A 140,828-nucleotide genomic window follows, 5' to 3' on the forward strand; every position below is an offset into this window, starting at 1 on the left:
GGTCCCTCTAAGGACACTGGGGCCAGAGCACAGGGCAGGGTTTGGGTCGGGCTCACAATTCTGGAAGGTCCCTGGGAGTCATTGATCCAACAGACCCTGAGGAGAGCCCATCACGTGCCTGCCAGGCCCTGCGTGGGCACTGGGAAGGCCCCACCTGGCACTGCCATGGCTGGCTACCAAAGAAGAACAGAACGCGCAGTGGAGGCAGGACCCAACTCAGTCAGCTGGGCCATCCCCAGGGAAGCCTGGGAGGCGGGATGGCAGGAGATTTGGACCCAGGGCCCGCCTCCAAGACCTGCCAGAACTCAGGCTTCTTAATCTGAAAAGCAGGCAAGCAGTCTTTACATCACTAGGCGGCTTGAGAACAGAATGAGAGAATGTGTAAATCATCCGGTCCAAGTTCATCACATGGGCGGAGCTCAGCATCCTTTGCATCCCTCAGGCCTCTGCGGTGTGACGGGTGCCCAGGCGCTGGGGGTGGGTGGGGCTCTGCTAGAGCAGGCACTGCTCGCTTCTGGGCTCAGAGTTCTTGCCTAGAGGCTTCTGCAGCTGCGGCCCTCTCCTGAGAAAATGCAGGCAGAGCCACCCCGGGGCAACTGGTGGCCTTGAAAAAATGGAAGAGAGCCCCAAGGAACCAAGGCTGCTGGGAATTGACAGGCAGGAACATCTGTCCTCAGCCCCACCCATCTCCCTTCCCAGGGCCCGCCTCCAAGCATGCCACGTGGTGTCCTCCGGTAAAGCCAGGGCCTCTGGAAGCCACAGCAGCTGAGGGGCTAGAGCCTCGCCTTCCCCTCACCATAACAGCCCGGTGGGGAGGGTGGGGGGCTCTTTTAACGCCCTGGTGGAGATGAGGAAATTTGGGCCCAGGGAGGTGCAGGTTTCAGAGCTGCCCCGCCTGTGCCTGGAACAAGGTCATTCCCCATAACCCATGCATCTGCACCGGAGGGGAACGGGGGCTGGACTTTCCTTTTTAATTAATTTGTCTTGCTCTAGATGACAGAGGAACGTTTAGAGAACTAGTGGGATAAGGATGGACGGATGGCCCTCAGCAGCGTCTGGCCTCGTGCACGGCTGTCAGCAGAGGTGGACACGAGGCCCCGGTGGCCCCCGACTCCTCTTCTTCAGGAGAGCACGGGGCGTGTGGCTTCTCCCCAGCCTCCGGCCCCAGACCCTTTTTTGTGCCAGTCCCCAGCTTGGAATCGCTCTCTGGGCTCGGCCAGGCAAGTGGGCCGCAGAGGCCTGGCTTAGCTTTGGGAAGCACAGGAAGGGGCGCGGAGAGGCAGGAAGCGGCCTGGGGAGGCCAGGGTGGCCGGGACTGTGGACCCGACAGCGTAGACGCGCTTAGCCCCTTTTGGCGCTCTGGGGCAGCCGACCCCGCCTTGGGCGCGGGACAGGCCCGGAAGCCCGGACCCAACGACCCCCGCCCGGCCGCCCCGCCCCCGGCCCCGCCCCAGCCGCCCCGCCCCCGGCCCGGCTCCTTCGCGTCGGGGGCCGCTGGGAGCCGCCGCCAGCCGCCGCCATGGGCCGGGCCCGGCTGGGCCAGCGCGGGCCGCCCGGCCCCGGCCCCGCCGCGCCGCCTCCCGAGCCGCCGCCCCGCCGCCGCACCCGCACCCTGGCGCTGCTCGGAGCCCTGCTGGCCGCAGCCACCGCCGCCGCCATCGCCGCCGCCATCCGGGTTTGCGCCCGCCACGCCGAGGCCCAAGCGGCCGCGCGTCAGGTCCGGGCCCTAGCCGGCCGGGGCGCGGGGCGCGGGGCGGGGGCGCGGGCGCGGGAGCGGGAACGGAAGGGCCGAGCCTCGAGCGCGGGGGACGCGTGGGCAGGGGCGAGTCGGGAGGGGGCGAGGGGCGGAGGGGAACGAGTGGGAAGGGGGTGCGGGAGCCGGGTTGGGGGGTGCCTGGGGCCGGGCTGATGGGGAGGAGGCGAACGGAGGCCCGTATGGAGCGGGGACAGACTGGAGGGGCCTGTCCAGAGGGGTGACCCGGGCGCAGTGAAGCTGGGACCCGCAGAATCTGAAAGGGGCACTGGGGAGCCCTGGAGCAGTGAGGAGGGGACTCGGGAGAGGACAGAGGGTGCAGGAGGAACAGGGCCAGGCAGAAGGCGGGCTGGGGACAGACTGGGAGGGGCACGCAGAGGGACCAGAGGGACTGGAGGCTCTGGGGCGGTGCAGAGGTTACATTTGCACGGATGGACCCGGAGGCACTGGGAGAACTCAGGAAGATGGTGGCAGGATGGGCTCCATCCGGAAGCAACGGCCTGTTGGGGACCAGGAGACCCCGCCGCCAACTGGTGATCAGACCCGTCTCTCCTCCCAATTAGGAATCAGCGCTGAAGACCTTGGGAACAGATGGCCTTTTTCTCTTTTCCTCCTTGGACACTGATGGGGACATGTACATCAGCCCCGAGGAGTTCAAGCCCATTGCTGAGAAGCTAACAGGTACCAGGAGAGACTGGTGGCTGGGGAGGAGGGCGCCTTGGCCACTGTGTCTTCACTGAGCAGGAGGGGCTGTCTGGAGTAGAGGGAAGCTCCTGGGGTCCCAGAGGCCCTGGACTTCTCCCAGTTCTGACACTTTCTAGCTGGTGGCTTGGTCGAGCTGCTCCAGCAACCCCTGAGCCTGTTTTTCTCAGACTGTGAACAATAATACCAGTTAACATTCTTGGGTCAGGGAGGTGGCTCACGCCTGGAATCCCAACACTTTGGGAGATGGGAGGATTGCTTGTGCCTGGTAGTTCGAGACCAGCCTGGCCAACATGGCAAATCCCCATCCCTACAAAAATACAAAAATTTGCCAGTTGTGCTGGCGTGCACCTGTAGTCCCAGCTATTTGGGGAGCTGAGGTGGGAGGATCACTTGAGGCCACCAGACAGAGGTTGTAGTGAGTCAAGATCACACCACTAGACTCCAGCCTGGGTGACAGAGTGAGACCCTGTCTCAAAACAAAGCAAAACAAAAAACAAACAAAAAAAACATTCCTTGGCAACCTCCATGCCAGACATTTTAAGTACTTCATGTGGGTTCTCTATTTAAACATCACCTGGAAGATGGACACTGCCTTGATCCCCATGTTTGATAGTTTGAGAGACTAAAGCACAGGTAGGCAGTATCCCAAGGCAGAAAGGTGGGGAGCCAGGGCTAGAACTGGGGCCGTCTGGCTCCAGGGTCCTGCACCAGCTCACAGGTCTGAGGAGTAGAGAAAAGAAATGCAAAGTGACAAATATGTAGTGGATTTCCAATAGACAGCAGCTATAACTTTTTTTTTTTTTTTGAGACGGGGTCTTATTGTGTCACCCAGGCTGGAGGGCAGTGGTATAATCACGGCTCACTGCAGCCTCAATTTCCCTGGCTCAATTGATCATCCTGCCTCAGTCTCCTGAGTAACAGGACTACAGGCATGTGCCACCATGCCCAGCTCATTTTTCTATTTTTTGTAGAATGTGGTCTCACTATGTTGCCTAGGCTGGTCTCAAACTCCTGGGCTCAAATGAGCCTCCTACCTTGGCCTCCCAAAGTGCTGAGATTACAGGTGTGAACCACTGCACCCAGCCAGGAGCTGTAACTATTATTACTAAATCTGAAATTCTGCTTAGGTGCTTTCAGATTCCTATTCCCTCCCTCCCTCCCTCCCTCCCTCTCTCTCTCTTCCTTCTTTCCTTCCTTCCTTCCCTCCCTCCCTCCCTCCTGCCTTCCTTCCTTTCTCTTTTTCTGAGACAGAGCCTCGCTCTCAGGCTGGAGTGCAGTAGCATGATCTCGGCTCACTGCAACCTCCGCCTCCCTGGTTCAAGCAATTCTCTTGCCTCAGCCTCCCCAAGAGCTAGAATTACAGGCACCTGCCGGCATGCCCAGCTAATTTTGTATTTTTAGTAGAGATGGAGTTTCACCATGTTAGTTAGGCTGGTCTTGAACTCCTGACCTCAAGTGATCCTCCGGTCTTGGCTTCCCAAAGTGCTGGGATTACAGGTGTGAGCCTCCTCGTCTGGCCTCCTATTCCATTCTTGGTATCATTTTTGCCTAGTTGTAATCAGTGATTATTTATTTTTTGGTTAAAGATGAGGGGCTGAAACGGTCTAATGAATTATAAAATGCTTCTCTCGCTGCCCCCACCACCACCCCAACCTCTGTGTCCATTTTCTTCTGACTTCTTGTGACATTTCTTGAACCTAGGATCTTGGGCACCTACAGCTTGCTTGGTGTACGTCAGTCATTGATGGGAAAGGCAAGAGAGACATGCTGGTTGTTTCGGTGTGTAAGCACCAAAGCCCTGCCACGGGCCTGCTGGTTTTCACGGGTGGATTGGGTAGGTTGGCTCCAGGCTGGCCTGGTGACCTGCAGTCGCTGCTAGAGGAGGAAGGTCAGATGAAAATTGCTGATGAGCTGGAGAGGGTGTGTGTCAGTGTCTCTCGGCGGCAGGCAGTTCTGTCGTGAAAGCAGATGGCAGATAAACGGGTCGTCCCCTTGTGGCCCTGCCTGCACCTCTTATTTCGCATACACTTCTGAGCATCTGCACAGCCACCTCTTTGTCCTTTTTTGTGGCCCGAGTGAGAGTTCTGTCATAATGACGCTTTAGCAAAGCTTGCTGGGCTTGAGGGGCACTTTTAATTTGTTTGCACAGAAATCTTTTTCTCCATCAGAGTAAAAGAATCCCTCTATTACCTCTAAACTGTGAATGTGAAAATGGACCATGTTTGGAGAAATCAAAGGGGGAAAAAAATCAAATCAAGCAGGAAATAGAGCCAACTAGTGCTATTGGTAGAGTTACGCGTGTGTTTAATTTTCTGCCTTATCCCTTAAAATTTTTACAAATGACCTATAATGGGCAAATGTTACTCATAAGTCAGGAAAAAAAAACTTTTTATTAAAAAGCCAAAGGGGCTGTAAAAGGCTGAGTTTTATTATTAAAATTAATAACGTCATTAGCAACTGCATTTGACAAATGAGAAAGTAAAGGCTCAGAGAGGTGAAGTTACTTCCCTAGTTCTACAGCTAGGTGGTGGAGGAATCATTATTATTATTATTTTTATTTATTTATTTATTTTTGAGACAGTCTTGCTCTGTTGCCCAGGTTGGAGTGCTTGGCTCACTACAACCTCCGCCTCTCAGGTTCAAGCAATTCTCCTGTCTCAGACTCCCAAGTAGCTGGGATTACAGGTGTGTGCTGCCACACCCAGCTAATTTTGGTATTTTTAGTAGAGATGGGGTTTCATGTTGGCCAGGCTGTTCTCAAACTCCTAACCTCAGGTGATCCACCCACCTCGGCCTCCCAAAGTGCCAGGATTACAGGCGTGAGCCGCCTTGCCCAGCTGGGAATCATTATTACTAATATTTATCTGTGTTATCAGTAAAAGAATTGAATAAGCAAGGCTGACTAATAACCGTGCCTCTTCCTGTTGCTCCCTTCCTCTGGGGTTTCTAGATTTCATTTTGGAAAGTTTTATTGCATTGACTTACAAATACAGAAATCACAGTGATTCTTCAGGATAGGGATTTGCATCTGGAGCAGCAGGGAGTGCTCGTTAAAAGGGCAGTTTCCAGACTCTCGCCCCTACAGATTCTGATTCAGTAGGTCTCAGGTGGCTGTGAGCATCTGTAGCTTAAAGGCATCCTCGGTGCTTTTGAGGACTTCTGGGTGAGAACTGCTTCTAATGCATCATTCAGCCTGCTAGCCAGTCAGCCAGCAGATGCCAGGCATCATCTCTGTACCATGACCCTGCCCTGAGAGAGCAGACAGAGCAAGACCCCCCACCCAGCTCCATTTTGTTATTGGTGTCTATTCCTCACCCCTTTTGAAACAGGCGTCATTTCTCCCTTAGCGCTTCAAAATGACTCCTTCCACACTGGGAAGGTTACACACCTGCCAGATCTCTGAGCAGGAAGAAATCCAAGAAATCAAGTCCAGCTACTGCCAGTCCAGCCCCTCCTACAGCTGGGGAATGCCCCCCACAACAAAAAAAAAGCAAAGGAAAATGTGTCTCCTTGCTCCCAAACCAGTGCTCTCCCTCTGACACCAAAGACAGCCTGATTCTGTTTCTTGCTTTCATTCATAACTCTGGTTCCCTTGACTGAGTTCCTCTCAGTCTCAGAAGACCCAGAAATGGGTCGTGTTTGGTCATGGGTTTAGAGTAAACAGGCCTGGGTTTCCACCCTGATTCCCCCACCATCTAGCTATGTGACCTGGGGAAGTGGCTTCGCCTTTCTGAGTCTTCTCTTTCTCATTTGTCAAATGGAGTTGGTCATGTTATTATCTGCCTCCTTGGGCTATCCTGAAACTAAACTGTGATACACTGGTTGTTACTTTGGTGATTGTTAACTGTTGACACCCCAGCTACCCCGCACCCCTCACCCCTGCCTGGCTCCATTAATAACCGGCTAGTGTGGATGTCCAGGGAGAGGCGAGCCCTGCAGCACGAGGCCAGTGCCTCTGATGATCTGTGTCTCATAGGGTCAACTCCTGAGGCCAGCTACGAGGAGGAGGAGCTGCCCCCTGACCCTAGTGAGGAGACGCTCACCATAGAAGCCCGATTCCAGCCTCTGCTCCCGGAGACCATGACCAAGAGCAAAGATGGCTTCCTAGGGGTGAGCTGGGGACCCCAGGCAGCGGGGTCATCTGTGCGCATCCACCTCCTGAGGATGAGTTTCTGCTCCTTTCATCTTTCCTCCCTCTGCCCTCTGTGTGCCCACTGGAGCCAGGCCCCGTGCCAGGCCCTGGGGGTCTGCATGGCTGTGATGTTGTCCCTGCTGTCCAGGCGTACAGCCTGCTGGGGGAGCAGGAGAGAGAAGCATTAGCCTCCACCCCAGATGGGGGAATCTGGGATGGCTTCCTAGAGGAAGTGACATCTGGTAGACTGCAGGATGAGGAGGGCTCAGCAGGGTGACTGAGCAAGGTGGGCGGGGTCTCAGAGGAAGCAGCAAGTGCAGCAGAGACCCTGTTAATGCGGCTGCCCCACGTATTATGATTACTTCCCACACGTCCATCTCTTCCCCACAGGCCGTAGCCCGATGCCTGGCACCCGACAGGGCCTCTGTTGAACTCTGATGATCTAGACCTGAGGTTTGGTCCCCAGCAGAGGGCTTTCTGGGGGAGGGCACCTGAGAAGGTGGAGGTAGGAGGTGGACAGATGCTGTCCTTGCCAGCCCCTCCCTCACCCAAGGCCCTTTGGACGGCTCCTGAGCGCATTCTAGGATGAAGCTGCCTCAGCCCCTGCCTGCCCTTCTGCTCGCTCTCCCACTCCCTCCTCCCCTCTCTGGGCTTCCTCTATTCCAACCACACCAGATATGCTTCCTTCCTTCCAAATCCCCAGGCTTTCTTCCAACTGGGAGCCTTCTCACATGCGGTTCCCGCTGCCAGGAACACTGCCTCTCTGTGCCCAGCCCACACCGACCCAGCCCTTTCATCTCAGCCAGCGCCATCAGCACAAACAGAAGCCTGAAGGCAGGAAGTGCCAGGCTGGTCACCGAGGCCAGACGGCTGGTGTGGCTGGGCCCAGGGCATGCAGGACCCACGCAGGGCCTCCTGGTCAGTGGGGCCGGGAGAGAAGTTGCCAGACCCCACCAAGGGCCTTGTGGCCTGACCTTAGCCTTCATTCTCTGGCAGCAGAATAGCAAGCAGATTTTAAATAAGAGCTTCCACATCAGACCTGGGCTTTCCAGGCCGGGGACAGGGCACGGGGGCATGGGGAGAATAGGGAGAAATGGGAGGCAAGACGACCATTTCTGAACGGGAGAGGCAGAGGTGATGGAGGGTTAGGGAAGCCTGTGGGTGCTGGGGAAGGAAGAAAGGGCAGGGCGTGGCTCCTCATGGACACTGGTGGGCAGGAGTTGGATGACTCAGGCTTCTGGCTGGGGACCAGGGGCATGGTGGGCTGCTTGCCCAGATGGGGACTGGAGCGGGGAGAGAATGAGGTCAGTCTGCACATGTCGAAGTTGAGGTCCTGGCAGGTGCTGGGTGTCTGCCGCCCAGCAGCAGCCCCATGGCAGTGCCCAGCTCTAGAGCCTGGTGGCCACGTGGCAGAAAAAACGGGAATGACCATGAGGCTGGCACCTACAGTGGAATTACTACCTGGCGCAGTGCTGGGAAGCCCCCTCTTTTTTTTTTTTTTTTTTTTTTGAGATGGAGTCTTGCTCTGTCGCCAGGCTGGAGTGCAGTGACGCGATTCCAACTTGCTGCAACCTCTGCCTCCCGGGTTCAAGCAATTCTCCTGCCTCAGACTCCCGAGTAACTAGGACTACAGGCATGAGCCACCATGCCCAGCTAATTTTTTTGTATTTTTAGTAGAGACATGTTGGCCAGGATGGTCTCGATCTCTTGACATCATGATTCACCCGCCCCAGCCTTCCAGAGTGCTGGGATTACGGTGTGAGCCACTGCGCCTGGCTGGGAGCCCCTTTCTTAACCTCATTGCTGCGGATGGGAATTCCAAGGAGGAGCTCAGGAAAGGGCAGTGCCCATTTTTGTTCCTGTTCACTTGCCATCTCCCACTGTGAACTCCAAGAAGACAGGGTGCGCGGTGTACCCTGATATAAACTGTGTATATAGTAGGTGCATAAAACATTTTGTTGAATGAACAAATGAATCAACGTGTTCTTCTCAGCCAAGGAGAGACAGCCCAGCAGACAGGCAGAGGTCTAGGCAGTAGTTGAAACTGGGGTCTGCCCTTCCACAGAAGGAGCTGGGGAGCCCGTCTCTGGCTTTGGCAGTGATGGGCTGGTCCGAGTGGATGAGTCCCCCACAGACAGCAAGAACTGGGGTGGGCCAGGAGCAGCACCTCCAGCCCTGGCCCCCAAGCAGAGCTGCACCAAGCCCAGCACCCATCTCTGGCAGGTCCCCTGCAGGGGGTGGCCAGCCCACAAGCAGGACCCAGCAGGGCGGGCTTGGCCTGGCCCCACACAGCCGCTCTGCCTTGAGAACCGCCTGTTCAATCTTCCTCCATGGGAGCTCTCTGCACTGCTTTCCTGCCACCTCCCGCCAGGCCTGAGCTCCTGCTGCCATGGAGGTGGGGACGGGAGAGGGAACCTGCTGCTCCTCGAAGACCAGCCGATGTGTAGACAGCTCTGTGGCCTCCGAGTCTCCTCTCCAGGCCATCAGCCTGTCAGACAGAGGCGAGGCAGGTCACTGATGAGGACCTGGGCTTAGGCACCCCATGGCCTCGCCCTCCACCTCTGTGCCTGGGACCCAGCGCAGCAGCCCGCAGACCCTTCCTGAAGCTGGGCCTCCCCACCCGCACATTGCTGACAGGCCACAGGCAGAGCTGTGACCACAGCCTTTGCCCAGGCTGCCCAGCCAGGGTGGGGCAGGCTGTACTTAGGGCAGGGTGCTTCTGGGGTGTCCCTCCTTCCCCTTCCCTGTGGTCTTGTCCTGCTCTTGACCCTAGAGATTTCACCTGGAACATGATTGCCCACCACCCTCATCGGACTTAGCTCCAAACTGAAACCCTGAGCTGGCCAGTGGGACATTAGTCCCTGGGAGGAGACTTGGAGAGGAGGTGGGGGAGGGAGAGCAGGGCTGCTGGAGGCCCAGGAAGCCTGGGCAGGGAGGGGCACCCAAGGCTGGCCCACGGGCTTATGCAGAGGATGGAGGCAGGACCATGTGAGGCACAGAGCCCTACCACCCCATTCCAACCCTGCCCTTGAGTGAGCTGCTCTGGCCTGGGCTCCCCATCGGTGGTCTGCAGAGGCGCTGGAGAGGGCAGAGGAGCCTCTCTTGGGTGGGGTATTGCCAAGCTTGTTGCTATCACTGGGGCAGGAACCTCCCTGGGGTCCATCTGCTCCCTCTGTGTGGGCTGGCTCTGGGCTTGGGGGAACTTCCACCCACATGGGACAGGAGACCCCAGAATCATGGTTCTCAAATTCCTGGAGCTTCGCTTTCCCCTGCCCCAGGTCTCCCGCCTCACCCTGTCCGGCCTCCGAAACTGGACGACTGCAGCCTCACCGAGGGCAGTGTTTGCCGCCCGCCACTTCCAGCCCTTCCTTCCCCCGCCAGGCCAGGAGCTGGGCAAGCCCTGGTGGATCATCCCCAGTGAGCTGAGCGTCTTCACTGGCTACCTGTCCAACAACCGCTTCTATCCGCCGCCGCCCAAGGGCAAGGAGGTGAGGAGAGCCGGTGCCACCTGGGGCCTCGCCGCCCCAGCCCAGGAATGGTCACCCCTCCATCTGCGCCTGCACCCCAGTGCCAGGTCTGCCCCACCTGTTCTCCCGCCTCCCTCTGGACCTGCCCCTTCCCCACGGGGCCCCTGGGCCTTCGGGTCTGGGCTGACCCCCACCCCAGCGGATCCAGGCCCAGCGGGGCCCAGCAAGCCAGCGCTCGCCTCCCTCCATCCCAGGTCATCATCCACCGGCTCCTGAGCATGTTCCACCCGCGGCCCTTTGTGAAGACCCGCTTTGCCCCTCAGGGGGCTGTGGCCTGCCTGACTGCCATCAGCGACTTCTACTACACCGTGATGTTCCGGTGAGTGGGCCACACGGGAGCTTTGGGGAGGCGTGGACAGTATGGCGCCCAGAGGGGAGGGCCCGGCTCGAGGCCCCCAGCTCCACCTCTCCTCCCCCTGCCATCTCAGGCGAGCAGCTTTGGCTCCCTGAGCCTCAGTTTCCTCATCTGTGGATCTGGGTGCTGATGACTTCCTCATGGGGCATGTGAGGGTTCAGAAAGAAAAGCTGTGGAACTTGCTTGGCACGGGGCTGGCAGCCATGGGTGTGCCATTCACACAGAAGTAGGCAGGACACCCAGTCACACGTGCCCTCTAGAAGCTGTGGGAGCTTGGGGAGGGGGCCCAGGCAGGGCTTCCGGAGGAGGGGCACGTGAGCTGGGCCTCGAAGGACAAGCGGCATTTGGAGGGCCTCGCTGTGGCTCCCCGGCCTGCCCCCCTCCACCCCCACCCTCGGCCTCCTCTGCCTGATGAGTCTGGCCAAGGCTTCCCAGGCTCCTGGGGAGAAGGTGGGCAGCTCTGGCGCAGCAGGTCCCCTCCCCACAGGATCCACGCCGAGTTCCAGCTCAGTGAGCCGCCCGACTTCCCCTTCTGGTTCTCCCCTGCTCAGTTCACTGGCCACATCATCCTCTCCAAAGACGCCACCCATGTCCGCGACTTCCGGCTCTTCGTGCCCAACCACAGGTGGGAGCTTGACCCTGGCCCAGCCTCGGCTCCCTCCTACAGCCGGTCCTGTTCCTCAGCTCCAAGAGCCTAGGGGCTCCTTCTGTCTCTGCCCTTCCTTGGCTCCCCAGAGCCCATCTCCTGGGGCTGATGTGGGAGAAGGCAGCATGAGGCGGGCAAGGGGATGAGCCAGTCGGTCACCTGCCAGCTCTTCCCAGGCACCCCGTGGCCTGGCCCTCCACCTCTGTGCCTGGGACCCAGCGCAGCAGCCCGCAGACCCTTCCTGAAGCTGGGCCTCCCCGCCCACACATTGCTGACAGGCCACAGGCAGAGCTGTGACCACAGCCTGTGCATTCCACCAAGGGGAAGGCCAGCAGCTAGCCAGGAACCTGGCTGTGGGGTGCAGGAAGGCTTCCCAGAAGAAGAAGGTCATCTCAGCAGACACCAGGGGCTCCAGGGATTTCACCAGGCAGAGGAACAGCACATGCAAAGGCCGCAGGCAGGCCCTCCACTGCCGCAGAGCCCTGGAGGGGCTTCTGGGACGGGGCTGCACCAGCCACCCCCTGCCTGCCTCACCTGCTCAGGGCTGGCCACCTGTCAGCAGAGCAGGGGACCCAGGAGGCCCTGGCTTCAAGTTTTTCCAGATTCCTGATAGCAAGTGGCCACCTAGCAGGCCTGAGTGACCACTTTACAGGGACAAGACCTGGGCTGGGAGCCAGGAGGTCTGCAGCTGAGTCTTGGCTGTGGCACCTTTGGGCCGTGTGGCTGTGGGCAAGGCCCTGGCCCTCCGTAGGGTTAGGTGGGAGACTGACTCCTGGCCTGTTTCACCCACGGGGCAGGCGTGAGAGGACAGTTGGATAACATGAGAAGAGAAAGTTGCCTCTAGGAGTAGAGGTGGAATCCCTCCCTCCCCAGAGTGGGCAGGGCAGGGGCTTCCCAGTCAAAGGGAAAAGGAAGAGGAGGGCACAAACTCTCCATCTGCAGGCCTAAGGCTGGGCACACCTGCCTCCAACCCAGGGTTGTTGAGGAGGAGGACTGTGTGGGACAGAAGGAGAGAGGCAGTGACCAGCTCCAGGAACAGCTGCTCCTGGGCACATGTCTGAGGACCAGGTGTCAGGGACTGCTGACGCCCGGGGGGTGCCTAGCTCTGCCCGGCTCTGACGCGGAGGTGGTGGTTTGTCAGTGCTGGGGCTCCCCCGTGTGGCGGATCTGCAGATTGCACTGTCAGATTTCCTGCTGCTTGCCAGAGGCTTGTGCAGGGACCACGGTGCTCATTTTCATTCCTACCCCACCCTGTGATCTGCCGTGAGGTACTGGCCATCTCTCTGCCTTGAAAGGTCCTGGGCAGTACACGGGCCATGGCTGTGCAGGCCCTTGGTGAACTGTGAGGAGCAGGGCCAGCGGATGGTGAAGTGGCTCCAGTGCCTTAGGAAGGGGCAGCCTGGTGGGGAGAAGGCCTGGGCTCTGCAGCCAGAATCCCAGTGGCTCTGAGAGCAGGCGTTCACCTTGAGAAGCCTCAGTGCCCTCATCTGGAAAATGGAGACAGTTGCATGTGTTACATGAGATAAAGTCTGACACAGATAATGGGCTTTGATGATGGTGTCACTCTGCCTTGGCCATCCCCAGGTCTCTGAATGTGGACATGGAGTGGCTTTATGGGGCCAGTGAAAGCAGCAACATGGAGGTGGACATCGGCTACATACCCCAGGTGAGTGCACAGGAGGCTCCCATCCAGGTGGGCTCGGCCGCAGGAGCCTGCCCTTCCTCTGCAATGAGTGGAGCATCTTGGAAGGTCTCTCAGGGACCCCGTGAGGATTCTTGCCCATCTCTGAGCCTTCCCTCAACCACTGACCTCTGGCCCAGATGGAGCTGGAGGCCACGGGCCCCTCAGTGCCCTCCATGATCCTGGATGAGGATGGCAGCGTGATCGACAGCCACCTGCCCTCGGGGGAGCCCCTGCAGTTCATGTTTGAGGAGATCAAGTGGCAGCAGGAGCTGAGCTGGGAGGAGGCTGCCCGCCACCTGGAGGTGGCCATGTACCCTTTCAAGAAGGTGAGGCTGGGCGGGGGTGAAGGCCAGGTCAGGCTGCATGGGCAGAGGCTGGGAGCTGTGGAGCAGCAGCTGGGCACAGGCACTGGCATGTGTGCAGGGCTTGCTGCTGAGGCCCTCTCACTGTTGGCCCAGCGTGTGCCAGTGGGGCCTCCCTGCTGTCATTCAGAACTTGGAGGAAGAGGCCAGGTGCAATGGCTCATGCCTGTAATCCCAAAACTTTGGGAGGCTGAGGCAGGAAAATCACTTGTGGCCAAGAGTTCAAGGCCAGTCTGGGGAACACAGCGAGAGCCCATATCTACAAAAAATCTTTTTAATTACCTGGCATCTATAATACCAAAGCTTTGGGGAGGCTGAGGCAGGAAGACTGCTTGAGCCCAGGAGTTCAAGGCGACAGTGAGCTACGATTGTGCCGCTACACTCCAGCCTGAGCAAGAGAGTGAGACTCCATCTCAAAAAAAAAAAAAAAAGAAAACAATAATAAATAAATAGAACTTGGAGGAGACATCCATCCCCTGACTCAGCAGCACCCCCTTCACACACACATACAGACACACACACTAACATATATACACATACAAACATATACATATACATACAAATGTACATACAGACATGTACACACACAAATAAATATGCCTGCACACACACACATGCACACACTAGACTCACAGTGGGACCCTGGCCACTTTGATGATGGCTTCGCTCTGTCTCCTATGACCCAGGTCTCCTACTTGCCGTTCACTGAGGCCTTCGACCGAGCCAAGGCTGAGAACAAGCTGGTGCACTCAATCCTGCTGTGGGGGGCCCTGGACGACCAGTCCTGCTGAGGTGAGGAGCCCAGCTGGATATAAGGGAAACAGTGGGAAAGTCCATACCTTGTGGGGTACCGGAAGCTCTGAGACAATGGGACTCTCCTGTTGAGTCATGAGGGGCTCAGGGACTGCCCACGGTAAGGGTGTGGGGTGAGGGCCTGAGGTTTCTGTGCTAAGCCCAGAGGGAGCGACCAGATGCTAAAGAAAGGGCCCAGGCAGACTGGGTTCAAACTCAGCCATTGCCAGCCTGGTAACCTTGACCAAGTGACCTCCCCTCCCCGAGCCTCATTTTCTCAGCAGTAAGACAGGGTAACACACTTACCTCTCAGATCTATGGACATGGAGGTGAAAGTGCCACAGACGCTGGGAAGTGTTATACATGTGTAAGAGAGAGAATCGGGCCACAGGCTGGGCTTGCATTCCTTTATTCAGAAAATTCACCAAAGACCTCCTAGATGCAACGTTCTTTGGGTGCCTGGTAGCGGGCACAAAGAGGAATAAAACAGCGCCCTGCCCTCACCCCATCAGCCATCAGTGCAGCAGTGGGCGGGGTGCTGGCATCCCACAGGGAGGAAGTCAGAGAGGGTCCCTGCCCTCAAAGGGGGTGACAGAGTGCAAAGGCAGACACTGAATGAATCATTACAAGCAGGGTGAGTGTTCTACAGGGGACAGTCCAGAGTGGCACCAGAGTGTAGAACTGGGGGTCAGGGAAGGCTTTGTGAAGACATTGCTATTTACACGGAGACTTTGAAGCGTGAGTAGGAGTTTGTCAGGTGACCAGATGCAGTGTGCCAGGTAGAGGAACAGCCTGTGTGAAGGCCCCAGGGTACAGCCTTCATTGGATTTAAGAAGCCGTCACTGTCTGCAAGTCCCCGGGGCCAGGTAGAACCCCTACCCCTCATCTCAGCCCAGGATGCTGGCACGTTATTGATGTAAATTCCAACTACCATTTATTCAGCACCTATTCTGTGTCAGGCTCTTTTAATCTGTCATTTCACCTGGGTGCAGAGACTGTTCTGTAACCCGTGAGGTTTCCCCAAAGCAAGATTGCACCCCAGCAAGATGTGGGAGCACCTCACCCTTCTGTCTTCCAGCTTTTTCCTCTTTCTGAACAGGTTCGGGGCGGACTCTCCGGGAGACCGTCCTGGAAAGTTCGCCCATCCTCACCCTGCTCAACGAGAGCTTCATCAGCACCTGGTCCCTGGTGAAGGAGCTGGAAGAGCTGCAGGTGAGTGGGCAGGCAGGCAGGAGCGGGAGCCTCAGAGCAGTGGAGGGGCCGCGGTATCAGGGGTGTACAACTGTCTCCACAGAGCAACCAGGAGAAACCGGCCCACCAGAAACTGGCTGGCCTGCACCTGGAGAAGTACAGCTTCCCTGTGGAGATGATGGTCTGCCTGCCCAATGGCACCGTGGTAGGCACCCCACCCGGACCCCACGGGGCCCTGGGAGCAACCCGCAGGCGGCATGGATGTGCAGCTTCCTCGGGCTTTGGGTCTGGCTCTGCCACTTCTTGGCTGCAAAGCCTCAAGCTGGTCTCTTACCCAGACTGAGCCTCTGCTGTCCCCATGTAGAAACAGGAACACTGATGCAGGTGGTGCTCATTGCGGACTGCACAGCAAGCACAGTCCCGGAGCAGAGTCAGCGCCCCTCAGAAACGGGCTGGAAGGGAAGGCTCGCCTTGGGGCATGGCAACCAGTCCTGGGACAGAAGGGGAGGGAAGAGCCAGGCCTTGTGACAGAGAAGACCAGGAGAGGGCCCTGAGCCAGGATTCAAGACCCCACCTCTCACTAAGGGCCCTTACCCAGCACTCGGCACATCTCCTCACTGGGGCCTCACAGCAGCTTTGGGAGATGGATGATCATGAATGCCCATTTTACAAACAAGGAAAGGCCCAGAAAGGTTCAGAGACTTGACACATGCTGCAGACAGTGAAGTGCAGCTGGCCTTGAACTTGGGCCTGCCCTTAAGCCTCAGAGCTCCGGCTCTTCTGATCGAAGCGATCCCTTATCCTTTAAGTCCCAAGGCGTGGCTAGTGTGTGACCCAGGCTGTAGGAGGGGGCCAGGGTCTTAGGGGAGCAGGGGCTGGCACAGGAGCAGTGTCCAGTGGGGGCTTGGTGCAGAGGAAAGGGCACCGGGCAGAAGGCGTCTGCTGTCCCAGGCACGGGGTGATGAGATATGGTCAGGAACTGGAGGACGACAGGCTGGCCACTCGTCTGCTGATTCATTCGTTTGTTCATCTACTGGGCACCTACTCTGTGCCAGGCACAAAGATAAAGACATGGCCCTGTGCTAAGGAGCTCACTTTCTGGAGCGAGAGGCCGATGGGGAGGCTGTCAAGTGTGAGGGTACCGTGAGAGAAGTGGATACGGAGTTCAGGATGGATTCTGGGGTCACAGGAACAAGGAGAGAGGTCATTTTGGGGGGTGGGGCAGAGGGCTAGTGGAAGAGGCAATGTTGGAAGGTGTTGGGTTTTCACCTGGTGGGCAAGGCAGGGAGGAGCCCCCTCATCAGAGGGCCCCACATGTGCAGAGTGGGACGTGGGGTCGGTGCTGGCCAGGGCTTACTGCATCACTGCCTGCCTGCCCACCATCTGCCTCAGACAGGGACTGCCAATGCTCGAGAGTCCCTGCTTCTCCCCAGAGAGCAGAAGGCACAGGGAACCTCGGGGCCCCCTTTCCACACTCTCCTCACCCAGCCCTTCTCCCAGGTCCACCACATCAACGCCAACTACTTCTTGGACATCACCTCCATGAAGCCTGAGGAAATCGAGAGCAATCTCTTCAGCTTCTCACCCACCTTTGAAGACCCGTCCACAGCAACCTACATGCAGTTCCTGAAGGAGGGGCTCCGGCGCGGCCTGCCCCTGCTCTAGCCCTAGAGTGCCTGCGGGGCGGATGCGATCTGATGCACAGGCGCCCACTCCCCAGAGCCAGAGTGGTCCTCAGCCCACTGCAAACTGCAGATGCCACCCACGCCCACCCACTCCTAGGCTGCCTTGGGGTACAAGATCCACTGAGCGTGCCCGTCACAGCCTTGGCTCCATGGTAGTGGGTAAACAAGGGGTGCCTGGGCTGCCTGGGCAGAGGAACCTCTAACTCTGACTGTCACCCTCTCCCTACCCACTTGGCTCTGGAAGCTGCTTGGGCCCCCCCAGATCAGGGCCTGGGGGGACTTCCTGGACCTCTCCCAGCCAGCCACACAATCTAGGCCCTTGTGGGGTGAAGAGGAGGAGGGAGGAGCAGGCTAGGAGGACAGGGCCACCATCCTCTCCTTGCTTCCTTCCCCAAGGAAATATCCAGAAGCCCCGGGCAGGAGGAGCCAGGCTGCCAAGGTGGCTCTTCTGTTCATCTAGCCCCTTGGTTCCTGTCCATACCCCAGGCTGCCCTCCTGTGCCTGATGTCCCCAGCTGGGGTCGGTCTCAGTAGGACACAGCCTTCTGGAGCCTCTGGGCAGAACCCTCCATCAGTAGTGGAAACCAGACTGGACCCCCTGCAGCTCCCCCAGCTGTCTGGGGAAGCTTATTGTGAAGAGGCTTCTGCCTTTAGCAATGGGGTTCACGAAGGGGGTTCCTGAGGCCCAGGGCCAAGGCTCCTCCACCGCCCACCCCAGCACAGGGTCTCCATGGGACTGCTGGAGCCAGCGCTCCTGCCATCCCTCCTGCCCCTCAGACCTCGCATCCACGGAAGCCCAGCCAAAGAACAGCCTTCTCCAGAGCCAGCACTGTCCCGGCCACAGGGGTGCCCCAGGCTACCTCTTCTACCGCTGGGGTGCCATGGACTCCCCTTGGCCACTCTTGGGACTTTGGTCCATGTCCTGAGCCACCGACCACGGCCAGTTTCTTTTTTTAATACATGCAGAAAAGTGTTTTTACACAAACGTTCTCATGGTTTGTAGGTATTTTTTTATAACCCCGGTGCTGAGGAGAAAGGAGGGGTACTGGCATCCCCGGCAGCAGCCCCATGATGGCTGGATCTGAAATCCTCGATGGGTCCAGCTTGATGTCTTTGCAGCTGCACCTATGGGAAGAAATAGTCCTCTCTTCCTTCTCTTCAGCTTTTTAAAAACAGTCCTCAGAGGATCCCTGTTCTCTCCGTGCTGTCCCGTCCTCCACGCAGCCCATGGGCGCCCGTGCACTCTTATTCAGGCCTTGACGTCAGGGTGCCCCTTCCCAGGACCCTAATTTCCTCCCTACTCGGGGCTCACTCTTAAACCTGGCAGAGGAAGAAGGAAGCTACACTGCAGCCACTCCCAGGCCTTCTGTTCACCGACTTCCCCCGCTTGCCTTGAGCGTTTCCATTGAGACTTCCCCAGCCAGTTGTCTTCTCAATTTTGTTTTATTTCGTTTTGAGACAGAGTCTTGTTCTGTTGCCCAGGCTGGAGTGCAATGGCACGATCTCAGCTCACTGCAACCTCCGCCTCCTGGGTTCAAGCGATTCTCCTGCCTCAGCCTCCCTAGTAGCTGGGACTACAGGCTCATGCCATCATGCTTGGCTAATTTTTGTATTTTTAGTAGAGACAGGGTTTCACCATATTAGGCTGGTCTTGAACTCCTGACCCCGTGATCCACCCACCTCAGCCTCCCAAAGTGTTGGGATTACAGGCGTGAGCCACCGCGTCCAGCCTTGTTTTCAATTTTGTATCATCCAATCATTGGTAATATTACACATACTTTCTCGCTTAATCCTCACGACAAACCTGTGAGGTGATGCTCATTGTTCCCATCTTGAAACTTGAGTCTCCAGGATGTGAAGTGACTTGCCCAGGGTCACTCAGCCAGGTGGAGTTTTGGGGGTGTTTTTTGGCACTGCACCCTCACCTCCTTACCTGTTTTCCCCGAAGTAGAAAGGAAGGCCTTTCAAACCACAGTATCTCATTCTCCTCTGACCTCCAGACCAGCAGGAGCGTAAGCCAGCCAGCTCAGCCAGGCTCTCTGTGTCGTTGGAGGAAGTGCTCCCATGCCCCATGCCCCTTAATGGGAAGGGATTGCGCCTGATGCTCTCTCCGGGTCTCCCCTATCCTGTCAGGTGTAGGTGGCGGGGGTAGCTCATGCAAGCCTTTCTCCTGCTGTTCCTGGAGAGCCAACTCCACATTCCTGGTCCCATGGAAGGTGCTGATGGCCTGGGCTTTCCGAGGCCTCATCTGATGCCTCTGCAGTTCCTGTCCCCCAGCAGGCCTCTAGGCTCAGGGTGAGAGAAGGCCTAGGCTGCCCTCCTGTCACTCCTTTGCCACTTCCCTCCCCTGTCCCCAACATGCCCTGTAATAAAATCAGAGAAGACTGCCTAGGGTGGTTCTAAGTGCTTTTCCTTTGAGTGGGATGTTGTCAGTTCTGCTCTTTCATGGGGTGGCTCCCTCCTGGGGCCGACTTGAGCTGGAATACTTTCGAGGACTATCTTACTTATCACCAGAGGGCTTGAGTGACTTCCCCACAGTAAGTTTGTGATAGAACAAATGGTAGGACTTACTATTTTGAGAATCTGGTGCTTTCCGTTGAGAAAGATCCTGAAGTTAAACTCATTGTCTTAAAAACAGCCTGAGACAGGCATGAGGTGATTGATTTATTTTTTTGAGGAAGTGAACTTCCAGAAAAACCTGTAAAAGAAGGAGGGAAACAGAAGAGGGAAAGGAAAAATGCTGAGCAGAAACAGTCTCAGCCCTGCCTTGACCTTAACCACAGGGCTTTGGGGCATAAACCACACTGCAGAGTTGAACCAACCTTTTAGACCTTGTATCAGTCATTGGTTTGGGAGATGAAGGCGATTCCCAGTTTAAGGGGCTCCATTCTTCCTGCAAGGGGATCTGAGTGGGGCGCCAAATCAGCATCCACGCCCAGGAAAGAGCTAGCGTGGACTTCCATGATCTGCCATTGCACAGGAGGGGAAGGTAATGATTAAAACACAATGTGCCATCCTGGAAGGAGGGCTGGTCAATCTTCAGCATTTGAAATATGGTGGAGATCAGAATGGATGACCTCTGAGGTCTCTTGCTAGGACCAGTAACATCATTTGCAGAGCACAGTTAGAAAATTAATCATTACAAGAGGACAACAGCAGAGTACTAAACCAAGTACAGAGTTCTGAGCATGGGGCCCGTTTACCCATGAAACCAGCTCTGTCTCTGGCAGAGAGGATAGCAGGCTTTGGGACCAAGAAACTGCAGCGTGGGAGCCAGGCACAGCCTGAGGCTGTGCTGAAGGCAGAGGAGGAAATGTGACCCAGGAACTGAATGCCACAGACCAGGACAGTGAGGGCAGGAGCACAAAGAGGGAGTGGGTTAGTGAGCCTGGAAGGAATGTGGCTCTTCCTACAGCGCCGCTGGGGTCTTAAGCGCGAACGTACCCATCTAATGAGCAAACTCACTGAATATACAGTGTGTGGGGGGGAGGGCGGGGGGAGGCTAAAATAGAAGAAAGCTGCAAAGTGCTGGAGAGCAGGAGTCTGAGGAGAAAGAGGCCCATTCTGCCCATTCTTGCTGGAGAGAGGCTTTGCAGAGGGCCTTGCCTGGGAACGGTGAACTGGGAAGGGGCCCAGGGCTTGAACGCCAAGGTGGGGATTCTGAAGTTTGCCCTAGGGGTAGGAGCAGCATACACCGCATATTTCAGGGGTGGAGCAACACATTCAGCCCTCGGCTTCCAGATGTCAAGTCGGATGGGGGCTAAACGTGGGGGACGCGACGAATCAGGCGCTGGGATCTCCAAAGAACACCAACTCTTCCCGGGGGCACAAACCTCTGCGGGGCGTGGCCTCGAGGGAGGGGCGTGTCCTCCGCGGGATCGGAGAGTGCGGCCGCCAGCGCCCTGCCCACTCAGGGGCCGCGCTCGCCTCGCCCCCGGGCTGGACCCGTCTCCCGAGGGTACGCGGAGGCGCGGCTCGGTGCGCAGCTGCGAAGGATCGCTTCCGGGGGGCGGGTCAGCGGAAGTGAGGGCGGTTGAGGCTGGGTGGCCCACGGTGGAAGGAGGGGCCGTGAGGTGAGAGTCCCGGAGCCGGAGCCTGAGGTAAGAAAGGTTCTAGGGTGGCGCGGAGGCGGGAGCGCGGCCTTCCAGCCCGTTAGTAGTCTACGTGCCAGGTGCTGTGTGGAGCCCGTGTCTCCTGTTCCCGCGCGAGTTCTCGTTGCTGTCCCCCTCACTTGGCCGCTGGGAAACTGAGTCCCTGAAGGGTAGTTGCTCGTCGGAGTCTCACACCAAACGGTGACCGAGCCAGACCTGAGGTTTCTAGTTTCGGCTTCCCTGCTTGACGGGTCGGGCTGCCCCGCCGCTCGTTTTGAGACCCGGCCGCAGCTCAGAGGCTCCCGTGCACTCGGGTTCCGGGCCTGTGGGTCCAAGGGCCTCTGGGCAGGCGGCGAGGACTTGGCCGACCTTGGCCCAGGTCGGGGCAGCTGCCGCGGGGAGCGGGGAGCGGCGCGCCCTGGGCCGGGCCGCGTGGGGAGAGGGTCCGCGCGGGTCTCTGGCCGCTGCCGTGCGCGGCAAAGTTTCATTGAGCACAGAGGCCTCTGTGGGGACGCCCGGGACCAGGAGTGCTGAGCGGGGCCCTGCGCTGGGGGAGCTCCGGCTCTCCTGAGCGGGGCGTCTGTCCTCAGACAGCAACGGCAGCCTCAGGAGGGCTGCGGGGCACAGAGATGGCAAGACCCACCGGTGCTGCCGGCGAACCGGGGGAAGATCTAGCCAGTGACACTTGGGGGCGGGGGTGACATCTGAGTTGGTGTTCCCCTTGATTCGTTTATTTCAGCGCGCACCGCTTGCTGTGTCCTAGGCAGACACCGTGCTGTGCGCGGGGATCACAGTTATCCAGTTCCTCTCGCGAGCACTCCGAGGAACAGGCAGGGTGTTCGGGCCGCATAGGAAAGGACCTGACCCTGTCGTAGGGAAGGGACGTGATGCTTGAGCTGAGCTCTGAGACGATGAAGAATGAGCTCGGCGAAGAGGGGCTGGTATTTGAGGCAGGGCTCAGAGGTGGGGTGTTGGGGGCTGAGCGTCAGTGTGGCTGGAGAGCAAGGGGGAGAGCAGGAGGGCTGGCTGCGAAGTGTGCAGGCCTTGGTGCTCAGTGAGTGTGGTCTAGAGAGGGCAGAGAAAGATGGGTTTGGGCCTGATTGTGGATTTTATCCTGTTGGCTCTAGTAAGCCAGTTTTAAACGGATTAGCCATGTGATTAACAGTGTGTTTGGGAAGGATTCCTGGCTGTGTGTGAGATTTGGGCCCAGCTAGGTCTTTGGAGATAAGGTCGGAGAGGAAAGTGAAAAACACAGAGATGTACTGTTAGTACAGTTTGTGGCCGGCACTGACATTCAGCACAGAGCCTGGCACACAGACGGACTCTAAAAAATTGAACTGAGCCGAGATGGCGCCCACGCAGGAGATGGCAGGACCTGGACGAGGCTTTGGGTGCTTTCCACTGGCATGACCACTGAGTGACCTGAGAGAAGTGCCTTTCCCTCTCCAACTTTCTTTCCCCGTGTATCGTAAAGTGAGTGATACCTCCTTTCCCAAGGGTAGAAGACCCTCCACGGGAGGTCTCCAGAAAGAGCTGCTTTGTCAGTCTGGTCTGTCCCCCGTTCGGAGCTTGTACACGGTTCCCCAGTGACTTCTCATCCGGGCCTCATGACTTGACCCCTACTTTTGTAGCTTTATCGTACTCTGCCCCTCTTCACATATCCTTCACTTCCCTGTGCTGGGCCTGTGCTCTTGCTGTTTTGTCTTCTTTTCCTACTCCCTGGAAACTCGTTACAGAGCACTAGGGCCTGAGCTCTGACCTCATCTGGCTATCTGCCTAGTGATATTTAGCTTTTGCTAGAAGTATGTATTCATGTCCTATCACTCTGCTGGACAGCGAGTTCCTTGAGTATGACTGTGTCTTACTCCTTCCATAGCCCCTATGGTGCCCAGCACAAGGCCTGGCACAAGTGGGTACTGTTGGTGTTTGATGAACAAGCACACTGATTGCATCTGCTCACCATGCAAGGACTGCTGTGAAGAGCAGTCAGGTGTCACCTCACCTGTCTGTGTCATAACAGTTCATTAAGCACTCAAAGACCCCCATTTCACTCATTGACCCTTAAGGTAGCCTCCAGTGGCAGCTTTTCTTGTCCCCTTTTTCCAGATAGAAAAGCCAGCGTTCAGAAAAGTTAAATAATTTGCCTGTAGCTACAAAGCCAGAAGGTGGCTGAGCTAGGATAAACCTTTTTGGCTCTTTTTGTCTGTAGCTCAGGAGACTGAGATTGGCATGAGCTGCTGTTCTCCTGTTCTCTCTGATCTCTCCTCTTGCAAGGAAGGGCCCAGCAGTGCTTTTACATCTCATCTTCCAGAATGAATCCTGGGCTTGGATAAGACCTACAATTTGGCTCTATGAGCTTTGTAGCTACCAAAGGGTTCTATTTACATCTTTAGAAGTTTTTTGCCTCAGGAAACCTTAGATCCTAGGAAGGCTCCTGGGTTTGCCAAGCTCACTAGGCAAATCTTGAACAGAACCTTTAAGAGTCTGGACTTAGAGGTGTAGGGCGAGGGCAGCCTCTTGGGCTGGTTTTCTCCCCTGTGAAACATCAGAGAAACCTTGGTGTTAGTCATGGCTCTGCAGGGCCTGGTTTTGTGGGGCTGGTGTGGTGACCATTGAGTTCCCACTGTGGGGGTTGTTTCACAAGAGGGAAATCTGGTGTTCCTCCAGATGGCCTGATATGAAGGAGTCACGCCTCCTGCCTTCCGGAGCTGCCCTGTGGCTGCCTTGTCCTTCAAGTGCAGGAGCTGGTCCAAATGTCGGGAATGGAAGCCACTGTGGTAAGGGGCATTCCCAGGGCAGGGGTATGGTGGGGAAGGTTGGGTGCTGGGTCTGCTGAAGTACTCTATAAGATTCTGATACTCTCCAGTTGAGTCCTCCTTTCTCCAGAAGCCTGGAATTGGAACAAGGCCACCCCTCCCCTTAAAAACCAGTTATGATTCTGGGGCACTTCAGGAGTCAGTGTATGTCTGCCTTTCTGTACAGAGGGAGGGAAGGAAAGCCTGGATTATCTCTACACCCAGCTACTTCCTCTCCCCTTCACTGGCCCTCCCAACATTGTCTGAGCAGCAGCAGGTATCCCCCTGGGTGACTAGCCAGGGTTAGGCTGGCAGCTGGGGAACCTGCCCTCACTATAGTTAAGAGTTGATTTACCCCTAGAGACTGCCCTGTACCTAGGATAGTGGAATTTGGTCTCCCTGCTAGAGAGGAGAGGACAGGGACAGTAGATGGACTCAGTCTCTGAGGTTGTGGCTGTCTGTCTCTCTTTGCTCCAGACCATCCCAATCTGGCAAAACAAGCCACATGGGGCTGCTCGAAGTGTAGTGAGAAGAATTGGGACCAACCTACCCTTGAAGCCATGTCCCCGGGCATCCTTTGAGGTGAGTATGTTGGAAGGGCAGGAGAGCAGAGGCTCAGAGAGTGCTGCTTCTGTGCCCCAAACCCCTTGGTACTGCCAAAGTAGGTTGTTTCCTGGTCACTTTTCATTTTGTTATGAAATATTTACTAAGTGCTTATAAGATATCCTGGTCACTGTGCCTTCCTGATTGCATACAAACCTGTGACCACAAGGAACCTGGCAGGTCCCCACATGGGACACTGAGTGTTGTGATGCTTGAGTGAACTCTGCTTTTCTTCACCAGCCCTAATGGCTATGTAGCCAGTATTTTTATTTATTATTTTTTGAGATGAGGTCTCGCTATGTTGCCTGGGCTAGGCCTTAAACTTCCTGGGCTCAAGCAGTTCTCCTGCCTCAGCCTCCCTAGTAGCTGGGATTACGGGCACAAGCCATCATGCCCAGCTCCACTATTTTTAGTGTTTCTCTGAGGCCATAATTCCTCAGCCTGCTCTTTCTGGCCAATCTGGGCATCCTTTACCGGGGTACTTCGGTCTTACCTCTGTGTCTAGAGATCCTTTAGCACCCACGCTGCAGCAGAGATTCCTGCCTAGTCTAGGAATGAGCTCCCTTCTGTGGTAGAAAGCTAAGTAGCATTTATTAGTCCCAGCTGGCTCCCTCTAGGAAGTAATGGTTAAGCACCATCTCCAGACTGTATGGTTCAGATGTGTACATTTGGGGAGCTGGGACACAAAAGAAATACTTCTGCTTTCTACCCACGCAGAGGAGATAGAAATATGTGCATAAAAGGATGTGGGGCCAGGTAGAAATAGAAATGAAGGAGCCAAATCTGTATAAAAGATGCTAAACAGTGAAGTCTTTGTAGGAATTGGATCTGGAATTAGAAGAGGTGTCAGGGTTGGTATTAGGGTCAGGAATGGATGTGTGTTGGGGGGTAGGGGGCAGGAAAAGCTGTCCCATTATTCAGATTGCCAGCTATCTGTAATTGCCTAAAGGTCCTGGGCAGGAAGTGTTGTTCCTAGCTGCCTCAGAATCATCAAAAAAAAAAAAAAAAAAAGCAGGGGGAGTGTGGCTGACTCCTTGGAGGCTGCTCCCACACTTGGCTATACCCTCATTAGTTCTTTGGCCAGATGCTGGGCAGAGACAATCAAGGGCACAGGCTCTCATAGAGCAGGAATATATGTGAGTAGTAATAGTAATACTAGCTAACATTTACTGAGCACACTGCTATGTGTCAGGCACTGGCTGAGTACTTTATATGTGTTTACTCATTTAATTGCCAAGAGCAAAGGAGCATTCAGCACTAATCAGGAAAACAAAAGGAGGCTTCCCCTATTTTAGCACTAGTTCCTGGGTCAGTGGAAGTCCTTCTGTGTGTGACCTTGGAGTATCACTTAACTCCTGTGAGTCCCAGGTTTCCTATCTAAATGCAGGAGCTATCAATCCTGGATCCATCTACCATACCAAATAATTTGTGGCAGAAACAGTTGAATTTTACTGGTGTGTAGATATGCATTTATTATTATAGTACCTTAAGTATTATTTAAGGGACTCTTACCATTTTTAAAATTTAAGCATATGAAAATATTAAATTATGAAAAGGAAAAGGACCTATAATTACACAGTAATAATACAATAACTATTAATGTCTTAGTGTAGTCCTCTCTTTTTCTAGATGAATGTTTTTTATTTTCTTGTAATTACAGTCAACATGATTGAATTGTAATTTTTCACTTTACTCAACATCTTTATTCTCTCTTTGGTTGTTGCTCATTTGGGTTGAGGAGCTATTTTAAGAAATCCCATTATGGGTCCTTTTGTCTAATTGTTTCTTTGTATGATCTCAAACTCTTGGTCTCAAGCATTCTGCCTGCCTCAGCCTCCCAAAGTGCTGGGATTACAGGCATGACCCACCATGCCTGACCAGCATCTGGCCTCTATTCAGTGCTTCTGACCAGGCACCTTCTTCTTTCTGTTCCCTCTAGGAAGCATTCCTGACACCCAGTGTTGGATAAGGTACCCCTTCTGTGTGTTGTGCAGTTTTTGATGGGCTTATCATGGCATCAGTAAATGTTGATAAAATTTGCTTCTCCATAGACCCTGCCCAACATCTCTGACCTGTGTTTGAGAGATGTGCCCCCAGTCCCAACCCTGGCCGACATCGCCTGGATTGCTGCAGATGAAGAGGAGACATATGCCCGGGTCAGGTAGTTGAGGCAGTAGCTGGTCTGCTGAGGAATGGGGAACGTCTTAGGAGAGGTGTCAGGCAGCAAGGAGAGAGGAATGACAACTGTGGGCTCAGAGGGGAGCAGAATCTTACTGTGCTACTCTTACAGGATTGGGGGAAGGAATTTTAGGAGCACACTGGCCAGCTGTCTCTAACTGACCTACTTGGTTTTTCCTGGTCCAGGAGTGATACGCGCCCCCTGAGGCACACCTGGAAACCCAGCCCTCTGATTGTCATGCAGCGCAATGCCTCGGTGCCCAACCTGCGTGGGTCCGAGGAGAGGCTTCTGACCCTGAAGAAGCCAGCTCTGCCAGCCCTAAGCCGTACCACTGAGCTGCAGGATGAACTGAGCCACTTGCGCAGCCAGATTGCAAAGATAGTGGCAGCTGATACAGGTAGGAACCCCTGTGCCAGGGCCAGAACATAACAGACTGTTCATTTCCCCTGGCTCTTGGGCAGGATATGGGTAAAGAAAATGGTAGTCCTTGGTTCAGAGGTACTTAGGTTCCAGGCTCTGAGGTTGTACTGACGACTGGCTAGCCTATAGTGCCTCTTAGATGGTTCTACCAGCCATTTTGGGCTGAATGGTTTGGTTAGGAACAAAATCTTCACTTAATTTCCCCCAGGCAGAGTCCTTCCCTTAGCCACAAAAACTGACACCCTTTTCCAAGTGTCTTTAAGATCACATCTTACATAAGCTCACAGTTGCCTTCCTTTTTTTTTTTTTTTTGAGACAGAGTCTTGCTTTGTTGCCAGGAGCCAGGCTGGAGTGCAGTGGCGAGATTTCGGCTCACTACAACCTCCGCCTCCCAGGTTCAAGCAATTCTCCTGCCTCAGCCTCCCGAGTAGCTGGGACTATAGGCGCACACCACCATGCCCAGCTAATTTTTGTATTTTTAGTAGAGACAGTGTTTCACCATGTTGGCTAGGATGGTCTTGATCTCTTGATGTCGTGATCCGCCCACCTCGGCCTTCCAAAGTGCTGGGATTACAGGTGTGAGCCACCGCGCCCTGTTTTTTTTTTTTTTTTTTAATGTCTTGCTGTGTCACCCAGGCTGGAGTGCAGTGGCACAATCTCGGGTCACTGCAACCTTCACCTCCCGGGTTAAAGCGGTTCTCCTATCTCAGCCTCCTGAGTAGCTGGGACTATAGGGGTACACCACCAGGCCTGGCTAATTTTTGTATTTTTAGTAGAGACGGGTTTCACCATGTTGGCCAGGCTGGTCTTGTACTCCTGACCTCAGATGACCCACCCGCCTTGGCCTCTCAGAGTGCTGGGATTACAGGCATGAGCCACCGAGCCCAGCCAGCTTTCCTTCTTTTGGGGACAGGATCTTGGGCCTTGCTGTCACCCAGGCTGGAGTGCAGTGTTGGCTCACCAACCTCTGCCTCCCAGGCTCAAGCAATTCTCGTGCCTCAACCTCCTGAGTAGCTGGAATTACAGGTGTGCACTACCACGCCCGGCCAATTTTTGTATTTTTAGTAGAGATAGGGTTTCACCATATTGGCCAGGCTGGTCTTGAGCCTGGCCTCAAGTAATCCACCCGCCTTGGCCTTCCAAAGTGCTAGGATTATAGGCATGAGCCACTGCATCCAGCCGACTTTTTTTTTTTTTTTGAAACAGAGTCTCATTCTGTCATCCAGGTTGGAGTACAGTGGCGCGATCTTGGCTCACTGCAACCCTCACCTCCTGGGTTCAAGTAATTCTTGTGCCTCAGCCTCCTGAGCAGCTGGGATTACAGGCACACGCCACCACACCCAGCTAATTTTTTGTATTTTTAGTAGAGATAGGGTTTCGTCATTGCCCAGGCTGGTGTCAAACTCCTGAGCTCAGGCCATCCACCCACCTCGGCCTTCCAAAATGCTAGGATTACAAGCATAGCCACCACACCTGGCCTTCCTTTTCAATACAAGAAGTAAACATTCCCCCCACCACCACTGAGACTTACCCTTAAGCACCTATCTTTCCTTTCCTTGTTGTTTCTACCAAGGATCACAAGTGGCTTTACCACTTCAGTTCTCATACTGCTAGTGACAGTGTCCCCAAGGCCCACCCTGCAGAGTGGGGAGTTGCATGATATTATGTTTTGTTATGTTTTCTTATCTCAAATTGGTGGACTTTTTTGGTGGGAGGAGTGTTTCATAAAGTTGGAGATTTCAGCCTTAAAACACAGTGGCGGGCACAGTGCCTCACGCCTGTAATCCCAACACTTTAAAAGGGTGAGGCAGGTGGATCACCTGAGGTCAGGAGTCCGAAACCAGCCTGGCCAACGTGGTGAAACCCTGTCTCTACAAAAAATACAAAAATTAGTCCCAGCTAATTGGGAGGCTGAGGCACAAGACTCACTTGAACCTGAGAGGCGGAGGTTGCAATGAGCTGAGGTTGCACCACTACACTCCAGCCTGGGCAAGAGTGAGACTGTTTCCAAAAAAAATGGGTCCATTATTCAGATAAGCCCTGTAACCCACCCCTCCAGCTACTCAGGAGGCTGAGGCACGAGAACTGCAGTTAAGGCAGAACCACTGGAAATGGATGGGAAGCCTGCCTTGATCAGAGGCATGGACAGCCAACAGGTCAATATGTCCCAAGATGCTCAGGGCTTATCCTCATATTCCTCCCATCCTCATTTTTTCACTCTGCATTGACTCAAAAGTCATAGCTCCAAAACTTACCAGTTGGTAGAACACATGAAAATCATGGTATTCTTTGAAATCTTCATGTATTTAATTTCATTACATGGAAGTTTTATGGAAGAATTGCACTGAAACTTTCCATTTATATTTCTTGGCTACTTCTGTCATATGAGAGACAAGCAGAAGTAACATTTTTTAGAAACATCGTTTAGATAGCAAGATTCAAAGGAGCATAGTCAAAAGCACTAGCCTAGTTAGAGAAAAGGACAAATTCAGGCCTTAGCGCTGTCACTGCTGCTTTGGCCTGTAACAAGGCTACCACTCCACAGCCTATTGTGGAATGGGAGCTTTTAAAAGCCAAGGCCTATAGGGCTGGGTTTTTCTGCCCTCCTGGAACACTGGAAAAGCCCAGTGCTTCTACATCTTTCTGAGCCCCCGAGTCAGCAGCATAGTGGACTGACCCTCCACTGGCTACAGAGATACCATCCTGGCTCTCCCAGAATGTCATGGTGTCAGCCCAGGAAATGAATGTTCAGTAGGCAGGGCTGTGGGGAGAAGATGTTGCTACTGTGTTCTGGCCCCAATGTCCATCCATGCCTATTGTTTTCTCTTTCAGCTTCGGCTTCATTAACGCCAGATTTCTTATCTCCAGGAAGTTCAAATGTCTCTTCTCCCTTACCTTGTTTTGGATCCTCATTCCACTCTACAACTTCCTTTGTCATTAGTGACATCACCGAGGAGACAGAGGTGGAGGTTCCTGAGCTTCCATCAGTCCCCCTGCTTTGTTCTGCCAGCCCTGAATGTTGCAAACCAGAACACAAAGCTACCTGCAGTTCGTCTGAAGAGGATGACTGTGTCTCTTTGTCCAAGGCCAGCAGCTTTGCAGACATGATGGGTATCCTGAAGGACTTTCACCGGATGAAACAGAGCCAAGATCTGTAAGTATCTGATGAGGAGCTCTGGTGATCTGTTTACTCTGAGTTATCCATGGCCAGTGATCTAATGCAACATACTTACATAATAAGTTCTTAGTAGTACCGTATGTTATGTCATTCATAAAGCTTCCTGACTACCTGCTTGCCAGTGTCTTGGGCCTCAGTTTGAGGAAAGAGCAACACTTTACATTTATTGGGTTAGGTCACCCAAACCAAATTATTAGGCTACTAAGGATCTTACAAGAAGGCTCATCTAATCCAACTTCTGTTCTCAGGTGGCTTTACCACTTCATTTCTCATACTGCTAGCGACAATGTCTCCATGCCCCACCCTTCAAAATGATGGGTTGCATGACATTATGTTTTGTTTTCTCATCTCAAATTGGTAGACTTTTTTGGTGGGAGGAGAATTTCATAAAGTTGGAGATTTCTGCTTTAAAATACAGTGGTCCATTATGCAAGCAAATCCTACAAATTCAGTGATTTGAGAGCAAGGCTTTTGAGACTCACCAGGAGTTCCTAAACCTGTCTGTGTATCAGAGTTGCTTAGATTTGTTAAAAATACATCATCTTTAACTTACTAAAGTAAAACCCCAAGGAGTGGAGCTCTAGGTTTTTCCGATGGTGTATGAGGGACTTTGGGGAAAAACTTCATCTGGCAGAGAAGCCCCAGAGAGTCACCCCGTTGCATAGTGTTTCTCCAGTTGTGGATTGTAGTTTCAACTGTGGTTTCAGCAGCTGCACAGGACCACCAGACACCAGAGGAACTTGGTTTGAATGTAGGTTCCTGGGCATTGGAGATCTAGACCTTGATAGCCAGCACCTAGCTTGTGCCGACGTATTTGACTTTTTTTTGAGATGGAGTCTCACTCTGTTGCCCAGCTGGAGTGCAGTGGCATGATCTCGGCTAACTGCAACCTCCACCTCCAGGGTTCAAGCCTCCCGAGTAGCTGGGACTACAGGTGCATGCCACCATGCCTAATTTTTGTATTTTACTAGAGATGGGGTTTCACCATGTTGGCCAGGATGGTCTCAATCTCTTGACTTTGTGATCTGCCCACTTCGGCCTCCCAAAGTGCTGGGATTACCAGTGTGAGCCACTGCACCCAGCCAGCTGTATTTGTTAATGCAAATGAAAAACTGTTTTAGGGACTGGAAGTGAGGTCTCCTGAGTTGATAAAATTCCTGTTAAAGGGAAAGTTACTTGCCTTGGTTCCCTTTTTGTCTCCTAGGACCCATTTTCTTCTGAAAACTAGATCAGGCTAAGTGACTTTCTCATTGCTTCCTGGCAGTTGACCCATTTGGGAAGTCATCCTTAAAATTCCTTCATTGGCCCTAGTCAGGTTGGTCATACTCACCTGTAGCTCTTTGGTCTTCTTCTATATTCCCAAATTCAGTTGCTGCTGCTTTTGGTCTTCTCTGAGCTGTTTTCTTCTGAACACAATGCTTTATAGGTTGACTCTCAAAACTTTCTCTTATTTGCCTTTTGGACCAAATTAGATTCGAGACCTTTATTGCCAGCCCCCTCCTCCCACTTGTGTCCTTGCATCAGGAGTTGGGTCAGTGAATAAGAATGGGAAAGTACTGAAACCAGCAAGGTTCAGAAATGTCACCAAACAAACGCAGTCTTGTTTTTGCTTTGAAAGTTGAATAGTCAGTCTTGGCCCTTATATTTAGCTTAATCACCAAACACCTTCATGAGGATACATGTATATAAGTTCACTAGGATTTCAAGCAACTATTTTCCAGGTATCTAGGACCCTGTTATATAATGTATCAGATAATTTGGACTTCAGTCTGGAGTTGGTTTTGTTCCCAGGAGTTTCTTAAGTGAATGTTTTGCTCTAATTCTGGCTCTTATAAAAACATCATCTCCCCAGAAAGGGAGACAGGGTAGTAGGAAATCCCAAACACACCTTTTCCCCAGAACTATTAAGGGTCAGAATAGCCAAGAGTCATCAGTCAGTCACTTCCCCTGCTGACCCTCTGGGGAAATGCTACTATGAAAACATAGGGCCAGAAGGCAGAAGCAGAAGCTTATTAGCCACCAGAGGCCAACTCTTACAGATTGATGGTCCTTTACTTTGCCCACAGTTTATAGCTATTTCAGGAACTAGTAAAGCATTCTAGTTAAGAGATGAGATCTGGAACCAGCTAGTTTGGTTTTGAACTCTGGATTCACTACTTACTTGCTGAGTGACTAGTGACCTTGGGCAACTTGTATAACCTTCCTATGCTTCAATTTCTGTATCTGTGAAAGGGAATTGTAGCACCTACCGCGTAAGATTGTTGTGAGGATTCAATGAGATAATATATTCAAAGATATATACAGCACTACCCAGGAAAAAGTACTCAAGCTGTTATTGTGCCTCTAGGAACCGCAGTTTATTGAAGGAGGAAGACCCTGCTGTGCTTATCTCTGAGGTCCTACGGAGGAAGTTTGCTCTAAAGGAAGAAGATATCAGTAGAAAAGGAAACTGATATCCCTCAGCTCTGCAAACTCAGTCTCATGCTCCTGGAATACCTTCAATAGCTGCCTTCCTCACTGCAGATGTTTCTGCCTCTCAAGGAGAAATCTTCAACAATCTTGCTGACAAGCTAGAGCTTGGACTGAAAGAGAAGAACTGGATTGTATGTTTCCCAGACTTCAAACCCTAGCAGAAGCTAAGGCCTGTGATTTGACCTGAGACATTTGTTACAGGTAATTGTGCAGAATGAAGTGTCTCAGTTTAAAGGGTAAGAGAGAAGTTGTTTCTGGTTTTTCCTTGCCCCTGTGTGAAAATAGGTCCTAAATGACTGATTTACTTCACTGCATTAGACCCTATAATTGGTCTCACAAGACACTGTGCCCAGCTGTCACTCACTCTCAGCAGCTTCCTTGCAGCAGAGCAGGGCTGAGGGTAAGGGGCTATGTTTGTATACATGTTCACAGGGCATGGAAAATCTTATGCTGCTCCATCATAAACCTACACCAATGCCCAGCAATCACCCTCCTCACTTCCTTGTCTAGATGTAGAGGTCAGGCTGCTGAACCAGCCGATACATGGTCTATTGCTGGGAAGCCTGGGCTGTCTTTTTCCTTAAAGATATTTTATATTACTGAACAACCAAGTCTACCCTCCAGGCCCCTGAGGCCTTATCAGTTCCACTGATTAAAAGCGTTCTTTTCCACGGACTTTAAGCCCAGTAGGAAAGAGAAAGGAGGAGGGGGAAAGAGCATACCATCATCTTTCTTCGAGGCCCTTGACTGCTCCTTTGGGTTGGGCCAAGGTTTGTACCTACCACGCCATGCATGACTCAGATGCCCTCAGGTCCCTTTCTCTATGGTATGTATACTTTGTGTGTTTGGGTTGAAGTACTACCTGACATTAAAGGAAGGATTTGGAGAGATAATACATTTACTGTGTCCATCTTTTGAGTTGTGGTTACCCAGTATCCTTCAGGGATATAGGATTATTGTTAATTTTAAGGTGTATGAACTTAAACAGGCTACTGGCTTCTCCTCTTTCCTGCCCTTCTAGGGGGTTTCTTCCCCCTTTCTGTAGAGATTTTGCCCTACACTCTTTTTTTAGAAACTGGGTCTAGCTCTGTCATGCCTACGCCAGAGTGTAGTGGTGAGATCATTAGCTAACTGCAGCCTTTAAACTCCTGGGCTCAAGCGAGCCCCCCACCTTCTGGTACTACAGGTGTGTGACCACCACACCCAGGACATTTTTAAATTTTTTTGTAGAGATGGAGTCTTCTTGTGTGGCCCAGGATGGTCTCGAACTCCTGGCCTCAAGAAAACCTCCCACCTCAGTCTCCCAGAGCATTGAGATTACAGACGTGAGCCACTGCACTCAGCCCCATACAATCTTAAAAGCAGTTCTTTCAGGAAATGACCTGAGAGATGACATACAAGATAAAATTAGAATTTAACATTTAAATTAGGCCAGGCACAGTGGCTTACACCTCTAATCATAGCTCTTTGGGAGTTCAAGATCAGCCTGGGCAAGAAGACCTCATCTCTACAAAGTAATTTAAAATTTAGCTGGGCATGGTGACATGTGCCTATAGTCCCAGCTACTTGGGAGGCTGAGGTGGGAGAATCACTTGCACCCAAGAGGTTCAAGATGCAGTGAACCGTGTTCATGCCACTACACTCCAGCCTAGGCAACAGAGCGAGACCATGTCTCAAAAAAATAAAAAATTTAAGTTAAAAAAAAAAAAAAGCAGGTCCATCTTATAACCTGCAAATTTGTCCCCTAGAGGTTGTTTAAGCCTCTTAGGTACCACGTTAACAACAAAGGACAATGCCTTGGATAGAAGACAGGTCAAACTAGACACCGGTTCAGATCAGACTCAGGGCAATGACAGCATATACTATTACAACACTGCATTTTCAAAAATAAAATTGGTAATGGTTTAATTACCTTAAGAGCCACTTTGTAAACATTTATTTGGATTCATAGTTTTACAAAGGAGATTCCGTCCTATCTTGTGGGAAAAGGGTAACATAGTCACATATAGATTGTTATATAACCCAGGCTTTTTTTTTTTTTTGAGACAGTTTCTGTCTGTCTCCAGGCTGGAGTGCAATGGCGCAATCTTGGCTCATGGCAACCTCTGCCTCCTGGGTTCAAGCGATTCTCCTGCTTCACCCTCCCTAGTAGCTGGGATTACAGGCATGCACCACCACGCCGAGCTAATTTTTGTATTTTTAATAGAGACGGAGTTTTAACCATATTGGCCAGGATGGTCTCTATCTCCTAACCTCAGCCTCCCAAAGTGCTGGGATTATAGGCGTGATCCACCGCACCTGGCCAACTCAGGCTTAAGAGGGATAAACATAAAGTATGTAACTTTAAAGTGCTGTACAGTTACCACAAAAATAAAATAACAAGAAACTAGCACCATTCTGCCTCTCTTCTCCCCACACCTGGGTTGTGGGGAGATTTGCCTAATCACTCAAAAAAAAAGGGTCAAGAGTAATCATCCCAAGCTTAGGTTGAAGTGGGTAAGATTACAGCCAGAGATTGAAAGCTCACAAATCCATAAGCAGGGTCCCAGTCAGGGATCTAGAAGGGCAAAGAGATGGCTCCGTGCAGGCTAAAAGGTGCTTTCATGGAGGGATAAATACACAATGTGCTGCCTCAGTGTTCATCATAGATTCGTTCAGGGAATTTACCAGCCACTATCTTCCTGAGGGAAAGCCAAGATGCCAATCCCACTGTCTTAACAATGGTACTGCCTGCTTTACTTACACAGAAGATGCTCAGTAATGACAACTTTATCCCATGCCACCTTCCCAACTAAACAAACTCAGTCCTCTCTCCACCCACAACTATAGTTTCCTACATCTGTCATTTCAGGGTACTTTTAGAAACAAAGCTTCATAAAAACATTTAGAATTGGTGCCTGATAACTTGATTACCTTCAGAGTCCTGGGTAAAGAGCAAATCAGGCTTCAGATTTTGAGTTGGCCCATCCTCCTGGCACTGAGCCCAAGGACTGTTAGGAAATGGCCCTAAGTCCCGATTCCAGTTATTGGTTACATCTTGAAAAGGAGCTCTAGTGTTGTGGGCAATGACCTGCTGGCCTTGAGAATCTTCAGTGAAAAGTTGACTCCAGGAGTCCTTGTCATTCTTTTCATTATCCCAGGAAAACACAGAAATAGGACAAGGGCTTTGTTTCGCTAATTCTGTGTTTTCTCCATTCCAGGATTCCCTGTAGGTTTGAAGGAGGACAGGGGCCTGCCTGTTTTCTTTGGCAGACACTTTCCTTTCCAATTTAGTCTTGCCTAAGGGCTGATAGTATTTGTCCTCAGATAGTTTGGTATGTTTCTCCATACTCTGATAGTTTTTCTTAGATCCATGAAGCCATTCCCTTTTCGTGGCAGAATCCCCTTTTTCTTCCTTTTGGTCCAGCAAACAAGAACTTTCCAAGTCCTTGGTGAAGGATAAAGCCAGTGGGGTATTACTCTCTCCAGCACAGTCTAGAGTATCAGGCTGGAGCAAAGATAGCTCAGTCAAAAATGGGGTATTCATTCTGTGGTGGCCAGAAGTCTGGAGGGACTGAGGAGAAAGTCCAGCTTCCTGGATGTCTGCAGTGGTTGAAGTGGCTAAAGGGGATGCCATGCAATCATGTGCTAAGCCTGGGATCAGATAGTCTAGCTGGGTAGTATTTTTCTTGGACTCTTCGATTTGACTTTCTGTATGAGATGAAACATTCTTCTGGTCACTAACATTTGTCTTTCCTAAAACAGGAATGAACAAATATTATTCTGCAGAAAAACTGCCCTAAGCAGGATTTATTTGGCTTTTTCTGAAATCAATACTAGCTACTACTACTACCTAGTGCAGGAGTGTTAGACTCTTCACATAACTTTATAACTAATCTTCCTGCTTTCAACCTTGCCAGTTTCTCTTTAATGATCTCTGAAACATCAGATCTTAAATTCCCTACTCAAATACATGAATGCTTCCCATCACCTACCTAATAAAGTCAAACATCGCATATAATCAGACCACAGCCTACTTTACCAGCTGAGTTTTCATTTGTGGGTTTAATATAGGGCATATCATTTTGTTTTTGTTTTTTATTTAATGTGGTTTTTACTAAATGGTGATCCTGGCCAAATATACATTCCTAGGTATTATCTTTAAAGAAACATGGTAAACACATACTAGTTTTGTAAGGTCTTAAAGATTACATTAACCATCCAACTCTGAGAAACTTTCTGGTGACAGTGTGAAAAACATGGGTTCTCCAGGAGGCGGAGGTTGCGGTGAGCTGAGATAGCACCATTGCACTCCAGCCTGGGTAACAAGAGCGAAACTCCGTCTCAAAAAAAAAAAAAGAAAAAAGAAAAACATGTGTTCTTCACTTCCCAAGCATTTCATTGGAAAGGGAGTGAAGACACAGTCAGGATGCTAAGTCAATCAGTAGGTAGAATAATAAAACAACTACTAGTGTTTGGCCTGTTCATTTTATCAGGCATAAAGTGGATTCTGTTCTGCCTTAAGATAAAGATGAAGGACACGGAATTCCCAACTTGGCTCAAATTATATCGAGATCTAATTATAAAAACAAAGCAGAATAACTGACTTCCTCTTTCCTTCTCCCATAAGAATTATACTACAGAAACTAGGTTTTGTGAGAATTCTCAACTTTTCGTAAGAATTCAATATAGACTATAAAATACACCAGAATTTGTAAATAGAAAAAGGTTTTCTGTTTTTTTTTTTTTTCAAATCTGCCCTTGTTACATAAAGCAAAAGAGTGTTTACATTTTTGTTTGGAGGAGGAAGAGGGCATTTTGAAGGTTTATGCAAAGCAATCCTGAGAATCACACCTGGGATTAGAGCACTCTTCCTAACACCCTCCAAGTGGCAGGAGCCCTGCTGTTTAAGGCCCAGCCTACTCTTGAGTCAGCTGCTCCCCTGAACAGGGATCTGCAAGCAAAGAACTGCCAAAAGATAAGACACAAACTAACTTTATGTGAGCTTTTCTAAGAAAAGGCATCTTTGAACCTTCATTAATCTGAGAATCTTCACACAAAAATATCAATTATCAATTACCCTTACATAGAGGACCCACTGTGGCCAACCCAAGGTACATACCACCTAACTAATGGCAGGGCAACTCCCCAGTGCACCTCCAACTCCCAAGTACACCTTTCCTCACTGCTGTCAGCAAATACAAATATTTAATATTAAGCTGAGCAAAACAGAACCAGAAAAGTATATTTGTAAAAGCACATATATACTGCTTTTCTTATGTTTTATAACCTCTTCTAATAGGTCAGCTAAGTTTAACACAATACACTGGTTTCACCATTTCTCTTATATGTTCTAACATGGACAAATGAACACACTCCATTTTTTGCTCTGGATAATGAAGTATTCCCATATGGGTCACCATACCTGGCTGCAAGGTGAAGGAGGAAGCAATGCTTCTCTGGCAAATGCCTATAGATGGAGCTCTTCTTTGATTAAAAGAAACCTTATTAGTCTTTCTTTCTCCAGGAAGGAGTGTTAACATTTTGGTGCCTGGTTCGATTAAATGTGTCTGAGAAAAAAAGAGAAAAAGAATAATGAGCCTATTAATATTAAAAGACAGGAGAGATTCAGTACCCACCAGTGACCCTCTAGGAACCACACTAGACCCTTTGTACTCCACTTATATAGCCTATTTGCCAGGTAGTTGGTGCTGGACATCATCTTCCATTTCCTGCCATCCTGACGGTGTTTTTCTCAGGAATCATATATTCCAATGACAGCCCAATCTTTCTGCTTCTCCATGGAAATCAGTCAGGCTGTCTAAACAAACAAGATTTGTTAAAGGGATGGCAGAGATAATGCTCTTTTATATTTAAGGATGATTAATGATTCTACATCAGCAGCAGCTGATGCATTTTCAGTAGTTTTTAAGTAGTCACACAGTGGTGGTTAAGAGCATGGCACAAGAATCAGTCCCAGTTCTGCCACTGCCACTTTGCTGTGTGACCTTCTCCAAGTTGCTTAATCTCTGTCTCATTCTCAAGTGTGAAATGGGGACAATAAGAGTACCTATCCATATGGCAGTTATGAAAATTTAGTAAATTTATTTACATAAAAGGCTTACACAGTTCCTGGCACATAAAAAGCATTCAGTAACAGTTGGCTAATATTAAGAGGAGGAGCAGTGAAACAGCACCAGTCTCACCTCACTTTTAACTCAGCCACTTTTATTCTTTAGAGAGTGGAGCTGGAAGATAAGGCAAGAGAGGTTTCAGAAGTGAGTTGTCAACTAACTGTAAATATAACCTCATCCTTATTTAGTGTTTGCTTTTATTTCCATTTGCTTATTACAGAATACCTGAGAAGTAGGGAGAATAGGATTATATTCAATTCAATTTTGCTGTGTCTGCCAAAGAACAAATAAGATTTGACAATATTCATGCAGCAAGTTAGAGGTAGGCCTGAAACTTGAAGCCAAGTTATTTATTCTAACTCAAAGTTGACTTTTACATTTGGAAACTTAAGTTGTACTTTAAGTGGTTAAAAGAAGAAAGAAATCCTGAAGGTAAAATTCATATTTCAACATGTTGTATTACTGGTACAGAATCTTCTCTTCCACCACATACAACTAGAAAACTGGATCAAAGATATATGAAAAAAATTGATATAAACAGCAGACAATAGGCAGTAAAGAATTGTGACCCTTGAGAAAAGGGAAACAAATAAGGTGAGCCCTATGATCATTCCAGCTTTCTGCCCAGAAGCACTTTGCAGACTATAATGTATCTTTCTTGATGAACTGAGTAGACTGAGATTGGAATTTGTGAAAACTGAGGTGGCTGAGCTTTGCAGTGCAGAGAAAGACCTCCGGAAGGGAGACTTCTGCATGGGAATCCCTTTAGTCCATTACTGAATACTAACCTACATGTGTTAGGTGAAACCCCACAAAGCCAGGCAATGAAACTGTGAACTAAAATTGCAAGCGGAGCAATTCCCAGAGCTCACACAGGCTGGGGGACATTTGTGTTCCCACTGTCCAGATAGGATGACCTTGAATACCAGGGATATTCATTAGAGCTCTAAGGAGAATCATCCTTTAGTAGTAGAGCTAAGCTACTCCTAGAGCAAAAACTATTCCAAACACTTACCTTAAGAAAGCGTAAAAGCAAGCTTTGAAAGTATCAAGCTGACTAGTAACTACCTGCCAAAACAAATTTCAATATTCTTTTTTTTTTTTTTTTTTTTTTGAGACGAAGTCTTGCTCTTGTTGCCCAGGCTGGAGTGCAATGGCACAATCATGGCTCACTGCAATCTCCACCTCCCAGATTCAAGGGATTCTCCTGCCTTGGCCTCCCAAGAAGCTGGGATTACAGGCACCTGCCACCATGCCAGGCTAATTTTTGTATTTTTAGTAGAGATGGGGTTTTACCATGTTGGCCAGGGCTGGTCTTGAACTCCTGACCTCAGGGGATCTGCCTGCCTCGGCCTCCCAAAGTGCTGGGATTACAGGTGTGAGCCACTGTGCCTGGCCAGTATTCTTTAAAGACAACAATATTTAGATACTTAATGTAGCACTTGTAATGTCTAGCATACAATAAAAAATTACTAGATATGTGAAGCAGAAAAATATCTGTAATTGTGGTGGGGGTGAATCTGTTAATAGAAACAGACCCAGAAATGTGATATATAAGAGAATTAGCAGACAAGTTAATAGTTAACTTAAAATAGTTACAATAAATATGCTCAACAATTTGAAGGAAAATATGAACATAATAAGGTGAGAAAATAGAAGATGTAAAAAAAATTCAACAGATGAGCTTAACAACAGATTGGAGACCACAGAAGAAAATAACAGTGAACCTGAAGACAATAGCAACACAAACTATACAAAATGAGGCAAAGAGAAAAAATAACTGAAAAGGAAGAAGCAAAATCTTCATCGGTGAGATATAAAGCATACATATAATTACAGTCTCAAAAAAACAGTGGAGGGGGACAGAAAATACATTTGAAGAAATAAGGGCCAAAACATTTTCCAAATTTGATGAATATTATAAACTGTAACATCCTTTTTCAAAGATAGTCAATACAAGATCTCCCATTTCACATGTTCTTCTTATGTGTCTATGACGCTGTTACCATCAAGTGATAAAATCCTTATTCTCTCACCTTGAACTTGGAAAGTACTTTGTGACTACTTTGACCAATAAAGTATGACAGAAGTAACAAACACTATACATGATTTCCAAAACTAAGTCATTAAAATGCCATGCACTTCTGCCTTGCTCTCTTGAGATCCGCCCACCACATTATGAGGATGCCCAAGCTGGCACATGACTCTCTAAATTTTATAGGATCCACATCCTAGGATATGTAAAATAACACAGTTGGTATACCAACAAATATTTGAGTACGTATATGCTAAGACCAGGAAGACAGTGATGAACAAAATAGACCTTCTGTTCTGGTAAAGTTGACAGCTTAAGAGAAAATAATAGACTAATAAATAGTTATTTAAATTACTACAAGTGTGTTAAGTCCTATAAAGAAGCTTTGCAGAACACTACTGATTATCAGAAAACACTAAGACCTCAATTAGCAAAGCATCTGGGAATAAAGCTTTTTGCCAAGTTGGCAGGATGTTCCTTCTTTAGGTCAGAGTGAGGTCAAAAGTGATACTGTCCCAGTTATAGCTCTCTTAGAAGACCCATGGCTTCAAGGATCTATGTCTGTCTCAGTGGACTGTTATGACTGTGTGAGACAAGGTCATTTGGAACTGAGAAAAACCGCAGGTACAAAGTCCTCCAGCTGATTATTCCTAATTCAAAATAAAGGCAGCTGTTTGTACTTTATACATTATAGGCACACCTTATTTTTTATTTTTTGAGATGGAGTCTTGCTCTGTTGCCCAGGCTACTCAGCTCACTGCAACCTCTGCCTCCAGGGTTCAAATGATTCTCCTGCCTCAGCCTCCCGAGTAGCTGGGATTACAGGCGCTTGCCACCATGCCCAACTAGTTTTTTTATTTTTAGTAGAGACAAGGTTTCACCCTGTTGGTCAGGCTGGTCTCGAACTCCTGACCTTGTGATCTGCCCACCTCGGCCTCCTAAAGTGCTAGGATTACAGGTGTGAGCGACCATGCCTGGTCAGGCATACCTTATTTTCTTGCACCTGGCTTTACTTCACTTTGCAGATTTTTTTTTTTTTTTAAAACAAATTGAAGGTCTGTGGCAACTCTGTGTTAAGCAAGTCTATCAGCGCCATTTTCCAACAGCATGTGCTCACATCATGTCTGTCACTTCATGTCTCTGTGTTACATTTTGGTAATTCTTGCAATATTCCAAACTTTTTCATTATTATTATATCTGTGATCAGTGATCTTTAATGTTACTATTGTTAATTGTTTTGGGGCACCATGAACCATATCTATTTATGATGGCAAATGTAATCAATAAATGTTGTAAATGTTTTGACTGCTCTACTGACTGGCCACTGCCTCAACTCTCTCCCTCTCCGTGGGCCACCCTATTTAATATTGAAATTAGGTCAATTAAGAACTCTATAATGGCCTCTAAGTATTCAAGTGAAAGGAAGAGTCACAGGTCTCTCACTTTAAATCAAAAGCTAGAAATGATAATGCTCAGTAAGAAAGACATGTCCCAAGAGGCCAAAAGCTGAGCCTCTTACACCAAACAGCCAAGTTGTGAATGCAAAGGAAAAGTTCTTGAAGAAAATTAAAAGTGCTACTCCGTGAACACACGAATAAGAAAGCAAAACAGCCTTATTGCTGATACAGAGAAAGTTTGAGTGGTCTGGATAAATGATCAAACGAGCTACAACATTCTGTTAAGTCAAAGCCTAATCCAGAGAGCAAGGCCCTAACTGGAATTCAATTCTATGAAGGCTGAGAGAGGTGAGGAATGCCACAGAAGAAAAGTTTGAAGCTAGCGGAGGTTGGTTCATGAGTTTGAAGGAAAGAAACTGTCTCTGTAATATAAAAGTACAGGTGAAGTAGCTAGTGCTGATGTAGAAGTGCAGCAAGTTATCTAGAAGATCTAGCTAAGATCATTGATGAAGGTGGCTACATGAAACAGTCTTATATAGGAAAAAGATGCCATCTGGGACTTTCATAGCTACAGAGAAGCCAATGCCTGGCTTCAAAGCTTCAAAGGACAGGCTGACTCTCTTGTTAGGGGATAATGCAGCTAGTGATTTAAAGCCAATGTTCACCTAACATTCTGAAAATCCTTAGGCCTTAAGAATTATGCTACATCTACTCTGCCTATGGTCTATAAATGAAACAACAAAGCCTGGATGACAGCATATCTATTTACAGCATGGTTTACTATTTTAAGCCCACTTTTGAGACCTACTGTTAAAAGAAGATTCTTTTCAAAATATTACTGTTCATTGGCTGCGCACAGTGGTTCATGCCTGTAATCCCAGTATTTTGGGAGGCTGAGGCATACAGATTGCTTGAGCCTAGGAGTTTGAGACCAGCCTGGAAAACATGGTGAGACTTTGTCTCTACAAAAACTTCAAAAATTAGGTATGGTGACAGACACCTGTAGTCCCAGATACTTGGGAGGCCAAAGTGGGAGGATATTTTGAGCCCAGGCTGGAGTGTAATGAGCCATGATGGTGCCACAGCATTCCAGCCTGGGTGACAGAGACCGTGTCTCAAAATATATATGTAATCTACTCGTTGACAATGTTCCTAGCCACTCAAGAGCTCTGATGGAGATGTATAAAAAGATTAATGTTTTCATGCCTGCTAACACAGTATTCATTCTGTACCCCCATGGATCAAGGAGTATACATTTCAGCTTCTGGCTGCAGTGGGTCAAGCCTGTAATCCCAGCACTTTGGGAAGCTGAGGCGTGTGGATCACCTGACATCAGGAGTTCAAGACCAGCCTGGACAACATGGCGAAATCCCGTCTCTACTAAAACTACAAAAATTAGCCGAGTGTGGTGGCATGCACCTATAGTCCCAGATCTTGGGAGGCTGAGGCAGGAGAATCGCATGAACCCAGGAGGCAGAGGTTGCAGTGAGCCAAAATGGTACCACTGCACTCTAGCCTGGGCAACAGTGCAAGAGTCCGTCTCAAAAAAAAAAAAAAAGAATAAAAGAAATATATTTCATAAGGCTACAGGTATCAGAGATGATTCCTGGGATGGATCTGGGTAGAGTAAATTGAAAATCTTCTGAAAAGGATTCACCATTCTAGATGTCACTAAGAACATTTGTGATTCTCTGGCCATGGTGGTGCATGCCTTATAGTCCCAGTTACTCAGGAGGACTGAGGCTGGAGGATCACTTGAGCCCAGGAGTTTGAGATCAGCCTGGGCAAAATAATGAGATCCTGTGTGTTTATAAAAAAAAAAAAGAAAAAAAAAGGATTCATGGGAGGAGGTAAAAATAACACCAACAAGAATTTAGAAGAATTTGATTCCAACTCTCACGGATGACTGCAGCATTTAAAAGTTCAGTGAAGGAAATAACTAAATGTGGTGGAAACAGCAAGAGAACTAGAATTAAAAGTGGACCCTGAAGATGTGACTGAATTGATACAATCTCCCAATAAAAAATTGAATGGATGAGAAATTGCTTCTAATAAATGAGCAAAAGAAGTGGTTTCTTTCGATGGAGACTACTCCTGATGAGGATGCTGTGAACATTGTTGAAATGACAACGAATAATTTAGAATATTACATAAACTTAATTGAGAAAGCAGAGGCATGGTTTGAGAAGATTGACTCCAATTTTGAAAGGAGTTTTGTGGGTAAAATGCTATCAAACAGCAACTTATGCTACAGAGAAATCTTTCATGAAAGGAAGAGTCATCAATTCAGCAAATTTCATTGTTTTATTTTAAGAATTGCCACAGCCGCTCTGGCCTTCAGCAACCACCATTCTAATTAATTGGCATCCATCAACATTGAGGCAAGACCCTCCACCAGCAAAAAGATTACAACTCACTGAAGGCTCAGATGATCATTAGCAATTTTTATTTTTATTTTTATTTTTTATTTTTATTATTATTTTTGAGATGGATTTTCGCTCTTGTCACCCAGGCTGGAGTGCAATGGCGCAATCTCAGCTCACCGCAACCTCTGCCTCCTGGGTTCAAGCAATTCTCCTGCCTCAGCCTCCCGAGTAGCTGGGACTACAGGCGTGCACCACCATGCTCAGCTACTTTTTGTATTTTTAGTAGAGACAGGGTTTCATCTTGTTGACCAGGATGGTCTCGATCTCTTGACCTCATGATCCACCCGCCTTGGCCTCCCAAAGTGCTGGGATTATAGGCGTGAGCTACCATGCCCGGCCGATCATTAGCAATTTTTAACAATAAAGTACTTCTAAATAAAGCAATGTACTTTTTTTTAGACATATACTATCGCATATTTAATAGACTACAGTAAACATAACTTTTTAAAATTAAAAGAATTTTAAATAATTGATAAGCTGGGTTTCGTTTTGTTTTTCAAGACAGGGTCTTACTATATTACCAAGGCTGGTCTTGAACTCTTGGGCTCAAACGATCCTCCTGCCTTGGCCTCCCAAAGTGTTGGAATTATAAGCACGAGACACTGCGCCCAGGCACAATTCTTACTGTATAGGAATGTCCCAAGAGAACCTAACTTCAAGGAACATATTCCCTCGAAAAGCAAAGAATCTCTAGTCCTTCGGTATATCACATTCATGGTCCTATCAAGGTTTTTTCTTTTAGAGTGGTGGAAGGAGAAACCAATTCTGCTATTCTTGTTATCACAAGGATCCCCTGTGATATGTTTACATACAGTGATGTTTTTATTGGGTTTGGAGGGCTGCAATTCACCCCAAAAGTATGACTCTTCTTTCTTTCCTTTTTATTTTTTAGAGACGGGGTCTCACTCTGTCACCCAGGTTAGAGTACACTGGCACAACGACAGCTCACTGCAGCTTCAAAACTCCTAGGCTCAAGCAATCCTCCCACCTCAGCTTCCTGAGTAGCTAGGACTACTCAGGAAGTCTAATTTTTAAAAATTATTATTTGTAGAGATGATGTCTTGCTATGTTGCTCAAGCTGGTGTCCAACTCCTGGGCTCAAGCAATCCTCCCACCTCAGCTTTCTAAGTAGCTAGGACTACAGGCATGTGCCACCACACCTGGCTAATTTTTAAAAATTATTATTTGTAGAGATGATGTCTTGCTGTGTTGCTCAAGCTGGTGTCCAACTCTTGGGCTCAAGCAGTCCTCCCACCTGAGCTTCCCAAAGTGCAGGGATTACACACATAAACCACTGCACCCAACCAAGTGTGACCCTTTCTTATGTTCAACAACTCTATTATCAAAAAAGAGCTGGGATCATATACATAACTCCTCTCACTATTAGAAATGTTCTCAGCACTTAAAATTCAATTTAGCTCTTATTTTATCTTTTATTTCTTCTGATAATTTACCTACAAGTTTGTCTTAAAGTTTTTTTTCATGGTTCACTATGACCTTCAGCTCTAGTACATAATTTGATCCAACTTCTTTTTTTCTTTTTGAGACAGAGTCTTGCCCTGTTGCCCAGGCTGGAGTGCAATGGCATGATCTCGGCTCACCGCAACCTCCGCCTCCCAGGTTCAAGCGATTCTCCTGCCTCAGCCTCCCAAGTAGCTGGGATTACAGGCGCCCGCCATCTCGCCCAGCTAATTTTTTGTATCTTTAGTAGAGACAGGGTTTCACCATGTTAGCCAAGATGGTCTCAAACTCCTGACATCATGATCTACCCGCCTCGGCCTCCCAAAGTGCTGGGATTACAGGGGTGAGCCACCGCACCTGGACCCAACTTCCTTTTTTCATAAGGGTAACTCTGGTCTTAAATTTGCATATGAAGTCTCATTTTCCACACACTGACATACATGAAAGTATTATTCCTTTTTGCCATGCTCATTCTTCCTTTATGCTTACCAGGGCCCCCTACTCTTTCTCTTCTCACTTTTAGAGTCACTGAGAGCATCATCACCAAGTCCTTTCTTTTTAGTCTTTCCAGCATTAATTTGATGACATTTAGGATGAAAATCTTTCTAGTCAACACTGTCATGCCTCACTGAGTTAGGGTGAGAGCATGATGCTACCTCATAAGAATGCCCTAAGGAGGATTGTCTAAGAAGTGTTACCAAGAAAAGCTGTCAGGATTCTCATCATATGCATCTCCAACAATTTAAGTTAGCTCTGTTGAATTAGTAACAAAGTATTAATTCAAAGCTTACTTCAAACCTCTCTTAGTTCTTCCAGACCTGCAGAACTAAAAACACACTACCTTAGTTTAAGCTCTCATAAACTCTTGCCTAGCCCTGGACTATGACAATCGTCTCTTAGCTGGTCAGGCCTCCATTCACCACCAATTTCAATTCATCCCCCACATAACTTCTAGATTAATCTTTCTTTTTTTTTTTTTGAGACAGAGTCTCTCTGTCACCCAGGCTGGAGTGCGACAGCGCAACCTCAGCTCACTGCAACCTCCGCCTCCTGAGTTCAAGTAATTCTCCTGCCTCAGCCTCTCGAGTAGGTGGGATTACAGGTGCCTGCCACTACGCCCAGCTAATTTTTTTGTATTTTTAGTAGAGACGGAGTTTCACTGTGTTAGCCAGGATGGTCTCGATCTCCTGACCTCATGATTTGCCCGTCTCGGCCTCCCCAAAGTGCTGGGATTACAGGCGTGAGCCATGGTACCCAGCCTCTAGATTAATCTTAAAGTACAGCTGTCATCACATCATCTTGCTCAAAATCTGTCAATAGTTTCTCTACTACCTGTAGCATAAAGCGTAGACTCACACTGCACACATTGATGATTCCAATTTACCTTTTTCTCTTCTACCAAAACCCCCTGTGCATTCTGTAACAATACTCAACTACATGCCAGTCCCTGTTCTTGGCCTCCACCCTCTTCATTTGTATGCCTCACAGAGAAAAACATTTTTCACATTTTTCTAAAATGCTATGTACTCTTCAGCTTACCAAGCATTCCTGATTCCCCCAGCCATGTGTGGTCTCTTCCTCTTCTGAACTGGTCATTTACCTCTTGGAATCTCAAAACTTACCATCCTACAAAATCCTGGCATCAGCATGTGATTCATATACCTTTTTCCTATCCTGCACAGAACTCAATATAGCTTAATATACATAATAGGTACTTGATTCAATAAATAGGAATGTGGATATGCAGGAAGGATTTCTCATTTTCATTTTATTTATAACTACTCATTATATTTTTAGCACAACAGCAACAGAGCTGTCAGAACAAACTAAGGCTTTTCTAGCTGCGATCCAAGCTAAGATGAGCTCCTGTCACTATAATTGATGTCACATATAAGGTCCAGAACACAGATGGGATGGAAGAAAACACCCATTGAGAACTGTGAAGTTTTCTCTCCCAAAGTAATTTAACAACACAAAATTATTGCAGGAATCTTCTCAAGAACCACCTGTATTGGTTTTTCATCTAAACCTCATTGAAAACAGGGAAAAGAGAAAAGGAAATTTCTCCTATCACAATCCCTAATTGTAGACCTAATATGTCTATATCCACTGGCATTACTAAGTCTCATTAAAGGGTGCTCCCAGGCGGGGTGCAGTGGCTCACACCTGTAATCCCAGCGCTTTGGGAGGCCAAGGCAGGCAGATCACTTGAGGTCAGGAGTTTGAGACTAGCCTTGGCCAACATGGTGAAACCCCGTGTCTACTAAAAATACAAAAAAAAATTAGCCAGTTATGGTGGCAGGTGCCTGTAGTCCCAGCCACTCAGGAGGCTGAGACAGAAGAATCACTTGAACCCAGGAGGTGGAGGCTTCAGTGAGCAGAGATTGTGCCACTGTACTCCAGCCTAGGCAACAGAGCGAGACTCCATCTCAAAAAAAAAAAAAAAAAAAAAAAAAAGGCCAGGTCAGGTGCAGTGGTTCATGCCTATAATCCTAATCCTAGCACTTTGGGAGGCTGAGGTGGGCGGATCACCTGAGGTCAGGAGTTCAAGATCAGCCTGGCCAACATGATAAAACTCCCATCTCTACTAAAATACAAAAATTAGCCAGGCATGATGCCTGTAATGCCAGCTACTTGGGAGGCTGAGATGGGAGAATCGCTTGAACCCAGGAGATGGTGGTTGCAGTGAGCTGAGATCATGCCACTGCACTGTAGCCTGGGTGGCTGAGCGAGACTCTGTCTCAAAAAAAAAAAAGGGGGACTCCCTGTCAATGAGATTTTTTTCACTTTAAGGATATAATGCATGCATGTCAGAGGTCATTGTACATTTACTCTCAGTTGTGCTCTAATAAGGATTACTTATGGAAGATCTGTTTAAACCTTCTCTTTACTTCCATATAGCAGTGGCTGCATGTGGTCCTCTCAATCACAGAGATAACAGTCCTATAAAAGAAAGAAGACCACTGTGCCTTGACTGAAATGCAGTGGAGAAAGAATCCTTACTCTGGAGCAAATCTTGAATCCCCCTGGAAAGTGTTAACTTATTGATTGATTGATTGAGATGGAGTTGCACTGTGTCGCCGAGGCTGGAGTGCAGTGGCACAATCTCAGCTCACTGCAACCTCTGCCTCTCAGGTTCAAGCGACTCTCCAGCCTCAGCCTCCTGAGTAGCTGGGACTATAGGCACATGCTACCACGCCCAGCTAATTTTTTGTATTTTTAGTAGAAACGGGGTTCTTAACTGTGTTAGCCAGGATGGCCTCAATCTCCTGACCTCATGATCCACCTGCCTCGGCCTCCCAAAGTGCTGGGATTACAGGCATGAGCCACCACACCTGGCCCAAAGTATTAACTTTAATAGTATTGTAGTATATGCATACAATCAGCCACTATATACCTATTCTCCCAATTTCCAAATACTATTTCAAGTCACATTTTCTATTTTTATTTTTCTCTATCCTTTACCTACTCAGGTACCAATTTCTGTCTGCTAAATTTAATCATATCTGAAGATGCAAAAGTCCTTTAAAAGACACTGAGAGCTGGTCCAGATAACTGGACCAAAAAGTTTTTGTTGTTGTTGTGGTTTTTTTAGACAAAGTCTCACTCTGTCACCCAGGCTGGAGTGCAGTGGCATGATCCTTGCTCACCACAACCTCTGCTTCCTAGGTTCAAGCAATTCTCCTGTCTCAGCCTCCTGAGTAGCTGGGATTACAGGCATGTGTCATGATGCCTGGCTAATTTTTTTTTTAATATTTTTAGTGGAGATGGGGTTTTACCATGTTAGGCAGGTAACTTGAACTCCTGACCTCAAGTGATCTGCCCACTTCAGCCTCCCAAAGTGCTGGGATTACAGGTCAGCCACCATGCCTGGGCCTTAAAAAAATGTAAGCAGTCCCCTACTAAGCCTATTTAGGTCCTTCTTGAGCGTACCTATACTTTTATATGTGTAATTATAGAGGCCAATAAACCAAAATAAAAATAAACAACTGGCCACATACAGTGGCTGACACCTGTAATCCCAGCATTTTGGGAAGCCGTGGTGGTCACATCACTTGAGCTCAGGAGTTCAAGACCAGCCTGGCAACATGGTGAAACCCTGTCTCTACCAAAAATACAAAAACTCAGCTGGGTATGGTGGCACATGCCTGTGGTCCCAGCTACTTGGGAGGCTGAGGTGAGAGGATCACTTGAGCCTATGAGGCGGAAGTTGCAGTAAGCTGAGATCACGCCACTGCACTCCAGCCTGGATGACAGAGTGAGACCCTGTCTCAAAAATAAAATAACAAAAAATAAACAACTTTCAACTTCTATCATCCTGGAGTAAGCCCTTGTTATTTCTTACCTAAACTTCAGCAGCATCCTCCAAATTCCTCTAGCCTACCTGTCAGGATACTACACACTCTCAAATAACCACTATTGAGTAAATCTTCTTAAGAGATAGCTCCCATGACAACAAATGCCTTCCATCAATTTCTAACAAGATAGCACTAATTTACTCTCCTAAGCTCACCTTCAACTCTAGAGAACAGTCTATACTTTAGCTAAATTGAATTACTCCCTATGTAGTAAAGAATGTTGGCCAGGCATGGTGGCTCACGCCTATAATTCCAACACTTTGGGAGGCTGAGGCGGGCAGATCCCCTAAGGTCAGGAGTTTGAGACCAGCCTGGCCAACATGGTGAAACCCCGTCTCTACTAAAAATATAAAAAATTAGCTGAGCTTGGTGGTGCATGTTAGGCCTCCGAGTCCAGGCCTGGCCATTTTAGCCTTGGTGACCTGCATGTACACCTCTGGAAAGTTCCCAGGAGCCAGAAGGTCTAAAGTAACTACAAGTGATCAGGTGGCCACAGAAAGAAGTAAAACAACTTGTTCCTGCCTCGACTAATTGCTCTGCAAACCTGTACCCATTGTTCCTGTTTAGCTTTGCAAAAATTTCCCCCAGAAACTGGGTTTCTCAAGACCCCCACCCCTGTGACTATGTCATCTACTGCACCTTCCCTTCTGACTGCAACTGACACTCCCCACCCTTATGATCATGTCTGTTTTCCTCTACCCTTATGATCATGCATCCCATGATGGCTTTCCTGTTCCCAAGACAGATAACCATCTTTAGCTAACCATTTGCCCCAACCTATATAATCAATCCCCTCTCCTACACCCTTTGCCTAACTCCTTTCTTGCACTTGGCCCGCTTGCACCCAAGCGTGAAATAAACGGCCTTGTTGCCCACACAAAGCCTGTCTGGTGGTCTCTTTACATGAGCGATACGTGTTGACAATTGGTGCTGAAACCCAGGACAAGGGAACTCCCACAGGAGACCAAACCCCCTGTCCCTACCCCTGGTGCTCCCTCTGTGAAGAGACCTACCCACGACCTAGGCTCATCAGACCAGCCAGCGAACCACTCACCATCCGCAGATCAGATAAGCGGTTTGCCTTAGCTCTTCTTTTGCCTTTCTCACTATCAGCTTCCTTCTCCTTTCAGTTTCATTTTCCTCTCCCTTTCAGCGGAGACAAGGAAGACAGGACTTCCTGTGAGGTTCATGACCGGAAAAAAAATCCTACACAGGTCACAGAACCAAGAAGACAGTCTTCCCTTGGTGACTGATCATCGCAGAGACGTCTGCTTTGATAACTCACTCGCACTCCTTCAGTGACTGATCACTGCGGAAACATCTGCTCTGGTCACTCACTCACACTCATAGGGTGACAGATAATGCAGGGGATGCCCCCTTTGACGGATTCACCCCAGGTTCAGACCAACGTTTAGTGTAGGAAGCCTGCTAAACTGCTTGGTCGCGCATTCACTTTTCTTGTCTCCACTGCTCTTCTTAAACTATGGGCAACCTCCCGCCCTCCATTCTTCTCTCCTGCCTCTTGGCCTGCGTTCTAAAAAAAAAACCTCAAACATCTCCAGCTATCATCTGATCTAAAACCTAATCATCTTATTTTCTTTTGCAATACCGCCTGGCCATAATATAAATCGGACAATGGCTCTAAATGGCCAGAAAACAGCACCTTTGATTTTTCTATCTTGCAGGATCTAGACAACTTTTGTCGTAAAATGGGCAAATGGTCTGAAATCCCCTATGTGCAGGCATTCTTCACACTTTGCTCCCTTCCCAGCCTCTGCTCCCAAAGGGACCCCTCTCAAATTCTCCTTCTTTCTCTTCCACCTGTACCCCATCCCTACTGCCAACGCAGATTCTTCAATCTCAATAGACCCTTCTGACCTTTCCCTTCCCCCTCAAGCTGCCCCTCATCAGGCCGAACCAAACCCTAATCTCCGCTCTGCCCCTCACGTCTGACCAGAGCAGACGTCTCCACAATGATCAGTCACCCTCCCTCTTATACTTCCTCTGTCGCTTCTCCATCCCACACCCGCCCCGGGACACAATTCAGCCTTAAAAGTAGTTCTCTCTCCCTCCCCCGCCCAGCAGTTTCCCCTTCCAGAGGTGGCTGGAGCCGAGGGCATAGTCAGGGTGCATGTTCCTTTTTCTCTGTCCGATCTGTCCCAAACTGGTCAGCGCTTAAAATCTTTCTCATCAGATTCCACTAAATAGATCCAAGAGTTCCAATCTAACTCAGTCCTGCAATTTAACCCTGAATGACTTAAATGTTATTCTAACCTCTATTCTTTCTCCAGGTGAACGAAATAGGGTTTATATTCTGGCTCAATCTTATGCTGACACCCGCAGATGCCATGAGCCAGCCCTCCAAGAGGGCATCAGGGCAGTACCTAGGGAAGAACCCAATTGGCAATACCAGGTGGGCTCATCTGACATTGCCAAGTGAGACTATATGGTCTCTTGCTTGGTTGAGGGACTTAAGCAGGCAGCTTACAAAGCCGTTAATTATGACAAGCTTAAGGAATCAACCCAGGGCGAACATGAAAATCCTGCCCAATGCATGCCCACCTGGCAGAAACTCTAAGACGCTTCACAGCGCTAGACCCAGAGGGGCCACAGGGTCGCCTTATTCTCAATATGCATTTTATTACCCAATCTACTCCAGACATTGTCGGGGGCCGGTGAGAACGGCACGTCTGCCGGAGTCTCTTGACCTGCAAGAGGGTCCCAATACCTGGAAGAGAGCGCGCGCGGAAGAAAAGAAAAGACAGAACAGGCTGGAGTCTGGAGGGCTGGCCAGGCAATTCCCAATTTAGCAATGCCTAAAACCAGCAACTTTATTGTACACAGAGTTAGTATATATATCTTTTCCTACCTCATTTACAGGAACATTCTTTGCCCCACCTCATTTACATAAGCTTTCTTAGTCCCATCTCAATCAGAACAGATGCCATTATCTTAATAAAAGGAAGAGAGAGCCATCCGGCTACAAGCTTAGGCAGCGGAAAACACACAATGGGTACAATCAAGTCATGCAGGTGGGTCTCATTATCAGGGTGAGGAAACCTATAGTTAAAATGTTAATGATCTATGCAAGTCATCAGAGAGGTGATAGACCCATTAACTTTGCAAATAGCAGTCACAGGAACAAGCACAGGACCCATCAATAGAGGGTAAACAAAGTCATAAAACTAGCCCAGAGCAGGTACTTCAAGAAACAATGCCTAGTAAAACCACACAGCCTTCACCCAGCCTTTAGGTCAGTGGACCAGAAATAGGCTTCTGCAAACTCAAACTTCTATTAAATCTCTCTTTCACTGATCTCGACTGCCTCCAGGGGGTGGGAAACATGTCCGGGCTCAAGCTCCATTATGGCGGGGACACTGACTGGTCTCGACGCTGAAGCGATCCCCATAAGACATTAGGAAAAAACTTCAAAAACTAGACTCAGGCCCTCAAACCCCGCAATAGGAATTAATCAACCTGGCCTTCAAGGTGTTTAACAATAGGGAGGAGGCACCAAGCGCAGCAACAACCCATTTCAGAGCTGCAATTGCTTACCTGCATGGTAAGGCAAACCCCAGCCACTATTTCAACAACAAGGAACCTCCAGGCACCAAGGCAGGTGCTCCATCAAGCCATCCTCCTCTAGGGCCTTGCTTCAAATGCCAGAAAACTGGCCACTGGGCTAGGGAGTACCCACAGCCTGGGGCTCCATCTTGCCTTAAATGCCAAAAGCTTTGACATTGGGCTAATGAATGCTCACAGCTGAAGCCCCTGTCTAAGCCATGTCCTGTCTGTAGGGGACCCCACTGGAAATTGGACTGTCCGGCTCACATTATAGACACTCCCAAGGCTCCTGGAATTCAAACCCAATATTCTCCAGCCGACTGCTTTCCAGAACTTCTCAGGTTAGCAACTGAAGATTGATGCTGCCCGACTGCTTCGGAAGCCCCCTGAACCATCACGAATGCCAAGCTTTGGGTAACTCTTACCGTGGAGGGTAAGTCCATCCCCTTTTTGGTCGATACAGGGGTTACCCACTCCACATTACCTTCTTTTCAAGGACCTGTTTCCTTAGCCCCTTTAACTGTTGTGGGAATTGATGACCAGGCTTCAAAACCTCTCAAAACCCCTCAACTCTGGTGTCAGCTTGGGCAACACTCCTTTACTCACTCCTTCCTAGTCATCCCCATATGCCCTGTTCCCTTATTAGGGCCAGATATTTTAACCAGTTGCTACCTTGACTATTCCAGGACTACAGCCACATCTCATAGCTGCCCTCTTACCTGACCCAAAGCCTACCACACAGCCTTCTATCACATCTCCTCACCTTAACCCTCAGGTCTGGGACACCTCTACTCTGTCCTTAGCAACCAACCATGCATCTGTCACTATCCCCCCTAAAACCCAATCACCCCTGCCCTGCCCAAAAGTAATACCCCATTCCCCAACAAGCTCTAAAGGGACTACAACCTCTCATCACCTGCCTGTTACAACATGGTCTCCTGAAGCCTGCTAACTCTCCTTACAACTCTCCTATCTTCCCTGTCCAGAAACCAGACAAATCCTACTGGCTAGTTCAAGACCTTAGCCTTATCAAATTGTCCTTCCTATCCATCCTGTAGTGCCAAACCCATATATTCTCCTATCTTCAATTCCTCCCTCCACAACTCATTAGTCTGTACTCGATCTGAAAGATGCCTTTTTTACCATCCCCTTACACCCCTCCTCCCAACCTCTATTTACCTTCACTTGGACTGACCCTGGCACCCACCAGTCACAACAACTCACCTGGACTGTCTTGCCCCAGGGCTTCAGGGACAGCCCACACTACTTCACTCAGGCCCTCGCTCACACTCACAACCTGCTCTCTTTCTGTCCTTCAACTTCCCACCTTATTCAATATGTGGACGACCTCCTCCTGTGCAGCCCCTCTTATGAAACTTCTCAGCAAGATACTCTCCTTCTTCTTCAGCACTTATTCTTAAAGGGGTATCGCATGTCCCCTTCTAAGGCCCAGATTTCTTCTCCGTCTGTCACTTATCTGGGCATCATCATCCAACAAAATACCCGTGCTCTCCCCACCAACTGTATCCAGTTAATCTCCTCAACCCAACTCCCTCTACCAAACAGCAGCTCCTTTCCTTCCTGGGTGTAGTTGGATACTTTCGCCTTTGGATACCAGGTTTTGCCATTTTTACCAAACCCCTATATAAGCTCACCAAGGGAAACTTACCCAAACCCAGAGATCCTAAATCCTTTCCTCATTCTTCTTTTTGCTCTTTAAAAATAGCTCTAGAAACTGCTCCTGCACTGGCTCGCCCCAACTCTTCCCAACTCTTTTCCTTATATACTGCTGAAATTCAGGGTTATGCAGTTCGAGTTCTTACACAAGAGCCAGGTCCACGTCCTGTTGCCTTCCTCTCTAAACAACTTGATCTCACCGTCCTAGGTTGGCCCTCATGCCTGTGTACAGCAGCTGCCTCTGCTCTGCTCCTTCTTGAGGCTTTCAAAATCACAGGCTATGCCTCACTCACTCTGTACAGCTCTCACAACCTTCAAGCTTTAGTATCCTCCTTGCATCTCCCACATCTGTTATCTGCCCTACGTCTTATCCAACTGTATTCACTCTTTATACAAACTCCCACTGTGACTATTGCACATGGCCCCGATTTTAATCCGGCCTCTTATCTAATACCAAACATAAACACAAGCCCCAAACCCCATGACTGTATATCCTTAATTCATATAGCATCCTCCCCCTTTCCATATATTTCTCTCTTTCCCATTTCAGACTCAGATCACACATGGTTTATTGATGGCAGTTCTTCAAAGCTCAGTTAGCACCGGTTATGTGGCTGTATCTCATTCATTTATCATTGAGCCTGCTACACTTCCTCCCTCTACCACTTCTCAGCAAGCTGAACTAATTGCTTTAACCCGTGCTCTTACTCTTGCTAAGGGACTATGTGTAAATATCTATACTGACCCTAAATATGTCTTCCACATCCTACACCACCATGCTGCTATATGGGCAGAAAGAGGCTTTCTCACTACACAGAGATCTTCTATTATCAATGCTCCCTTAATACAGGACCTCCTTCAGGTTGCTGCTCTCCTCCCAGCCAAGGCTGGAGTTGTCCACTGTAAAGGGCACCAAAAAACTTTAGATCCCATTGCCCAAGGAAATGCTTTTGCCAATGAAACAGCTAAAAAGGCAGCAAACCACCAGTATCCCCTCCTAGCAGACAATATTTTTCTTTCTCATCAATTACCCCTATTGTCCTTCTGAATCCTTAACCTATCAGTCACTTCCCACTCAAGGATCTGGTTTTTGGATCAAGGAAAATTCCTTCTTCCTGCCTCATAAGCCCATTCTGTCCTCTCTTCCTTCCATAACCATTTTCATGTGGGATATAAGCCTTTGGCCCATCTCTTAGAACCTCTTGTCTCCTTCCCTTCATGGAAGTCCATACTTAAAACAATTACATGCCAGTGCTCCATCTGCCACTCCATCAACTCCCAGGGATTTTTAAAACCTCCTCCCTTCCCACTCACCAAGCGCTGGGATTAATCCCCACGCAAGATTGGCAGATTGACTTTACTCATATGCCCCATGTCAAGAAATTTAAGTATCTTCTTGTATGAGTAGACCTTTACAGGGTGGGTTAAGGCCTTCCCTACTGGAACAGAAAAGGCCACTGCTGTTATTTCTTGTCTGTTAAGTGATATCATTCCCTTATTCAGCCTGCCTACTTCCATCCAATCTGAAAATGGCCCTGCTTTCATTAGCCACATCACTCAAGCAGTCTCTCAGACCCTTAGCATTCAGTGGAATCTTCACACCCCTTACCACCCTTAGTCATCTGAGAAGTAGAAAAAGCTAATGGCCTCCTAAAAACACATCTTACCAAGCTCACCTTTCAACTAAAGAAAGACTGGGTATCCCTTCTACCTATTGCTCTTCTCTGAATTCATGCCACTCCCCGGGAACCCACAGGATATAGCCCCTTTGAACTCTTATATGGCCGCGCCTTTCTGTTTGGGCCTAACCTTCTCCTAGACACTAGTCCTCTTGAAGACTATCTTCCAGTTCCCCAACAAACTAGACAGGAAATTCGTCAAGCTGCTAACACCACTATTCCTGCCCTGCCAGCCAATTGGGCTACTTCTTCCGTCTCCCTACACCTACACACCTCTTTTAACAGTCACCATCGCTACCCTCCCATAGAGCTTCTCTATTTCTTACATAAGTTTACCAAAACTTCCTCAGACATTTCATACCAACAAGCTGCTATACTTCTCCACAACTATTTACAGCAACTCTCACCTCATATTAACTCCACTCCGCCCATATTAGGACCCCTTACTACACAGGCAACTATTCCCACTCCTGCTCCTCTATGCATTTCCCACCAACAAACCACCGGAATTCCTTTGGGAAATCTTCCAACTTCTAAGTGCTCCTTTACTCTTCATCTCCAAAGCCCTGACACACACGTTAATATGCCTTTAGGAGCATACCCACTTCGCTTCACTGACAAACCCTCTATCACTACTAATAACCTAAAAATATTAACAGTCATTATTGTCTAGGTTGACACCTTCCCTGTCTCTCACTCCATCCTTGGCTACTCTCTCCCTGTTCCTCAGATTCTCCTCTCAGCCCCTCTTCATGCTTACTCATACCTGGCCCTACAAATGTTAGTGACAGACTATTTGTTGATACTACTCATACATTATGAAAATCAAACCACCCCCACCACATAGTTACCTCATCAATCTCCCTTTCAACTCCTAACTGCTGCTGTTCTTGCTGAATCTTTAGGATTTTGGGTATCTGACTCCCCTTTCAAGGATTCCTCCCCTTTCAAGGATCACTCCCACCTTTTCACCCTACATTTTCAATTCTGCCTTCCCCGAGGCCTCCTCTTATGTGGCTCTTCCATTTATATGTGTCTACCCACTAACTGGACAGGAACCTGTGACTTAGTCTTCCTTATTCCTAAAATTCAATTTGCCAATGGTAATGAGCAACTGCCTGTCCCCCTAATAACACCTACTCGACAAAAAAAGAGTAGTCCAGCTAATTCCATTACTCGTGGGAATAAGGCTTGCAGCCTCCACTGTAGGCCTTGGAACTGGCATAGTGGGGGTCAACATCTCTGTCACAACATTCCGCAGTCTGTCTATTGATCTCTCTGCCAGCATTACAGACATATATAATACCTTGTCTGTCCTTCAAACTCAAATCGACTCTTTAGCTGCAAATGTCCTCCAAAACTGTCATGGTCTTGACTGACTCACTGCAGAAAAGGGAGAACTTGGTATATTTCTAAATGAGGAATGCTGTTTTTACCTAAATCAATCTGGCCTAGTTTATGATAATATCAACAAGTTTAAAGACAAGGCCCAAAAATTTGCTAATCAGGAAAGTAACTATGCTGACCCCACCTGGCCATTTTCTAACTGGATGTCATTGCTTTTTCCAATCCTTACTCCCCTAATAGCCATCTTCCTCCTCCTTTTATTCGGACCTTGAATTTTCCGATTAGTCTCTCAATTCCTACAAAACCGTATCCAGGCCATCACTAATCACTCCATTCGGCAAATGCTGCTTTTAACAACCTCACAATATCACCCCCTGTCCCAGGACCTCTCAGCTGCTTAAACCAGATGCCTTGCCAACCCTCCCTGTTCATTTGCCTGTCTTATCTTCAGCCCTCTTTCACAGCCTTCACCCTCCTACTATCAACAGAAACACCAATCCATCGCTCATAGGCTCCAGACAGCGCCCAGCTAAGGTCAAGATGGAGCATGACACCTCTCCAGAACCTGCATATCCCCCTTTCCTTCCAAATCTTCTAGGATCACCCCCACTGTAATAACAGTTTTTTAAAGCCCTGTCCTCAAAAATCTTCCCTACCCCTGAATTAAAAGGCCTCTGGAAAAAAAGTCTACGACATATGGGGTGGCAGCCATCAGACCCTTGCCCATGATGCCCCCAGGCCTATTCTTATGAGGACAAACTACAATACAAGTATACAGGGTCTGTATCCCATATTTGGCAGCCAAATCAACATCCAGGTCACCATAAAGTATGCCAATGGCTACTAGAAGGCTTAGGACACTTTTCCTTTTGCCAGCCTCAGCTCAATTCGGGAGATAAAGACTACTATGCTTATTACCTCTCTTGCATAGGGTCGGCAATCAGAACTATTAAGCTTCTCCACTCAAAACACAATTTACACATATGGGAAAAGGGTGATATAGTAGATTACTGGCTCAACAACAGGCAGTCTCATTCATATGATGAAAAATGGGGACAAAATGCATTGGTACACTAGATGCTGTTCCAACTTTGGCCCAAGGCATTATCACTACCCACCTTAAAGTTATTATGTTTAAAGGCTATTTTTAGGGAGTTCATCCTATTAGGACAATTTCAAGCTCAAAAGTATGCTAACTGGAACCTTGCTAAGTACATGAAGTGGCACTCTAAGCCAAGGACTTAACCACACACTTACTAAACTACAAAAATCACAAACTTTTCTTTTAGGTGTCCACACAGTCCCTTGTCATGCTTGAAGTAGCCATGAGAAACATCTCCCCTACTCCCTTAACTTTTTTCTTTTATACATATATAAAAAGATGGGAATGTTAGGCCTCCAAGTCCAGGCCTGGACATTTTAGCCTTGGTGACCCACATGTACAACGCTGAAGCTGGGTTTCTCAAGATCCCCACCCCTGTAACTATGTCATCTACCGCACCCTCCCTCCTGACTGCAACCAATACTCCACACCCTTATGATCATACCTGTTTTCCTCTACCCTTTGATCATGCATCCCGTGATGCCCTCCTCTTCCCCACTCCCCGAGATAGATAACCATCTTTAGCTAACCATTCGCCCCAACCTATATAATCAATCCCCTCTCCTACACCCTTTGCCTAACTTCTTTCTCAGATTTGGCCTGCTTACACCCAAGCGTGAAATAAATGGCCTTCTTGCCCACATAAAGGTCTCTTTATGTGAGTGACACATGTGACAGTGTGCACCTGTAATCCCAGCAACTTGAGGGGCTGAGGCAGTAGAATCACTTGAACCCAGGAGGCAGAGGTTGCAGTGAACTGAGATCACACCATTGCACTCCAGCCTGGGCAAGAAGAGTGAAACTCCATCTCAAAAAAAAAAAAAGAATCTTACCCAAGGAGAGACAGCTCCTGCGAGATAATCTCTAAATCCTTGGACTGTCCCACTTGATGGGAGTGTTTGGTTTTGTTTTAACCTGGGAGCCTTGGGCCACACCAGATAATCTGTGCTAACAATGTGATTTATGAAGTGGTCTTTAGGCCATGCATTATCAGCATGACCTGAAAACTAAGGTCAGCCAGGAAGTTAAGTCAACCACATGCAAGTGACCAAGCCCTTAAAACAACTCTGTTCATCAAGGCTCAGGTAAGCTTCCATGATTGGCAGTACTCTGTGTATAGTGTTACATATCACTGCTGAGAGCAGTTGATATTGTCTGATTCTTCACTGGGAGAGGACACTGGAAGATTCAGGCTTGGGATTCTCCTAGACTTGGCCCTCTATGCCCCTGCCATTGGCTGATTTTCATTTGTGTCTCCTCACTGTAATAAACTGTAACCATAACAGCATTTAGTGAGTTCTGTGAGTACATATAGCAAATTATGAAACCCAAGAATGGTTTTGGGACCCCCAAACCTGCTGTTGGTGTCAAAAATTATGGTGGTCTTCAAGACTCCTTAACTTTCACGTTTCACAAACATCGCTTGTATTTCCTGCTTCTGTGGCACTATTCATATTGTCCCACTGCACTCTCATTGCTTTCCAAAAAAAACCTGGCCCTTTAAGGTCTAACTCTTCTACAAAGAGCCTTTCTTTTAAAACAGCTTTATTGAAATACAATTCACATACCATAAAATTTGCCCATTTAAGTATACAGTTAAGTTTCAGTATACTTAAGAAGTTGTGTAATTATCACCTAATCTAATTTTAGAACAGTTCTCATTTCCCCCAAAAGAAACCCTCTAGCCTTAGCAGTCATTCCTCATTCCCATCCCACCCCAGGCCCAGGAAATCACTGACTTTCTTTCTACAGATTTGCCTATTCTGGGCCTTTTATGTATCATATAATATCTGGTCTTTTGTGACTGGCTTCTTTCACTGAGCCTAATGTTTGGAGGTCCACCCATGTTGTAGCATGTATCAGTACTTGATTCCTTTATATTGCCAAACAATATTCCATTGTATAGATATACCACTTTGGGTTATTTTGTTTGTTTGAGACAGGGTCTCACTGTCGCCCAGGCTGGAGTGCAGTGGTGCGATCTCAGCTCACGGCAACCTCTACCTCTCGGGTTCAAGCAATTCTCCTGCCTCAATCTCCTGAGTAGTTGGGACTACAGGTGCACGCCCCACTATGCCCGGCTAATTTTTGTATTTTCAGTAGAGACAAGGTTTCACCATGTTAGCTAGGATGGTCTCAATCTCCTGACCTCGTGATCCACCTGCCTCAGCCTCCCAAAGTGCTGGGATTACAGGCGTGAGCCACCGTGCCCAGCCAAGAAGCTGATTCTTAAAAAAAAAAAGACTGACCATAAATGTAAGAGTTTATTCCTGGACTTTACCTTTGGTCTATAATATGTCTGTCTTTATGACAGTATCAAACCATCTTAAGTACTGTAACTATATAGTAATTTTGAAATCAGTACATATGATTCCTCCAACTTTGTTACTCTTCAAGCTTGTTTTGGCTTTTCTGGATCCCTTGGATGTCATGAATTTCTGGATCAGACTGTCAATATCTGCAAAAAGGATAACTTAGATGTTGATAGGGATTGCACTGATTCATTCTGTAGATCAATTGGGAAGTACTCGTCTTAATAATATTAAGTCTTCTGATCAAGGAACATGCAATATCTTTCCATTATTTAGATTTCTAATTTCTTTCAACACGTTTTATAGTTTCCAGTGTATGTCTTGCAATTTTTTGTCAAATTTATGCCTAAGTATTTTATTCTATTGTAAATGAAATTATTTCATTGGTTTCATTTTTGGATAAGATCCTACTATATAGAAGTACAATTGATTTTTGTATCCTGTCACATTGCTGAACTCATTTTTTCTAATTTTTTAAGGGGATTCCTTAGGATTTTCTATATATAAGATCATATTGTCTACAAAAAGAGATAATTTTAACTTCTTCCTTTTCAATCTGAATATCTTTTATTTCTTTTTCTTGCTAAATTTCCCTGGATAAAATCTCTATACAATGGTAAAGAGTGGCAAGATCTTTGTCTTGTTGCTGATCTTAGGGATGGAAACATTCAGTCTTCTTCCATTAAGTATGATATTAACTATGGGTATTCATAGATGCCCTTTACAAGGCTGAGAAAATTCCCTTCTATTCCTAGTTTGTTGAGTATTTTAATCACAAAATGATGTCAGTCAAATGCTTTCTCTGTGTTTACTGAGATGATTATGTAGTTTTTGTCTTTTATGCAATTCGTGTATTAATTGGTTTTTAAATTTAAACCAACCTTGCATTCCTGAGACAAATTACCCTTGGTCATGATGTATAATCCTTTTTATGTGTTGCTAGATTTGGTTTGCTAGTATTTTGTTGTTGAGTATTTTTGTATCTGTATTCATAAAAGATATTGGCCCATAATTTTCTTTTCTTGTGATATCTTGGTCTAGTTTTAGTATCAGAGTAATACTGGCCTCAAAATGAGTTGGAAAGTGTTCTTTTCTATTTTTTTCGGAGAGCCTGAAGGATTGGTATAATTCTTTAAATGGTTTGGTAGAATTCACCAGTGAAACTGTCTGGACCTAGACTTTTCTTTGCAAGAAGATTTTAAATTTCTAATTAAATCTCTTTGTTGTAGGTCTACAGACCAAAGGAATTGAAATGAAAGTCCAGAAGTAAACCTTTACATTTACAGTCAGTTGATTTTTATCTATTTCTTGAGACAAGTTTGGTAGTCTGTGACTTCCTAGGAATTTGTCCATTTCATCTATCTAAATGTGTTCACATTCAATTGTTTATAGTATTCTCTTGTAATTCTTTTTATCTCTTTTTATTTTCTTTTTTGAGATGGAGTCTCACTCTGTCGCCCAGGCTGGACTGCAGTGGCATGATCTCAGCTCACTGCAACCTCTGCCTCCCGGGTTCAAGCAATTCTCCTGCCTAGGCCTCCTGAGTACCTGGGACTACAGGCACGCACCACCATGCCCAACTAATTTAGTTATTTTTGGTAAAGATGGGGTTTTTCGAGCCACCTCACCTGGTCTCTTACTGATTGAGACAGGGCCTCACTTTGTTACCCAGGCTGGAGTACAGTGGCTCAATCACAGCCCACTGCAGCCCCAACCTCCCTGGGTTCAATGATCCTTACACCTCAGCATCCTGAGTAGCTGCAACTACTGGCATGTACCACCACACCAGGCTAATTTTTATAGTTTTTTTGTAGAGACAGGGTTTCCCTGTGTTGCCCAGGCTGATCTTAAACTCCTGGGCTCAAGGGATCCTCCTACCTCAGCCTCCTAAAATGCTGGGATTATAGGTGTGAGCCACTGTGCTCTCTTATTCTTCATCAGTCTAGCTAAAGATATGTTGAGTCTGTTGATCTTTGCAAAGAACCAACTTTTGATCTTGATTTTTTTCTTTACTATTTATTTTCACTCTAAATTGTATTATTTCTTTCCTTCTACTCACTTTGGATTTAGTTTGTGCTTCTTTCTTTTTTTTTTTTTTGAGACGGATTTTCGCTCTTATTACCCAGGCTGGAGTGCAATGGCGCAATCTCGGCTCACCACAACCTCCGCCTCCTGGGTTCAAGCAATTCTCCTGCCTCAGCCTCCCGAGTAGCTGGGATTACAGGCATGCGCCACCATGCCGAGCTAATTTTTGTCTTTTTAGTAGAGATGGGGTTTCACTATGTTGACCAGGATGGTCTCGATCTCTTGACTTCGTGATCCACCCGCCTCAGCCTCCCAAAGTGCTGGGATTATAGGCGTGAGCCACCATGCCCGGCCTCGTGTTTCTTTTTCTAGTTTCTTAAGGTAGAAGATTACGTTGAGTTTTTTTTTTTTTTTTTTTTGAGACAGAATATCACTCTTGTTGCCCAGGCTAGAATACAATGGCACGATCTCGGCCGGGAGCAGTGGCTCAAGCCTGTAATCCCAGCACTTTGGGAGGCCGAGGCGGGTGGATCACGAGGTCAAGAGATCGAGACCATCCTGGTCAACGTGGTGAAACCCCGTCTCTACCAAAAAAAAAAATACAAAAAATTAGCTGGGCATGGTGGTGCGTGCCTGTAATCCCAGCTATTCAGGAGGCTGAGGCATGAGAATTGCCTGAACCCAGGAGGTAGAGGTTGCGGTGAGCCAAGATAGCGCCATTGCACTCCAGCCTGGGTAACAAGAGTGAAACTCTGTCTCAAAAAAAAAAAAAAAAAACAATGGCACAATCTCTGCTCATTGCAACCTCCACCTCATGGGTTCAAGCGATTCTCCTGCCTTAGCCTCCTGAGTAGCTGGGATTACAAGTGCCCACCACCACGCCTGGCTAATTTTAGTATTTTTAGTAGAGACAGGATTTCACCATGTTGGCCAGTCTGGTCTTGAACTCCTGACCTCAGGTGATCCACCCACCTCAGCCTCCCAAAGTGTTAGGATTAGAGGCATAAGCCACTGCGCCTGGCAGAGATTCTTTTTAAGGAAAGCACTTACAGCTATAAATATCCCTCTAAGCATAGTTTTATTTGCATTCCATAAATCTTGGTGCATTGTATTTTTGTTCTGATTTATCTTAAAGTACTTTCTATTATAATTTTCCTTTTGATTTCTTCTTTTACCCTTGGTTATTTAGAAATGTGCTATTTAGTTTCAACCTATTTGTGAATTTTCTACTTTTTCTTCTATTACTGATTTCTACTTTCATTCCATTATGGATGGAGAATATACTTTGTATGATTTCCATCTTTCTAAATTTATTGAGATTTGTTTTGTGACCTAGTATTTGTAGAGAATGTTCCATGTGTCATGGAGAAGACTGTATTCTGCTGTTGTTGCATAGACTGTTCTATAATTTTGTCTGTTAGGTCTGCTTGGTTTATAGTATTGTTCAAGCCCTTTTTCCTTGTTGATATTCACAATTAAAAGAGGGTATTATTGTAAGGCCGGCTGCCTCGCCGGGAGCTTGGACGCACACCACCCCCCTTTTGTCCGAAAGCTCGGACATGCTCGGACATGTTCCCTTCTCCCCTTCTCGCACAGCCTGGCTTTCCCTTAAAGAACCCAGTATGCAAGCAGGGTCTTGTGATTCTAGCCAATAGCAGCCGAGTCTTTCTAGCCAATAGCAGCCGAGTCTTTCTAGCCAATAGCAGCCGAGTAATTCTAACCAATAGCAGCCAAGTCCTGTATGCAAACAAAGGCTTGTAACCTTACCCAATAGTAGTCCTGCTTTCCCACAACCAATTGAGCTCCTTCACTCCCTATAAAACCCCACGTCTGAGAGGAGTCTGTGCGACTTCTCCGGCCCCTCCTGTCGGACCGCAGAACCTCGCCTGGGAGGCTGAATAAATTCCTTCATATTGGATTTTCTTGTGTTAGCCTCAGTTTCTTCTCTTTAAGCTCGGCAAGAACAAACCTTACAATTATAGTCTCCAAATATTATTCACAAAATATTTCTGAACATTAGCTGTATTAGTGTTGTATTGCTGTGTAATAAATTATCACAAAACTTAGACGCTTAAACAATAAACATTTGGCCAGGCGTGGTGACTGACTCCTGTAATCCCAGCACTTTGGGTGGCTGAGGCAGGTGGATCACCTGAGGTCAAGAGTTCGAGACAAGCATGGCTAACATGGTGAAATCCCGTCTCTATTAAAAATACCAAAATTAGCCGGGCATGGTGGCGGATGCCTGTAATCCCAGCTACTCAGGAGGCTGAGGCAGGAGACTCATTTGAGCCTGGCAGGCAGAGGTTGCAGTAAGTCAAGAACGTGCCATTGTACTTCAGCCTGGATGACAGAGTACCACTCCATCTCAAAAAACAAACAAAAACAAAACAAAACAATAAACACAATAAACACTCATCTCACACAGATTCTCAGGTTGGTTAGCTTGGTGGTTCTGGCTCAGGGTCTCTCATAAGGTTGCATTCATGATGTTGGCTCAGGCTACAATCATCTGAAGCCATAACTGGGGCTGAAGGATCCACTTCCAAGATGGCTCACTATCATGGCTGTTAGCAGGCCTCATGTAGCAATATGGAAGCTAGCTTTTCCCAGAGTGAGTAATCAAAAGAGGTCATAATGCCATTTATGGCCCAATCTGAAAAAAATTACACACCATCGGTTCCCGCAAGTCTATTCATTAGAAGCAAGTTAAGGCCAGGCGCAGTGGCTCACGCCTGTGATCCCAGCACTTTGGGAACCCAAGGCAAGTGGATCACCTGAGGTTAGGAGTTCAAGACCAGCCTGGCCAACATGGTGAATCCCTGTCTCTATTAAAAATACAAAACTTAGCTGGGCATGGTGGTGCACGCCTGTAATCCTAGCTACTCGGAAGGCTGAGGCAGGAGAATTGCTTGAATCTGGGAAGCGGAGATTGCAGTGAGCCAAGATTGTGCAACTGCACTCCAGTCTGGGCAACAGAGCAAGCTCCATCTCAAAAAAGAGAAAACAAAACAAAACAAAAAAACAGCAAGTTAGCAAGTTACCAAGTCCAATCCAAACATAAGGGCAGGAAAATGAAGCTCCACCTCTTGAAGGAAAGTGTGTGGACATATTTTAAAACCATCACGGTCCACCTTCTGGCCCCAAATTACTTACATTCTTCCCATATGCAAAATATACTTCCTCCCTCCCAAAACTCTATAATATAAAGTCTCATCTCTTTACAGCATTAGCTCAATATCAAGGATACTAGCATCTAAAACAGGTACATGTGAAGTCCAAAGTGTAGTTTAAGTACAGTTCCTTTAGATCTGTAGGCCTGTGAACTAAAGACAAATTATCTTCCCTCATACATCTAACATACAATTTGGAACAGGCATAACTGTTACAGACATTTTGTTCATAAAGGGGGAAATATAAGAGGTACAAGTGGGTCATCAGTCAATGGCAATTCTGAAATCCAGCCAGGCATTTATTATCTCACAACTTCTGTGCATGAAGAATCTGGGTTAAGCCTAGATGGCTGGGTCTGTCTCACAGTCTAGTGAGGCTGCATTCAAGGTATCAACCAGAGGTGTAGTATCCATTTTCCAGATGACTCCCTCACGCACACAACTGTTGGCAAAAGGCCTCAGCTCCTCACTGTGTGAAACTCTCCACAGAGCTGCTTGAGTGTCCTTGCAACATGACAGCTGGCTTCTCCCAAAGAGACATTGAAGTTATAGCTGCAATGTCATTTATGACCCAGACTCAGTTTTTTGTTTGTTTGTTTGTTTTTGAGATGGGAGTCTCACTGTCACCCAGTCTGGAGTGAAGTGGCATAACCTTGGCTCACTGCAACCTCCACCCTCCGACTTCAAGCAATTCTCCTGCCTCACCCTCCTGAGTAGCCAGGGATTATAGGCACCCACCACCCAAGCCTGGCTAATTTTTGTGTTTTTAGTAGAAACCATGTTGGCCAGGCTTAGACTCAGATTCTAACACTAACCTACCACATTCTATTCATTGGAGTCAAGAAATACTGCCTATGCTCAAAGAAAGAGGAATTAAGTTCTATCTTTTAAAGGGAAAAGTACTGAATTTGTAGACATATATTAAAATTCTCACACTTCTTCACCCATGATAAACATTTTTTATTTTTTGTAGAGTTGGGCTCTCACTATGTTGCCCAGGCTGGTCCCAAATTCCTGGCCTCAAGTGATCCTCCTGTCTCAGCTTCCCAAAGTGCTGAGATTATAGGCATGAGCCATGGTCCTGTTTAATTTTTTTTAAACAAATATATATTATTTTCATAATATAAAACAAAATGAGAGCTGGGTGTGGTGGCTCATGCCTGTAATCTCAGCACTTTGGGAGGTCGAGGCTGGCAGATCACCTGAGGTCAGGAGTTCAAGACCAGCCTGATGAACATGGCGAAACCCCATTTCTACTAAAAATACAAAAAATTAGCCAGGCGTGGTGGCGCATGCCTATAATCCCAGCTACTTGGGAGATTGAGGCAGGAGAATCGCTTGAATTCAGGAGGCAAAGGTTGCAGTAAGCCAAGATCGTGCCACTGTACTCCAGCCTGGCGATAGAGCAAGACTCCCTCTTAAAAAAAAAAAAAAAAGCAAATCTAGTATACATACAAGACCAAAGTAATGAGGCCAAATGGGTAGTTCAAATTAGGAGAGACGCAAACTCGCTCCAAACACAGACCACCATTGTCTGCTGGCCAGACGACAGACTACTCATTCTCTCATAAATAGCAGACAATTCTGTTTAGAGATCAAGTGGGAAGAGGCATGTTTCCAAAAACACAGCCGCTAGTTACTGCCCATCTATCCCTGACATTAAATCTCAAAGGACTGTGTGCCTATTTGATAGCCACTCTAGGAAGAGGCACCTTGTGAAAGGGAATCTTTAGTACTCTTCTCTGGGTTGGAAATAAGAGCAGTAGATAACAGTCAGGAACCAAAGTTTTTAACAAGTATCTTTGGGAATCAAGTAACAAGGAGAAATGGTGTTAGTGAGTATGGTCATAAGGTCCAGGCCTCCAGAAGTCAGAGTAAGATAAGGGCCTAGAGACCCTGGAAGATTCCATACCTGCCATGCACTACATCAACAGGACAAATGTTTTCACCGTAACACTGCCAGGGAAAACGTATGATTTGGGGGTATAAGAATTATAGACAGGCCAGGCGTGGTGGCTCATGCCTGTAATCCTAGCACTTTGGGAGTCTGAGGCGGGTGGATCACCTGAGGCCAGGAGTTCGAGACCAGCTTGGCCAACATGGTGAAATCCTGTCTCTACTAAAAATACAAAAATTAGCCAGTTGTGGTGACACATGCCCATAATCCCAGCTACTCGGGAGGCTAAAGCAGAGAATCACTTGAACTTGGGAGGTGGAGGCTGCAGTAACCTGAGATCATACCATTGCACTCCAGCTTGGGTGACAGAGCAAGACTCCATCTCAAAAAACAAAACAAAACAAAACAACACAGAATCATAGACAGACAAATATTGGCTCTCCTCTTCCTTGTGGGATATTCCCTTTCTCTCTCTCCTGAACTTTTTCTAGTTCTATTTCTGTCATCTTTCTAAATTAAACTGGAGGCCAGGTGTGGTGGCTCACACTTGTAATCCCAGCACTTTGGGAGCCACACTGGGCAGATCACTTGAGCTCAGGAGTTCAAGACCAGCCTGGGTAACACAGTGAAACCCCGTCTCTACAAAAAAATGAGCTGGGCATTGTGGCACTATGCCTGTAGTCCCAGCTACTCAGGAGGCTAAGACAGGAGGATCACCTCAACTGCCCAGGGGTGTTGAGGCTGCAGTTAGTCATGATTACGTCACTGCACTCCAGCCTGGGTGACAGAGTGAGACCCTGTCTCAAAAATTAATTAATAAATCCAAGTGGTATACAAGTTTCCCACCCATCCCATGTCATTCAAGAATGTATTCTGGCTGGACGCGGTGGCTCACGCTTGTAATCCCAGCACATTGGGAGGCAGAGGTGGGTGGATCACAAGGTCAGGAGTTCGAGACCAGCCTGGCCAACATGGTGAAACCCCATCTCTACTAAAAACATAAAAATTAGCTGGGTGTGGTGGCAGGTGACTCTAATCTCAACTACTCAGGAGGCTGAGGCAAGAGAATCACTTGAACCCGGGAGGCAGAGGTTGCAGTAAGCCAAGATCATACCATTGCACTCCAGCCTGGGTGACAGAGCAATACTCCATCTCCAAAAAAAAAAAAATAGTATTCTAAGCGGGGTACAAACAGCTTATTCCTAATTCAAGGAGTAATAAATAGCCATTGCACATTTTGATTTTTTTTTTTTTTTTTTGAGACAAAGTCTTGCTTTGTCACCCAGGCTGAAGTGCAGTGACATGATCTCAGCTTACTGCAACCTCTGCCTCCCGGGTTCAAGCGATTCTTCTGCCTCAGCCTCCCGAGTAGCTGGGACTACAGGCGCCCACCACCATGCCCAGCTAATTTTTGTATTTTTAGTAGAGACAGGGTTTCACCATATTGGCCAGGCTGGTCTCAAACACCTGACCTCGTGATCCACCCGCCTTGGTCTTCCAAAGTGCTGGGATTACAGTGAGCCACTGTACCTAGCCTGATCATTTTTAAAAAAATAATCAAATTTTTCATCTATAAAACCAGGATAATGACAAAATCTACTTTATTGAATTTTGGTGAGTACCTGCCATTGATAAGGTGTATAAAGTCCCAGCAAAGTGCCTGACACTTAGAAAGTACTCAATAAAGATTGGGTATTATTATTATTTATATACCTCTTTTCTTCCCTATAAGACTGTGAGCAACTTGAGAGCAAGAATCCTGCCCCTGGTGTCTGTTTTGAGCCTGTTTTCTGTGTGTAAAATGGATATCCTTACACTATCTACCACATAGAATTGTACCAAACAAGGTAACATATCTAAAATATTTAGCACCAGCATAAAATGCTCAATAAACAGGAACGATTATTATCTCACACTTCTGTTTCTTCATAATGACTGAAGAGCATCCCGCCTAGGTGACAGACCTGACTGTGACTGCCAGCTCCTCCTAGTTGGGCAGGTCTAGGTTACTCAACCTGTTTCCTCATTCCCAGCAAGAATGAGGATACATATAACCCACACTCAGTATCTAATGCAGTATCCGGCACCCAGTGATTGCTCAATAGATAGGAGGCCAGCTCCCCTTCCCATAGCTTCTACTTTTCCCCTCAAAGTTACCGGTTCTGGGCAGGTAGATGGCCTGCAACCTGGCAAATTGGGTGCAAACAGACCCTGGGGTGAGAATTTCCCAAATTTGCATTCGCATCCATCCCCCAATCCTCCAGCCTCTACTAGGACGTCATGCAGAGACTCTGGGCTCCTAGGGAGCCTGCTCAGTTAAACTGCTCAGAGCGAACTTTCCCTCCGCCTCTCCCACACCTGAACCTCGCCGCCCGGCCACGCACCGCTCCTCCCCGCCCCTCCACAGCACGCGCTTCCTTCCGCCCCCACCCCTCCCTGTAAGGTTAGCCGAGAAAAAGAAGAGACCCAAAGTCAGGCAAGCAAGTTCAGTTAACCCCATAACAAGCAAACGAGGGGTTTATATGGGGTGAGAGGGGCAGGAGGGAGTTTCAGGACTAAGATAATCTATCAGCTTGTAACAGGCACAGTGATATCACAAGGTAACAGACTTGCAATACCTTATCCTGTGACTTTTGTGGCGGCAGTATTTTTTTAAAAAAAACAGGAATTTACAAGTATGGATAAAAAACACTTGTTTTCCCCGTCCTCCCCCGAGCTGCCCAGATGGCTGTAATCAGGCTTTGCTTAATTGTAGCACCCTAGATCGGCGTTCAGGAATGCAGCTGCAGAGCAATCAGTGAGGGGATTCAGCTGGCGCGGAGGGGGTTTTCCGAGGCAGCTCGTCTCTAACATTCCCCAAACCCCATTTTTCAACCTTCTTCAGACCCCAATCCCTCTCGCCTGTGAATCCCCAACACTGTTCCCTTCTCTGTCCCTGACTTCGCCTCCATCACCTCCAAGTGTCCCCCAGACTCCTCCCGTCTTACGCCTCCAGGCCCTGCCGGTCCCCCGACGCCCTCTCATCCCCTAGAGTCCCACCTGCACTCTCCGCCTCTTCAACGCCGCCGCGTCCAGCCAGACGCCGCAGGCCTCTTCTTCGGGGCCTGTCCGCCTCATGGTCGCTGAGGAGAGTAAACCAGCAGGACTCCGGCGCGGGCTCCCGACGCCTCAGGGAACAACAGAACCGCATCCACCAACGTTCGGATCTCGCGCCAACGCTGGGGGCGGGACTACGCCGCTGCCGCCCCGGGGGCTAGCCCCGCCCCGGCAAGGTCCCGCCCCCTTCTCTTTGCCCCGCCCACCGCTGACTTTTGCCGCGGGTCCTAGAGTGCGTGCTGTGCCTTTCCCTGCGCCAAGGAGTGCGTGTTCTTTTTGATCTGCTCATTCAAGACCGGATTCCGGAAGTTGCTGTGTAAACGGTTCTCCACAGCCTCAGAAATGTGCATTTTCTTTTTGCTGCATTGAAAATTTCTTACAGTAAATATAATAACTACCCCGGGTTTAGGACTTTGCTCTTGTCATCCCTGAATCTTCGCGATCACCCCAAGAAGGAAGCTGCGGAGCGGAGATCAGGCCCGCCGACCCCACACCGGGGGTCCTCGACCTAAATGGTTCCCGACACTCGAGGGTACGAACTACTTCGGTAATTTTTTTTTAAATGTAAGCGTAACTACGAGGACACATGGAAGAGGATTTCGAAGAAGTTAAATTTGGGGTCAAGAGGCTTTCAGTCCTGCTTTCACCGTTTGCTGTGCCAGATTTTAAAGAGGGATCAAATGAGGTTTGTGAAAGTACTTTGTGAATTTAGAAAACCCCTTGGAAATGCAAAAATGCTGGCACCCCACCCGTCCTTCCGTTCCTAACCGCAATCTCCATAGATGAAATATGTGCATATTATATGTAATTTTTACATATTGTATATTTTAATATATCAAAAACATTTTTAGTTTTTTTTGAAAGGGTCAGAAGCTCAGCCACCTCCTGCCCAGTCTACCGCAGATCGGCCAGGAGCCTGAGCCATCTCTGCAGCCAGAGCCTGTCTTCATGGTGGACAGAGCCCTCTCGCTCTGTCACCCAGGCTGGAGTAACAGTGGCAGTCTCAGCTCACTGCAACCTCAGCCTCCTAGGCTCACAAGATCCTCCCACTGCAGCCTCCCAAGTAGCTAGGACTACAGGTGTGTGCAACCACGCCCAGCTAGTTTTTGTATTTTTAGTAGAAATGGGTTTTTGCCATGTTGGTCAGGCTGGTTTCAAACTCCTGCCGTCAAGTGATTCACCTGCCTCAGACTCCCAAAGTGCTGGGATTACAGGTGTAAGCCACCACACCCAGCCTATATCAAAATATTTATTTATATACACATATTTTACATGTGTGTATCTCATAAGGTCCTTAAGATATTTTAGCAGTGAAATGATATTTCTAATTAATGTGGGTTTTCTTCTTATCTTCCTAATTTTCCTCCATTGTATATACATTGCTGTGTACGATGGAAAAAGCAATATTAGAATCTTAACATAAAATACTCCTTTGGAGTGTATGCGAGGGGCCTCAATATGTGTGATGGAGTGTGCACACCCTTGCCCCATCCACTAAAAAACAAACAAACAAACCCTCCTTAATTGAAGGAAAAAAAAAAAAAAAGAAAATCTTTCTCAGATTATTAAGTGGGATTACATATATTTTAAACACATTAACTACTTCTAAAACTTTAGTAATAAAACTGCCCCCTACTCTCTTGCCAAACAAATTTCGTATATATAGATATGGTATCTAAGGCCCCAATCCCATCCCCCAGCAAAGATAAACAAGAACTGCTCCCTCCACCCTGTGTCCACTCCCAGGGGCCCCAGTTTCCTCTGGAAAACCTCCTCTAGTAGTGTGAGCCGGGACCCCTCCCTGAAACAGGAGACAAAAAACAAAGAGGCAGCTACTGTCACAGTCACTTTATTGCATCTAGGCCATAATCCAGACCACCTTTTCCTTCCACACTTCTTGATCTCTGCACAAGTTTCCCTCTGCCTGGAATGCCCTCCTGTTCTCCATCTGCAAACTCCTATTCACACTCCCCAACCTAAGATGCTGAGGTCTGGTTATTCCTTCCTCAGCGCTTCCCTTGACAGTTCATTCTGATATCAAAGCCTTTGTCTGCCGGGCGCAGTGGCTCATGCCTGTAATCCCAGCACTTTGAGAGGCCTAGGCAGGCAGATCACCTGAGGTCAGGAGTCTGAGACCAGCCTGACCAACATGGAGAAAGCCCATCTCTACTAAAAATACAAAAAATTAGCTGGGCGTGGTGACACAAGCCTGTAATCCCAGCTACTCAGGAGACTCAGGCAGGAGAATCACTTGAACCTAGGAGGTGGAAATTCTGTGAGCTGAGATCGCACCACTGCACTCCAGCCTGTGCAACAAGAGAGAAACTCCATCTCAAAAAAAAAAAAAGCCTTTGTCATCTTGCATTGATCCACAGGGTCCAGCAGTCACCTGCCTCTGAGCAGAGGCCCAGGAAACACCGAATGGGTAAATGAATTCTTAAAAACGAAACTAGGAGAGAAGCTGGGAGAGAAGCTGGGAACAGGCTGTGTAGGACACAGAAGCCAGAGCTAGAAGATCTGGGACTCACTGTCTGGGATGGTGACTGAGGAGTATAAGCACTGGAGGGACCCATTTGTATCTGGCACAATCTACTACCTTGGGGTCTCTCTGCAGCTCCAACACCTGTAGCTGGGCTTCAAGGGGCAGTAAGATCCTGCATCTATTTTGGGCCTGCCCCGTCTGCATCCAGCAATGAAATCTGAATAGAGAGGTGGGTTGCCAAGGTCTCCCCTGCCTCAGCTCAAATCTGACTCTGGCCTAAGTTTTACCTCCTACCCAGACAATCTAGAAGCCCCAATCCTCACTAAGTAATCCCAGTGAGTGGCAGTGGAGGGGCAAGCTGGAGTGGCCCACACTTTTAACTCTTTCCTTCTCCCAGGACAAGGAGCTGGGCAGGCCCAGGAGTGGACCCCAGCAGCTCCCAGCCAATCCCTAAATCCAAGAATTGGTCAGTGACGCCCTTGGCAGTTGAGTCGTGCGTAGAGTCACCATGGGCCAGACACAAACAACTTTACCAGGATTTGTTTCCACCTGGAGCCAAGCGCAGACCCCTGTCCCCCAACTCTACCTCCCTCCCTACCAGATGCCACCCCCCTTCACTTGGTCTTCTGATCAAGTTTGCGCTGTACCAGCTGGCTCAGGAGGAACGCAGTGAGGACGCTGCTGCCCACCGTGAGCAGGAAGAGGCCAGAGAAGTTGTGAGGCCAGTGCGTGTGCAGAGGCTCATAGATGGGCCGTCGGGCCTGATAGTCCAGTGCCACAGCCTCCAGCTGAGCCAACGTGCATAGCACTAAGAAGATATGGAAAAGTTGGTGGCCCTGCCCAAAGACATGGCAGCTGCCGGGAAACCAGCGCTCGGGCATGAAGGTAGAGAAGAAAGCAGCAGCCAGCAGAAAGAAGACCACCTGGCACTTGTGGTAGAGAAGAGCTGGGTCATCCGTAGCAGGGTCGGAGGACACCAAGATACGATGCATCACAGGACTGATGTCCAGTGCGTAGGCCAGGACTGAGGGCACCTCCTGGCACATGCGGCCCAGCAGGCCTGGTTTCTGGATGTACTTGTTATAGCAGGAGCCAATGCAGGAAAGCCAGGCGAGAAAGGCAGCCATGGGCAGAAAAACGGCCTGCACCTGGGCATGCCAGGCGGGCTCAATAGCATAGTAGAAGTGTGCCAAGGCACTGCCAAACTGGTACACCGCCACCCCCACATAGTCCAGGAAGAAGAAGCTGTAATGCCAGAACTCGGACTTGGCCTGCAGGAGGTGAGCCAAGGCACTGAAGGAGAGGTAGGTGAAAGAGGCGAGGACAATGATGAAGAGGGGCAGGGCGTGTGGGTCTCCCCAGAAGTCCACGGACCCCACAAAGAGGGCCAGCCGCAACAGCAGCACCAGGGCCGCCAGCAGGTGGGTCCAGACGTTCACAGCCTCATTGTGCTGCTGGAACAGCGTGCGGAAGTAGAAGCGCCAGGTCCGATGCAGCGGCCGGTAACCCACGTAGATGTACGGCTTCCAGAAGAGTGGTGGCACTTCGGCCTGGTTCACCGTGAAGACAGGTTCTGGCTGCAGAGATGGCTGAGGCTCCTGGATGACCTGCCGCAGACTGGGCAGGAGGTGGCTGAGCTTCTGGGCCATGGCCATGGCCATGGCTGTGGGCCTGGGCAGGGAGCTGGGAGAGAGGCCAGAGCAAAGTGAGGGGCCTGGTGTCCTCACCCCCACCAGCAGCAGCTGGGGACTCTGATGCCCAGATCTTACTCCCTCCTCCCTGACACCCTTATCCTTACACTGGGTTTAAGAACAGAAGACTCATCCTATGGAATTCCTCATCTCTGACCTCATGAGAGCAAGGATCCCTGACGTATCCCAGGTACCTAGAACTGTGTCTGACACATAGTAGGTGCTCAAGAAATGTTTGAGGAATGTATTAAATAATTAATAAGGCTCCCTGCCTCGTTAATTTTCTTTTCGGTCCAGGCTATACCCAGCAACACTAACTGTTTTCTCTCCTAAAGAACAGATCTGGCCATGTGAAACACAGGGGAAGGGTCAGGCTCTTTAAGCCCCTGTGTTCATGCCACCATTAGTGTTCATCTGATGGCAAGAATGACCTTGCTAACAGACCCACTGCCTATCTAGCTCCTCGAGAGTGGCTACTGACCCTCCATTACCCTGCATGACCTAAATGACCCTCCATTTAGATCATTTGCCCCTACTGACCCTCTATTATCTGGCATGACCTGGTCCCTGCTACCTTCTCCAGTCTTGTTTCGAAACCACAGCGCACTTCAAATCCAGTCCCAGCCCCACCAACCCCTGGACTGCTCTTTCACTTGTCTGTAGCTTTGCACAAGCCGTTCCCTCTGCCTGAGACATTTTCCTCATCTTCCTACCACAGCAAACCCCTATTCATCCCTCAAAAGCTCATTTCTTGGCTACGCATGAGGCCTCACTCCTGTAATCCCAGAGCTTTGATAGGCCAAAGAAGGAGGATTGCTTGAGGCCAGGAGTTCAAGACCAGCCTGGGTAACATAGTGAGCTACTATCTCTATAAAAAAGTTAGCCAGGTGTGGTGTCATGTGTCTGCAGTCCTAGCTGTTGGGGAGGCTGAGGCAGGAGGATCACTTGAGCCCAGGAATTCGACGTACAGTGAGCTATGATCACACTACTGCACTCAAGCCTGATCTCAAGGGAGATCCTGTCTCTTAAAAAAACAAACAGGCCGGGCGTGGTGGCTCACGCCTGTAATCCAAGCACTTTGGAGGCCAAGGCAGGCGGATCACCTGAGGTCGGGAGTTCAAGACCAGCTTGACCAACATGGTGAAACCCTGTCTTAAAAAATAAAAAATAAAAATAAATAAATAAATAAAAACATATTTCTTCTATGATGCTTTCCCTGGCCTCCTGAACCTCCTATGATGACCCCTCCACTTGAGTGCCTATCAGACCATCATTTGATGGTCTGATTACAACACTTCTCAGGATGTTCATGTGAGCTCATCAAGGGTCGGCAGTTTGTCTCATTATTTAGTGAATCCCTGGTGCTTAGCAAGTAGCTGGCACTCAATGTTTGCTGAATGAAAGAACAACATGACACCATTCTAATAACACTTCGTACCCTTCCAGGCCCAACTCAAAAGACCACTTTTTTCCTGAAAGTCCCCAGTTTAACAACTGATGAACCACACCCCCACTCTCAAAGTCCCCTCTCCAGCCCCTTCCCCAACTGCCCGTGATTGCTAATTCCAAATAAATCTAATAGAACCCCTGACCCTGGCATTCAAGGCCTACGTAACCTGCTCCTACTACCCTTATTCCCCACCTAACCCCGATGTCACATTCTGTGCCACCTTCCTATCCCCGCACTGAATTCCTTTAAGGCCAGTACAAGCTGCCACCTCCGGGGCCTCCTTACTGCTCCCTCAACCCCACTTTCCCCTGACCTATAATGAGTTACACCATTTAACTTTGATTCATTCATTTAGCAAACACTTACTAAGCCCTTCTTTGCCTCAGATCCTGTGCTAGACGGGACAAGGAAAAGAGTGGAAGATTTGATCCCTGCCCTCAGGAATGTCATGATCTGGCAGAAGATATAGCAACAAAAACAAATCACAGCAAATGCTCACACAGCACCTGCTAGAAGCTTCCCAACATCCCTGAGAGGCAGACAATCATTATTCCCATTTTCCAGATAAGGAAACTGAGGCACAGAGAAGTTAAGAAGTTAAGTGTCTTGCCCACCTACCTACCCACGAAGTAGCAGATGGCAGAGGCATGCTCTAAACTCAAGTCTGTTTTTTCGTTTTTCCATTTTTGAGGTGGAGTTTTGCTCTCATCACCCAGGCTGGAGTGCAATGGCACAATCTCAGCTCACTGTAACCTCCACCTCCTGGATTCAAGCAATTCTCTTGTCTCTTCCTCCCGAGTAGCTGGGATTACAGGCGCCTGCTACCACACCCAGCTAATTTTTGTATTTTTAGTACAGATGGGGTTTCACTACATTGACCAGGCTGGTCTCAAACTCCTGACTTCAGGTGATCCACACGCCTCAGCTTCCCAAAGTGCTGGGATTACAGGCTTGTTTTGTTTTTAGATGGGGTCTTATTCTGTCCCCCAGGCTGGAGTACAGTGGTATAATCACAGCTCACTGCAGCCTTGACCTCGTGGGCTCAAGCAATCTTCCTATCAGCCTCCCAAGTGGCTGGAGCTACAGGTACATGTTACCATGCCCAGCCGATTTTTAAAATTTGTTTTTACTTTATTGTAGAGTCAGGGTCTCACTTTGCTGCCCAGGCTGGTCTTGAACTCCTGGCCTCAAGCAATCCTCCCACTCGGCCTCCCAAAGTGCTGGGATTACAGGTGTGAGCCACTGTGCTCTTAACCACTACTGTCAACTGTACTTTGCAACACAAGGTGGCAAGGGCTATTTATCATTTCATAATTATATGCTGTTTTACCTGGCATCAATTACATAATTCAGGCTTACCATCATTCATTGAGTCATTCATTAACTCAAATATTTATTGAAAACTTGCCAGACAATCTCTCCCTGCCTGCCAAATAAATTCCCTCCAGGCTTATTTATTGGACTCAGTGTTCAGGTGTTTTATTTGTTGGACTCATTTGTTCATCAGATATCTATCGTGACTACCTTTGCACCAGTCACCAGACAAGGAAAAGAGATTCAGGCAGGGTAAAGCATTCATGTTCTCTGCTACCAGCGGCACTGTGATCACCCCTGAGACCACTCAAATAAGTCACACACAGTCCAAGTAAATGCATGGTGCTTGCTATGCAAGGGTAGCATCAATATGACCCCATCCCCCAAGACCACATCTCCTGAGTCTGATTTGCATCCCTAAGCTCCTCGTGCATTAGGATTCTGGCATCAGCCCTGCTCCCCAGCCTTTCCTAGTCCAGTGGAGAGTCGTGACACCTCCGCATAGAGGCTGCTACTTAGGACAACAGAGGTGTGCAGGATGCTTCTATTCCCCAGCAAGCCTGGCACAGGGCAGATTTAGGAAGCAGACAGTGCTGCTACACTAATTCATGGGGCCACTTCCATCCAGAACACAAGGAACCCCTGGCCAGCCTTGCTGGTTGGGGAGCCAGTACTGGATTTCTCCATCTCCCCAAGAGACTGGGCTTCAACCTCAACAATCTGGCCCCTACTCTTGTCCACAATTTTGTCTTCCCAACTCAGAACCCTGGAGGGCCAAAAAAGACCTCTGGAAGCACCTTGTGGGGCTCTCCTGTTTTACACTTAGGAAAGCAGAGCCCAGACACTGGAAGGCCTTCCCCAAGAGTCCTCCCACCAGCAAAGTTTCTATTCCACTATGGCGGCAAAGACCAGGGAATGAAGACGATGGATGTGCCCTGTGGACACCTAGCTCCTGGGTCCTCGTGATCTGATAAGTCTAGTCCTGTGCTCCATATCCCACTTTTGGAACTTCCCAAGGTATAACAGCACATTAAAGACTCTAAAAAGGGGCCAGGCGTGGTGGCTCATGCCTGTAATCCCAGCACTTTGGGAGGCCGACGCAGGTGGATCACGAGGTCAAGAGATCAAGACCATCCTGGTCAACATGGTGAAACCCCGTCTCTACTAAAAATACAAAAAATTAGCTGGGCATGGTGGCACCTGCCTGTAATCCCAGCTACTCAGGAGGCTGAGGCAGGAGAATTGCCTGAACCCAGGAGGCGGAGGTTGCGGTGAGCCGAGATCGCGCCATTGCATTCCAGCCTGGGTAACAAGAGCGAAACTCCGTCTCAAAAAAAAAAGACTCTAAAAAGGGCTGGATATGATGGCTCATGCCTGTAATCCCAGCACTTTGGGAGGCTGAGGTGGGCAGATAACCTGAGACCAGGAGTTCAAGACCAGCTTGGGCAACATGGTGAAACCCCGTCTCTACGAAAAAATACAAAAATTAGCCAGGCGTGGCGATGTGCACCTGTAGTCCCAGCTACTTGGGAAGCTGAGGCAGGAGGGACCCTTGAGCCTGGGACATGGAGGCTGCCAGGAGCCAAGACTGCACCACTGTACTCCAGCCTGGGTGACAGAGAGAGACCGTGTCTCAAAAAAAGCTCTAAGAAGTCCTGTAGCAAAGAAGTCAGCTTAGCTTCATTGAATCAACATTTGCCAAGCTTATATGACCATGGATTCCTTCCCTAGTAATAATTATATTATAAAGCCAGTTGAGGCCAGGTGCGGTGGCTCACACCTGTAATCCCAGCACTTTGGGAGGCCAAGGTGAGCAGATCACGAGGTCAAGAGATCGAGACCATCCTGGCCAACATGGTGAAACCCTGTCTCTACTAAAACTATAAAAATTAGCTGGGCGTGGTTACACTCGCCTGTATTCCCAACTACTCGGGAGGCTGAGGCAGGAGAATCGCTTGAACCCAGGAGGCGGAGGTTGCAGTTAGCCGAGATCGTGCCACTGCACTCAGCCTAACAGAGTTAGACTCCGTCTCAAAAAAAAAAAAAAAGCCTGTTGAAATGTAGTAATCATTTACTATATGCCCACTCTTTAAAGTCCTGTTGCAATTAACCCTCATAACTTGCCTGTGAGGTAAGTATTATTCTGCCCATTTTGTTGTGGATAGTAAAATTCAGAGAAGTTAAAAGCTCCGAGCTGGGTGTAGTGGCTCACACCTGTAATCCCAGCATACTGGGAGGCCAAGGTGGGCAGATCACCTGAGGTCAGGAGTTTGAGACCAGCCTGGCCAACAAGGTGAAACCCTGTGTTTACTAAAAATACAAAAATTAGTCAGGCATGGTGGTGCATGCTTCTGATCCTAGCTACTCAGGAGGCTGAGGCAGGAGAATTGATTGAGCCCGGAGAGCTGAGATTGCAGTGAGCTGAGATCACACCACCGCACTCCAGCCTGGGTGACAGAGTGAGACTCTGTCTCACAAAAAAAAAAAAAAAAAAAAAATCTCCACCAAAAAAAAAAAAAAAAAAAATCTCCTTACCCAAGGTTGGAGGGTGGGGAGGAAGCAGATGGGGAGTGAGGGAGGTGGAGCCAGGACTGAGTTGCAGATGCTTGCAGACACTCTGCTGCTGCCCTGCTCCAGGCACTCTTGACTACACCCCACAGAACAACTTTGCAAAATCCTGGTCTAAAGCAGGCAACCAGGCCCTTTCTTGCAAATTACTTTCTTAGGCTTCTAGCAATTCAGTCTCCCTCAGTTGCTGGCTACCTGCTGGCTCCTGATCTTCTCCCAGGGAGGCCCACACAGCTACCTCCTCAGGTGAGTGACAGCACTTGCTTCCACCTCCTTTCCACAGACATAATGGGCCCTAAGGACAGAACCCAGAGGCAACATTCTAGGATGAGAGAGGCCCCGCCTCCCTATTTTCTTTAGACAGCAGCTAAAGGCCTCACTCCATCTAAATAGATCTATTTTCAGAATTAGTTTCCACCACCTGACTCCATGGAAAGGAACTCTGATCCAGGGGAAACGAAAAAGCAGGGGCAAGGGGCAAGCCTGAGCCAGAGGGATGAGGATGGGTATCCAGAGGTCACCATTACGGCATCCTCTGAGTGATCGGCCTCTGAGTTGTGTGCCCACCAGGCTGCTGGGCCATGTCTATTCAGGCAGCCCAGCCCAGCCCACCTCCATGGGCCTCCTCCAAGTCTGGCAAATTGCACTGGGTACCTGGGAGTTTTCTCAAGCCTGGGGGCTGGTAACCTCTACTGTGGGACTGGGCAAATTCACCAGATGCCAAACACTGGATGGCACTTCCACAGATGAGGGGCACTGGGGCGGGGCTTCTGGGGACTGGGGGTGTCTTGTGTGATGTCACCAGAGGGTGGGGCTCAAGACAACCTCCCATCCCTCTCCTCCCCCACTTCACCACTCCCATAGTGGTGAAATCCATGCTAAACTGTGTGCCTTCCTAGCCAGGCCTCCACTGCAGAAAGCAGCTCACCATTCACCTCTGGGTGACATATAGGGAGGGAAACTGAGGGCCAGCTGAAAAGTTTGACTTACCTAAGATCACACAGCAAGGCAAAGGCAAAGCCAGGTGACTAGGGTCTGGATGTCAGGGAAACTTCGGTTTGATGGATGTCAGGCAAACTTCGGTGGTTTCTGTCTACTTCTCAGTGGGAATCAGAATGGAAGGAGGTTAGGAATAAAGGAAAAAGCAGACACTATAAAAGCACACAGAGGAGATGGACTTCAGATTCAGACAAACCAGGTTTGACTCCTGATTCCACAATATGCTAGCTGTGTGACCTTAGATAAGTGACTCACCACCTCTGATCCTTAGCTCCCTCATGAGAATTACAATATTATCTACCTCATAGATTGCTGCAAAGATTAAGTTTATTCGAACAAAGTTTTATATTCATTTAGGGACTCAACAAATGATCACAATTATTATGAATACTAATAGTAGTAGTCTTTGCAATATCCCCAGCCTGAGAGATTTGCTTGGAGTTTTCTTAAAAACTGTCCTCTCTTAGCCCTCAATAGCTAGTTCCATTGGATTTGGGGTCCTCAGGAAGTTCACTGTGTTCTTAAACATTTACCTTATCCCTGGGGGTGTAGACCAGTGAAATTTGGCTAGAGTGTGGACTTCTGAGGACACTGACCTTACTTAATCATTAAACTGTTCTCAGCAAAGACCATTCAGAGTAACTGTTCTGAATTCACAGAGCCCTTGGCCGGGCATGGTGGCTCACGTCTGTAATCCAAGCACTTTGGAGGCCAAAGCAGATGGATCACCTGAGGTCGGGAGTTCAAGACCAGCCTGACCAACATGGTGAAACCCCGTCTTTAAAAAAAAAAAAGAAAAAGCCGGGCGCGGTGGCTCACGCCTGTAATCCCAGCACTTTGGGAGGCCGAGGCGGGTGGATCACGAGGTCAAGAGATCGAGACCATCCTGGTCAACATGGTGAAACCCCGTCTCTACTAAAAATACAAAAAATTAGCTGGGCATGGTGGCGCGTGCCTGTAATCCCAGCTACTCGGGAGGCTGAGGCAGGAGAATTGCCTGAACCCAGGAGGCGGAGGTTGCGGTGAGCCGAGATCGTGCTATTGCATTCCAGCCTGGGTAACGAGTGAAACTCCATCTCAAAAAAAAAAAAATTCACAGAGCCCTGAAAATCGGTGCTTACTCACAGGCCCAAGAGATGTGGCTGAGAAGTAACAGGCCCAGGGGAAGGGGCCTCAACTCCAGCAGCCCAGCAGCCCCATTGGAGAGCGGGAGGGCACAAGAGGGTGAGCCAAATTGCCGGTAATCCAAAAGGCATGCGGCATAGCCTGGGTATGTCTTGTAGTAGGTTTGGGAGGCATCTGGGTTGGCAGAACCTCAGAAGTGAAATCTCCAGGGTTCCAGTGGGAGTGCTCTGTCAGCCTGAGCCACTCCTTCCTCCCTTCCCCTCCCCTCCCTTCTACTTCCCCACCTCTCCCAATTCACATTCCTCAACTCAAGGTCAGCCCTCCTCACCTCCCTCCTCAACTGGAGGCTTGCAAGCCCTAGCCTGCTCTCCAAGGATACACATTGTCAAAGGCTCCCATAACACCCCTGGGGCAAACAGACCAGGCTGTGGGGAGGTGGCGGAAAATGGGCTATGAAGAGGGAGAGCCCTGGGTTACCCCCATCTCACAGATTTCACTCAGTGTTTACTATATGCCAGCCTCAATGCCATCCAGGCATTCTGTGCGCTGGGGCACCCAGAAAATGAAGCAGACAGGCTCCCTGCCCCGATGGGCTCACCCATACAAATGCCCATGGGGCCTAGGAAGATCCAGCCTGGAGGGAAGCCAGCCAGGTGGTGACTCTAGAGAATTGGAGAAGGCTGCTGCCCTGCGGGTGGGCATCCTCCACTAATCTCCGACAGACTGTTTCAAGAGAAGCCAAAAGTCTCATTTTTATGTGAGTATGAAATTTTGGTTCTGGAATTCACCTGCTGTGTGACTTTTCAAGAGTCCCTCAACCTCTCTGATCTTGTTTCCTCATTAGAATGAGAGGATTAAAATAGCTGCCTCTTGGGCTCTTGTGGAAGCAAAACAAAGCCACAGATGCCAGGTGTTGGCTCTGGCACAGTGCTAGGTCTGCTATTTCTGTGGGATTCTCGTCCTGACTCAGCCGCTCAATCCCTGTGTAACCTTTGACAAGTCCCTTCCCCTCTTGGCCCTGTTTCTCCAAATGTGGAAGGAGAGACTAAATTCACCAGTGACTTGCAAGGGCCCTCAAGCCCTGGGACAGTCCAAGAATATTTACTTTGGGGCTCTGATGTGCCAGGCGCTGGAGCTTCCTCGGTTGACAGAGCCCTTTAAACCACTGCCCTCATAGAAAAGTCTAGGGAATTCATACCCAATGGTAATACCTCAGGATTTTTTTTTTTTTTTTGAGACAGGGTCATGCTCTGTCGCCCAGGCTGGAGTGCAGAGGTACAAACACAGCTCACTTCAGCCTCGACCTCCAGGCTCCAGTGATCCTTTTGCTTCAGCCTCTTGAGTAGTTGGGATCACACGTGCACAACACCATGCCTAAGTTTTTTTAATTATGTGTAGAGACAAGGTCTTGCTACATTGCCCAGGCTGGTCTTGAACTCCTGGTCTCAAGTGATCCTCCCACCTCGGCCTCCCAAAGTGTTGGGATTAGAGGCGTGAGCCACGGTGCCCAACCAACACCTTAATATATTAATACCCTACCCTCCTGGAGCTTATAGCTCAGCTAAATAACACCTATTATAAGCATTATTTGGTTACAACTCTACCTCCTCTTTTGCCTCCTTCTTGGCATGCAAAACATTGTTGCCTTTCTGTGCCCTGATTGTTCCAGCACATTCTCTTAAAGACAACTTTTTCTCAACATGGAAGGCAAGGTCTAACCCCATTAGACACAAATAATAAGGCCAGACCAATGTTAATACTGGGGCTGTCAGAGGAAAACTCTCTTGAAGAGTCTTTAGTGAAGATGACCCAATATGGCACCTGAAATATCATTAATGAGATTAGGTGATTCCATTCATAATATATAGTGGCTGGCTATTTACCAAGAACTTTCACACACATTTCACCTCTCCCTCACAACCCTCTGGATCCACAGCCAACCTGGTGGCCCAGCCCCAGAGGCAGGAGGGCAGAGCACATCTATCTGACTCCAAAACCAGTGCTGTTGCCCTTTGTCTACCATGGGCAACTCCCAGGCACCCAGTGTCGACCACAGATTATACAGGCAAAGTTTTCATCCCTGGCTGGCTCCCAGTCTCTTAGCAACTGGGTCACCTCCCTCACTGCAAGCTAACTCCCCTACTTGGTCCAATGTGTTTAAAGAAAAAGTCTCTACATGTCTTCCAAAACTGAACAGAAACTGTTTTTGTTTTTTTTTTTGTAATTTGGCTCTTTGGGCCTCCATGTAGTTGTACTGGAAAATGTGATCAGAATGAAGTAAATAATTCTTTTTTTTCTTGAGATAAGGTCTCACTCTGTCACCAGGCTGGAGTGCAATGCAGCGATCACTGCAGCCTCAACTGCCCAGACTCAAGTGATCCTCCTGCCTCAGCCTCCTGCGTAGCCCTGACCACAGGCACATAATACCACGCCTGGCTAATTTTTTAAAATTTTGTGTAGAGATGGGGTCTCACCATGTTGCCCAGGCTGGTCTTGAATTTCTGGGCTCAAGCAATCCTCCTGCCTTGGCCTCTCAAAGTGCTGGGGTCATAGGCATGAGCCACTGTGCCTGTGCCTAGCCTAATTCTTAATTCTTTTTTTTTTTTGAGACAGGGTCTGTGCTCTGTCCCCCAGGCTGGAATACAGTGGCACCATCTTAGCTCACTGCAGCCTTGAACTCTGGGCTTAAACCATCCTCTCACCGTAGCCTCCCAAAGCGCTGGGATTACAAGTGTGAGGTACCACGCCTGGCCTGAAAAAAAAACAAAACTTTTTTTTTTAAAGACAGAGTCTCACTCTGTCACCAGGCTGGAGTGCAGTGGTGCAACCTCGGCTCACTGCAACCTCCGACTCCCTGGTTCAAGTGATTCTTCTGCCTCAGCCTCCTGAGTAGCTGGGATTACAGGCACATGCCACCATGCCCAGCTAATTTTTGTATTTTTAGTAGAGACGGGGTTTCACCATGTTGGCCAGGATAGTCTCGATCTCCTGACCCCATATGATCCACCTGTCTCGGCCTCGCAAAGTGCTGGGATTTTCGCCTGGCCGAGAAAACAATTCTTAAAGAAATTCTTCTGTGGAGCTCAGACTCACAACAGCTCTGAGGACGGGGAGTCTCTCAGGCCCAGAGAGGTTGGGTGAGCTAGCTACAGTCACCCAGCACAAGGCACAGAAAAAGGACCTGAGTTCACTGCTGACAAGCAAGGAACTCTGGGCAGAGAAACTAAGGCTGGAGAGGGGCAGCCTCTCAACAAGGGGACCCAGAGGTGGCACAGGCTTCATGACCAGATGCTGGGTCCCTCTCTCTGATAGGAGCTCAGACATGGGGTCCTGGGTGATCCACCAGGAGCAGCCAGGCTCAGAATCCATCAAACTGTTCAGACTCGAGGCCTTGGCTTGACCTAGCCCCCACAGGCCTCCTCCAGGGGCTGCCACAGGGAAATGTCTGGAGTCTTCAGAGCCGACCCCTTCCGTCACTGTGTGTGGGGAACCCCCAGGCTCTCCTGACACCAGGGGAGGCTTCCCCCTCCCCCAAGGTATCTAGGCTGCTGGAGCCCTTGGAGCAAGCGCCCCTCTTGACCCCCAGCAGTGCTATTCCAGTGTTCTCGGGTCCCTAAGTGGGACTCACTCACATCAGCTGGTTCTGGTCACCCACACCCCTCCCCGGTCTCACTTAGTTTCCTCTTCCAGAAAGCAGTGAGCTCCCTGACTGTCCTCCTCCAGAAAGGCAGCGGCCTTGCCCAGGCCAGACGCCCCCGCCCACTCCCTGGCCTCCATCCTTCACTTTGCCCCAGCAGTGCTCCCCTCTCCTGCTCACTGGACAAACAGGCTCTCAGGCCCCCCCATCCGAATCCTCCCCAGCCGTGCTCCTGCTGCTCCTCCTGCTCCTCCCATCCTTCCCAAGACGCCCCCTTCCAGCGAGCTCCTCCTTCCTGCGTCTTCAGCCTGCTGCTTGCCCGGGTGCTCCCTTCCGGCTCTACGTCCTGCCAGTCCTCCCAGGGTCCCCACGTCCGCCCCTGTGCCGCGAAGCCCTGCCCTTTCCACGCCCAGCCTCACAGCCCGCCGCGCCCCGTGGGGAGCACCCCAGTCTGCGGCCATCCCTGCCTCCCTGTCTCAGCAGCCCCATACCTGAGCCGAAGCCGAGCTGGTAGGGCCGCGGCGGCCTGGGTGGCGGAGCCGGCAAATAAAGGGGCGGCCAGGCAGTGGCCCCGCCCCGACCGGGGGAGGGCCGGCGACCTCGGGCGCTCTGGGAGCTCCGGGCGCAGCCGCCTACCCCGGCCCGGGGAACGCCGAGCGCCCCGCCCCCCGCCCGCCGGGCCCACGTGTTGCAGGCGCGTGAGAGGGTCCGCCGTGCAGAGGCGGCGTCTCGGGACTTCCTGTGGCGTCGCACAGATGGGGAGACCAAGGCCCGGGAGTGGACTCCCGGGGCTCCTCGGCGCGGGGCTGCGGCCGCCCTTCTCGCACTTCGGGACGACGGGAAGCGCAGGCTCCGGCTTCTGGGCCCGGTTGACCGGGGTGGGTGGGGACAGCGGCCGCAGGAGAGGGGATGAGTTTCCCAACTAGAGCCCGGCAGGCCCCTACGCTCACTCAGCCCACCCCGGCCACCCCTCCCGAGCCCACTCTGCTCGAGATACGCCCCAGCGTTCGCACCTTCATTTATCTCCTTGGGGAGCTCCACCTCCACCTCAGGCACCCCTGGCATCCTCAAGTTCCCACCCGAAACCCGCCCCTCGGGCAGCTTGCCCTGCTCTGCTCAGCCAAGTGCACCCTGCCTGGACCTGTATTCGAACACCCACTCTCTACCCTCTGGTGCCACACCTTCCCAGCCCTGCGAGCACCTAGAGGGTGAGGAATCCCAGGCGCTCCGTAAATACTGGCTCAACAGTGCCACAGATTGTCCCTCTGGTATGCAAAGACCTGGAACAGGCTGAGTGAGGAGACCCCCACTACCACGGCTCTTGGGAGCACACAGCCTGCCGGATGGGAGGCCAAGAGGAGACAGCCTAGAAGGAGACGCTGCTCTGACCTTAGGGAGTTCTGAGACCACTGGGAGAGGTAGTTGTGTCTAAGCACCATGCCAAGATCTCAGTCCTAACTCACCATGGGACCTTGGGACAGTCTCCTTGTTCTCTCTGGGCCTCAGGTTTATTATCTGCAAAATAGAGATAATACCACCAACCTGTCAGCACTGTTAGAAGAATGAAATAAAACAATGGGCATGAAGGATCTTTGTCCACTGTAAAGTCTTAGAGGAACATACATTTCTCTATTACATTTGAAATTTATATAGTCAGGCCAGGCAAGGTGGCCCATGCCTGTAATCCCAGAACTTTGAGAGGCCAAGATGGGAGGATTGCTTGAGCCCAGGAGTTCCAGGTTACAGAGAGCTATGATTGTAGCACTGCACTCCAGCCTGGGCGACAGAGTGAGACTCTGTTGAAAGAAAAGAAAGGAAAAAGAAAAGAAAAGAAAAGAAAGAAGGAAGGAGGGAAGGGAAGGAAGAAAGAAAAGAAAAGGAAGGAAGAAAGGGAGGAAGGAAAAAGGAAAGGGAAGGAAGGAAAGTGAAAGAAGGAAGGGAGGGAAAGAAGGAAGGAAGGAAAAAGGAAGGGAAGGAAAAGAGGGAAGGAGAGAAAGAGAGAAAGAAAAGGAAGGAAGGAAGGAAACTTATGTAATTGTAATGTAATATAGCATGAAACTGGTCTCTCCTTCAACAGGTTCAGACAAACCCGTAAGAATTACTTAAATCTGATGAGGCATGGTGGCTAACACCTGTAATCCCAGCACTTTGCGAGGCTGAGGCTGGTAGATCACGAGGTCAAGAGATCGAGACCATCCTGGCCAACATGGTGAAATCCGGTTTCTACTAAAAATACAAAAATTAGCTGGGCATGGTAACATGTGCCTGTAGTCCCAGCTACTCAGGAGACTGAAGCAGAAGAATCGCTTGAACTCTGTCCAGAGACAGAGGTTGCAGTGAGCTGAGGTCGTACCACTGCACTCCAGCCTGGCAACAGAGCAAGACAATGCCTTTAAAAAAAAAAAAAAAAAGAATTAGTTAAATCTGTTACCTGCATGAATGCATAAATAGGAAAAATAGCATAGAAAATTTTCATTTAAAACTGATAGAGAACAGGCAATGAAAACAAGTAAGGACATTATGGAGAAGATATTCTGCATAATAGAATATATTCTGTTATCATGAATAGAAATTAAAAACTTGGAAGGTGACTTGGATTCAGCTTTCATTTTTGGAACACCTGCTCCATTCTGGGCTCTTGTCAAAAGCTACAGTTTGTTAAGCTCTTGCCACGTGCCAAGCAGTGCACTAAACGGTGCATTGACTACCTCCTTTGATCCAGATAACCCTATGAAGCACACGCTATAATTAACCCATTTTACAAATTGGGAAACTGAGGCTCAGAGAGGTGACAAGAGATTTTCTGTTATCTCATTTAACCTCATGCATTCCTTTGAGGTGACTGTGACAATTCTCTGGGGGCTCAGAAAGTAATACACCAAAGTCCCCAAACTGAGGGCCTAAGTTCAAAAGTAGTGAGTTATCTCAATTTGATTATTCAGTTACAGATGAAACTCCTTGTTCGACTCTTTACCCCTTCTTACTGCTGCACTTGATGGATGGAAGAAAAGAAAGAAGAAAAGGAAGGAAGGAAGGGAGGGAGGGAGGGGAAGGAAAAAGAAGACAAGAAAAGGAATAAAAGCAAACTCCTGTAATCCTAGAGGCCAAGGCAGTTTGATCACTTGAGGCCAGGAGTTCAAGATCAGCTTGGCCAATATGGTGAAACCCCGTTTCTACTAAAAATACAAAAATTAGCCAGGCATGGTGGCGCACACCTGTAATTCAAGCTACTCAGTAGGCTGAGGCAGGAGAATGCTTGAACCTGGGAGGTGGAGGTTGGAGTGAGCCGAAATAGCGCCACTGCACTGCAGCCTGAGCGAGAAATCGAGACTCTGTCACAAAAAAAAAAAAAAAAAAAAAAACAGATTCAAAAGCAGTCTCTCTCCCGCCCTCCTGTCTGTAGCCCCTAAGCCATAGAAACTAGAATATTTCTTCCCCAATGCAGGTCATAGAAACTAGAACCCTTTTCCCCCAAAGCCAGGCATAACAACTGAAAATATTGCTCTTGGGCCACATAGTGGCTCACGCCTGTAATCCCAACACTTTGGGAGGCTGAGGCGGGTGGATCATGAGGTCTGAAGTTCAAGACTAGCCTGGCCAAGATGATGAAACCCCATCTCTACTAAAAATACAAAAAATTAGCCAGGTATGGTGGCAGGCGCCTGTAGTCCCAGCTACTCGGGAGACCGAGGCAGGCAAATTGCTTAAACCCTGGGTGGCAAATGTCGCAGTGAGCCAAGATTGTGCCACTGCACTCCAGCCTGGGCAATAGAGTCAGACTCTGTCTCAAAAAAATAAAAATAAAAAAATTTTTCTCTCATTTTCCTGCCTCCCATCCTACCCCCCACCATCCTTTTGTGTAACAGGTGGCCATAAAGAAATTAAGACCCTTGGCCAGGTGCGGTGGCTCATGCTTGTAATCCCAGCACTTTGGGAGGCCAAGGCGGGTGGATCACAAGGTCAGGAGTTCAAGACCAGCCTGGCCAACACAGTAAAACCTAATCTCTACCAAATATACAAAAATTAGCTGGGTGTGGTGGTGGGCACCTGTAATCCCAGCTACTCAGGAGAATCGCTTGAAACCGGGAGGCAGAGGTTGCAGTGAGACGAGATTGCGTCGCTGCACTTCAACCTGGGTGACAGAGCAAGACTCCATCTAAAAAAAAAAAAGGGAAAAGAAAAAAAAGAAATTAAGACCTTTATTTCTTAATAAGGGTCCTGCCCCATACCCAGGAGGGAAGAATGCTGCACAGACAGGCTGAGAAGAATCTGGACAGACAGGCCTTGCTGAGCTTCCGCACTCTGTCTCTTATTAGCATTAGAACATGCCCTTTTCATCCAGTCATATTTCGCCACAGCTGCCCATACTCCATGAAACCTAAGCATAAAAACGGACAGTTTCCCTCATGTCTTTGGGTCCTCATTCTGAAGGCTCTGTGCCACATAAAACTATAATGAAATAAATTTGTTATGCTTCTCTCTTGTTAACTTGTCTTTGTTATAGGAGGGTTAGCCATGACCCTTATGATAGAGAGGAAAGAGATTACTCTTTTTGCCCCTACAATCCCCATTTTATGGATAGAAAAACTGAGGCCCAGAAAGGAGGAATTTCGTGCTCCAGGTCACACAGCTCCAGAGAAGTGGATCTTCTTGGAAGTGGATCTGGAGGTGTGCTTTGAGAGCTGAATGACAAAATAGTAAAAGTAAAGACAGGGAACAGTTATGGCCGGATGCAAAGCCCCTTGTATGTGCTGTAGGTCCCTGAGGCTGTTCTGCCAATATGTTCGTCTGTGGATGAGGAAACAGGCCTGGGAGAATGCTACTTGGCCAAGGCCACCCAGCTGGCTAGTGGTGGACCTGGATCCAAGCCTGCTTTTATCTGCTCCACAGTGCTGATATCAAGCAGGGAAGCTGCAGGCAGGGATACTTCTTTCTCTGTCCTGCTCTGCTCAACTCCTTTCCCCACCCTGGGTGCCTCCCCACCCTGCCCTCCCCAGCCCAGTCTGGGCAGTCTGACAGCATTCTGGCCACCTGGGTAAGGCTGATGATGCTTGGCTCCAGGAGCTCAGACCCCTATAACCATGTGAGTTCTGAACCCTGGAAGGGAGCCTACTGGGTAGCCTGTGCATCATCTGGCTGCTCTCCCAGCTACCAGGCTCAGCCCCAAGTAGATCAAGGTCTCTGGCGAGACTGGATTCCTGGGCAGACCTAAGTCCAGTACCTGAAAGGGCTCAAAAGGCTCTGAGCTGGGAGAGCATCAGTAAGGGTTTCAGCAGACCTAAAGTAAGAGAAAAAATAAATGTGTGGGGCCTGAGCTGTCCCCAACACCTTCTTTTCTTTTCCCCTAAAACAAGGCCACCATTCACTGGAGGCAGCAAAGCCGTGAAGCACATGGGTGTATTCTGCTCGGGTTCACACTTGAGCTCTACTGTGTACCAGGTCTTTGTGACCTAGGTAAGCTTTGTAACACCACTCGACATTGGTCTCCTCAACTCAAAAGCAGGGTCAAGATATCCACTGCAGAGAGCTGGCAGGAGTAGTGAATGAAATGATACAAGGAAAGGGCTTACAGTGCTTGGCATACAGTAACTGCTCAAGAAATGCCAAGTATTACTCTATTTCAATTCTTTACTCCACAGCAGGAGTACAGGACATCAGGAGCATGATGCAGGGGGAGCACCAGGCAATGGGAGCACAGGGCAGTGGGAGCACGAGGCAGTGGGAGCACGAGGCAGCGGGAGCACAGTCCAGCAGGAGCATGGTGTAGCTGGAGCACAGGATGATGGGAGCACAGGGCAGTGGAGCATGGTGCAGTGGGAGCACGGTGGAGCAGGACTGATTTCCAAGACAGATTCTCTTCTTTATGGTCTCCTGGGATGAGTCTCACAGAATGAGGAGGAGTTCACCAAGCCTTGAGGAGAGGAAAGGACTTTTCAGGGAAAGGGAACAGCGTGTCCAGGGTGCAGAGGTGTGAGAGGAGAGGTAAGCTTAGGGAATGAGCCATCATCATGCTCTGGGGCTGGTGCACAGGGGACCTGGTGGTGGTAGATGACACTAGGAAAGCAGGGGTAGAAAGTTGAGTGGGAGGGGGTTGTTTCCCTCTCACTTCAAGCACAGGGCAGGGACTTCCAGGAGACAGAGAGGTGCTGGGTGTGCCCTGGGACCCTGTGATCTGGTGTCTGACTTTTTCCTCAGAACCCCAAAGAGAAAGGACTGGCTGAAGCCCCCTGATGCAGTGGAGTAGAGGGCTGCAGCAGGAGAGCACACACAGGATGCCACAGGAGAGAGCTCTCCTGGGGCGGCCTTGGATCCAGATCCCAGGAAGGTCTCCTTCGGAGTATAAGGCCTCAGCAGGAAGAAGCTGGAGGCATCTGGGATGTCCTGGGATTGAGGAAGTCATCATGAGCACCTGGCTCGTGGAGACCCATCCACTTTCCACAGGGGTGCAGCTGGGAGACCCCATAGCAACGACCCGCAGGGGTGCAGGCATACGAGTGTGCCAGGTCACATCTTCTCCGTCTAGCTCAAGTCAGCCTCTGCAGTGGGGACAGTGCCATGCATGCTGACCCTAACCCCACCCCACTTGCCCACCTGGCATTCCTCCACTTTCTGCCTCAGGGCTCCCTCTGAAGCTGGGAGGGACTAGCTTGGAGGCAGACTAGAGGCGCAGGCAGCTGACACCATGGAATGCGGGAGCAGTTGAGAAAACCCCGGATTCTAGTTCACAAGAAGACAACTCGCTCTGTCTGCCCATTGGGTTTCCTGGAATTAGGGATCCATTACCTAAAGCAGCAATCTCCTTCCTGTCTCACTAGACCTCCAGGGATCACCTCCCATACAAACTCTGGCACCTAAGTCTCTGTCCCAGGCTTTGTGCAGGAAGCCAGACCAGGACTTTCATGAAAGTGCCCCTCCCATCCCTCAAACGAGAAAGAGCATCAGCTGTTTGTTTGTTTGTGACAGAGTCTCACTTTGTGGCCCAGGCTGGAGTGCAGTGGTGCAGTCTTGGCTCACTGCAACTTCTGCCCCTCTGGGTTCAAGTGATTCTACCACCTCAGCCTCCCAAGTAACTGGGATTACAGTCACACGCCACTATGCCTGGTTAATTTTTTGTACTTTTAGTAGAGATAGGGTTTCACCATGTTGGCCAGGTTGGTCTCAAAATCCTGATCTCAGGTGATCTACCTGCCTCAGCCTCCCAAAGTGCTAGGATTACAGGCATGAGCCACCGCACCTGGCTGAGTGTCAGCTTTAAACCCCTGCCAAGCCCGGAAAGCATCAACGCTCGTTCAAGACAGTACCCAGGAGTCAGACCCTTCCTGACTCTGGAACCTCTCCCTTCTCTCTCCTGCATCAGCCCTGGAGGTGCCAGAACCACAGTGGGCAGCTAGGGAGGAGATGAAAGGGCAAAGGCAGAAAGAGAGGAGAGGCCAACCATGGCCTCCTTTCCTATCCAGCCTCCAAGATGTCAACACCTGCCCACCGCGTGAGCTTTGCACTTGGTGTTCCTTCTGCCTGGAACTCATTTGGCCTCATCAGGACTGGCTGCATATCCTGTACACAATGAAAATGTACATACAAATTAAGATCTTCAAGATAGGGACAGAAGAGCTGACACCCAGCATAGGGCCCTCCTAAGTGCAGGGCCCTGTGCCTGGCTCAGGTCACACAACTCCAAACAGCAGGAGGCCTGGCCTCCTCACTTCCCTCAAGTCTATTGAAATGTCACCTTAATTACCCGGGTGTGGCAGTGCATGCCTGAAATGGAGGACTTGAGGCGAGAGGATTGCTTAAGCCCAGGAGTTCAAGGCTGCAGTGAGCTATGATTGCACCACTGTGCTCCAGCCTGGGTGACAAAGCCAGATGCTGTCTCTAAGAAAAATAATAAATAAATAAATAAACAAACAAACAAGCAAATGTCACCTATCACAGAGGCTTCCTCTGAATACCTATATAAACTAGCACTGGCCAGGTGTGGTAGCTCACTCCTGTAATCCAAGCACTTTGGGAGGCAGAGGCAGAAGGATCACTTTAGCCCAGGAGTTCGAGACCAGCCTGGGTAACACAGATCCTCATCTCTGCAAAAATTAAAAAACAAACAAACAAAAACTTTCTAGCCACTCAGGAGGCTGAGGCAGGAGGATCACTTGAGCCCAAGAGGTCAAGGCTGCAGTAAGCTATGATTTTGCCACTGAACTCCAGCCTGGGCAACAGAACAAGATCTTGTCTCTACAAAAATAACAGTAATACAAATAAAAATTAAGAAATAAACTAACTCTGACTTCCCCCACTCACCCTCCAATTACCCCCTAATAACTCTTCCCAGTCTCATCTCCCTTCAGAGTACCCAGGACCCCTTGCTGTACTGTCTCATTTTTCCCACCAGAATGTAAGCCCCCCAAGGTCATCTGTTGTGCCTGGTCACTGCTGTATCTCAGAACTAGAACAGTTTCTGACACACAGTAGGTGCTCAATAGAGATGGATGGATGGAAGGAAGGAAGGAAGAGAGGGAGGGAGGGAGGGAAGTAAAGGTGGGAAAAAAGGGAAAGAGAGGGAGGGAGAAATGGAAGGGGTTGGGGGAAGGCAGAAGGGAGGGAAGGAAAGAAGCTGTCCTCCTACCTGGGGCAGGCCTGGGCTGGGAGAGAGGAAATCTTTGACTGAATAGTCTGAAGTTTTGACTATCTTTGCTCTTCTAAATTATTAAAATCAAATTGTTTCATAACTTAAGGTGATTGGAAACTTTTTTTTTTTTTTTTTGAGACGGAGTTTCGCTCTTGTTACCCAGGCTGGAGTGCAATGGCGCGATCTCGGCTCACTGCAACCTCCGCCTCCTGGGTTCAGGCAATTCTCCTGCCTCAGCCTCCTGAGTAGCTGGGATTACAGGCACGTGCCACCATGCCCGGCTAATTTTTTGTACTTTTAGTAGAGACAGGGTTTCACCATGTTGACCAGGATGGTCTCGATCTCTTGACCTCGTGATCCACCCGCCTCAGTCTCCCAAAGTGCTGGGATTACAGGCGTGAGCCACCGCACCCAGCCAGAGAAACCTTTTTTTTTTTTTTAATCTGAGAGTATCAGCTCATGGGAACTGCTCATATTTCACCCAAGGCACCAGAAGCACCAGCCCAGGAAAGTCACAGACAATGGGGGCAAAAGACAAAACTGTTTTTTTGGGTACACCATGAGTCCTGCCTCGTTCAGTATGCTGGCTCCACAGGTATGGGTGCAACTCCACCTTTATTATACAAGTCGCAGCACACCGTCCACTGTCCACTGTGTTTGCTACCTTTCTTTCCTACCTAACATTCTTGGAGCTCATTCTCTGTATGTACATAGATGCTTCCTCATTCCTGTTTTTTTGTTTTGAGACAGAGTCTCGCTCTGTCCCCCAGGCTGGAGTGCAGTGGCACAATCATAGCTCACTACAGCTTGGGCTCCCAAGCTCAAGCCATCCTCCTGCCTCAGCCTCCTGAGTAGCTGGGACTACTCACATGCCGCTATGCCCAGCTAATTTTTTAAAAATATTTTTTGTAGACATGAGGTCTCACTACATGGCCCAGGCTAGTCTTGAACTCCTGAGCTCAAGTGATCCTCCTGCCTTGGCCCCAAAGTGCTGGGATTACAGGCGTGAGCCACCCCAAAGTTCTGGGATTACAGGCGTAAGCCACTGGGCCCTGTCCCTCATTCCTATTTATGGCTGAATGGTTTCTACTGTGTGTATGGATCCTAATATACTTAACCAATCTCCTATTTATGGACATTTAAATTATTTCCAGTCTTTGCTCATAAACAATGCTGCAGTGAACAACCTTTTACCTACGTCATTGTGTGCAAGGATATTTGTAAGATAAAGTCCTAGCAGCAGAATTATTGCATCAAAGGGGATTTTGATAGTGATCATCAAACTCCCCCAAGCAATATACAAAAATGCCTGTATCCCTCACCAACTGAGTATGGTATCAGACCTTTCAATCTCTGCCAATCTGCTAGGTAAAAATGGAATCTCAGTTTCTTTTTAGTTCCCATTTCTCCTATTATGAGTGGGGCTGAAAATCCATTAAAATACATTTAAAAGAGAAGCAATTCACCCACAATCCCCCTCCAGCTGGCTTTAATTTCCTCATTCTCTTAGGTTTACTGCTCATATTCAAGCATTTTTCATTTTAATCAGAAAAGGCATAGTTTCCATCAGCAAAGACAGAGAAGTTAATGTTCTGCTCTTTCATTTGATTCCTTTTTCCAGCAAACATTTGCCCACCTACTAGTCAGGATGAGCTAGGTTATGATGCAGTAACAAACCACACCAATAGCTCAGTGACTCCTGTCAGGCTGTATTTCTTGTTTACACTGCATGTCCCTTGGCTGTGTCTCTCTCCATGTCACCTGGCTCCAGGGCCCAGACTGGAGCCACCTCTGCAGAGGTTAAAAGAGTATAAGCTTTGTGCTGGTGCAGCTATTAAAGTTTCCACTCAGGAGTGACATATATCATATTCATTCCCATTTCATTTAGATACAGCAAGTCGTATGGCCACAACTAACTTTAAGACCTGGGAGAGTGGCCCGGTGTCGTGGCTCTCGCCTGTAATCCCAGCGTTTTGGGAGCTGAGGTGAGCAGATCACCTGAGGTCAGGAGTTCGAGACCAGTCTGGCCGAAGTGATGAAACCCCATCTCTACTAAAAATACAAAAAATTAGCTGGGCGTGGTGGCTCATGCCTATAATCCCAGCTACCTGAGAGGCTGAGGCAGGAGCATCACTTGAACCAGGGAGGCAGAGGCTGCAGTGAGCCGAGATCACACTACGGCACTCCAGCCTGGGCAACAAAGTGAGACTCCATTTCCTTTTTTTTTTTTTTGAGACAAAGTTTCGCTCTTGTTGCCCAAGCCAGAATGCAATGGCGTGATCTCGGCTCACTGCAACCTTTACCTCCCCGGTTCAAGCGATTCTCCTGCTTCATCCTCCTGAGTAGCTGGGATTACAGGCATGTGCCACCATGTTTGGCTCATTTTTTGTATTTATGTAGAAATGGGGTTTCACCATGTTAGCCTGGTCTCAAACTCCTGACTTCGGATGATCTGCCTGCCTCCGCCTCCCAAAGTGCTGGGATTACAGTGCTGGCCACCATGCCCAGCCAGACTCCATCTCAAAAAAAAAAAAAAAAAAAAAAAAAGGTTGGGGAATTAGGGAAATGCAACAGGAAAAGAAGCAAATATTTGGTGGCCAGTACCAGTGGCTAGCATATTGAGCATTAAGTCTGTGCCAGGTTCTCTGCTTAGTCCTATGAAGACAGCGATGAATTAGATGGGGTCCCTACCTTTAACATTTGCTCTGATCAGGGGGATCTTTCTGCAGGAAGCACAGAACAGTCACTTTTTTTTTTTTTTTTTTTTTTTTGAGACGGAGTTATGCTCGTTACCCAGGCTGGAGTGCAATGGCGCGATCTCGGCTCACCGCAACCTCCGCCTCCTGGGTTCAGGCAATTCTCCTGCCTCAGCCTCCTGAGTAGCTGGGATTACAGGCACGCGCCACCATGCCCAGCTAATTTTTTGTATTAGTAGACATGGGGTTTCACCATGTTGACCAGGATGGTCTCGATCTCCTGACCTTGTGATCCACCCGCCTCGGCCTCCCAAAGTGCTGGGATTACAGGCTTGAGCCACTGTGCCCGGCCCTAGAACAGTCACTTTTAATGGCTCCAGATATCCCATCAATATAACGGGCCATAATTTGCTTAATAATTTCCCAAATATTGTATATACTGGATAATTTTACTTTTTCTTTTTCTCTTTCTTTCAATAATAAAACAACATTGCACGCCATCACATCAAAAAGAAGTAAACACTGAGGACTAAATTTAACAAAAGTAGTGCACGGCTTGCACAATGAAATCTACAAAATGTATCATAGATTTGGGTGTTCTGCTCGATCCCAAGCAAACTCCCAGCAGATTGTGTTTTACAGAAATTAACAAGCTGATCCTAAAATGTACATGAAAATGCAAAGTACCCTAAATAACTAAAGAAATTCTATTCCTTAAAAAGTTAAACAGAGTTACCATATGACCCAGCATTTTCACTTCTAGGAATCTACCCCAGATATCTGAAAACATATATCCACACAAAGACTGAACACAAATGTCCAGTGCAGCATTTTTCATAATGGCCCACAAGGCAAACAACCCACACGTCCATCAACTTATGAATGAAGAAATAAAATGTGGTATATATGTCTAGTATTGTTTGGTTATAAAAGGAATGAAGTATTGATACATACTACATCATGGGTCAACCTCAGAAATATTATACTCAGTGAAAAGATTCAGATGCGAAAAAAACACATAAGATTTCATTCATAGAGTATGTCCAGAAAAGGCAAGTCTATAAGACACAGAGTAGATTAGTGGTTGCCCCAAGATGGTGGAAGTAGGGGTGGGAATGGCATGAGGGAATCTCTATGGGATGACTGAAGATTCTAAAATCAGATTGTGGGCCAGGCATGGTGGTGGCTCACATCTATATTCCCAACACTTTGGAAGGTTGAGGCCGGTGGATCACCTGATGTCAGGAGTTCAAGACCAGCCTGGCCAACATGGTGAAACCCCATCTCTATTAAAAGTATAAAAAATTAGCTGGGTGTGGTGGCAGGCACCTGTAATCCCAGCTACTCTGGGAGGCTGAGACAGGAGAATTGCTTGAACCCGGGAGACAGAGGTTGCAGTGAGCCGAGACCATGCCATTGCACTCCAGCTGGAGCGACAAGAGCAAAACTCCATCACAATAAATAAATGAATAAATAAATAAATAAATAAAATTAGATTGTGGTAATGGTTGCACAACTCTGTAAATTTACTAAAAGTCATTGCAATATACACTTTTAAAAGAGGTGAACTTTATGGTATGTAAGTTTGTGCTCTAAAGAAGCTGTTTAAAAAAGAACATGGGAGGCAGAGGCAAGAGGATTGTTTAAGCCAGGAGTTGGAGACCAGCCTGGGCAAGATGGTGAGACACAGTCTCTACAAAAAAATATTAGTCGTGCATGGTATTATGTGCCTTTAGTCCCAGCTGCTGAGGCTGAGGTGGGAGGTTCACTTGAGCCCAGGAATTCAAGACAGCGTGAGTTTATAGTCGCACCACTACACTCCAGCCCGGGCAACAAAGCGAGACCCCTCTCTCTAACAAATAAGTAAATAAATAAAGATAACATAGCATCTCATTACCAGGAAATGAAAAAAATAATAATATAAAATTTAACATGGCAATTGACATCATCAAACTACAAATTTTAAAACGTTTATTTCCTCACTATACAAAAAAGATCATTCTTTGGACTTCACTGCCTGACTTCCTGAAGCTGCCCAGAGTTTGTTACAGGCTTTGGGCTCAGGATATGTTCAATTTTCCTGCTTGGAACTGAGAGGAGAACTTAGGTCTTCTTACAGACTGCCAAACTCCGGCAGGGCTCTTTTAGAACAGTCATTTCACAGCTAGAGAAACCAAGGCCCAGAGAAATAAAGGGCCTTGCCAAGGACACAGGCATTTGGCAGCAGTTTCACCAGCACCCAGCACACATGGGAGCCAGTTCTTGAACGCAGCCTCTTGATTTTTTTGCCAGAGCCCCTTGAACTCCTCTGGACACTCCTGTCCCCGGCTTGAGATGCTACTATAGCTTTTCTTGCTCAGGTGAGAAATAAAATGTGATCCTAAAATCCCTTTGGTATCTACAAGACTCTCCTCTTGTAGATACCAAAAATTCCCATCCTGTTTGCTATTAAAACATTCATCTTCTATGCAGCCTGAAGCTTCACCTGCTTTGCTCTGAAGTAACTGGGGCGAGAGGAAGGTTGTGAAGTCTATAATGCTTGCATTCCAGTTTCATGATTTCCCCACCATGCTGGTTCCCCAGTGCTGGTGCCATGAAGGAGGAAGAGTCAGAGATCTTTGCAGAGAAGGACTTCTTCCAGTGTGGTTGTAGTTGGTATTGCTGCCTCTGGGTACTGAAGGTGCCCAAATGTTGATTCTGTCTTCATGGGATGCTTCTCTGGCTTCCCAGGAAAACTCCCACCAGGGACCTTGCCCTGCATTCCCCAGGCAGGGTGGTGGCATTCTCTGGCTGATCCCTGTGACCCCTGCCCATAGACTTTTACCACCTTCTCCATTCACCTGCCCTGGGACGAAACCCCCTTGTGTAGGGTCCTTTTCAGAAGGCTCACAATTGCCTTCCTTCCTAATGTCCCACTTGCCATGCCCAAAAACAGTTTTCTACCATCAAGGTAAGAGCGGTCTGCTCCCAGAGCGACTGGTCTGTAAGCTGCTGGGCCCTCTACATAGCCAGTGTCTCTGTCCTTATAACAAACAGCAAGGTAGGCATTTTCATTCCTGCTACCTCCTCTTCACAGATGAGTAAACTGAGGCTCAGACACAGCAAGCAGAATTGGCTGGTATTCGAATCCAAGTCTGCCTGACCCTAAAGCCTTTTTCTATCTCCCACATCAAGGATCCTCTTGGCCAGACTCTTCATCAATCTCAAGGTCTTGCCATCATCAACAGCAAATATTTTTTTATTTATTTTGAGACAGAGTCTCATTCTGTTGCCAGGGCTGGAGTGCAGTGGTGCGATCTTGGCTCACTGTAACCTCTGCCTCCCGGGTTCAAGCAGTTCTCCTGCCTCAGCCTCCAGAGTAACTGGGACTACAGATGTGTACTACCACACCCAGCTAATTTTTGTATTTTTAGTAGAGATGAGGTTTCACCATGTTGGCCAAGATGTTCTCGATCTCCTGACCTTGTGATCCAACTGCCTCGGCCTCCCAAAGTGATGGGATTACAGGCATGAGCCACCATGCCCAGCCCCCAACAGCAAATATTTATTAAGTACCTAGTGATTGTGAGATAGGTCACATGAGGTAATCAAGGCAGACTGGAGGCCCAGAGCTAGGCAAAGGTCAGGAACAGAGCGGAGACAAGATTGCTCAGCAGAAATTTGTAGTGGGACCCAGGCCCGTGAGTCCAGGAAGAAAAAAAAAATCACCAGGTCATCTGCAACCCAGGGTCCAAGGGACAGGAGGTGAATGGGCACTTCATCAAGGCTAAAACAGTGGTTCTCAAACTTTGCTGAAAATGGAATCATCCAGGGATCTTTAAAAAACACTGACACCTGGCCCCCGCCCCCAGACATTCTGATCTTGTTGGTATGGGAAGCAACCTAGGCATCTGGATTTTTAAATGTGTAGGAAAGCTCAGGCAGGAACAGGGTGTGGGGAGGAGGTCTGATAGGAGGAGGTGGTGATGACCTGGCCTCCGGAAGCCTGAGGCTCTAGGGCAGGGAGGTCAGGGTACTGGGCTGGTGCAAAGTACCCTGATATGATTTGGGTAAGGATGGGAAACGGGCAAAAGGTACAAGAAGGGAGATATGAATTGGAGGACAGTGGGAGGGAGTGCCCAGGCAGGACTCCTTAGTGGGAGATAAGCCCGCCCACAGTCCAGCCATGCGCACATGCTGCCATCTCACCTCTCCATCCTCCATGTGCTGCTCTCTTTGTCTGGAACACCCCCACTGCTTTTATTTACCTGCTCAATTCCTGCTTCTCATCTGGGACTCAGCTCAGGTGTCAACTCTCCCAGGCAGCCCTCCTTGACTGGCTCCCACCACACTGGTCTGACTTGGACGCCCTTTCCCGTACTTCTGTTGATCCCTCCGATTATCCTACCAGACCCATGACACTGTGACACCTGTTACTTGACTGTCTCCCTCCAGGGGTGTGTGTCTTGTTCTGTGACTTGTCTATATTCCCAGCACTCAGCACAGAGAAAGCTTCTTTTTTTTTGTTGTTGTTTTTTTTTGAGACGGAGTTTCGCTCTTGTTACCCAGGCTGGAGTGCAATGGCACGATCTCGGCTCACCGCAACCTCCGCCTCCTGGGTTCAAGCAATTCTCCTGCCTCAGCCTCCTGAGTAGCTGGGATTACAGGCGTGCGCCACCATGCCCAGCTAATTTTTTTGTATTTTTAGTAGAGACGGGGTTTCACCATGTTGACCAGTATGGTCTCGATCTCTTGACCTCGTGATCCACCCGCCTCAGCCTCCCAAAGTGCTGGGATTATAGGCATGAGGAGAAAGCTTCTTAAAAAGTGGGATTGAGGAGCGCAGTAGCTCACGCCTGTAATCTCAGCACTTTGGGAGGCCGAGGCAGGCAGATCACCTGAGGTCAGGAGTTAGAGACCAGCCTGACCAACATGGAGAAACCCCTAAAAATACAAAATTAGCCAGGCGTGGTGGCACATGCCTGTAATCCCAGCTACTTGAGAGGCTTATGCAGGATAATTGCTTAAACCCAGGAGGTGGAGGTTGCGCTGAGCTGAGATCGCGCCATTGCACTCCAGCCTGGACAATAAGGGCAAAACTCCATTTCAGAAAAGAAAGAAAGAAAGAAAAAAAGGTAGGATGGAGAAATGAAGGGTGCCAGGCCTTCATCTTCATTCAGGTGCCTAGACCACAGGAATGAACAAGACACTTTGTCCCTGTCCAAAGCAAGCAGAAAGGGGAAATCAGGAAATGGTTTCAATGACATGACAAAAATGGGTACAAGAATAGGGGCCAAGAGGTTGCCTAGGAGCCTACAGCATTCACCCATAGTTATGATAAGTTTACCCCTCCATCCCGAAGCTTTCCTCCATGGGTTAACAGGCAAACCGGTGATGGAGAAACAAAGTGGGAAATGGAGTACAAGGGCTACCTGGCATCTTAGATAGCTATATGAACATGCAGCTTACAAATAAGAGGAATACATAGGTGGGGAGCTGTCTGGACACCTGGGTGAAGTTTTAATATGGTATAATAATATCCCCTATAGGTGAGGCGTGGATGCTCACGCCTGTAATCCCAGCACTTCAGGAGGCCAAGGCGGGTGGATCACGAGGTCAGGAATTCGAGACCAGCCTGGCCAACATGGTGAAACCCCATCTCTACTAAAAATACAAAAAATCATCCAGGCGTGGTGGTGGGCACCTGTAATCCCAGCTACTTGGGAGGCTGAGGCAGGAGAATCACTTGAACCTGGGAGGCGGAGGTTGCAGTGAGCTGAGATCACGCCATTGCACTCCAGCCCAGACAACAATGTGAGACTTTGTCTCAAAAAATAAAAATAAAATAAAAATAATGTCCTTTATATCAGAGGTATGGAAGAAAAGGAAGAAAATGGGGGAAATGAGAATGTAGCATCTTTGTGAGGGATTTTGAAAATATCTAGACAATAAAGATTTGTTGTTGTTTTTTTTTAAAGAGGTTGCCTGGGGATGGAAGGGGGTCAGTGAAGTTCTGGAGTCAGAAAGCCCTGGGTTTAAATCTAGCACAACCACTGGTTAGCTGTGTGACTAGGACTGCTTTCTTAACCTTCCTGTAACATGGGGATAATAATAACACCTCCCTCAGAGGAAGAACACAGCACAGTGCTTGGCTCATAGAAAACACTGGAGAAATATGTTGACCATTTTGATTTGCTAAGATCATGAGTGGGTGAGGAGGGTGGTGGGAATAGACGTGTCACACGTGACCACTATCACCTGTTCATACCTCAAACCCCACCACCCTTGGGATTGAAGGAAATGCAGTTGCCCAGAAGTCCGGGCTAGCTTCCTGATCATAGCAGAAGGCAAATTCCTCAAGGGCAGGGATCTTTGCTTTATTTGCTGCTAAATTCTCGGCACCTAGGATACTGCCTGGTGCATAGTAGGTCCCAAGTAAATATTTCTTGAATTTATAAATGACTGAAATCTGGTTTGGCTAGCTCGGTGTATAGGGGTAACCCCCCTCTCCTTCTCTAGACCCAGGTCCCTCCTCCAAAAATCTTGAACTCAACATAATTCCATTAGCTATAACTTCATTCAGCAGCAAGCAATGAAAAGCCACAATGGGCCAGGTGTGATGGCTCAAAAACAGTAGCTTAAACAAGTAAAATGATTAACTGGTATATCAGCTCAATGATATTGTAGGACCCAGGATCTATCCATCTCCCTGTCCCAGCCATCATGTGACTTTTACCCTCAGGATAACAAGATAGCTGCTGTACTTCTAGGTATCACATCTCTGTTCCAGGAAAAGGAAGGATGGGACAAGAGCAAAAGGTACAAGAAGGAGCCAGACAGGTGAGTACTTAACAACAACAACAACAACACAATACTTTTCAGGTTCTGTTACAAGGGAGGAGAGACTCAGTCCTGGGAGAGCAGCCAGCAAGGTCTGCCATGATGGCTAAATGAAACCATTGTTCCTCTCCTCATTGTTCCCCCTACACCTACTCTTTCTCTAGGCTTCTTCGTTTGAGTAGATGATACCTCCCTTCACTCAGCTCCCCAAGTGAAAAGCCCAGGAGGCATCCCTCACTCCATGCCCATATCCAGTCCATCAGCTCCTGTTAGCTTCACCAGGACCTAGATCCTGAATCTGACCATGACCCTCCACCTCACTGTCTAAGCCACTCTCATCTCTCCCTTCTGCACTCCGGCTCTCCTTACCATTCATTCTCCTCCTGGTGGTTGAAGAATTCTTTTCATACCTAATCTGATCACATCACTCTCCCCATAAAGCCCTTAGAAGCTTTGCATCATGCAGACTATAACCAAACACTCACCCTGGCCCCAGGCTGCACAGCTGGACCCTGAGCACCTCCTTGCATGGGGGTCCCCCTTGCCCACCTCATCCTCTGGCCTTGGCATTAGCAGTTCCCTTTGCCAGGAACACACTGCCCCTGCCCACAGGCATTGTCTGTTATGTCACACTTTTCATCTTCACAGCACTCATCCTAATCCCTTTTATAGTCTGTCTCCTCTTCCAGGATGTCAACAAGGGAAGAGACCTTGTCTGCCTTGTTCACTGATGTATCCTCAGGCCTTAACACTGCCTGGCAAGTAGGAGGACTGGATGTGTATTTAGTCAATGAACAAATGAAAGGACAGGCTTGTTTTGGGTGGTCTCTTAGGGAACCTTCTAGCTCTTGGAGATCTAAAGAGAAAGGAGAGGAAGGAGATTGGGTTAGGGAAGGCAATACATGATAGGGAAGGCAATACATGAGGTAGTCAGAAACTGGAACCAACATCCCAACCTTCTTCCCTGATTACCCAGGAGATCCTGCCAGGTGAGCATTTCTGGGGGCCAAGTCAGAGACCATTCGATAAAAACTGGAAGGAAGAAGTGAGCACAGGCACCGCCATACTGATTCCCATGAATTCAGGCCAGAATGGGACAGAGCTATCTGGAAAATAGCATTGAGAGAGCAGCCTGCTGGGTCTGCCTCTAATTAGCAATGGATAAGTAACCTAACCCTCTCTGAACCTCAGTTTCCTCATCTATAAAATGGGATAAAAAGAAGAGTATTTACTTCACAAGGTTGTTTTAAGGATTCGGTAAGGGCTGGGCATGGTGGCTCATGCTTGCAATCCAAGCACTTTGAGAGGCCGAGGTGGCTGGATCACCTGAGGTCAGGAGTTCGAGACCAACCTGACCAACATGGTGAAGCCCCGTCTCTACTAAAATACAAAAATTAGCCAGGCATGGTGGCAGGCACCTGTAATCCTAGCTACTCAGGAGCCTGAGGCAGGAGAATCACTTGAACCCAGGAGGTAGAGGTTGCAGTGAACCAAGATCATGCCACTGCACTCCAGCCTGGGCAACAAAAGCAAAACTCCGTCCCCCCACAAAAAAGGAATTCAATAAGATGTGTTATATAAAATGTCTACACAATGCACAGCAAATCATAAGAGCTCAAACAACTTCAGTCATGTAAAAGAAAGAAAAGAGAGACAGGAGGGAGTAAGAAATGATGGAGCCAGGTAACACAGAAGCAGATGTCCCAGTCCCCTGGGGGCAGCCCACTCAGATGTGCTGGGAGTTTGGACCTCCTAGAAAAGACACAGAAATGCAAGGCATCTGGACTTTAGCTTCCCTTTCTCAAAATAGACTTTTGAGCTCTGGTCCAACCCCTTCAATTTTACAAATGTTCTGCATCTTGGAAAGAAAGGCCAAAGACCCAGAGAGTATGCAGAGGCAAGTAGAGAGAGAAGGCCAGTGGGGACAGGGCTGCTGAGGTGGGTGGGTGCAGCGGGCTGTGAGCCTCCTGCTCTCACTCTGGAGGAGAGGGTCTGCCTTCCTCTGCCCCCACCACCCACAATGAGGGGAAATGGCAGGCTGGGAAGACCCATGAAGCTGGCAGGAGGAACACTGGCAGGGAGGGGCCCGTGTTTCATTAAACTCAGCACTGGGCTCAATACTCATGCAGCCTTCGAGGGAATCTCTGCAGTTTACAGATGAGGGTGTGGGTGCCCACGGCCCCTGTAGAGCTCTTGGAGCCAGAACCAGAATGCCATTCTGTGTTACTCTAAAAATCTGTGCCCCTTCGTATGCTCACTAAAGTCTGAGAAAAATTTTAAAATTAAAATTAAAAATAAATTAGGCTGGGTACTGTGACTCACGCCTGTAATCCCAGCACTTTGGGAGGCCGAGGAGGGAGAATCACCTGAGGCCAGGAGTTCGCGATCAGCCTGGCCAACATGGCAAAGCCTTGTCTCTACTAAAAACACAAAAATTAGCTGGGCATGGTGGTGGGGTGCCTGCAATCCCAGCTACTCAGGAGGCTGAGGCAGGAGAGGTTGCCTGCAATCCCAGCTACTCAAGAGGCTGAGGCAGCAGAGCCGAGATGGTGCTACTGCATTCTAGCCTGAGTGACAGAGCAAGATTCCATCTCAAACAAATAAATAAAATAAAATAAAATAAAATCTCTGCCCTGCTTCTGCCTAGGAACTAAAAGGCCTGTGTTTGAGACCATTACTAACTGATTGCAACCTTGAATCAGTCCTTTCTCTCTGGCCCCAGATTCCTTCTTTAAACAAGAAGGGTAGATCTCACTACGGTGGAGCCGCTGATGGTCCTTCCAGCTGGAGCTCAGATTCCTGGGATTCTAAACAACCGCCCCCCTACACTGAGTCAGAAGGAAAGCCTGCTGGGCCTCTAAATAGAACGCCCCCGGGCCTCTCATCCAGGCTTCCTGTCCCAGGCACACAGGACAGCAATGCCCCAGGCTGTGCAGTGCCTGGCTAGCCTCCCTTCAAGGGTGGTGTCTGTCTGCCCAGTTTTCTAGCCTGGGAGGGAGCCTGGCCTCAGCCCACACCATTCTCTGGGGCCTAACTCTACTCCGTGATTTGGGGGAAAAAAAAAAGCCAAGCACTGGACTCAAGTGCCTCAATTAGGGGCCCACCAAGTCTTCCCCACAGGTTACCATTTAGGCCAGTGCTTCTCAAAATCAATTTTTAAAAAAAGTTTAATCTGCTGCTAACTTATACTTCAGTAAAATTGTAAAAGTATATGCTGAACCAATGGCAAACGCGAAGCCGAGAGCCACCGCGATCGCAGGCGGAGGCGGAGGAGGTGTCGCCCAGACACCTGCCCAGGACGCTGCGGGCTCCCATCCTCCACCGCCCCGGGCCCAGGCCGCCCCCATTCGCGCGGTGCCCGGGCCCGAGAAGAGCGCACAGGCCACTCTTCACAATGAGCAAACTGTATATCGGAAACCTCAGCGAGAACGCCGCCCCCTCGGACCTAGAAAGTATCTTCAAGGATGCCAAGATCCCGGTGTCGGGACCCTTCCTGGTGAAGACGGGCTACGCGTTCGTGGACTGCCCAGACGAGAGCTGGGCCCTCAAGGCCATCGAGGCGCTTTCAGGTAAAATAGAACTGCACGGGAAACCCATAGAAGTTGAGCACTCGGTCCCAAAAGGCAAAGGATTCGGAAACTTCAGATACGAAATATCCCGCCTCACTTACAGTGGGAGGTGTTGGATAGTTTACTAGTCCAGTATGGAGTGGTGGAGAGCTGTGAGCAAGTGAACACTGACTCGGAAACTGCAGTTGTAAATGTAACCTATTCCAGTAAGGACCAAGCTAGACAAGCACTAGACAAACTGAATGGATTTCAGTTAGAGAATTTCACCTTGAAAGTAGCCTATATCCCTGATGAAATGGCCGCCCAGCAAAACCCCTTGCAGCAGCCCCGAGGTCGCCGGGGGCTTGGGCAGAGGGGCTCCTCAAGGCAGGGGTCTCCAGGATCCATGTCCAAGCAGAAACCATGTGATTTGCCTCTGCGCCTGCTGGTTCCCACTCAGTTTGTTGGAGCCATCATAGGAAAAGAAGGTGCCACCATTCGGAACATTACCAAACAGACTCAGTCTAAAATCGATGTCCACCGTAAAGAGAATGCAGGGGCTGCTGAGAAGTCGATTACTATCCTCTCTACCCCTGAAGGCACCTCTGCGGCGTGTAAGTCTATTCTGGAGATTATGCATAAGGAAGCCCAAGATATAAAATTCACAGAAGAGATCCCCTTGAAGATTTTAGCTCATAACAACTTTGTTGGTCGTCTTACTGGTAAAGAAGGAAGAAACCTTAAAAAAATTGAGCAAGACACAGACACTAAAATCACGATATCTCCATTGCAGGAACTGACGCTGTATAATCCAGAACGCACCATTACAGTTAAAGGCAATGTTGAGACATGTGCCAAAGCTGAGGAAGAGATCATGAAGAAAATCAGGGAGTCTTACGAAAATGATATTGCTTCTATGAATCTTCAAGCACATTTAATTCCTGGATTAAATCTGAATGCCTTGAATCTGTTCCCACCCACTTCAGGGATGCCACCTCCCACCTCAGGTCCCCCTTCAGCCGTGACTCCTCCCTACCCACAGTTTGAGCAATCAGAAACGGAGACTGTTCATCTGTTTATCCCAGCCCTATCAGTTGGTGCTATCATCCGCAAGCAGGGCCAGCACATAAAGCAGCTTTCTCACTTTGCTGGAGCTTCAATTAAGATTGCTTTAGCAGAAGCACCAGATGCTAAAGTGAGGATGGTGATTATCACTGGACCACCAGAGGCTCAGCTCAAGGCTCAGGGAAGAATTTATGGAAAAATTAAAGAAGAAAACTTTGTTAGTCCTAAAGAAGAGGTGAAACTTGAAGCCCACATCAGAGTGCCATCCTTTGCTGCTGGCAGAGTTATTGGAAAAGGAGGCAAAACGGTGAATGAACTTCAGAATTTGTCAAGTGCAGAAGTTGTTGTCCCTCATGACCAGACACCTGATGAGAATGACCAAGTGGTTGTCAAAATAACTGGTCACTTCTACGCTTGCCAGGTTGCCCAGAGAAAAATTCAGGAAATTCTGACTCAGGTAAAGCAGCACCAACAACAGAAGGCTCTGCCAAGTGGACCACCTCAGTCAAGACGGAAGTAAAGGCTCAGGAAACAGCCTACCACAGAGGCAGATGCCAAACCAAAGACAGATTGCTTTGGGCGCTGACCCCTTATCCAGAATCACATGTACAAGCTTTTACCTAGCCAGTTGTTTCTGAGGACCAGGCAACTTTTGAACTCCTGTCTCTGTGAGAATGTATACTTTATGCTCTCTGAAATATATGACACCCAGCTTTAAAACAAACAGACAAAAAAGGGGAGGGGGAGAGAGGGAAAGAGAAGAGCTCTGCACTTCCCTTTGTTTGTAGTCTCACAGTATAGCAAATATTCTAATTCTTCTTAATATTCCCCCATAATGCCAGAAATTGGCTTAATGATGCTTTCCCTAAATTCATCAAATAAATAGGTTGCTCCTAAATCCAATTGTTAAAATTGGATCAGAATAATTATCACAGGAACTTAAATGTTAAGCCATTAGCGTAGAAAACTGTTCTGAGTCTTATTTTTACCTAACACTAACATGAGTAGCCTAAGGGAAGTGCCAAATGGTGTTGGCAGGGGTATCAAACGTGCATTTTTACTCAACTACCTCAGGTATTCAGTAATACAATGAAAAGCAAAATTCTTCCATTTTTTTGAAAATTTTATATACTTTATAACGATAGAGGTCCAACCGTATTTAAAAAAATAAATGTAACAGCAATCAGCTAACAAGCAAATTAAGAATTTTACTTCTGGCTGGTGACAGTAAAGCTGGAAAATTAATTTCAGGGTTTTTTGAGGCTTTTGACACAGTTATTGTTAAAAAAATCAAATGTTCAAAGATATGGAGCAGTGCCTAATATCTGATATGGAGAGCAGCACTACCATTTATTCTTTCATTTATAGTTCAGAAAGTTTTTGATGACTAACAGAACAAAGTGGTGGCAGGAGGTTTTGGAACAGCTGGTTTAAACGACTTCAGGAGACCAGTTTTTTGTTTAGCTACATGATTGAATGCATAATAAATGCTTTGTGCTTTTGACTATCAATACCTAGAGAAAGTACATCAATGAAGAGATGTAGGACTTTAAACTGATTGGCAAAAAGCAAGCTTTAGCTTGTCTTACAGGATGCTTAGTTTGCCAGTACACTTCAGACCAATGGGACAGTGATAGATGGTGTGACATTGTTTAAAGGCAACAAAAGGCTACATCTCCATGTGGCCAGCACTGTCATGAGCCTCATGAAGCTATTTTGAAGATTTTTAAGCAATGATAAATTCAAAAAAAAGTTAGACTCCACCTAAAGTAGTACATAAAGTATAGCTGGATTTCTGTATACTCTGCAATCAGTTCTTTGAAAGAAAAAAAAGTCAAAGGGTAGAGAATACAAGAAAAGTTTTGGGGATATAATTTGAATGACTGTAAAAACATGACCTTTGATAGCGAACTCATTGGCTCACTCCTTAACTTGACAGCGAAGCTCAGTATGTACAATTGTGTTGGGTGTGGGTGGTCTCCAAGGCCATGCTGCTCTGAATTGACTTTGTGTTTCGTTTGTAAGATGATCACAGTCATGTTACACTGACCTGAAGAGTATATATATATATATTTCCCTTTAAAAAAATCACTCTGCCTCATTCTTATTTCAAGTTGAATTTCTATACAGACTAGATAAGTTTTTCTGATGATCAGCGTATCAATTAGACATTTTGAAAATGACTTAAAATGTTTTCCTTAATGTTCCCAGAAAACAAGTTTCTTTTGTAGTTTTAACCCAAAAAGTGCCCTTTTGTCACTGGATTCACCTAGCATTCATAATTTTTTTTTCATACAATGAATTAAAATTGCTAAAATCATGGACTGGCTTCCTGGTTGGATTTCAGATAAGATGTGTTTAAGGCCAGAGCTTTTCTCAGTATTTGATTCTTTCCCCCAATATTTGATTTTTTAAAAATATACACATAGGAGCTGCATTTATATCTGCTGGTTTAAAATCTGTCATATTTCACTTCTAGCCTTCTAGTATGGCAAATCATATTTTACTTTTAAGCATTTGTAATTTCGAGTATCTGATACTAGCTAAGAAATAATTAATTATATAATTGAGTTTTGTACTCACCATATATGGATCATTCCTCATGTATAATGTGCCCCAAATGCAGCTTCGCCTTCCAGATACCTTGATGCAGAATAAAGTTTTTCATCATTTAGATGCCAAAAAAAAAAAAAAAAGTATATGCTACATAATACTAGTGGTTACACAGTATTGTGAAAGCACTTACTGCTACTAAATTGTACACTTAAAAATGGCTAAAATAGGCTGGGCACAGTGGCTTACACCTGTAATCCTTGCACTTTGGGAGGCCAAGGTGGGTGGATCACCTGAGGTCGGGAGTTCAAGACCAGCCTGACCAACAGAGAAACCCCGTCTCTACTAAAAATACAAAATTAGCCAGGCATGGTGACTCATGCTTGTAATCCCAGCTACTTGGGAGGTGGAGGCAGTAGAATTGCTTGAACCTGGGAGGTGGAGGTTGCAGTGAGCCAAGATTACACCATTGCACTCCAGCCTGGGCAACAAGAGCAGAACTCTGTCTCAAAAAAAAAAAAAAAAAAAAATGCTAAAATAGTACATTTATGTTATCTATATTTTACCACAATAATTTAAATAGAAGAGAAGAAATGGAAAATCAGGCAAAATTCTAGCCTTAGCTTCATTTTAATAGCATTCGACAAGACCTTGTAAAATTGTTATAAAAGTTTCTAAATACTTACTTTCAATTGTTATACTTATCTCGCTGCGGACCAGTAAAAGTTTGTGTACTGGCAGCAATCGAACTGCTAGTACACTTTGATAGCGCCGATTCGAGCTGCTAAGAGGGACTCTGGCTTTGCAGGGCCTCTCAGGAGACCTTCCAAGGCCACAAGTTTCCTGTACCGTGACTCCCTCCCACAGGCACTTCTGAACACCAAGCCAGTTACCCTCAAGCAGCCCAGGCCAGGTGAGACCTGTCATGTCAGGGTCACTACCTGAGACGTTGATCACCACCTGTGGAGGTCTGTCCTGCAGACCCTGACTCAATGATGGATGAATAAAATGCACTCACACACACCAGAATACAGTGAATCTGAGTGGGCTAGGGATGGTCATTGTAAGGTCTGTTCTCGCCGAGTTTAAAGAGAAGAAACTGAGGCCAGCACAAAAATAATCCAATGCAAGGGAATTTATTCAGGCTCCTGGGTGAGGTTCTGCAGTCCAACAGGAGGGGCCAGAGAAGTCGCACGGACTCCCCTCAGGAATGGGGTTTTATAGGGAGTGGAGGCGTTTGATTGGCTGTGCCCAAGGTGAGACAAAATGGTGGGGAGTGGGGCCCAGATGGAACAAAATGGCAGGGAGTGGGGCCCAGATAGGACAAAATGGTAGGCAGGGAGTGGGGCCCAGATAGGACAAAATGGTAAGCAGGAAGACAAAATGGCAGGCACAGAGTGGGGCCTGGATAGGACAAAATGGTAGGTAGGGAGTGAGGCCCGGATGGGACAAAATGCTATCAGGTAGGTCCTGATGGGGCTTTTTTTCCTGGGCTCCCAGTGGAGGGGCAGGAGGAGGTGTGTCCAAGCTCCCCGCAAGGGAAGGAGGCCTGTCCGAGCTCCCTGCGAGGGTAGGGGGCGGGTCCGAGCTCCCCGCGAGGGAGGGGGGCGTGTCCGAGGTCCCCGCGAGGGAGGGGGGTGTGTCCGAGCTCTCCTTGCAGTCATCAGCTGCTCTCACAGGGCAATTGCAGCTAACTGACCAGATTCCCTGTCCTCCTCACATTTATTCAGTATAGATTTAATAATAGAAGTTATAAGTCAACACACTTGTGGATAACTAACATGGTTAAAAGAGTCGTTTTATAAATGATAAAAGGTCTTGATTCTGGGGCCCAGAAAAAACACCATTAATAGGAAATTCACCTTTGACCTCCCCTGAGTGGGCCATTCAGCACAAAGTTTACATGAGTAAATAGAGTAGGGACAAAGGAATGTGAGGTTTTTATTATTTTAATCTTCACCCTATGACTTAAAGTTCTAACGTAATGAACTGGCTGCCTTCAGTTCATTCCATTAAAACCTGGGTGCAGCTTTCCAAAAGGTTTGAGACTATAATCTTCTAACTTTCCCTAATACTTCCCTAGTATTTTGCCAGCTACCCCAAGTAAATCCCAGCAGCCAGACACACTGGTCTGATGTATGGCTGATGCCTCCTTATGCCCCAATCTGTCCCTGAGGGCCTTCTTGATGTGCACTGTTATTCTTTATTTTTTTTTTTTTTGAGACACATTCTTGCTCTTATTGTCCAGGATGTAGTGCAATGGCATGATCTCAGCTCACTGCAATCTCTGCCTCCTGGGTTCAAGTGATTCTCCCGCCTCAGCCTCCCAAGTAGCTGAGATTACAGACAGGCACCCACCAGCATGCCCAGCAAATTTTTGTGTTTTTAGTAGAGACAGGTTTCAGCATATTGGCCAGGCTGGTCTCAAACTCCTGACCTCAGGTGATCTGCCCACCTCAACCTCCCTAAGTGCTAGGATGACAGGTGTGAGCCACTGTGCCCGGCCAATGTGCACTGTTATTAAAGTGTCCCTGTCAGTGGCCAGGAGAATGGTGGTGCCCCGATAACCACAGGGAGTCATGGGGTGGGACGTGGGGTAGGGTGGCCTGTGTTGGGGAGGTAAAGGGTAGAGAGGTGCCTTCTTTGCTTCTACTCCCTAAACCAAACTTGGCCCAAGCATTATCTCCTACAGAAAGTCATCCTGAGCCTGCATCCTGAGGAGCCCCTGTGTCCCACAGCAGAGCACAGGTCTCCCTGTATTTGTACTGAATGGGTGACATGGTAAATTAGGAAGTGGTACCTGCTCCTGGGAAGATGAGGGGATGTAATGTGTGCCTTGGTTCTAGGGTATGAGTGGATTTCAGGCCCCGCAGCTCCTCAGCAAGATCCCCTGTGCAGGGTACAGTCTGCACCCTGTGAGCAGGGGCTGTGATGGGTGCAGCTGCAGGCCCATCTCTGCCTGGCTATGAGGGACTGGAGAGATGGCACTGGTGTTTAGGATGTTGCATCCTGAGTAGAGAGGTCTCTGCCTAGATGAGCAAGAGAAAACATTGTTGGCTTAAAAAAAAATCTAGGCCAGACATGGTGGCTCATGCCTGTAATCCCAGCACTCTGGGAGGCTGAGGCTGGTGGATTGCTTGAGCTCAGGAGTTCAAGACCAGCCTGGGCAACATGGTGAAACCTCAGCTCTACAAAAAATACAAAAATTAGCTGGCCATGGTGGTACACACCTGTAGTCCAAGCTACTCTGGAAACTGAGGTGGGAGGATTGCTTGAGCCAAGGAGGTTGAGGCTGCAGTGAACTGTCTTCACTGCACTCCAGCCTGGGTGACATAGAGACCCTGTCTGAAAAAATAAACTCTAGACACTGGGGCTCCAATTTTATTTACTTTTTTTATTTTTTATTTTTTAAAGATGGGGTTTCACCATATTGGTCAGGCTAGTCTCGAACTCCTGACCTCAGGTGATCCGCCTGCCTCAGCCTCCCAAAGTGCTGGGATTACAGGTGTGAGCCACCGCACCTGGCTATTTACTTTAAAAAAAAAAAAAAAAAAAAAATTATTTTTTTAGAGACAGAGTCTCACTATGTCTCTAAATAAATAAGGCTGGTCTGCAGCTCCTGGGCTCAAGTGATCCTCCTGCCTTGGCTTCCCAAAGTTCTGGGATTATAGGTGTGAGCCACCACACCCAGCCACAGGCTGGCTCCAGTTTTAGAAATTCTACCTCCAAAGGTCTGATGAGGGTCCCGAGTCTCATATTTTGAAAAAGTACCATGTGATCCTGATACCCCACTGGTGTCTGGCCCATAGAGGTGCCAGTGAGTGTTTGGTGATTGGGTTTAAAGGTACAGCACATCTCTGGAAGAAAACACAGGTGGCAGCTAGGTGACCTGGTGTAGGGGATCGGTCAGAGTGGCGAGGAAAAACTATAGGGAAAGGATGCAAACCTTCTGAAAGGTTGGAAGGTTTTGCAGAGCCCTGGGGGAGAATAGCTGAAGGCAGCTGTTCTATAACCACGAGGCAGAGGGCAAGGAGTGTAGGGGAATTTATCTTAAACAGGCTCACTTTTATTGACCAGGAACCTTTGATCATCCCGTGTGTGTGCAATGTTCCCTAAAAGGGGATCAGTAAATGTTAATTACCTGCAGGTTGTGTTTTGCTCCAGGTCTCCGGCATTGTGCCTGCACTGAATAAAAAGCAAGTAGCTCCAGCTTCTTGGGGCTGTTTTCTGGCCACTAGAGCCAGGCAGTCCTGTAGCTGCTCTTATGCTGCATACCTGTCTCTGAGTACTCATTTCATCCGTCGGCCAGGGTCTGCGGGACAGATCCGGCAACCTGGGAGAGAGGGATATTCACTTTTATTATACGTCCTTTTGTATTGATTGGACTTTTAATCTAAAAAAAGGTTTGTCTGACTTGGAGTGATGGAGTTGCTGCTCTCTGTCAGGGACTGCAAACGCTGGGCCTCCAGCAGGGGCAGAGCGGATCCAGCGAAAGACAGAAGTGGGTGGGCCCGAGCAGGACGGAGAGCTGCAGAGCACAAGTACCGCCTCGAGGGGGCAGCAGCTGCCCGGAGTCCGCTGAAGGCAGCTGGGTGGGGATTGCGAGCCCAGGGTTGCCACATCTACTGGCTTTTTTCAAGATAAGCCTGAAATCAGATTTTCACATGGAATTGTCAGCTAATTCAACAATTTAAAACACGGCATGGGCCGAACACAACATGGCTATGGTTCAATGTTGGCTGCAGGCCACCAGTTTGTGTGTTCGGATCCAGGAGGATTCCATTAAGGATTGTGCACCTCAGAGCCATCTACAAAGCTATGGCAGAGCCATCATTTGTTTCTAGAAAATCGGGTTGACTCCACATGGGGTCCGCAAAGGATGAGGACAAAGCTAGTGCCCCGGGATGGACCAGGGGAGTCACCCACCCCCTCATCATTTAATCCAACTTGCATTTATTAACCTCCCATCATGAGCCAAGAGATCCAGTGGTGAATGTGACAGGCGGAGTCCCTGCTCTTCAAGACCCTATGTTCTAGCTGGGGGGACACTTGAATTAATGAGTAACATTTGTGACACATGAGTTGCAGTACAGCATGGGGGTTAAAAGTCTGGGTTTCAGTCCTGACTCCACTGCTTGCTAGTTATCATTTTAGGCAAATCCCCTAATCTAGGTCCAGTTGCCTCACTTCTCACATGTGGCATGGCCATGATAACCTCATAGGGTTGTTGTGGGGATTCATTGAAACAATGCAAATCATAATTAGCTGCTGCTATTAAGTAGAGAGCTGTGAGAGCAGGGAAATGGGGAGCCTAGGCTTAGCATGGGGACCCCCCATCCCAGTGAATACTGGGGCTTTTTGCCAGCAAGGGGAGCAGGAGGCCACAGGGGTTGGAAGCTCCAGGCCCAGCAGAGGCTCAGTCCTCTTCTGCTGAGATGGCTACAATGAGGCAGCTGGCTCGTTTCCTGTCTGTTCTTCCTATGGATCCAATTTCAGCAGCCTAGTTGCCTCAGTAGGATTTGGTGCCCAAGGACTGGGAAGGTACTACTCTGCTCTTGGCCATGATGGAAGAAGGCCAGTCCTTTCCAGCCATGAACCAGAGTCCCTCCATGAAGCTGTTGCATTTTAGAGCTCATCAAACCCTACAACTAAGTTTTAAAAATCTAAGTGCATGTACAAAACAAGCTAGAAACCCTTTCCTATGCCCTTAAGTACAGATAGCAGCTTCTGTTGGCAGAGGTCTAAGCCACAGGGACATTTTGGACCTTCATTTCACCTGGGCAAAAAAGGAGGAGGCAAATGTCAAGAGACTTGGCTCATCAGCAATGTGTCTGGGGCCTTGGAGTTCAGTTCTGTGTGTATCATCTCTCTCTGATCTCAGGGGGTCCGCAATCCAATCCTGTAGAAAATCAGTCTTGGATTTGGAAGGAAACTTCTAGGGCATCTAGTCCAACCTCCACCCAAAAGGGGGAGCTTTTCTATAAGAAACTTGGCCTTGCTGGGCACGATGGCTCATGCCTGTAATCCCAGCACTTTGGGAGGCTGAGGTAGGTGGATCACGAGGTCGAGTTTGAAACCAGCATGGCCAACATGGTGAAACTCCATCTCCACTAATAATACAAAAATTAGCTGGGCGTAGTGGTGCATGCCTGTAACGCCAGCTACTTGGGAGGCTGACACAGGAGAATCGCTTAAACCCAGGAGGCAGAGGTTGCAGTGAGCCAAGATTGTGCCACTGCACTCCAGCCTGAACAACAGAGCAAGGCTGTCTCAAAAGAAAAAAAAAAAAAATTTGGCCTTCATCTTCTGTATTCCTAAATGAACCAGATTTAACAGTGATTCAAACAACTGAATTAGCAGTAAGGTAGCCAAACTGTCACCTGGGTGCATATGTTTACTGGAAGAGCAAAAACATCACTGGAAATCAGAATTCTCCACTGGGAGAATGATACAGCTCCTTTTATAAAGGAGCACCTTTATAAAAGTGCTGAGGGTGGTGGATGAAACCTCACTCCAAGGCATGCAAGGATAACCAGAGGCCCTGACTTTTTAAGGTGGGACCAGCTGGTAGTGCTTTCATTTGCTTGCTGAGTCTGGTGAGCAGGTCTGAGGCAGAGGGGAATTGTTCTAGGGAACGCTGAGATGCCAAAGCAGCCACTCTCTCTGTGCAGGGCCTACAGCAGGACTGCCTGGGTAAGCTTCTCTTACTAGCTTAGGATGTTGGGCACATTACATTACCTTCCTAAGCCTGTTCATACTCTGTATGGTGGAGACAGTAGTGGCACCACCGTTTTTCTAAGTGGAGTGGTTTTTTTCTCCTCCAGCTTCCCATGTTTAGCAACACATGTCCTAGTTCCTCTGTGCGGCATCAGTCACATGGATCACTCCAGAGCCCAGTAGCCCCTCCCACCTCATCCCTGTGCCGCCTCAACAGCCACCATAACTGTGGGCAGCTATGTCTGTATGGCAGCCACTCTCCAGTCAATGCACCCTGCCTGAACTTTCTCTTCCTTAAAGTGGCTTTGTTACTGACCACTGCAGTCCCTACGTTCGAAAGCCTTCAAAGAGCCTCCACTGTTTAGAATAAAGAAATGGGGAGGTGGCCTGCCTGGAGAGCCTGCCACAAGCCATTAACTATGGCAGGTTCTCTGTGCATGTCACAATCACAGGCTTACCAAGTGTTCAACAATGAAGTGCTTTATTGGGGTCTGGCTTGGAAGGTTCATCTGACTTCCTAAAGGACAAGCTCAAGTCCTTTCTCCTCTCAAAGTTTCCCAGACCACAAAGCCCTCTGTGGTCACTCCTTTCACCAAAGCACTAGAGCACCCTGATGAGTACAAGTATGTGGTCGAGACACCCTCAGGTAAGCAAGAGTTCCAACAGCTCTCCTCCTCATGTGGACATGTGATGTGCTGGCCCCATCCCATTTTTTCTCCATCCCTAGCACATAGTGCAGTGTGGAGCACATTCTAGGTGCTTGTCAAATGTTGATTTAAGGGCCTCCTTCACATTCTTCAAACCTCTTTCCATGAGGCCAGTCAACCATAAGGCTCAAGTACAAAAACCTCAGGAAGGGACAAGCCTCATTTTCCATTCAAGATACAAGGAATGGAGTCTGCTCCATTCAAGATACAAGGAATGGAGTCTGCTCCTTGGTGACAGCCCTGACTGCTTGTCAAACCACTCTGGCCTTATGAGGCCAACATATTGGAAGTGCTCCCGGGAGAGGGTGCCTCCACTGGGACAGATACAGACTCCTGTGATGGCAAAGAGAACACCAGGCCTGGGAAAGCATGCCAAGAGACACTCCCCAGAAGCTTGTAGGTACCACTGCTCCTCCTCTTCATTCCAAGCCAAACGCAAAGAATGTTGGAGTGGAAGTTACTTAACTGATCTCCCCTAACTGTCTCATTTTATCCAGGAGAAAATGGGGGCACAGGACTAAGTGCTTCTCCAAAGGTCAAGGTGAAATAGAAAAGCCAGAGCTTCTATTTCTGTGTTAAGATGTATCCCCTTCAGTTTCCTGTGACTTAAGCTAATAATACAAACATCACAAGGGAGGGGCTCAGGATCGCCCTCTGATAGAAGTCAGGGCCACCATGGGATTGGTGGTAACTGACGGGGCATCCTTTTAGGCCTATGTTGATTCTTCCATTGCTTTCTCCTGAGGTCAGTTTCACTCTCTAAATGTCCTAGATGAACAAAAGCTTACTGCCACTGGTAGGACACCTCATATCATTATGCCAAGTTTCTACCCTCAGGCCCTCTTTATATTCCCATCTACTCAGAACTGATATTTTAAAGATCGCAGGGAACCTACAATGTGCCAGAGATGGGAGCCAAGATGAACAGTGCTGCACCACTGCACACAAGCCTCATCCTGTCTTCTTGGTTTAGATACTGCTCAGAACCTATCGTTGTAGTCAACTACACATGCACTTCTTTCTATTTGCCCTACATGGCCATAACTCTTTAAAGCAAGCTTTGTTCAGAATTCCTCTGATAGATCATTTAAGTAAATTTAGAAGTCAATTCAAGGAATACAAAAACTGCATAATCATTTCCAACTCAAGAATGTAAACTTAGATCACTCACTAGTCTCTGGTTGAAAACATTAATCATGATTTATATGGAGTGCTAAATACATATGTTCTAAGCGTGCCCTCTCGCTGCAAACTCATTTAATCCTAACAACAATCTCAGGAGGTAAGTTGAGGTAGGATGTTATTGTTCTCTTAAGTTTGGTAAAACCCCAATCAAGATACAGCCCAGGCTGCAGAGGCACATGCAATAACACGTGGACCCTACCGCAGTATTAGCAGTCATCTTTTCCTGTTAAGTGCTTGGCTTCCAAGAGTTTTTATACAGACATTTAAGAGGCACAAAATATTTATAATTAGGCTATTTCCCAAATGGCATAGGAAAGCTGCCAAAGGCTTTCCCTGAATTGACAGGCAATGGACTGACAATCGAGACTATTAGAGCCTCTGGATACAAGATGACGTATCTGCCAACCTTAACCACCCAACTCAAATGCTACTTTAAAATAATGTAGCTTCCCTTTAATCATTTCACAGGAGTAACTACAGCAGCACAGAAAATTTTATTAATATTCTGATTCTCGCATCACAGCTGTTAGGGCAGGAAAGGATGAGGATACACACCACCTGTATCGTAGAGCAAGCAAACCACCAATTAGGATCTTGAGATTCTCTCTAAACTGTTCTCTAGAAACATGCTTGTGCCTTTAATCTGCCTTTTAAAAGGGACACAGAACAGAAAATGCTTGTTTGCAAATAAACATCTGAAAGAATATAGTAACAGCTGACCTGGGCTGCGGCATCCAAACAAAGCGGTCATTGTGGAAGGAGACAATGCAAACCACACTGGGGCAAGAAACTGAGGGCAGAGAACGTGCGGTCATTTGTGCGTTGGGTATTTCCACCAGCTCCAAGGCCCCGCTGGAACAAGTATCAACCAGGAGGGTCTCTACAGCTTGGTAATTTATTAACCTAACTCAAAAAAAGTCACTGCCACCAACAGCACTGTGCAGTTTTATTAACCATTCAAGTCCAGTAGCATCTGGTAAGATTGGGACAGAATTGGGATTGAAAAGTGAACAGATATTCAGCATCTAACAGTTCAAAAGAAGCCACTACATACTCTTTTCACAAATATGTTTTCACAGAGCCAATACAGTACTAGCCATTAACCCAGTACACCAAGTGTACTGAAGTAGAAAAGATGCAACAAGAAAAATAGCTACATTAGAAAGACCAACACTTTAGAAAAAAACACTTTCAGTTTCTCCCCTTTAGCCCCTAAAACAACATCTTACAGTCTGGATCTACCTATACAGTCCTACATTAGCTCCTAAAATATTTGTCAGGAGGGAAAAAATAAAATGACACTGGCCAGTACAGTCTTTGGATATTTAGGAAGGGGATGGGGAGAAAGTCAGTTCTCAGAGCAAATTAGTCAGCTTCAGTCTCGTCAGCAGGATCTTTGGATTCTTTGTTCTTCCGCACTTCTTCAATGTGCTTATCCTGTAAAGGAACGGTAAGGTGCCATCAGTCAAAAAAAAAGAAAAAAAAAAAGCCTGTCACGTCACGACCCCCAACCCCCACCCCCCACCTCAAAGAGGCCCAACACAACCTTGGTGCATATATTACAGCCTGTGGGAACCACAAAATTTGAGTTCTGGGACATCATCTAATCTCCTGGGTCCCTTGTAGAATTTAACAACCAAGCCGCCTACTGGTCTTTCAAGGACTGTGCAATTATGCTGGGAATTACTGAATATTCCATCTTAAAATACACCTTTCATTTAACATGCTGTGTCCCAAAATGGATAACAAAAAGACACCAAACACCTTTTATCAAGGCACTTAGTTCAAGCCAACTCATTGGAGCATCAAACTCTAAGCTCTTAACCCTTTTACAGGGCAAGAAACCAACCTTCTCTCGCAAACGCTCCAGTTTGGCAGCCATTTGTGCCTCTCGGTTCTCTTTGTTAGCTTCCATTTTGTGGGTCAGTTTCTCTTCTGCCATTTTACTGAAGTTGTTGTTCTCTTCTATTGCCTTCTGAAGCACTTCTTTCTCATGCTCTCGTTTCTCAGCAAGCTGCTTCAAGACCTCAGCTTCATGGGACTGGAAAAAAAAGTTTAACAGGCTAGGCACTCTAAAACGTATTCAGGCTGGGTACAGTGGCTCATGCCTGTAATTGCAGCACTTTGGGAGGCTGAGGTAGGTGGATCATTTGAGGTCAGGAGTTTGAGACCAGCCTGGCCAAACATGGTGAAACCCCACCTCTACTAAAAATATAAAAATTAGCTGGGCATGGTGGCAGGCACCTGTAGTCCCAGCTACTTGGGAGGTTGAGGCAGGAGAACTGCTTCAACCAGGAGGTGGAGGTTGCAGTGAGCCAAGACTGCACCACTGCACTCCAGCCTGGGTGACACAGCGAGACTCTATCTCAAAAAATAAAATGTATTCAGCATTAGTTAAAATTACAATACAAATTATTTACTAAGGGGACTGAAAGGCAGAAAATAAGGTCCCTTTAAATAATACTGAAGTTAGGACCTGAATTATCCCTATCATAAAATACTATGAAAACGCTTTTTTCTTCTAGTATTTGTATTTACTTTGGAAAACTGCTCCTATTTGTTCAGAAATCTCTTACCCAATTAGTTCTTAAGAAAATCTTTATTAAGATTTACTGCTTAATGGTATCTGGATGACGTGAGGAATATGCACTTGGGAGTGGCACTTTGTAAAGAATTTGACTATTTAAGGGCCAGGCGCTGTGGCTCAGGCCTGTAATCCCAGCACTTTGGGAGGCCGAGGCGGGTGGATAACTTGAGGTCAGGAGTTTGAGACCAGCCTGACCAACATGGTGAAACCCCATCTCAAAAAAAAAAAAAAAAAAAAAAAAAAAAAAATTGACTATTTAACTTCAAAAGCTACCCAAAGAAAACCAGCTCATTGTAAAAATTCTAACCATAACTGACAAAAAAAAAAAGATAGAAAATTTAAGACTAAGCCTCCACATTACTATTTAAGACAGAGGATTTGTTTCAAGGAAAAGCCTTATTAGCTTTTGTCTCAGGAAACTGCATTCATTACCAGACTATACCTTGGTATGCCACCTTCAAGAGAACAGCGTTTTCTCACAACATTCAGATGTGTTTGGAACCAATGACTTGCAGGATAACCACAGAGCATCTGCCACTGGTTCTATTGATTCTCTTCCGCCAAACCCTAGTCATGATGGGAGTTTCACTATATTTAGCCAGTTACTATGTAAAGCACAGGCCAATGACTACAGGGCCAGGGTTATTGTCTAAAAAACTTTCCATTGTCCAACCTTTGGTTATATTGCTTCTTCCTACTCCATGAACTCAGACTATTACATAGAAGCACAGAAGACAACTCCTTAGTGTAAACACTGCTGCTCTTCGGGCAGGCGGGTGTGTGTGTATGTACTACAAATCACACTATGCTGGTTTGGGGCAGGTTATTACCTAACCTTTTGTGCCTTACTTGCCCCAGCTTTAAAATCAATCCAATCGGGGTTGTTGGGAAAGGGAGTTACATGAAAACTTATGTACAGTTCTTAAAGAGTAAAATAATGTTGAATGGAAAGAAGAAATACGCCAAAATGGTAATACTGGTTACTTCTGGAAGTGGGAAAATGAATACTTTTAATTTCCATTTATAAATTTCTGTATTTTCTAAATGTTCTACAACTAGCATATTAATATTTGTTGATTCTTCTGATTCGCCTTTAAAGATAGTACTTTATAATAGAATTGCTTAGATAAAAGCTACCATGATACCAGTTGAGCAACACAATCACACTAGCAATTTTAAAAGTTTTTATTGTACAGCTCTCAAAAAACAAAGCCAAAGTGCCAAAGAATCATCTGCCAATAAATCTTTTCAAAGAGGAAGCATGAAAGAAGCATGAGCTTCAGTTTAAGACAGACCAGGGCTTGAATTCTGACCCCAACACTTACTAGTTGTTTGACTTCAGAAAAATGATTTAACATTCCTGAAACTGTTTCTAATTTCCATTATCTGGGTCAACACCAACTCTGTAGGGCCAATGTATTAAAGGAGAAAAATATAAGCAAAGGAGCTGGCATGTAACAGGAATTCAATAAATGATGGCTGGTATTTCCTTCCAATAACTGGCATATGTAATAATCACAGTACAGCTACAGTTCTGTTTTCTTCCTGTTATAGAAATAAAATTGATCTGCCCATTACATAAACTAATACCCTGCTTTCTGTGAATTGCTGTGTTTACCTTGCGTCTTTCTTCTGCAGCTTCTAATTTCTTCTGAATTTCCTCCAGGGAAAGATCCTTCTTTTTTGGAGGGGAAAGGGGGAATTCCGGAACAGATTCCTTTGACCGAGGGCTGAGAATCAGCTCAAAAGCCTGGCCTGAGGCACGCTTCTCCAATTCTTTCACCTGGATATCTAGAATTGATTATATTTATAATTCAGAAAACTAGGATTCTCCTATTCTAATACACTGTTCTATAATTTCCTAAAAACCAAATCAATTTTCAGCAGCCTGTGATTCTTGGTTTTAAAAAAAGAACAAAAAAAAAATCAATTTAATGTATAGAACTAAGGCTACTGAGGAAAATTGTGGGGATTTTTCCCCCTTTTTATTTCTATCAGCCTACTGACACTACAGGAAGATGTGTTTGCAGGAAAGATATTATTATCTAAATACCATTTCCCGGGGCCAGGTACCATGGCTCATGCCTGTAATCCCAGCACTCTGGGAGGCTAACATGGGAAGATCTTTTGAGCCCCAGAGTTTGAGACCAGTCTGGGCAACAAAGGGAGAGCCCATCTCTTAAAAAAAAAAAAAAAAAAAAATTAATTAGCTGGGTGTGGTGGCCCATGCCTATAGTCCCAGATGCTATGGAGCCTGAGGTCGGAGAATTGCTTGAGCCCACTTGAGCTCCAGAGGTCAAGGCTGCAGTGAGCTATAATTGAGCCACTGCACTCCAGCCTGGACAAGAGAGTGAGACTTGTCTCAAAATAAATAAACAAATAAATAAAAACCATCTCCCAGAAAACAAAGCTCAAGATTTTTGGATTAATAAATACTGTTTTGAGACATCAATATCTGACAATCGCTTTCATAAACAAAAGACTTGTGCAAACTCCACAATTTTGCTTCAGACCAAGCCAAACTGTCTAATAATGAAACAATTATGAAGTCTTGGCACATTCAAGTGATAATCATTTTTTAAATTCTTCTCCTATTCATAAAATAGGTTTTTGATAAGACCAAAACATAATTGCCAAATCAAAGGCGTAAGACCTGAGCCATCTCAATCTAAAATCATAAGCCCATCACAGTTTCAGCTTTTCCAAATAAATTACCTACCAGAAGAAGCCATGGTGAATAGAAGACAAGCGAGCTGCACAATCAACAGGGATAAGGAAAGTCCTGAAAATGATTTGCAAAAACATGCAATCACTTTCTTTGCCTTTCTATATGCCATCAACATAAAAGAGATTTCAAATCACATCTATATACGTCGTCAGAAAAATCACTATGTGGAATAAAGACGTCATTAACCACGAAAAAAATTATCAAAATCTACAAAATAAACATACTGGGAAATATGACCTGAATATGATATTAGTGGCAGAAAATCAACTTAACTGAGCTTGCCCGTTCATAAAACTCTTGGATTTTTAAAATCAAAAGAAGTCACAAGGCTTAAGGATTTTTCTCCCCATAAACTCTTTAAAATTTCCCCAAAACTGTAATAAGATATTCCAGATTCAACTCAACAGTGCCCCCGGAGCCATCTTAATACTGCCTACAACTCATTGTGCAAATGAAATACCCACCCCTGCTTTGTCTGTGTCTGACGTGGTGGATAACAAAACGCCCAAGCTAATATTAACCAATAATGTTGAATTCCTATTGTCCCTCAGGTTTACGCTTCTTTGCCTAACAGCAAGCAAAATGATTATGAACCTCTAGGTTTTAAGTCACAATATTTGGTGCTGTTATGTCATGAAAAATGCTGTATCTCTTGTTGATCTTTTTAAGATTGTGATTTTTGTAGACTCTAGCTAGTACGAAAAACGTAGGACGACAGGTTCCCAAAAGCTAGAAATTAAAATCAGAAACAGCGACAAGATTAAGGCAAAGCAGAGCCTTAGATGCAGCACCGGACCCAGGATGGGCGTGGCCCTGGTCCAGGCGAGGAAAAGCGGACCGGTCGCCCCCGGCCAATCAGAGCACGCCCTACACTCCGGCCCCTGGCCCCGCCCCCTTCCTCCCCGCGCCTTTTCGAATCTCCCCGAACCCTGAACACCCCAGAGCCCGCGCGCGTGGGAAGGGGAGGGGTGGGCGGGGCTAACGGTCCAATCCGGGTAACCCCGCCCCTGCCCGACTACCCCGGCACGGATGCCCCCCCAACTCCCGCCAAAAACACCTCCAAGCCGCCGCCGCCACCTTGAGGTGCGGCAGGCCACGGGAATGGGCCCCAGGGTGTCCCCGTGGTGAACTCGCCACCGCCTCCCGCCGTCCCCAACTCCAACCTGCCGTCACCCAAGCTGTCCGCGCGTCCGGCCGCGAAGACAGAAGAGCCCCCGCCGGGCCCGGGAACGCTACCCCTCAGTCACCAGCTGCGGTCGCCAGGGGACGGTCGCGGCCCTGGCCGCCTGCAGTTTGGCTCTAAAGTCGCTAGTCCCCAGGGCCGCCGCCCCGTCCCTACAGACAATGGGGACCCCGGCGGGGCCCGCAGGGGAGGGAGGGAGGCAAACAAGGGCCCACGCCCCCTATTGTCTTCTCGACGGCACCCCGGAGCAGACGCCGGGAGCTCGCCCAGCCCCCTGCCCACGAACAGCCGCGCCCCCAGACAGCGGGGACAAAGGCGAGGCTCCGCCCGAGCCACACACAAAGCGGAGCGACCCCCGCCCACCAGCCCCTCCGTGGCCCGCAGCCCCGCCCGCCGCCCTGCAGCAGGGGGTCGCTGCCACTGCCGGCCCCTCCCGCCGACCGCGTCCCTCTCGCCGGCCGCAGCCTCCTCCCGAGCCCCACACCCACCTGCTCAGTCCGAGCCGCCTGACCACACTCTGAGCACCAACAGACCCGGGCGCGCACAAAAGCGCCAAACAGCGGCACGTGACCTTCCCGCGGGGCTCCGCATTGGCCGAGAGCGGCGGCACGTGCCATCCCCGCCCCCACAGCTCTCTTGGAGCCCCGCCCCCTGGGACCCCGAAGCACGTCGGGAAGTGTAGTCTCGGTCGTCAGGGTAGAAGGACAATGCTGGGGGTTGCGGGGCGCCTAGGGAGCATCCCCAGGTGTGAGCCTGGGGCTGGGGGATGGTCTCGCTGTGGAGGAGGGAGTGGCAGTGGACCCCATACTGGGTCTGAACCAGCTCTCCCATCTCCAGAACAAGGGCGTGGCTGAGCGGGGTAAGTGGGGGGTCCTTCCCTATCTTTCAGACGTTGGCTGCCTGGACTCCGCCTCGTGGAGCCACGTGCCCGCCTCACCCCAAGGGCAGCACTCGGACAGAGCAGTGCCCCTTCTAGTGCCCCACCCACGTGGGTGCCTAAGAGGCACGAGCCCCTGTGACAGCACAATGCCACTCTACACCCTGCAGGGCCCCCTGCCTCCAGAGCCCCACACCGACACCGGCATGTCACCCGTATTGTGACATCATCGTAATTTCTACCCCATTCAGCCCACAGGTCGCGGGCGTGGCCCTTCCCTCAGTGTGTGCGTTCCTGCCAGCATCCTCAGGTTCCCAAGCCGGTGGCCAGGGACCTGTGCGAGAAAGCGTGAGGCGCTGGAATTTGATCGTTTTTGGTGTAACAAAGCCACTCAGCTTAAATGCAGACTCCATCTGTTCTGCCAAGCCTTTGGATGATAGGGGAGGAAGAGCAATAGCCGTTCTAGACTACACAGATTGCAGTCAAGTGTTGCTTTTGTTCTTAGAGCACGTGCTCCCCAGAGCAGCCCTGGGCTCTTTTTAAAAATCAAAAAAGGAGCCACAAGGTCACTGTTCCCCCTGACCTGGATAGCTCAGAACCTTAGCAAAGACACAAAGGAAATTGGTCAAACCGTGGCTTAGAATAACTGACCCTTTCTCCCACAAGAAGAGGAAAAAAATAAATGAAATGTACATGATCTCCGCCGCCTCCTATTCTCTCACCAAGACCAGGTGCTTGGGTGGTGGTCAGTACATCAAGGCACCTGCTTTGAGATCCCGACTAAGCAGAAGAGACATCTTTATTTTATTAATGGGCTGCATCTCCCCAAATCAAGAAATAAATGTGACCAACCTCCCTGAAACAACTGTCCTAATTTAGAAAGACTTGCATGCCTAGTTAGTCACTAGGGATGTGCCAGAGATAAAATACAACTAATAGGTGCCAGAGACAATGAAAACTGGATCATACAAGCAGCAGACACACTACACAAAGCAAACAATTAGCAATGCGCTGTTGCCTGAAATATGCTTGTTGCGGCATTTTTTCCAACAATCGCCCTTGTGTGGGGCAGGTCTCCCTGCTCAAGCCAATCTAAGTGGTTTTCACTTAGCCTGTGAGCAGGACCAGGGATAATTCAGATTCTGAGCCTTGAAAGGCTTCTCCTTCTCGGACCAAACTTAGCTTCAAAATGGCTAGGTGATTCCATCTGTCATTTTTCTGAACAAAATCTCAGAAATCATTAGAAAAGTTGGAGAGGGACAGGGAAGAGACCCTGCGGGAAAGCAACAGATAGGCAGGCAACACAAATGAGCAAGGAACCCAAGCCCAAGAGGTCCTTACCCACTGAACAGGCTTTTTATCTTGAAGTCTTTGTATTTGATCTGGAGGTTCACAGAGGAAGGTTCCACTCATTTAATGCATTTTTTTAAATATGAGAAATTGCCACACAAAAATCTCACATTCCTATTAATGTTGTGACAGAAAAAAGAAATACATCTTTCAAAACACTGATTATTTTAAAGCACTTATGCTGTTCCCCCCCACCTTTTCTTTCTCCCTAGAGCAGATGTCTATTTCCATGGAAACCATAGCAAGGAACTCATGTCGATTTTTAATCTTTTTTAGCAATGCCACTTGGCTTCTGGGTTTGTTGGGAGATACCTGGTCCTGCCAGTCTGTGACAATGACCTGAGCTCTTCACAGCTGCTTGAGGACTAAGAGGGCTGGGATAAGGTTTTCCCTAGAATGAGCCTGTGAATAAAAAGATGCTTTTGAGGTGAGATGATTCTTGTCATTTTATTATTATTACTATTATTTGATTTTAAAACAAATTGAGACAGGGTCCTACTGTGTTGCCCAGGTTGGCTTCAAACTTCTGGGCTCAAGTGATCCTCTTGTCTCAGCCTCCCAAAGTGCTGGGATTACAGGCATGAGCCAATGCACCCGGTCTGATCCCTGTTCTTTAGGGTGGGGCTGCCTTCCCGAGAGCCAGATCACAGCTCATTATTGTCAGCTTTTGTGGGTGTCCTATATGGGCCATGGAACAGGAAGGGCTTTCAACTGTAAGGAGAAACAACAGCTTTGCCACTTCACCTTGAAGAGGGGCAGAATCTCCCTTCTCAAAAGCTTCCTGAACAAACTTCAAGATCCACTCTCTTCTGAAGTGGCAACAAGGAGTTAATGTTCACATCTTGAAACTGTCTTTCTTTGCCCATGGGAATTATTTTTGCCTCTGCTCAGATGGTTTGGTTGGATTGTTATGGAGCTGGCTGTGACTATGGATGCACACAACGAAGTGGAGATATGGCAGTCATCCAGCTTATTTGATCTGTGTAGACAGCTAAAGGAGAGCACTTCAGTCTTCAAAGCCCAGAAGGAATGTCTATACTGATCAAATGGCCAGCCTGGCTGTTGTCAGATCTCCTCTCCTGCCAGAGAGCCCAGCAGCCTTTGTTCATTGTTGGGCTTGAGGCTGTGGGGTTTGTCTCCCACATGGCGCCTCACAGTTCCACGGCTGCTTGCGAGGCCTGTCCTTGGCCAAAGGGTGTCGTGGGAGAGGTTTGCTTGTTGTCCCCAGTCTCTCTGTTCCCTTTGTCCCCTAATCCTCAAGCACTGTGCTCTAACACTTCCTTCTCTGTTCAAAACCTGTCAGTCTGCCATTTTACACGTCCATCTCCCTCACTAGACCATTAGGTCCTAGAGGGCAGGGTGCTGTCTTTTTTTTGGTATCTCTAGTGCAGTACCCAGCCTCGGGCCTGGCCCAGCATGGTGGCACCTGGATGTTTGCAGAGAACTTTGGGAAAGAACAGCCTCTCTCATCCTTCCGTGATCTTCTGTCTCTTCTGTGATATTAGACACCTGCACTCTATGAGAGTGGTGAGGATTAAATGAAATAATGTAAATGAAAACACGTAGCACAATGCCTGGCATATTTAAAGTGTTGAGCACTTGTTTGGTATCATTGCTGGAGATGTTTCCCGATTGCTATAGATTATTGAATGAATGTTAAATTCAATTCATTTAACACTTTAAATAGGTAACACATTCACATGGTTTAAAAATAAAGTATAAGGGTTGGGTGCGGTGGCTCACGACTGTAATCCCGGCACTTTGGGAGGCCGAGGCAGGTGGATCATAAGGTCAGGAGTTCAAGACCAGGCTGGCCAAGACAGTGGACTCCGTCTCTACTAAAAATACAAAAATTAGCCGGGCATGATGGCAGGCACCTATAATCCCAGCTACTTGGGAGGCTGAAGCAGAGAATTGCTTGAACCCGGAAGGCTGAGGTTGCAGTAAGCTGAGATTGGGCCATTGCATTCCAGACTGGGCAACAGAGTGCTACTCCTGTCTTAAAAAAAAAAAATTAATAAATAAAGAAAGAAAGTATAAGAAGTCCTCCTCCCTTCTCTATCCCTATCTTCCAAATTCTCTATCAACCACACCCCCACCATAATCTCTGTTAACCAGTTTCCTGTGTATCCAGGAGTTTCTTCATGTGTACACAAACAAACTTGTAGGTATACATTAATATCCCCCTCCTTTTATACAAATGATAGCCTCCTATAACTGTCTTTGCTTACCAGTTTTCACTTAACGATACATGTCAGGTTCTGGGTGTGGTAGCTCACACCTGTAATCCCAGCACTTTGGGAGGCCGGGCAGAAGGATCGCCTGAGGCCAGTAGTTTGAGACCAGCCCGTGCTACACAGCAAGAACTTGTCTCTACAAATAAATTTAAAAATACAAATAAATAAATAAAATTAGCTGGGCATGGTGGCATAGGCCTGCAGTCCTAGCTAAAGTGGGGAACCACCTGCAGTGAGCCATGATCACCCCACAATACTCCAGCCTGGATGACAGAGTGAGACCCTGTCTCTTTTTTTTTACAGAGAGTCTCATTCTGTCATCCAGGCTGGAGTGCAGCAGCACAATCTTAACTCACTATAGCATCCGCCACCTAGGTTCAAGCTATTCTCCTGCCTCAGCCTCCTGAGTAATTGGAATTACAGACACATGCTACCACGCCTGGCTAACGTTTTGTATTTTTAGTAGAGATGGGGTTTCACCATGTTGGCCAGGCTGACTTTGAACTCCTGACCCCAAATGATCTAACTGCCTTGACCTCCCAAAGTGCTGGGACTACAGATGTGAGCCACCACACCTGGCCAGAGACCCTTTCTCTCTCTCTCTCTTTTTTTTTTTTTGAGACAGAGTCTCTCACTGTTGCCCAGGCTGGAGTGCAGTGGCGCAATCTTGGCTCACTGCAACCTCTGCCTCCTGGGTTTAAGTGATTCTCCTGCCTCAGCCTCCTTAGTAGCTGGGATTACAGATGCCTGCCACCACGCCTGGCTAATTTTTTGCATTTTTAGTAGAAATGAGGTTTCACTATGTTGGTCAGGCTGGTCTTGAACTCCTGACCTTGTGATCCACCCGCCTCAGCCTCCCAAAGTGCCAGAATTATAGGCATGAGCCACCCCCTCCAGCCGAGACCCTGTCTCTTAAACAAACAAACAAAAACCATGTCAGGGATGTTTTCCCTGTTTATACACCAGGCATTTCTTTGATCTGGTGTCCATGGTATGAATATTCCAAGATGCAGTTAACCATGGCTCTATCCATGGCTCTTAGGTTACTTCCAATTATTTGGAATAGCTCACCATGCTGTAATGAATGACCTAGTTCATATGGCATTTCCCATGGGTGTGAGTATATCTGCAAAACATATTCCTAGAAATGGTATTTCAGGGCTAAAAGGCAAGCACATTTGTAATTTGGATAGCGCCAAATTGCCTTCCACGTTGTACAAATTCAACACTCACCATGTGGCACTTTAATTCATTATCTCAACTCATTCAAAAATGATTTGAAAGGCTTTGTCCCTAGAAATTTCAGGCATTAGAGAAAAGGAGGGGGAGGAACAGAAATCCTAAGAAAGACATGGCTGTCAATTCTCTCTATATTAATAACTCCTACAAATATTTGACAAGAAACAGGCTGATCTCAGAACAGCTCGGTGCCTGCACTGGGGCACCTGTCTCAGTCTTGTGACTCACGTGACTGCAGTGAGATTGGAAGTGCACTGTGAGATTGGAAGCTTTCTGAAGGTAGGGTCTTTCTCACTGCTGTATCTCACTCCCCTCCCAATGATGCCTGACAGTGCCTGGCATAGAACTTATTTAATTAACTCTAAGATGCATTTTCTCCCCACATTTTTTTTTTTTTTTTTGAGACGGAGTTTCGCTCTTGTTACCCAGGCTGGAGTGCAATGGCGCGATCTCGGCTCACCGCAACCTCCGCCTCCTGGGTTCAAGCAATTCTCCTGCCTCGGCCTCCTGAGTAGCTGGGATTACAGGCATGCGCCACCATGCCCAGCTAATTTTTTGTATTTTTAGTAGAGATGGGGTTTCACCATGTTGACCAGGATGGTCTCGATCTCTTGACCTCGTGATCCACCCGCCTCGGCCTCCCAAAGTGCTGGGATTACAGGCGTGAGGCACCGCGCCCGGCCCTCCCCACATTTTTTGATCTTTGAAATCAGTTGGTCCGCTTAGTCAATAAATAGCATGTCATAATTATTGACACCATTTATCTTTTTTGTTGTTGTTCTTTGCTGTTTTGAGACAGGTTCTCACTCTGACACCCTGGTTGGAGTGCAGTGGTGCGAACATGGCTCACTGAAGCTTCAACCTCTCAGGCTCAAGTGATCCTCCTGCCTCAGCCTTCTGAGTAACTGGGACTACAGGTACATGTCACCAGGACTGGCTGATTTTTAAATTTTTTTTAGAGATGAGGTCTCATCATGTTGCCCAGGCTGGTCTTGAGATCCTGGTTTTAAGTGATCTTCCTGCCTTGGCCTCCCAAGGTGTTGGGGTTATAGGCATGAGCCAGTCCAGGTGCACCTGGCCTAGACTGGAATTTTTTTTTTTTAAGAGAGAGTCTTGCTTTGTTGCCCAGGCTGGAGTTCTGTGGTGCGATCTCAGCTCACTGCAACCTTCACTTCCTGAGTTCAAGCAATTCTCCTGCCTCAGCCTCCTGAGTAGCTGGAATTACAGGCACCCGCCACTATGCCCGGCTGATTTTTGTATTTTTAGTAGAGATGGCTTTTCACCATGTTGGCCAGGCTTGAAATCCTGACCTCGTGATCCGTCCGCCTTGGCCTCCCAAAGTGTTGGGATCACAGGAGTGAGCCACCTCCCTGGCCTAGACTGGAATCTTTTAAATGTTAATAGCTTGCATAGAATGCTTACCATACTGCAGGCACTGGTCTAAACACTCCATATGTGCTAACTCAACTCTCCTGACAAACTTTTTTTTTTTTTTGAGACAGAATCTTCCTCTGTTGCCCAGGCTGGAGTGCAGCGGCTCAATCTCGGCTTGCTGCAAAATCTGCCTCCTGGGTTCAAGCAATTCTCCTGCCTCAGCCTCCCAAGTAGCTGGGACTACGAGGGCCTGCCACCACACTGTAAGGCCGGTGCCTCCTTGGGAGCCGAATGGACACGCCCTTCTCTCTCCGCGCCTAAAAACTACGTCATCATTCTGAGCGCATTGCTCAGCATTTGCCCTCTCCACGCGGGCTCCCCCTTGCCCATTTCCGCATTCCAATCTCAGCCCTGCACCCGCCAGAAATTTTGAAAAGGCCCGCTAAGAACCTGCCCTATGGTAGCTCCCCCGTACGTCCTCGACCAGCCCCTCGTCCGTGCTCACTCCCTTCATACCCAGTGGAAATGCCCCCGCTTTGTTCACCTCGCCCGTCCCCAGTCTTTTAATACCCAATAGAACTACCTTGTCTTTGTTTCCCCCGTAGTCAATCAGCTACCTCTATTCCCTATAAAACCCCGCGCCCCAGGAAGAGAAGCGCGACTTCTTTGGCCCCTTTCCAGGACCATAGAACCTTGCCCGGGAGCTGAATAAATTGGCTTTTAATTTCCTCACTCTGGTCTCTGTTTCCTCCTTGAATTCGATGAGAAGTCTAACACACACCCAGCTCATTTTTTGTATTTTTTTTTTTTTTTTTTTTGAGACGGAGTTTCGCTCTTGTTACCCAGGCTGGAGTGCAATGGCGCGATCTTGGCTCACCGCAACCTCCGCCTCCTGGGTTCAAGCAATTCTCCTGCCTCAGCCTCCTGAGTAGCTGGGATTACAGGCACGCGCCACCATGCTCAGCTAATTTTTTGTATTTTTAGTAGAGGTGGGGTTTCACCATGTTGACCAGGATGGTCTCGATCTCTTGACCTCGTGATCCACCCGCCTCGGCCTCCCAAAGTGCTGGGATTACAGGCGTGAGCCACTGCGCCCGGCCTCATTTTTTGTATTTTTGGTAGAGATGGGGTTTCACCATATTGGCCAGGTTGGTCTCGAACTCTTGATCTCATGATCCACCATCCGTGGCCTCCCAAAGTACTGGTATTACAGGCGTGAGCTACTGTGCCTGGCCTCCTGACAATCTTATGAGATATTGTTAGCCTAATTGTAAAGATGAAGCAATGAAGGTGACCAACTGTCCTGGTTTGCCAGGGACTGAAGGGTTTTTCCAGGATTTGAGACTGGAACAGGAAAAGTTCCAGGCAAGCTCAGAGGATTTGGTCATTCTAAATAAAGAAACTGATTAGGAATGCCCTTTTTCTTGAAAGAAATAATAATAATAATAGAATAAAGGAAACTGAGGCATGGAGAGCAGTACCTTTCGTAGACATATCTAATGGGGTCCTTGTCCTAGGCCCTACTCTTTAGAGGGCTGCACTCTAACCCTCCTCCAGCTGTGTCCCTCCTCACAGTTCCCTGGGGCCAAATAGATGTGCCCACCTGGAGCCTGTGCACCCCTTCTAGACCACCCTCCCAATCCCCAGGACTCCAGAATTCCCTGCCAAAATGGCCTAAGTCCACTTTCAGCATCTATGCCAGCCCCTTCCCTGGTTCTATCCTCCCAAAGGCAAACTTTCTGCCAGTGAGTGCACCCCCTGTACCCAGAGCTGGCTATTTGCAAGGGGTGTGAACAGCCTGAGCATGTGGGCTGGGGGGGAATGAGAAGAGAAGGGAGCTGGCTCTGCCACATTCCCACATGGAGCTCCAGGGAATCCACGAATTCTCAACTGAAAACCTGGCTTTCTAGGTTGTTATGGAGGTATATTTGTCAAGGTAGGAGGATAGAACATATATTTAAAAAAAATAGTTTGTTAGCTTGATTTATAACTCTTAAATACTTAGCCATACGGTATGTGGGCTTCCCTTCTATACTCCTGCCCTGGGTCTGGCAAACGTTAGTGCAGGTTTGCAGCAAGATTAGATCACTCGTTCAACTAGGCCACACAGAAGTGGCAGAGCTTTTGTAGTCTGGCTCTGACTCTGTGCTTTCAGCTATTACTCTAAACCGTTTTATCAGGCTACCCCTATCATTTTATGAATAGGGGAGAAAAGACCAGAGAACTCTAGACATTTGCCCAAGGTCATGTGGCTAGTTCGTGTCATGTCAGAGGGAATTTGAATCCTGTCCTTTACATGATGCAGCAGGTACTGCTCAGTTACTATTTGTATCAGTGTGGGCACGTGACTTCCCCTTTTGGGGCCTATGTTCCATCATCTGTGAAATGGGAAAAATGCCCCTACCTCATAGAGCTGTCAGGACTAAATGAAATATATGTAAAGTTCCTAGCATTGTGTCTATACACAATAAACCCTCAATAAGTGACAGCTAAGGTATTTGCTATCAAGCACAGCTCTGATCATGCCATTTTCTGCTTGAAAACAGTTGATAAATTCAACTTTGGGATACATGACATGAGAAAATAAAAAATTTCTGAAACCTAAAAAAAAAAAAAGACTCCCTTCCTTGGCTTAGAGTCCAAGGATTCTTGGCAAGGCAGCTAAGACTCTCCATGAAGTCACTGTACTCTACCTCCAGGTCAGTCTTCCTCAAGGACCTCCCCCTCCTTTTCCCTGAGATTCTTTGATTCTTGATGCATTTGAAAACCTCTCTTCTCAAAGGGGGTTGGTTATAGAGGAGCACAACTAAGATGAATGGAAGAGCTCTGTGATCCTTGGACTTAGCCAACAATAGGATGGACCGGGACCGGGACCTCTTCATAAGTGAGATTCTTGCTATGAGACATGTGCAGGCAAAGTCAAACATCAGAAATGTTGAATCAGGATTCTTAGATTAGACGAGAGGTGGACTAAATGGCCTCTCTTCCTGCTTTAAGGTCCTTTTTTAATGAGATGGGGAAAGGCTGATGATATTGTGCTAAATAGAACAAACAAATCCTACCCAATTGCACAATGTGAGTTCGACTAGGAACAAAATATAATGAAGAAAATGCACCAAAATATTAGTCCTGGAAGGAAAATAATGATGGAGTTTGCTTTGCTTCTTTATACTATTCTGGATTTTCCAAACTTCTTAAAATGAACATGTATTACTTTTATTAATGACAAAAATTATATTTAAAAAATAGAAGAGAGTTTTGTCCTCCTTACCCATCTTATGTCCTGTGTCGCTCCTCCCAGTCCCCCATCAAATTTCAGCTTTATTGGACTACTGCCAGCTTCCTGAAAGGTTACATGCCTATATGTCCCATTGTTTTGTTGATACCAACTGTCTTAATTCAGGCTGCTGTAACAGAACAATATCGACTGGGTGGCTTAACCAACAACCACTTATCTCTCACAGTCCTGGGCACTGGAAGGCTGGGAAGTTCAAGTTCAAGGCACCGGCAGATCTGATATCTGGTGAGGGCTCTTTTCCTGGTTTGCAGATAGCCATCTAATTGTATCCTCACATGGCTGAGTCCACAGAGAGATTCCAGTTCTCCTTTTTTTTTTTTGAGATGGAGTCTTGTTCTGTTGCTCAGGCTGGAGTACAGTGGTGTGATCTCGGCTCACTGCAACCTCCACCTCCCGGGTTCAAGCAATTCTCCCCCCTCAGCCTCCTAAGTAGCTGGGATTACAGGCGGGTACCACCTCGCCTCACCCAGCTAATTTTTGTATTTTTAGTAGAGATGGGGTTTCACCGTGTTGGCCAGGCTGGTCTCAAACTCCTGACCTCAGGTGATCCGCCCGCCTCAGCCTCCAAAAGTGCTGGGATTAGAGGAATGAGCTACCACGCCTGGTGTCTCCTCTTTTTATACAGGCACTAATCCCATTCATGAAGGATCTAGCCTCATGACCTAACTACCTCCCAAAGGCTCTACCTCCAAATACCATTATAGTGGGGCATAGGCTTCAACATATGAATGTGAGAGAGACACAACATTCAGTCTATAGCACCAGCCCTCATAAGGCCTTGAGTTCCTTGACTTCTGCCTATACTGAAATTCTCCCCACCTTCAAGGTCTTGACTAACCTCTCTGCCCCTCACCACCGTGCTGCTGTTGCAGCTATCCATATACACGTCTGTCCCTCTCAGTAGTGAGTAAAGTCCTTCAGGGCAGGATGCTATGTGATTCTGTCTGCCATGCCTACAATACCACAAACAGACACTCTGTAAGTGTTGAGTCATTCGGCTAATGTCTTTTTGGCCACCAAACAACACTTAGGGCTTGGGGTCAGATGGCAAATCTGAGTGTATATTCTGCAGTCTAGTCCCTTGCAAATTCAAAAAGGACCATTCCAGTGACATTTCTTTCTTTCTTTTTTTCAAATGTATTTTATTTGTTTTTAAACTTCAATTTTGAAATCTACCATTTTAGATTTCCAGAGAGTTGCAAAGATGGTACACAGAGTTCCCATATACCCTTCAGCCAGCTTCATTTGACGTTAACATCTTACATAATCGAGGTACATTTACCCAAACTAACAGATTGACATTAGTACAATGCTGTTAACTGAATGGCTGACTTTAATTGGATTCCCCATTTTTCCACTGGAGTCCCTTTTTGTGTTCCAGGATCTAATCCAGGATACCACCTTGCACGTAGTATCTTATCACCTTAGCCAGTGGTATTTATTTATTTATTTTTGAGACAGAGTTTCACTCTTGTTGCCCACACTAGAGTGCAATGGTGCAGTCTCAGCTCACCACAACCTCTGCCTTCTGGGTTCAAGCTATTCTTCTGCCTCAGCCTCCTGAGTAGCTCGGATTACAGGCATGTGCCACCACGCCTGGCTAATTTTGTCTTTTTGGTAGAGATGGGCTTTCTTCGTGTTTGTCATGCTGGTCTTGAACTCCCAACCTCAGGTGATCCATCCACCTCGGCCTCCCAAAGTGCTGGGATTATAGGCTTGAGCCACTGGGCCCGGCCAGCCAGTGATATTTATTGTAATGAGGAGGCTGGGGTTGGGCTCTTGCCCTCTGCTGGGCTTCTGGGGCTTCTGATGGGTAGAGTGATGCTTCCTCCTACATGAGACTAAAATGATTTTTATTTTAGATCTAGTCTGTTTCTTGAATGGGCTCTCGTGGGCCTAGAAACAGGGGAGAATTACTCGTTTAATTCACTAAATTTCTGGACCATTCTGTAGCCCAATTTTCAAGGGCTTGGTTTGGAGCTTGCTCCCAGTTACTTAAAAAGCTTCCAAGCAGTTGGTATCTATCAGCAATCTTAGCAATTCAGTGAGAACCGAGGTTACAGCTGTCACAGGAAGTTGAAACAAAGGCTGCTGATATCACACCCATTCTGAGACGGGTGAAAGTTTACACGTTGTGGAAGTCGAGCTGGGAAGTTGAGAGTGGCTGGGGTGTCAGGTGGCAGAGGGTGGGATACTGTGCAAGAGAAAATACAGGAGGGGAAGAAAAGCAGATGTGTCGTTCATTGGAACTTTGTTGATTTTTTTTTTTAAATTGAGTTAGAGTCTCGCCCTGTTTCCAGGCTGGAGTACAGTGGTGCAATCTAGGTTCTCTGCAACCTCCACCTCCCGGGTTCAAGCGATTTTTCTGCCTTAGTCACACGAGTTGCTGGGATTACAGGCACATGCCACCATACCTGGCTCATTTTTTCTATTTTTGGTAGAGACAGGGTTTCACCATGTTGACTAGGCTGGTCTCAAACTCCTGAGCTTAAGTGATTTGCCTGCCTCAGCCTCCCAAAGTGCTGGGATTACAGGCGTGAACCAC

General features: G+C 48.0%; 6 protein-coding genes, 1 long non-coding RNA gene and 3 pseudogenes across 15 annotated transcripts; 4 read left to right on the top strand and 6 right to left on the bottom strand.

The window, feature by feature from the left end:
- The first annotated feature begins 1,138 nt into the window (after positions 1 to 1,138).
- On the top strand, positions 1,139 to 19,220 carry SELENON (selenoprotein N). Of its 3 annotated transcripts, XM_064363500.1 has the most exons (14): positions 1,520 to 1,717; positions 2,317 to 2,434; positions 3,157 to 3,176; positions 3,291 to 3,372; positions 6,435 to 6,568; positions 9,869 to 10,078; positions 10,312 to 10,436; positions 10,960 to 11,097; positions 12,703 to 12,784; positions 12,940 to 13,128; positions 13,851 to 13,956; positions 15,056 to 15,168; positions 15,251 to 15,352; positions 16,648 to 19,220. In XM_064363500.1, exons 1-14 carry the CDS (start codon positions 1,520 to 1,522, stop codon positions 16,810 to 16,812), a joined length of 1,782 nt encoding a protein of 593 aa, XP_064219570.1. In that variant the 3' UTR covers positions 16,813 to 19,220. The 3 variants fall into 3 exon arrangements, with proteins under 3 accessions (XP_064219569.1, XP_064219570.1, XP_021523950.2); XM_064363499.1 differs by lacking the exons at positions 1,520 to 1,717; positions 3,157 to 3,176; positions 3,291 to 3,372 and adding an exon at positions 1,139 to 1,220; XM_021668275.2 differs by lacking the exons at positions 3,157 to 3,176; positions 3,291 to 3,372.
- LOC105708504 (uncharacterized) lies at positions 17,182 to 19,913 on the bottom strand. The gene is made up of 2 exons (XR_001105324.3): positions 19,654 to 19,913; positions 17,182 to 19,529 (listed from the first exon to the last, which is right to left on the bottom strand). It is a non-coding gene; the product is annotated as an uncharacterized LOC105708504 (long non-coding RNA).
- Positions 19,914 to 20,741: 828 nt separating this feature from the next.
- Positions 20,742 to 21,654, bottom strand: LOC110567805 (proline-rich protein 36-like; annotated as a pseudogene).
- Positions 20,857 to 36,570, top strand: MTFR1L (mitochondrial fission regulator 1 like). Of its 2 annotated transcripts, none has more exons than XM_012439951.2 (7): positions 20,857 to 20,931; positions 23,590 to 23,699; positions 24,195 to 24,299; positions 26,372 to 26,481; positions 26,685 to 26,896; positions 29,861 to 30,073; positions 32,445 to 36,570. In XM_012439951.2, exons 2-6 carry the CDS (start codon positions 23,676 to 23,678, stop codon positions 30,025 to 30,027), a joined length of 618 nt encoding a protein of 205 aa, XP_012295374.1. In that variant the 5' UTR covers positions 20,857 to 20,931; positions 23,590 to 23,675; the 3' UTR covers positions 30,028 to 30,073; positions 32,445 to 36,570. The 2 variants fall into 2 exon arrangements, with proteins under 2 accessions (XP_012295374.1, XP_012295373.1); XM_012439950.2 differs by having other exon boundaries at positions 29,752 to 30,073; positions 32,445 to 35,806.
- AUNIP (aurora kinase A and ninein interacting protein) lies at positions 32,439 to 72,352 on the bottom strand. Of its 3 annotated transcripts, none has more exons than XM_064363501.1 (3): positions 72,175 to 72,352; positions 37,974 to 38,118; positions 32,439 to 36,304 (listed from the first exon to the last, which is right to left on the bottom strand). In XM_064363501.1, the coding sequence occupies exons 1-3, from the start codon at positions 72,250 to 72,252 to the stop codon at positions 35,454 to 35,456; spliced, it is 1,074 nt and encodes a 357-aa protein (XP_064219571.1). In that variant the 5' UTR covers positions 72,253 to 72,352; the 3' UTR covers positions 32,439 to 35,453. The 3 variants fall into 3 exon arrangements, with proteins under 3 accessions (XP_064219571.1, XP_064219572.1, XP_064219573.1); XM_064363502.1 differs by lacking the exon at positions 72,175 to 72,352 and adding an exon at positions 51,414 to 51,495; XM_064363503.1 differs by lacking the exon at positions 72,175 to 72,352 and adding an exon at positions 51,373 to 51,456.
- Positions 72,353 to 74,064: 1,712 nt separating this feature from the next.
- PAQR7 (progestin and adipoQ receptor family member 7) lies at positions 74,065 to 117,134 on the bottom strand. 4 transcript variants are annotated; one of them, XM_012439884.3, is made up of 3 exons: positions 116,943 to 117,134; positions 112,832 to 112,891; positions 74,065 to 76,396 (listed from the first exon to the last, which is right to left on the bottom strand). In XM_012439884.3, exons 2-3 carry the CDS (start codon positions 112,843 to 112,845, stop codon positions 75,328 to 75,330), a joined length of 1,083 nt encoding a protein of 360 aa, XP_012295307.1. In that variant the 5' UTR covers positions 112,846 to 112,891; positions 116,943 to 117,134; the 3' UTR covers positions 74,065 to 75,327. The 4 variants fall into 4 exon arrangements, with proteins under 4 accessions (XP_012295307.1, XP_064219575.1, XP_064219574.1 ...); XM_064363505.1 differs by lacking the exon at positions 116,943 to 117,134 and adding an exon at positions 82,727 to 82,832 and having other exon boundaries at positions 112,832 to 112,945; XM_064363504.1 differs by lacking the exon at positions 116,943 to 117,134 and having other exon boundaries at positions 112,832 to 112,952.
- LOC135269376 (uncharacterized) lies at positions 93,126 to 102,059 on the bottom strand (annotated as a pseudogene).
- LOC135269377 (small nuclear ribonucleoprotein F-like) lies at positions 104,130 to 104,348 on the top strand (annotated as a pseudogene).
- On the top strand, positions 109,030 to 110,779 carry LOC105708321 (insulin-like growth factor 2 mRNA-binding protein 3). Its single transcript, XM_064363744.1, is given in 2 exon segments — positions 109,030 to 109,246; positions 109,249 to 110,779. Coding segments are annotated over 2 exon segments (1,737 nt in total). The 3' UTR covers positions 110,769 to 110,779.
- A 5,205-nt stretch (positions 117,135 to 122,339) lies between the features above and the next one.
- Positions 122,340 to 128,457, bottom strand: STMN1 (stathmin 1). The gene is made up of 5 exons (XM_012439888.2): positions 128,397 to 128,457; positions 126,717 to 126,779; positions 125,616 to 125,788; positions 123,260 to 123,451; positions 122,340 to 122,847 (listed from the first exon to the last, which is right to left on the bottom strand). The coding sequence occupies exons 2-5, from the start codon at positions 126,727 to 126,729 to the stop codon at positions 122,776 to 122,778; spliced, it is 450 nt and encodes a 149-aa protein (XP_012295311.1). The 5' UTR covers positions 126,730 to 126,779; positions 128,397 to 128,457; the 3' UTR covers positions 122,340 to 122,775.
- Between the last annotated feature and the right edge of the window lie 12,371 nt (positions 128,458 to 140,828).

Source organism: Aotus nancymaae, unplaced genomic scaffold (assembly GCF_030222135.1).
Source record: "Aotus nancymaae isolate 86718 unplaced genomic scaffold, 86718_ANA_hifiasm-v0.15.2.pri h1tg000053l, whole genome shotgun sequence".
NCBI classification, from domain to species: domain Eukaryota; kingdom Metazoa; phylum Chordata; class Mammalia; order Primates; family Aotidae; genus Aotus; species Aotus nancymaae.

Bases quoted from the DNA above. Each gene is read 5' to 3' on its own strand.
- MTFR1L (XM_012439950.2), top strand. From the start codon at position 23,676: ATGTCGGGAATGGAAGCCACTGTG. The intron at 24,300-26,371 runs GTGAGTATGTTG...GCTTCTCCATAG, and splicing joins GTCCCCGGGCATCCTTTGAG to ACCCTGCCCAACATCTCTGA. The intron at 26,897-29,751 runs GTAGGAACCCCT...TTTCTCTTTCAG, and splicing joins GATAGTGGCAGCTGATACAG to CTTCGGCTTCATTAACGCCA.
- STMN1 (XM_012439888.2), bottom strand. The intron at 123,452-125,615 runs GTAAACACAGCA...TTTTTTTTCCAG, and splicing joins CTGCAGAAGAAAGACGCAAG to TCCCATGAAGCTGAGGTCTT. The intron at 122,848-123,259 runs GTTGGTTTCTTG...GTTCCTTTACAG, and splicing joins TGGAGCGTTTGCGAGAGAAG to GATAAGCACATTGAAGAAGT.
- AUNIP (XM_064363501.1), bottom strand. From the start codon at position 72,252: ATGAGGCGGACAGGCCCCGAAGAAGAGGCCTGCGGCGTCTGGCTGGAC. The intron at 38,119-72,174 runs GTGGGACTCTAG...TTTTTTTCTCAG, and splicing joins TGAAGAGGCGGAGAGTGCAG to ACACATTTAATCGAACCAGG. The intron at 36,305-37,973 runs GTATGGTGACCC...TTCCTGTTTTAG, and splicing joins CTCCTTCACCTTGCAGCCAG to GAAAGACAAATGTTAGTGAC.